Here is a 144179-nt window from a genome sequence, read left to right as displayed (position 1 = left end):
CACGCCTGGATGTCTGGAACCCTAGATCTGCAACATCCACCCACAACCACTGCCGGATTTGAACCAGCAACCTAAGGATTAAGGCGGCGGCGGAGATGAAGGCGGTGGAGATTGACGGCGGCGGCGATGGAGATGAAGGCGGTGAAGATAGACGGCGACATCGATGGAGATGAAGGCGGCGGCATCGATGGAGATGAAGGCAGTGGAGATAGACGGCGACGTCGATGAAAATCGGTAGAGATAGACGGCGGCGTTTCTCGATGGCGATCGGTGGAGATAGAGAGAGGAGAGGAGAGGATGCGTGAGAGAGAGAGATGATGGAGAGAATGAGCATGAGAGAGAGAGAGGCAGGGAGGGTGAGTGGCCATTTTTATAGTTTTTATGTTAAGGGTAAAATTGTACTTTCACATAAAATCTAGCCAAATTTTAAAGTTTTTATTTGACTGGCCAATTTTTAAGTTTACTATATAAAATAGGCTAGATTCATATATTGACACTATATTTATTTATAAGCCTTATCAATAGCTATAGATATATATCGTATAAATTTAGTGTAATATCTAATGAATTAATATATTCTTATTAGTATATAATATGCAATATAACTTTAAAATAAAATATGTAATAGGGGTAGAATAGGCAATCCACAAGTTGTGTCTTAGATTGCTTAGGCTCCTTTTCTATTAGTATGAGATCAATGTGGAAATGAAGATTTATTTCAAATTATTTTACATAATCAAATTAAATTGAAGAACTTATTTATTTTATATGATCAAATTCAATTGAAGAATCTATTTATTTGAAAAACATCTATAATTTTAGGATTGTATATGCTGAAATTTAATAACAATTTTTTTTATATAGATTTTGAAGTATGAAGTTTAAAATAAATTTAATGTTGAAAACTATTGCAATTAGAAAAAAAATGTGAAAAACTACGTATTTGTAATACATATTATAATTATTTATTTATCTAGACATTATCATGATAAGTTCAATAAAATATCAATGTGGTGATAATGATAAACTAATGTATGAATGGAGATTAAGCCTTTTATTTAGATATATCATATGAAATTAACGTGGGAATGAAGATTTATTTCAAATTATTTTATATGACCTAATTAAATTGAAGAAATGATTTACTTCATATATATCTTTGTATAATTTGATTTTATTTTATATGACCAAATTAAATTGAACGACTTATTTATTTAAAATACATCTAAGTATCATTTTATTTATTTTAAATGGTCAAATTCGATTGACAAACCTTTTTTTTATTTATTTTATATGGCCAAATTCAATTGACAAACCCCCCCCCCCCCCCTTTTTTTTCAAAAACGTCTATATTTTTATTTAGATTTGCAAATATTGAAATCTAATTACAACTTTTTTTAGATTTTGAATTATGAAGTTTAGTATAAATTTAATTTGAAAAATTATTGTAATTATAAAAAAATGTGAAAAACTATTTATTTGAAATACATATTATAAGTATTTCTTTATCTAATTTTCCATGATTAAATTTAATAGCATATCAATGTGGGAAATATAGATAAGCTAATGTATCCATGAAAATTGAGCCTTTTATTTAGATGATGATGAATTGATGAAGTTTAGTACTCCTCCGTCCCACGAAACAAGACCAAGTTTTATTTTTCGTCTGTCCCACGAAGCAAGACCAATTTCTAAAAACAGCAAAAGAAATTAGCTTTTATTCAACTTTTCACTTTTTCACCTGCTACACTCAACACACAAAATACCAATTTTTTAATTTCAGTACTGAAAAGAACTAGGTCTTGCTTCATGAAATGGGGGAGTATTAATTTTAATATGAGATAATAGAAGATAAATGTAAACATGCTATATAGTGTAGAATTAAGAACGAAACAAACATTATTAAATTGTAAGAGTGACACATAGAATAATGAGTGGATTTTGAAAATAACCACTTTTATATAGTAAAAATAAATTTTATCCACTAATATAAAAACTTAAAAAAATACCCACATTTACCATTTTACCCTTACATATAAAATTTTTACAAATACCCACTGTTTACTGGTTATGAATTCAACTGGAATTCACAACTAAATTCAAGTATTAGTTGTGAATAACAAGTGTTGGTTGTGAATTCGCGTGAATTCACAACCACCACTATTTCAAGTTATGAATTCACAACCGATAAAACTTGAATTCACAACCAACATTATTTTAAATTGTGAATTCACAACCAATGAAACATGAATTCACAACCAACACTATTTCAATTGTGAATTCACAACCAACGCTGATAATTCAGTTGTGAATTCATAAACCTGGTTGTGAATTCAAGAACATTTGTACAAAATTGCGCGATTTTCATCAATTTCTTTGTTATTTATATGTTTTTTCGATTACATTCAAATTGAATTCAACATTTCCACAAATTTCTCTTCAATTAGAATCTCAATCTCTCAAGAAGTGATAATTTCTTTGAATAAAAATTAACCCTAATCTTCAAAAATGCAAACTGCAATATCTTTTCATTGCTAGCCGGAAGTGGAAGGCCTGGGAGAATCACTTCCGCAACCAGAAGAAGAAACTTGATGGAGGCGGCGGCGATCAGCCGCGAAGGACCGACTAGAGATGAGAGAGAGAGGAAAAAGGCGAGAGGAGAGAGAGAGAGAGAGAGAGAGAAAAGAGAAAGAGAGGAGAGATGTTTTTGTAGCAAGTTTTCTGAAAATTTGAAGAAATCTCCAGCATACAGCCATCTTCAATAGGAGAGTTCTCTTGCAAAAAAACTTGCAACCACTATACCAGTCAGAATGCCGAGCAAATCAGGCAACAATGCTGGGACAGGCCCTCCAAAAGACATCAACTCCTCCATGGTTAATTTTAAAATAGTTCCCTCCAACCAGATCCCGATCTGAGGCAATTTTTCACGTGTGCAATATGCATTTGACCAGGAACCGTCAAGCAATTAACAGAAAAAGGCGAGGATGAATCCGATCGCCACCACCGCTGCGAGCTGCACGCCGAAGAGATCTAGCATCAGCCGCAAATGGAGCTACCGGCATCGAATTTCCACTCTGCATCTCGCCGTTCCTTGGAGTCCTCATCTCCGTTGAATTCACATTCCGCCGCCGCCGTCCTCGTCGCCGCGAGATCTGCGTCGTCTGGCGCGGCCCCTCCCGCCACCGCCGTACTCCAATTTGCAGCGCAGCTATTGGGTGGAGGAGAGAAAGAAAGGGGGAGGGAGAGAGAGAGCCAGAGAGAGAGAGCGTGCAGAGAGGGAGAGAGGAGAGAATGAGAGAGGCTAGGATTAGGTTTGAGAATTTGACCATTTATATGGAGGGGTATTTCAGTCTTTTCATGTAAAAAGTGGGTAAAATTTTATATTTTTATTTTAGTGGGTAAAATTTATTTTTACTATATAAAAATGGGTATTCTTATATATTAACACTAGAATAATACTATAAAAAATAATGGAGAGCTTTTCTACATGCAGCTCTTTATATAATTAATAGATAGATAGATATCTGTTGACAATCTTCCATGGCGGCGGCGTCGGCATCAGCGACCGACGGTGTATCATCCCCTGCTGCTGCATCACAAAAGGTTTATTTGTTTTGCTTGTGCGATTGTTTAGATAATGACAGAATGCTCGAAGATGTTTATGTATTTGATATCGATACAAACCCTATGCTTCTAAATCTAAATGCTCCTGTAGCTCCTGCTATTCGATTCGATTGTGGGTATCCTATGGGTATTTGTATTTTAAATTCGAGGCTCTATTTGTTTGACGGTTTCCATCATAAATGCAATCCTAATGGAAAATCCGTGCATTTCTATGATTTTCCTTCTTCCTCCTCATCTTGTTCTGCTGGAAAACCAGAACTTTTGGCCATGGAGAAGTTGCAACAGTGCCCTTCTATGATCGGTCAGAAATTAGATCCCGTGGCCATGCCAACTCCGGATCGTACAAAGATCCTCGCATTTTCAGCAAGAATTATGGTGACGGCTCGTACAGAGGGATATGTTGAGATATACGATTATTTGAATGGAACCTCAGAGGAACTGCCCCTGCCCCTTTACCCGATCATCTTATGAGTCCACCTCAACCATATTTTTTTATTACTGCTTACTACTTCACCAACGACACCACCTTTATCCTTCACACTGATACTTCTGTGGGCCTCACATTAAGTCTTGATCTCAACCAAAAGCAATGGAAGGTGATTATGAATGACTATACTTGTTTGGATGGTGCTGAGGTTGTTCGAGTCACTGATGGTGATTTAGGGGTGTCTAGGTATGAAGTGTATGACATGATTATAGGACAAAAATGTAGCAACATTCCTCGTAATCCCAATGTAGATGAGCGTTTAGTACGACGATTTTATAAGGTGATGACTCTCGTAGACGCAGATCTTAATCAATCACCAAAAATTTGCATTCTATATACGGATTTTGATTGGGAGCATAGGAGAACTCCATTCCGTCCTCGTGTTTACATTGACGTTCACCGGATCGATCGTGCTGCCACAATATCTCGTGTTCGCAGAGTCACCCGCGGCGGTGGTGGACGACGTGGTGGTGTCAGGGGATCTGGTGGTGGACGACATGGTGACTACGTTTACATGGAATCAACAGTGAATATAATCAAGAGTTGGAGTTATGAATTTGAGCTTAGCATTCCGTATAAGATGTTTGAGCCCTCCGCCTTGTATACCAATCGAGTAATTTTGAAATAGGTTTGTTGCTTCCACGTTTTTCATATTATCATTATTATTGTTATTGTTTGAGAGGGTTCATTGACGTTTTCTTTTTTGGCAGATCTCTCTCTATCTTTGCTTCACTGGTAGTGGGTTATCAACTCGCAAAATACAGGTAATATTGCAAATCTCAGCATATAGAACAACTTTTAAGTATTTTTAGAACTGAAGATCGAACAACTTTGTTACTATTTCATAATCTAATTCATGAATTATGTGATTGCTATATCATTTCATCGATCTATCTGATTTAGTTATTATGCAACGCTCTCATTTCTTCCACTCTGCTTTGAATTGTTCAATAGACTCTAGTTTCGTTTGAAAGCTTGTAGAGATTCACAAGAGGCAAGCACACAGATTCAAGCTTATAGCTTTATGTTTGAGGAATATACATATTTCCAGTTATAGAGTTCATTCATGATTATGCTGCTTGGGCTCCAAATTTTCAGCCACCTTGGTCGATTCTCGTCGTTGTCAGCATGTAGAAACTTATTTAAGCATTTTGATGTTGTGAAAGTGCAGGTTCCAGGTCTTCTAAAAGTATGGTACTTGCACTACAAGAATTCAGCTGATAGACAATATAATATAAGCAACCGTTTTCGAAAACTGTTGTCTATAAGTTGATAGACAACGGTTTATAGCATAGACGTTGTCTATTAGTGAGAATTAAGACGACACGTCTAAAAACCCAATTGGGTGGACGACGTTGGGTAGTGCTGTTGTTTTTGGTCTTTTCCTTGGAGCTGGAAGCTTAATACACGGTGGCAAATCTTAGTATTAGACTTGGAGAATCAATCCATTTATGCTAGACTATGAGTATTCTTGAAACTAATGTGCTCCTTAATCCTTCTTATTTTTAGTTTGAATGCTGCAAGAGATAACTTCGTTTGTGTCAGTGACGAATAGGCAGTGGATGTGGTGCCAGATTTTGTTTCCAAGTCTGATGATGGTCATGGTTGCAAATAATAATGTACAAGTTGACAATCCTTCTCATCTTGTTATTTATATGAGTGCCCAAGGCTATGCTGCCTAGACAACCACTTTCCTTTGTTTATATACTAGTACGAGAAATTAGTCCATAGTTGATATTTGTTGCAAATAAACTGAGATGTTAATTTTAAAAAATAAGACATAATGTCTAAAAATAAAAATTACACAATTTTATTAAATTGAAAAAATGACAAAATTTGCATATATTTTGTAGGACAGAGGGAATAATTTGCAGGAGTTACCCTCTAGCCTTTCAAACAGGAATGAATTCTGTAGGCAAATTTTGAAAACTAAACCCTCTATTTGACAAATTAAATTTTGCAAGATTCATATAGATTCTTGTAATTATGTAAATACATAGATTCCTTATTGAGAGGCATAATCCTAAAATTAGAACCATTTCTCAGAATATACAATGGCATCAAACCATATAATACAAGAATTGCTGCATTTATCGCAACTACTTCACCTATTCTCACTATAGAACACACATCAAAATTTCATCAAAAGTGAGAAGACAAAAATTTACAAATTAACATTCAACATTTGTTTCTCTTCTCACTCTTAACACCTTCTCTCTCTCTCTCATCACACAAGAGTGACCAAGCTGTTGTCACTCTGATCCATCAGCTTCTTCGAATCACACCTGTAGCTCGTGATGTACTTCTCGGCGCCGAGGAGCGGCGCGACGTCGTACTCGGCCTTCTTCCGGTGATTGCAGGCATCGAGGGGGCGGCAGCGCTGGAGTATCTGCACCACCTCCTTCATGGAGGGCCTGCTCGTGGGCAGGGGGCTGGTGCACATGAGCCCGAGCTTGTACACGCTGATCATCTCCTCCAAGCAGCCCCCCTCTTTTATCGCGCGGTCGAGCACGTCCGCTACCGGCTTCCCCTCCCCGTAGCTCCTCCACGCCCACTCCGCCAGGCTCGTGTGCTCGTCCCCGCAGTTGGGCTCCCGCCCCGTCGCCAGCTCCAGCAGCACCACCCCGAAGCTGTACACATCGATCTTCTCGTTCACTTTCCTCGTGTAAGCATACTCTGCAACAACAGTAATTTACAATTAGCACCAAGCAAAAACAAAATACTACTCCTTCTGTCCCAAAAACACGAGACGTATTCATTTTTAGGCCGTCCACAAAACTTGTTACGTTTCCTTATATCGCAATTTTTTCCCCCTTTATTCTCTTTTCCACTTTTTCACTTAACGCACTTATCACACAAAATACGTACTTTTATAAATTCCGTGTCCAAAAGAAACGACTCATGTTTCGCGGGACGAAGGGAGTAATAATATAACTATTAATCCTTCCATCCCACTTATAATGTCACACTTTTTTTTTAGTTTATCTCATTTATAAATTATAATAACGCTTTTTAAAAATAGTATATGGTCTCTACCCACTTTATACTTTTAAATTCTTAACATCTTATTCTTAATCTCCTTACTCATTTTTATTATGTCATTCTAAGTGGAAAGGAAGGAGTATAACATAACACTTCCCCTATCTCAACTAATTTGATCACTTTCTTTATATGGCAAAAGTTTTTCCCTTTATTCATATTTAACACATTACACACTAACTCTTTAAAATTAATGTCGAAAAGAAAGTGATCAAATTAATTGGGACGCAGTGAGTAATAATAATAGAAAATTCTTATGTTCGCCAATTACCTGGGGCAATGTAGCCAAAGGAGCCGGCGATGGCCGACATCGTGTCGGCCTCGCCCCTCTTCGCCAGATTCTTCGCCAATCCGAAATCCGCGACCTTCGCGTTGAAGTCGGAATCCAACAGGATGTTGCTCGACTTCACGTCGCGGTGTATGATCGGAGGGCTGCAGTCGTGGTGCATGTAGCACAGCCCGTGCGCGGCACCCAGCGCGATCCTGAGCCGCGCCGGCCAGTCCAGCACGGCGGAGTTGGGCGGCAGAGCCTTCCTCTTGCTCCCGTGCAGCCACCTATCCAAGCTATGATTCTCCATATACTCATACACCAAGAGCTTCGAATCCTCGCTAGAGATGCAACACAAGAGCTTCACGATGTTGGAGTGCCGAACCGAACCTATTAAGTATAATTCATCAAAAAAAAACGCACGAAAATGTGCAATTCAAAAACAAGATACAAACTTTATAAGAGATAATATCCACTCTAGCCTTACTCATTTAAGGAAATTATAGGTAAGTAGATAAAAATATGAAAACTAATTCAAAACAAAAGATAAAAATATTACGCCCTACACACTTGCACCATTTACACGAATTTTATATATAATTAAAATTTGTGTAACATTATTATTTACACTGATTATATGAATTATGATTACGGTAAATCGTGTAATTGTGTAAAAATATATCTAAAATTACTATTATTCCTATATTTTTATCTAGGGCAATGATAAATGGACACCTAGTGTCCTGGACACTCACTTAAAACCGGAGTTTTTGTATTTAGCCAAAGTGGGTCGGTTTTTGAGTGAATTGGTTAGTTACTAATTTATCCCTTATATCTTATCATTTCCGGAATTTTTGTCTTTTATGTTTACTAATTTATCCCACCTCCTCCACTATTTTATTGTTTTGTCTTTCATGTTTTATCATTTCCGGAATTTTTGTTGTTCGGTTTCTTTATTTATATAGTTTTTTGGTTTCCTTATTTTTTGGTTTTTTATTTTCGAAAATGATATAAATCTTATAATTCAAAGTTTATATGTTTTTTTTATTTGGTATTCTTTTGATTATTTGTTTCAAAATATTATTATTGATTTGTTACCGATAATTTGGGGTTTCTTGTTAAAATAATCCTATATTTGTTTCCAGCTATTTTTTTTTTCAAAATTAATATTATTTATTTTTATTGATGATTAATTTTTTTTTGTAAATTATGTTTTATTTATTTTTTTCCACTAATTTTATGATTCTCCTAAAAATAATCCTAATTTTGTTTCCACATATTATTTTTTTATTGTTTCGAAAATATATTTTTTTCAGAAATTTTGTACTTTTATATTCGAAAATTATGTTAGTTTTGTCCAAAGATTTATTTATTTTTTATTTTTTTCAAAAATTATGTTATTTTTATTTGTTTCCACTAATTTGGATATTCTTTTAAAAATAATCCTAAATTTGTTTCACTAAGTTAGAGATTCTCGTAAAATAATCCTAGATTTGTTTCCACTAATTTATAGATTTTCATTCTCCAACAAATAATCCTAGATTTGATTCCACTAATTTAGAGATTCTCCTAAAATAATCCTAGATTTATTTCCACATTTTATTTTATTTTTTTATTATTATTTTTTATTTTGCGAATTTTATGTTAATTTTATTTGTTTCTACTAATTTAGAGATTCCCTTCAAAATAATCTTAGATTTGTTTTCATTTATATATATTTTTTCCAATATTTAAAAAAAAACATTTCGAAGATCATTTTTTTATTAAAAAACCGAAATACAAGAAAAAGATTATTGGAGGAAATAATCCTAGATTTGTTTTCATTTTTATATACTTTTTCCAATATTAAAAAAAAAATCGAAGATGATTTGGAAAAAAGAAACTAAAATACTAGAACGACGGCACACCCACCGCCGTCGAGCTTTGGGGCCTGCTCACAAATCGACGGTGCCTCTGGCGCCGCTTCTTTCTTCTTGGCGTGGTGGCGGAGCTCAGGTCAGAGAGATTTGCCGAGTTTGCGATGGGGAGGGGAGGTGCTGACGACGACGGAGGCAGTGTTATCTCGCCGGAAAATGATGTTCGATGGAGAGAGAGAGAGAGAGAGAAGAGAGAGAGCCCATCTTAATTAAAAATTAAAAAAAAAAATTGAACGGTGACTTAACGGTGTTAAAACGCAAGGGGGAAATTGCTTCGATTTTGCCACATTGAGATGGCAAACAACGCTCGTCCTGACTATGGGGTCCTGAGCGCGATAGGGACGCCATCGATAGGGGGGTATTTGCTACTTAACCCTTTTACAAATTCAGTAATTAATTTCAAATAATTAATTCTACTTTATTTCATTGACTATAATTATTTTCGACTTCGTTACTCACACAATACTATATTCATTTTGTTATAATTATATTACATTTAATAATTTATTATAATACATTCAAACAATGTATTCATTAAATAGTTTTGCGATCGAATCCAATCATATGATTCATATTTTTTTGCTAATTTTTTTTTCAAATTCACAAATTATTTTCAATACATTGCAAAATGTCATCGTATAATACATTGTTTCTCATCCAAATATATGTTAAATAGTTTCGCGAGCGATTTCCAATCGTACGAAAATGTTATTTTCAATTTTTAAACATTTATATTGCCCACATATATATTCCTTCATTTATAATATATTTATAATATATATGATTCTCTGAACAAAATACCATCGTATGATTCATTTTTTAATACTTATTTTTCAACTTCACTAATTTATTTCAATTCATTAATTCAATTTTATTTCATTGAGTTTAATCATTTCTTATTATTATTATTGAGTTTATTTCAATTCATTAATTCAACTTCAAACTATATTAGTTCATTTTCTTATTGAGTTTACAATCAAAATCTCATGCTTACGATTCATTTTATTTTATTTTTTCTCATTACTCGCACTATATTATTTCATTCTCTTATTTTTACATCGTTTTTAATAAAGTACTCTGTTATATACTTTTCCGAGCAAAATCGCATCATATGATTAATCTTTTTTTTTAAATTCACTAATTAAATTTCAACTAATCAATTAAACTTTATTTCATTGAGTATAATTAATTCGACTTTGTTACTCACACAATTGTGGTTCATTTTGTTATTATCATATCGATTACAATACAAGATTATAATATATTCAAATAAAGTATATGTTATATAGCTTTACAAGCAATGCACATGCGTACGATTCATTTTATTTTATTTTTTCTCATTACTCACACTATATTATTTCATTCATTCTCTTATTGTTATATCGTTTTTAATAAAGTATATGTAATATAGTTTTACGAGCAAAATCCATGCGTATGATTCATTTTATTTTATTTTTTCTCATTATTGACACTATAGTACTTCATTTTCTTATTATTATATCACATTATGTAAAGTATATGTTATTTTAGTTTTTCGATCGATATCCCATCATAATTCATATATTTTAACAAATTCACTATTTTAATTCAATTAATTAATTCAACCTTAGTTCATTGAGTATAGTTATTCGACTTCATTATTAACGCTATAGTAGTTCATTTTAATTTTCTATTATTATATCACGTTTATTCTATGTTATAGTAATACATTATCTTCAAGTACATGCTATATGGTTCTCTGAGCAAAATATCATCGTATGATTCATTTTTTAATATTATTTTTCCAACTTCACTAATTTATTTCAATTCATTAATTTAACTTTATTTCATCGAGTTTAATCATTTCTTATTATTATATTGCATTTAATACTATATTACAATTTATTGTTTTCAAATATATGTTATATAGATAACGACCGAAATCTCTATATATGTAGGACTGAGTATGCTTTATTTTTGTTTTCACATTCACTAATTTAATTCAATTATGTAATTAAACTTTATGAACATTGAGTTTTATTATTTCGACTTTAATACTATATTATATTATATCGCGTTTTTCGATCGATGTCCCGTCATATGATTCATTTTATTTTTATTTCTAATCCTTCACTAATGCGGTTGCCACTACCGGACAAGGTGGCAAAGTATTAATCACATATTATTGAGAATATCTAAATTAATGGAAACAAATCTAGAATTATTTTTAGAAGAATATCCAAATTAGTGGAAAGAAATAAAATAACATAATTTCCGATAAACCAAAATAATAAATCTTCGGAAAAGAAAAAACCAAAATTTTAGAATATCAAAATTACAGAAAAAAAAAATTTCGGAACAAAAATAGGATTATTTTTAGGATCTTCATAAAATTAGAGTAAACAAATAAATAAAAAATAATTTTCGAATAAAAATAAATAATATTAATTTTGAAAAAAAAAACTGGAAACAAATATAAGATTATTTTAACAAGAAACAAATAATCAAAAAAATTCCAAAAATAAAATTCAAATTTGATTTATATAATTAAGAAAAGCTTCTGAAATAAAAACATAAAAATAAGAAAACAAAATAAACGGAAAAAAGGAAACAAAATGAAAGAAAAAAAAGGAAACAAACTAAACGAAAAAAAAGAAATCAAACTAAACGAAAACAAACTAATTTTGGATTTATATTAACTATAAAAAATCTAAGGATACAAAAGTAAAAACACTAATTAACTAAAACCGGCCCACTTTAAAAAATGTAAAAAAACCGGTTTTTTAACCGAGTGTCCTGGACACTCGGTGTTCATTTGTCATTTCCGTTTTATCTATATAGCTATAATTACTTTAAGGCATTGCCTCACTTTATAAATAGGAGCGGACACACAAGAAGACCGAAGGTGTTTGAGCATTCACATCGGTCAACTCATTCAGGGTGACTCGAGACGATTTCTCGATGAATCGGCCGATGTAGGCTGCAGGTGACTCGAGGGCGACTCATCAGTTCAAAAAGGCGTGTGCGTAAAAATTTGTAACCTCTTGCCACACTAAAAATTTGATTTTAGCTCCCAATTTTTTTTTTTTACATCGGCCCCTATATATAAAGATACTCCAAGATAAACACCAACCTAGTATCTGAACCTCAGACAGGAACTCATAATTTATTTTAAATGCGAAGGAAATTCATTCACCAAAAATGTAAAATATGCTGAAAAATAACTTGAGGGGCTTTGTTTGAAAATGATAATTTTTTTTAAAATATGAAATAAGTATCAAGGTAAAAAAATTCGTTTGGGGGTGCTTGAGCTCCCCCAAAAATGAGATGCAAAGTTTACCTAGAATTTGAACCTCCGAGAGGAACTCCTTCTCGAGCTGGCGGTCGGCCTTGGCGACACTCCCGATCTTCTTCACCGCGACGCATTGGGCCCCGCGGTCGACCGGGATCTTGTACACCTTCCCGGAGCCTCCGGAGCCGATCATCTGGCTCTCCTGCAGCCGGGAGAGGATGCTGGCCTCGGTGAAATCTAGCCGTTGGAACGAGGTGAGCTTCCACGTGGTGAGATCGCGGCTCAGCTTCTTCCTCCGGTATTCTCTCACTAGGAAACGCGCCGTCGCGAGGGTGACCAGGAGAAGCACGATCGCTAAGACCAGAATCACCGCGAGGATTTTGTGTGATAATTTCTTAGATTGTTGGAGACGTGCGTAGCAGCTGGGGAGATTGGAGATTGGATTTCTTGCGCAGAGCTTCGGATTGTTGAGGAAGCTGCTTGCGTAGGCCATGTTGTCGAATTCGTCGGGGATTTTTCCGGCTAATCGGTTTGATGAGAGGTTGAGGGAAGTGAGCTTCAGCCGCCCCAGCTCCGGCGGGATATCGCCGGAGAGTTGATTCTCCGATAAGTCGAGGTCTAGGAGATCGGGCAGGGAGCCGAACGCGGCTGGTATCTGGCCGGAGAGTTGGTTTCGGGCTAAATTCAACCCGTTGAGCGACGACCACGAGACGATCTCCGGTGGGAGCTCGCCGGAGAGAGAATTTCCGTCTAGAGAGAGAGTGATCAGCTGATTGAGGGCGGTGAGGCCCTTCGGAATCGGCCCGGTGATCGAGTTGTTGCTGGCTTTGAACACGACGAGCTTCGCCCACGACGACGCCTCCGCCGGAATCCCGCCGGAGAACCGGTTGTTGCTGAGCTCCAAGCGCGTCATGTTCCACGCGATCCGGCGGGGGAGCTCGCCGGAGAATCTGTTGCCGCTCAGCATCATGCTGGTCATGTTGAGCCCGGTCCAGATCCCCGGCGGAATCTCGCCGGAGAATTGGTTGCCGTAGAGCTGCAGCGTGCGGAGATGCGGACAGTTTCCGAGCGATTTCGGAATCTCTCCGGTCAAATTGTTGTTGAACGCCACCAAGCCGAATAGAGTTTGCCCGGCGCACAAGTTTTCCGGCAAGTTTCCGGTGAAATGATTTTCGGAAACTTCGAAGTCTTCGAGCTTTGAGTAGTTCCCCATCGCCGGCGGCAGAGTTCCACTCAAATTGTTACTGAAAACCCTAAAACTCTTCAAGCTCGGAATCATCGCAATACTCTGCGGCATTTCGCCGAACAGGTTGTTTGAATGCAGAGTCAGAACTTCCAATTTATTCAATTTTCCGATATCTTCCGGAATTTCTCCGGCCAGATTGTTCATAGAGATATCAAGCTCCACCAAATTCAACGACTCGATCGTCTGAGGAATCACGCCGGAAAATTTGTTGTGGTACAAATAAACCACACTCAAATTCTTGAGCAAGAACAATCCGTGCGGGATTTCTCCACTCAATTCATTCACAGACAAATCCAAATGCTGGAGGCTCGACAAATTCGCGAAGCTCTGCGGCAGCACGCCGATCACATTCGCCTCCGTCATCCAGAGATATTCCAGCTTTGTCAGATTCCCGAATTCCGGCGGTATTTCCGCCGGCGCGAGGTCATTGTAAGCCAGCCGTAGACTCACGAGATTCGATAATTTGGAAATCTCCTTAGGGTAACTACCGTTGAATAAATTCATGTAAAGATTCAGAGTGATAAGCTCGTCCAATTCGCCGATGGCGGGAGGGATATCCCCGGCGAAGTTGTTGCCGCTGAGGTCGAGGAGTCGCAGCTGTTTCAGCCGGCCGATTTCCACCGGAATTTTCCCTTCGAACAGATTCTGCGACAGGTCTAGATACTGAAGATTTGAGCAATTCAAAATTGTTTTCGGAAAATCTTCGAAAAAATTATTGAAGGAAAGATAGAGAACGGTTAGATTCCGGAGGGAGGAGATGGATTCCGGAACGGTGCCGTTGAGGTTGTAGCCGCTGAGGATGACTCCGGTGACGGAGCCGCCGGAGCATTGGATTTCCGGCCAGTCGCAGGGAGACGAGCTGGAGTTCCAGTGGTGGAGGATTGGTGGGTCCCCCCATTGCTGTTTGATGTTGAGAAGGATGGCTCTATCGGCGGTGGAGAATTGCTGTGAAATGACGAGAATGGGCAGGGAAGAGAGGAGGAGGAGGAGGTGGAGGAAGGGTATTTTGGTCATTTGACGGCGGCGGCGGTGGGAATTGGAGGGAGCTGAGAAGTTTTTTGAGTTTTTTAGTGTGGTGTGTTTGTGAGATCGGTCAACTTTGGACAAATGGGATATATAAATGAAACTTGGTTTTCTGTTAAAAAAATAATTATTAAATAAATTGGCATTGGTTGCGATGATGTATGGGATAATATTGGGATATGGAGGAATTTAACTTACTACTTATTTAAATTTGGAAGTGTGTGGGGGAATGGCTAGTGTGCTGTTTGTGAGTGATGTGGATATAAATCCAAAGATTATATTTATTTCAAACTACAATATTTATTTCAAGTGATAGAAGTCTCGTAACTATATTAGTTGGGGGATGTAATAATTGATTAATTACTGTACAGTTGGAGTTTTAATTTTTTTAATTTTTTAATCTGAATTAACTAACCAAAGTCTTTGGAATTCAGGTTTTTATTAGAGTCTAAATAAATCTTGTAATGATATATTGAATAAATATTTTTAAAAATAACTAATTTTAGCTTAGAAACTTACATTTGACAAAAAAAATTATGTAATTATCGCTAATAGAAGTATGAAATACTTAAATTAAATTGGGGTTATGGCCAAAAAATACAGGAACTCTGAAAAAAGTTTACAATTTTCACCTGAACTTTCAATTGAGCCACGAAATACATGAATTTATATTTTTGTTGCAATTTTCACATGAGTTTCTCTTTCAACGAAATTAGAGCTTAATTGACAATCGAAATCTATATAATACAGTACTCCATAAAAGATGAGTTTTTTCCCTTCAATCTTTCCCTCTCTCTCTCTTCTCCCATTTTTTTTTCACTACTTTTATCTCTAGTTTTTTATATAATTTAATTCGTTTCTAAAGATCATCAAATTTGATCAATGAAAAAAATGTATCTTAAATTTAATTTTGTGACAAATTATTTAATAAGATATAAAAATCATCAAAAATGAATTTAAAACGAATAAATTACGAAAACTTTAAAATATTTTATTTTCTCTCTTCGTTAGAATCTTACAACTTTTTATTTATTTTTGTGTATGAAAATATCTATTTATTCATTATGATGTGTAATACTCTATAATAATAATAATGTGTAATGTTAATTTTCATTATCAAATTAATAAGTATAATTATCACTACACTTTATACAAAGTTGAAAATTTATGTTTTTAAATTCGAGATTTTATTGAGTAATTGATATGAATTATTTTATTTATTTTAAAAATATATTTTGCATTTATTTATATTTTTAATTCTATTTAATATTTATACTTATTTATTTAAACATGTAACTTATTTTTATGTTCGTCGTGCATCGCACGAATGGACATACTAGTTAAGTAAAGTATATTAATTTTTGCCTTCTTAGACCTTCGAACTTCTAAATACTCCTCACTATAATAAGTTAGACCAACATCAGATGAACTTCCGACTAGCAACTAAGCTCTAATTTCAGCGTAAGTCAAACTTAGGTGAAAATTGTAACAAAAATATAAATTTATGTATTTTTTGGCTTCATTGAATATTCAGGTGAAAATTATAGTAATGTTTTTCAAAGTTCGTGTTTTTTTTTTTTTTTGCGATAATCTCAATTAAATTTATAGTTTTGTCTCAGCCTACTTCACAAGTATATTATTATAAAGTTCGCAAATAAATAAATTTGATCACGGGTAATTGTAAAGCTCTAATTTTATGCATTTGCTAATGAACCTCGTTAAATAAACACGAGTAATTTTTTCATATCAAAACTCAAATAACTTGACTTGTTTACAGTATTAACTTTGATTTCTTTTCGTTTAATTTGGGTAATACTATATATATTTTTAATATAAATATAAGATAGTCTTTTCTTAAGTTGAAAAAATATAATTTTTTAGAAATTATAATAAATTCGAATCTTAAATATTTAAAGTAGGATATTAATTTCACTATTACATCACGAACTTACGCACACAAAATAGTGTATTTTAGGGTTTAATAGTTGAATGAAATTCACCCCATGCTATACGCCTAGGGCCCTAGATGATGAGCAAATTTTTTTCCACAATTAATAATGAGAAATATGTTTATCAAAAAAAGAAAAATGTGAAATATAAAGAGAGTCAAACACGGTGTTTTGGTCTTACACGATGTGCTGACTTTTAGACCAAAGCAAACTTGCACGTGGCCCCCACTCACGTGTCCCCTGCAGTGCAGTGCTATGCAATTAACTGTACAATTTGGTCTATTAAGTAAGAGTAGAGATTCCATTTAGGCATATATTAGTTTAACAATAAAAAATATTTGACCATACTAATCATTCGAAGCGACTTTAAAGATAGTTTATAAGGTGAGAAGATTTATTTTGGATTGCTCGACTCCAATCAAATTCACTTCATTCTTTTATATGTAGAGAGAGCTGAGTTTCGGTAATAAATTTGTTACTCCTCCGTCCCGTTAAAAGTGGTCACATTTCTTTTTTGAGTGTCCCATTAGAAGTGACTACTTTCTAAAAATGGCAAAAATTTATTTTAATTAAGTCAACAATTACTCACTAATTTGATCAACAATTGTAGGCCACTTTCTAAAAATACCAAAATTACTCACTAATTTGGTCAACAATTGTAGCCCACTTTCTAAAATTACTCACTAATTTTGGTGGGTCACACTCAATTAAAACATAACAATCCCCTTCTTAATCTCTGTGCCGAAACAAACGTGGCCGCTTTTAGCGGGACGGAGGGAGTATTTAACAGGCGTATAAAGACACTGTGACAAAAGCCTTCCAATAGATACTCCCTCCGTCCCATGAAGCATGACTCATTTCTCTTTGGCACGAAAATTAAGAAATTGGTATTTTATGTGTTAAGTGTGGTAGGTGAAAAAGTGAAAATGTGAATAAAAGGTAAATTTTTTGTCATTTTTAGAAACAGGTCAAGCTTCGTGAGACAAACAAAAAAGGAAAGTGAGTCATGCTTCGTGGGACGAAGAGAGTATTATTGTTCCTTAAAAATATGATAATTTGAGATTCTTTACATTTCTTCAAGTAAAAAATGCATAGATGTATAATTAAATTCACATTGATTACAGACTTATGCATATTTACGTCTAATTATATATATATATATAAATATATTTATATTTATATTTGATTATATGCATATTATGTTCAAATAACTTTACGTAAGATATATTTTGATTTTTGTGCAAATTAGGTTGCACTTGCTCCTCGTCTCTATTATCCGCCAACTACTCGCGCCAACGATTAACTTAGTTGTGCGGCATCGATTTGTGATAGAGAAAGAGAAAGAACAACGTTGATTTAGAAGGACAGATAAATCTAGGGCTGTCATCACCTGCTCCTTGTCACCAAACAGCTCGTGACAACGATTGACTTAGTTGTGCAATGCTGATTTATTATAAAAAAAGAGAAAGAACGGTGCCAAGAAATAATAAATTTAGATCTAGAGTTTATGATTGTACGGCTTAAAATTGCATAAGTATGTGATATATACTAAAGAAAATCCTCGCTTTGATCAACATTAATAACACCACGCTGCCACCATCACCGCCTTATATCATCTGCACTCAGACTCAATAACAACAACACCCACAATAGATGAATTAGGATAATAGACTAAGAGAGAAGATGAACAATGAATTGGAATAATCGAATAAAAATTATCTATGCATAAATGTAACATCATGCATTTTTATGTTCAACATTATGCATATTAAACATGAGTTAAAAAATAAAAGCGCGTTAAAAACTTTTAAAATGCGGAAAATCTTAAACTATCCGACATTTTTAAGAGGCAATATTATGCCTTCGAGTGTTTTTTGTCTTAGAAGGCCTCTATCACGTATAACGCTATTATGTGTTTACACATTAATAAATGTGTGGTCCTGATTTGATATTACATATACTAAGGTTTATGTACTACATGATCTCATTCATATATATATATATATATATATATATATATATATATATATATAGTGTGTGTGTATGTCTGTGTGTGGTTCTATCGAAAACTACGATTTCATAAAAATGTGAGATCCATTAGAATTACTGTATCAACTGTAAAAATTAATACATCTGCTGCTAAATTTACTATACTCGGAAAAAAAAATCAATTTTTTTAGGATTTGAACCCAAGTATTACATTCATCTATCAAGATGATGCATCCAACGAAAATCTTAATACTCGAATGACTGAAAATAATTATATATATTTTTTTATTTAATGATTTTTACTTGAACCTATATATATATATGTGAAGTGATGTTTGAATATATGAGCTATAGCGAACGATGCCAAAGATATATATGTGAAGTGATGTTTGAATATATGAGCTATAGCGAACGATGCCAAATGGTTGCTAACCGATCGATGGATAATTATGACTAACATATTAACAATATTTTCAGTTTGATTCGAGTAAATTATTAATGAACAGATTAATCAATTGTGGATCCTTACTAATGATGCAAAATTTTTAATTTTATTGTTTAAAAGTAGACTATAGTAATAATTATTAAAGTAATACACACAAAATTATTAGGTAGAAGTAGTTTTTGTTGGCGGCCGGTTCGGCCGGACAGTCTTGCCCAACAATGAAAAACAAAACAAGGGGCACTTTTTTTTCTATGGTGTTTTATGTTTTGTGAATGTTCGGATAATTAATTAATTGCAAAAAACAAGAGTTAATAATAATAATAATAATAATAATAATAATAATAATAATAATAATAATAATAATAATAATAATAATAATAGCAATATAATTTTTAGAAAGTAAATAGGCCATGTCATTTCCGCTCAATCGAATGATAAACCGACAAGTTCTAAAAAGGGTTAATAGCCGGAAAATACACCAACTATTTTCAGATTTGCATATTGCACATGACCTTTAAAAATAGCTCCATAATACATGACCTTTTGATTTAGTTGCAATTTGCACCCGGCGAAAGTTCCGACCACTCTCATGTTTGACCGGCGATGACGTGGACATTATTTTAAACTACATGGCATTACGCGTGGAATTTTTTACACAGTGGCAAGCCACGCGTTCAAAACGACGTCGTTTTGATAGGGAGAAAAAATAAAAAAATAAAAAAATAAAGAAAAATGTCTTCTTCTTCAATCTCCTGCCCGAAGCAGCCCCGTCGCTGCGACTTCCTCTCCCGACCACCGAGCATCCGAGGCCACCGAAGCAGCCCCGCTCTGATGCCACGTCACCGCGACTTTCTCTTCCCCCACGATCTGCCGCCCTCCACCAGATTTGGGGATCGGATCTAGAGTTTTGGGGAAAAAGGGAACTAACCACCTCAGGCCACCGCCTCCGTCTCAGATCTGGATATCGACGCTGCGCCTTCTCCTTTCTTCCGGTGATAGCGTCTGGATTGGGGATCTAGGGGCGGAGACATGGCCGATGGCAAAGGGAAGAGGGAGGTAGGAGCTAGGGCACGATAGTGGCGGCGTGAAGCCACAGATCGCGATCGCCGGAATCGAAGGGGTGGCGTCTGGATTGGGGATCTAGGGGCGAAGACATGGCCGGTGGTTGTGTCGTCGCCGGATTTCAGAGGGAGGCAGTGGCCTGAGGTGGTGCGTTGTGTGTGTGAGTTCTCAGGTGTCAGTGTGTGTGTTTGGTCTGTGTGTGAGAGACGAGAGAGAGGGAAGTCGGGGGAGGTGAGGCCGGCTGGCTGCTCGCCGAAGCAGAGGAGAGAGGGGGCGCAGCGGGAGCCTTCGGCGAGTCTGGTCGAGAAAGAGAAAGAGGAGTCAGGGGGAGAGGGATGGGCCAGAGAGAGAGAGAGAGAGAGGTCAACGACGTCGTTTGCAGATTTCATGTTTTTTTTATTTAAAAAAGCTTGACAAAAACGACGTCGTTTTACTTGATCGCTGGTGCGTCCACGTCTGCAAATTCCGGGAGACACGTCATCTAGAATTTAAGGGATGGTCAACGTATGTGCAAATTGCAACTAAATTAAAAGGTGATGTATTCTGTTGCTATTTTTGAAGGTCATGTGCAATATGCAAATTTGAAAATAGTTAGTGTATTTTCCGGCTATTAACCCTTCTAAAAACAACTATTGATTTTGGATAAACTTAAAAAATTAACATATTCGGTTCAAGTGCACATAAATGAAATAAAAGATTTTCATTTTGTGAGGTGTGTTGGTCTGAGGTCCTGGGCTTGAGTCCATCGTCATGTGGTCATTAATTTTTTTTATTTACTTATGTAATTTATATAAAAAAAATTATTTCAATATAATCGTTTTAGAACGTGAAAACATTTAAATCTTTCGCTAATATTTTCACCACGCCGCAAGTATACGGGTAGTTGTAATATATGGAAGCAAGGTCGTATCCCACAAGGATTAGTAGTTCAATCTAGTGATTATCCTAATTCATTATGCTAGAGCTATTTAGACTAAACAAGGAGGTGAGTGGTTTGATTAACTAACAAATTCAAAGACAAAATAAGAACAATCAAACAAAGTGGATTAATTAAGTGATGAAGGTGGTTTAGGGATTAGGCATCGATGGATTAGCAATGGACTTCAAATTAGCTCAATATTAGTCTTGATATTCCTATTTATCTAGAGTGATCTCCCCACTAGTTCTAGCCCCCTCCCGGACGACTAAAACGGTAGATTACGGGTCATAGTTGCCGTCCCCGGTCAACTTCTAACCTATAACTCCCAAAAGCACAAAGGATCGGTAAACTCTCACCCAACTCTCAACCTCCCGGTTTATTGAGTCAATATGTTTCAAGCTCCTAATCTATTATGATTATCCTCTCCCAATTCAAATCACAAATTAGAAATGCATAGAAAGTGACCAACAATCCATACAAGAATTAAAGCTAGGGCTTGAAAAGATAATAACAAGGAAATAATCAAGACATATATTAAGCATAATAATCAATCCATCACATAATCAACTAGCCTAATCCCCAAACCAATGGGGGATTTTATCCAAACATGTTCACAAACAACAAACCTAAATCAAAGAAATACATAAATGAAAGAGAGAGTAAGAAGTGACAAATCCTATTAATGAGCTTTCTCCAATCTTCTCTCCTCTTCAATGCATTCAATTTTGGTAAAAAGATGTGGTAATGGAGGCTAGAGTTTGGTGTGGAGGAATTGGGGAAGATGGAAAAATGGGTGTGTTGAATGTTGGGGATGATGAATAATGTGAGGAAAAGGGGAAAAATGGGGGTTAAGGGCTGAAAAACGCGACTGGGGCCCACCTGGGGATGCTCCGCTCTTTTCCCGCGGTTACGGCCCGCGTCCGCGGCCTTCAAACGTGGGGGAGAGTCAGGGGACCCGCGGTCCCGCCCCGCGGCCGCGGGTGGTGACCGCGGGTGTCTCCTGGAGTCGGGGGCAGCTGACCCGCGGTCCCACCCCGCGGCCGCGGGTGGTGACCGCGGGGTACTGGGCGTATTGCGCAGTCCGCTCGTTTTGCTCCGTTCTCCCTCGTCCGGACTCGGATTTGGTCGCCGTTTGCGCTCACGGATTCCTCTCGAGACGTACTTCAATCTCATATCTTCAAAATCCTCCAATTAATCATTGAGGTTTCCTGAAATTGCTCCAAAACTACACCAAGATATCAAATCTTTATAAAACTAAATATTCGGGCACAAACAAGCATTCACAAGCAAAACATGAAGGGAAATGACAACAAAACATGTGGAATTGAGGTACGAAAACCATGTTTGTCAGTAGAAGCGAAAAAATTCAGTTTACTCGAATTTTTGAGGAGGAGGCAAAAATTTAACTGAATACGATTATATGTGCATTACAAACAGCTTATTCGTTATTCTCATTTTTCACGAAAAATAGTTATTCGCATTGCAACTCTATGTATATATGGATTATAGATTATCTTCCAAAGCAAATCATTAAGAATGATAAATATAGAACTTACAAAAACTTTACTATTAAAATAAAAATATTAAATTTAGACAAAAAATATATTTATAGACAACATAGTACTCCCAAATGAACTGGAACAGTGATTCAGGAATGTGTACAAGATCTCTTTGCTTGCAATATTTTTCTCTTTTTTTTTATTACAAAAAATATTTGTTGGGGGCCGGTAAACATTACCCAATAACAAGAAACCAAATGGCTTTTGCTAGTTTTTCTTGATTTGAAATTTGGAGAACATAATATTCATGCAATGGACAAACCTGAACTCCTCTCTCTCTCTCTCATGGTATAACATATTGTATCATTGATCTTTTACTAAATGGACGGTAGTTATTATAGTTTTATGTGTTGATTCTTTTTTATATATTGTCCTTCCCACGTAACTGCTGCTGTCGGAGGAGTCATGGCAGATTCAAACAGCCCTGCTGTTACGTCTGTTACTGCTGTAACCTCCGACACCTTTTGAATTCCATCAATGGAATTAAACCTGCAGGCTCCCCCATTGATGTGGTATGTGCCTATAAATAGGATAGCCTCCATGCATCATGAACACACATCATCAAGCAAACCAAATACTGAAACTCTGTTGCATTCTGCATCATCGTTAAAGTTCTGTTCTCGCCTCATTCCAGTTCGCCGGAGCTCGTTGGTCTGCGGTGCTGCTACCTACGAGACGAAGCCGTTTTATCTTTGGGGACGACACACCAAACCGAGAGCACTACCGGGGCGTATCTCGTCTTGCGGACAGAGGACCCTCCTCGACTCGCCTGTTTTTCCTGGTTTCGTTATATTGTAATTTCAATACAGTTTTTACTTTGTAATCTCATCTCCTGCTTTCTGTTTCATTGTAACGCCCGCAAACTTGTATTCCAACATCTTCTATATATATATATATATATATATATATATATATATATATATTTGTTTAGTACGTGGTATGTGGTAAGTTGTGATATATTTGACTGAGTTGTCTTTTACTATCTATCATGTTTTAAAGAATAGTACATTAAAATATATGTAAAATATAATATATTATTTGATATAATATTGTATTAAAATTATATAAAGTTAATAATAATTATATTTATGATTTGTATTACGTATATCACCTCTGTAGATGGTATACAAAATCTCTCAAATCAGTATAATATTTCGGGGTTTTTAATTTATAAAGGATCGTAAGTTTCGTAAGAGCATCCGCAATGGGGTTCCTTGATAGCCTACTTGATAGTGGTTGTGTTATTGAGTAGGTAGTGCTGCATTGGGGTTCCTTGATAGCCTACTTGATAACATTAGTTTTGATTTTATGTTTTTCATTTAAATTTAATTGCTCAAATTTAAATAACACAATTTATTTTAAATTTAAATTGCATTAATTATAAAATCCTAAATATTACATAAAACTTTAATAAAATAAAAAAAATAAAAAAAAAACAAAAAAAAAACAGCAATTGGAAATTAAAATAATTTTTTTTTATTTGAGGACTAGAGTGCTACCCGAGCACTCGAGTAATGCTCGAGGAAATAGCCATTGCAACGCCATACTCGAAGAAATTGCCTTCCTCGAGTAATGCTCGAGGAGCTGCGTTGCCAATGCTCTAATACTTCTCATTTCTTTTTTGTTTGTCCCATTTATAATGACATTTTCTAAAAATAGTATTTGGTTCCTATCTTTTCTACACACATAAATATAAATCAACTAAAATTGAGATTATAAAAGGAGTAACATATTGTATCATTGATCTTAACACTCGTGTGAATCGTGTGTTCAACATATAAAGACAACAAACAAGTACAACGTATGTAGCCCGTAAAAGTCGATGCAATCATTTAATTAGTCTTGCAATCTTTTAGCCTGAAATTTCAACATATCTCCTTTTATAATCTCAATTTTAGTTGATTTATATTTTTTTATAGTCTCAACTTTAATAAATTATTTAATTATTTAGCCACAATTATTTTTAAATTATAAAAGTAATTGTTTTTTGTCAAAATTATCCGGGAATCGGTGATCAATCGTCACAAAATCATAGTATAAAGTAAAACACAAAAAATTAGTTGAACCGAAATTCATTTGATTTTGAGTATTCTTAGCCGATCCGTACAAGTTGCTTTTAAAGGAATATATTCAGTTCAATCATATTAAACGCATGCATATTAACCTGAAAAAATCGAACTCGATACTCTTTAAAAAATAGAACCAAATCGAAAATCAAAATTCAATTTGAATTTCTTCAATCGAATATAAAACCCCATGTGGAAATAGGCATGAATCATGATCAAGCCTATTTTGCAATACATGGCAAGTTTACAAAAGAAAAGATAAAATAAGTCATTCGATATAACAATTAGCAAGAACCAACCGACATTTTTTTTCTCTATAAAATTAACGAATCAATAGAAAACGTGAGAATATTTTTATGTAGAAGTGTTCATAATTTAGTTTAAATCGTAAATTAAATTGGAGTAGATCGTATTTGTGCGGTTTGATTTGATTTATGATTTAAAAAATATGATTTGATTTATATTTTTAAAATTATGATTTACGATTTAGATTTGATTTTTAAAAAATATAAACCAAATCAGACAACAAACCTTATATTTTTATATAGGAGTGTTCATAATTTAGGGGGGTGTATTCGTTGTGGAATTTGATGGATTTCTATGGATTTTAAAAGTCTGGGTGTATTCGTTCAAGACTTTTAAAAGTCTGCAGAAATCTGGGTGTATTCGTTCAAGACTTTTAAAAGTCCTTATAAATCTGGGTGTATTCGTTCAAGACTTTTTAAAATCCATACAAATCTAGGTGTATTCATTATTCCATTGACTTAAAATCTGGAATGACTTTCATGGATTTCATCCAAAAAATACACACGACGAAATCCGGCCAAGAACCACGAGAATTGAAATCCATGAAGTTTTAAGCGAGCGCTGAGTTCCAGCGCCCGCGGCCAAGAAGCCAGCGAGCGCTGGAACTCAACAATCGTTGAGAGTGTCCAGCGAGCGTTGGGTGTGCGCGGCCGCTGGGTTCCAGCGGCCGCTGGGTTGCCATAGTTGTATCTGGCATATTGTCTTGAGTGCATATTGTATCTGGCCTTTCGGTAACAGGAATTGCCATAGTTGGACTTTTATGGACAATGTCATGCAATAGCAGTTTGACTTAAACGGGCATGAAATCTGAATTGTGATACATCATGCATTGTTTCATTAACACAATGCAATCTAGTTCGTCAGAGAATTGGTAGACTGCCGGCATGAATTTCCACGAATAATGTACATGGATTGGGGGAACTAGGTGCACTCTTCTATGACTAGTAAATTCGAATTTAACACAAACATAATCATGTTCTTGATTGTATAGGGTCTTCGATTTTCCTTAATGTGATCTTTGACTATAAGCTTATGAACCTGCCTCCTTATTTCTTTTCACTGGAAGTTGATATTAACATAATATCAAAATCATCTGTTGGTGGAAACAGAGTGCTACGAAGATATAGGTGCATTATTTATTGTCAGAGTATAGATTGCAGAATACTTGGTGAGTTTCCAGAGATGTTCCTTTCATGCCTTGAAATTGAATCAAGCATTATTGTGTAAAATCTCACTCACTCTTCTTGTTTCAATCATTCTCCATGCTGGGTTTTCAGCGCTCGCTGGGTTTCCAGCGGGTGCTGGGTCTCTTCTAGCGGGCGCTGGTTCTCCGCGGGCGCTGGTTTCATGGAATTCAATTCCAAAATTATCCCGTAAAGTCTTTGAAAATCAGTGAAAATCAGGGTGAAATCCAACCACGAATTCTTTGAAAGTCGTCTGGAATCTATGTGAATTCCATGGAATTTAAATTCCATGGACTTTTTAAAATCTGTGGAAATCCATAACGAATACACCTCCCTTAGTTCAAACCGTCAAATCGGACTAATCGTATTTATGTGGTTTGATTTGATTTACGATTTTAAAAATATGATTTAATCTATATTTTAAAATATTATGATTTACGACTTAGGTTTGGTTTATAAAAAATATAAACCAAACCAACTTACAAACCATATTATTATTATTATTATTATTATTATTATTATTATTATTATTATTATTATTATTATTATTATTATATTATTATTATTATTATTATTATTATTATTATTATTATTATTATTATTATTATTATTATTATTATTCATAACTACTTTACAAGCCGTCTAATGATCTAAATTTCAAAACTTGGAATTAAAATCTTATTCCTCCGCCCTACTCACCCATCCTAGCTATCCGTTTATTCTTGTTAGTTATTAATCGCCGTTTATTTTTACTTCTAATGATCTAAAGTATACCGCCTTTTATATAAGTGTGATGGTGTTGTCATCTTAGTGCAAGACACACATCGAATCATTTAATTTATATTTTAGAGTTGTTCTTCATATGTTTCGACATTTTTAGTTTGATTTTTAATAATTTTATATTTTTCTCTTTTAAAAGGTTTTATAGATATTTCATTTGAATTATTATTAAATAGCAAATATATATATATATATATATATATATATATATATATATATATATAGGGTAAGGTTAATATAAAAACCCCTCTTAAGATGAAAACTAGGAACCAATATAAAGACATTGATTTAAATAAAATAGAGGGCTGAGATTAAACTACAGATGCACAATTTCGATTGCATAGATGCACAGTTTCAATTGCATAGATGCACAATTTCGATTTGCTTGAGTATTTTGCATTGTTGGTTTCAATTGGATAAATTGCATATTTTTTAAGTGCACAGTAAAATATAATAGATTCACAGTTTCTTTTGTTGACTAAATCCTAACCATTAGATCTAATATTTAAAAGGTCAAGATTAGGTTCTTAGTTCTCATTTTAACAGAGGTTTTTATTAGAACATCTTCCTATATATATATATATATAGACCGCATATCAAATTGCATCAAAAATCGTATTAATACGATTTAATTAGTTTGATTTTGATACTAACACAATTTGAATTTTATTTTAATGTCACATCGTACCAATCCAAAGTCCAAACCCGCGACGACTCCAACCTTTATTGCTACGATATTTCCAAATTAAAATAAAAAAATTAAATTAAAATCTCACCAATATTATTTTTGGCGTCCGTCATTCTTAAAAATCCACAGCCAAGCATCCAAAAGGACAAAATAAATGAAAAATCACATGTTCAAGAAGTCAAAGGAAACATCACTATTAGATAAAAGTTGGTTGTTAACAAAGTAACAAATCTACAAAGTTTGGTGAGGATTTTGTTGTCTTGTAAGACCACCAATCCACCTTGTTTCACCTCTTTTTCTAGAAGGCAACAACATTATTTGAATCTTAATAATAATAGAAAATAGATTTACTTTTTACTTTCTGAACTAGTAACGTTAGCATCTTCTATTACTATTTATTAAAACGCCAACGATTTTATATAAAATTGGCCAATGCAATGTATATTCTCTTTCTAGAAATTAAACATTTTGGATTGTAATGGATGGCACTTAAATCCTAACATGAATCCAAATAAGAGCACGTGCTTATAATTTCAATCGCTGAAATAAAAATTTTATTACAAAAAAAGAGAAAAAAAAATTAAAAACCCTTGAGAGCACATATGCTAACAAAGGGCCGGGACACAAAGGATCCGTCTAAAAGCAAAACAAAAAAATCGCGTAAAAACACCCGCAAAGGACCACGAGTAATCGAAAACAAAGAAAACGAAGACTAAGACGAAAAATTTAAAAAGGCGTCCTCGTCCCCAGCATCTTCGTGGTCCAACATATCTTCCAATTTTTTCTTTTGTGTAGGGACCACTGCCGACATAGTTCGGGCTGCGTCGGAAGAGGAGTGAATCACAAAGTTTTGCAGAATCGCTCCGCCAAACTGAGCATGCTGCATTTTATTCGAGAACTCCACCGGCGACGGAGTGTCAAGAGCGACGCCCTGCAAAACGGCACCAGCAGTACGGCATGTTGCTTTTTGGAAATCCGAAGACATACCATTCTTGATTATACGCCGTAGTCGATGTTTAATAGAGGAATCAGGAACCTTCCCATTCTTGACAGCTCCCTTCAGTCGCCATCGGCCGCGAGTTATGGGGGGATCATCCATCGTCGCATTTTCGGGTGTCACAATCAAAGCCAGAGCTGGATTGCTACAGTGCGTCGGGGTGACAATATCAATCTCAGGTACAGTAGCAGTATCCGTCGGTTGTTGGGGTGGAACAATCTAACAACCCGCTATCTCCATATCATCTCCACCCTAACTGTCCTGAATGATTAAATACTCCAGTACAACAAAAGAATTGGCATGAGAGACGCAAGCATCTGAAGCTCGGCCTCCAACGACAGCCGGAGGAGATATGTCTTGCCGCTGGCCAGCCCTAGGCGTAACTTTAGTCTGAACCGGCAAAGAGACAGCCTCCCCCGACAGGCGGCCGTCATGGTTCGAGGGGAAATCCATCTCATCATCCCAGAGTGAAGGATCCCGAGTCGTGGGAATCGGAATCCCCCCTCATCAGTAGCAACAAACTCAAGAGAAGTAGGTTTAGGTCCCACCTGGCGCCAATCAGAACGCTGCTGCTGGCCGAGGTCCACTCCGGCCCCTGTGCCCTTAACATTTGTCTGAACCGTAGTGTCTTTGCCCTCTTTAGCCCTTCTGTAAGAGTTAGTACCATGGCCAACAACACATCAAGAATGACAAAAATATGGCAAGTCCTCATATCCAAACTCGATCATAAAAATACGATCACCACATTTCACGTCAATATAATCAGGCACAACCTTAGAAACACCCATCTCAACCAAAACCCTAGCAAAATGACCAACAACAGCATGCACAGATAATCCATCAACAATTAAAGGAGAGCCTACGTGTCTAGCAATACCCGAAAGCACCTCCGGGTGCCAATACTCATGAGGCAGGTTAAAAATACGAATCCATACCTGGGATAATGAATTCGTAGCCTTATAAGGATCGAAGTTAGGACCACGCTTGCAAATGGAGAGTACCTGGCCGCAGATGCCACGTGGTTTTTGCAAAAGCAATCGCCATATCTGCCGCCGAGGTGAATTTGAAAGTAAAGTACCCTTTCCCAAGAAGAATTATCTGCCAAGAGAGCTCTGGTCGCCAAAGCTGTTGGAGTTCTGTAAAAAGATCGGCAGCAAACCGAGGCCGATCACCCTTGCGAAGAATGATCTAAAAGAACAAATCTGCCGTTGGTGAAAAGCTTCCGAAAGAATAAGACACAACTTGTCATTGACAATGGTCGGAGATAGGATAGTAAAATCGTGCGCAGGTAAATCTGTCGGCCGGCTCTCCTTCGACTTCAGAGTGTTAGCGAAGGATTGGCTGGACTTTCCTTTCCCATTTTGATCCGACAACGGCGGAGGACGGTGCTCATCCGTCCGGTGCTTCGTTGGCTCTACCCGTGCCAAGGAATTATCATGCAAAGAATTGGGGCCCTCAAACACATCCCCATGGGACTGCTGAACCGTGAGCACGTTGGAAAGATTATGAACAACTCGATCAGAAGTCGCGTGGAGGACCAAGGCTGTAGACGTCGAAGCACAAATAGAAACCCTAGCCGAACTAGGGTTTTCAAGTTGTTGGAGCGGCGGCTGTAAATCCTCGCCGATAAAGGATGGAGGCACACCAAGCATGTCAATCGAGACTGGAAACAGTCCAGTCGAGAGAACAGAAGGGGGAACATCAGTGGTGGAGGGATTCCCGGCGGTTGACGAGAAGTTTCCCACGTTAGGGTTAACAGCGACCGCCCCCGAATGCGGCTGCTCCGAAACCCTACGATTGACAGCGCAAATTTCTGGAAAGAGATCGATAGCAGACGTCGTTCTGTCACCTGTAAACCTCTCGGTAGAAGCCGCATCGAATGCCGGCGGGTTGGACGAACGTAGGTCTTTGGAATTCCTTAAAGCAACGTGACGGTCGTAATTAGAGGAGATTTTAGGAATGAGAGCAGCAGGAGCGACGTAAACCATGATGTCGCCGGGCCAGAGAATTCCTAGTCGGCCGGTGTCGACGGCTGGAACACGGCCGCCTAGGGTTTGGATCAATTGCTTCCCTAGTAAAGTGTTATTATTATCTCATCTATACTATATTAAAAAGGCAGCTCTCAATTTTAGATTGATTTCAAATCAATTTGAAATTAATTTCAATGGCAATTTTAAGATTGGTGTGAATTAAAACCATTTTATATTGAAATTAACATTATCAATTAGTACTATTTTTGTTAGTCAAACATTTTGGCGATTGGTGTGAATTAAAACCGTAGACGTCACTCTCAATATAAATAGAAAACTCGGAAAATGGCAACTCCCGGGAAATTTCTCCCACTTCATCACACTTCACATATTTATCAAGGAATAATTATTTCTACAATTCGATATTTATAATTATAGGATAATTATAGGAGATTTTTAGTCTAGTTCTAATACTCTATTCGTCAACAATATCGTTTTCACTTTATAAGTGAAAATGGAAATTATATTTTTTGATGAAATGCGGCTGTATATTAAAGAAAAAAAGGAAAGAAACCTAAAACCCTTGAAAGCACAACGAAAAACTAACTAAGGGTCGAGCCTCATTAAAACCTTTGCAGGGAAAACCCAAAGGGAAAAACCCATGCAAAGAAAAAAGAGTGTTCGTCTAGAGAACAACCAAAAAGGAAAAGAGCAAAAGAAAGAGAGACGTCGCAAGAATAAACTTCGAACTAACCATAGCCCATGTTGCAACGCCCTAACGATAAAGAGAGGAGTGAAGACCCATCAAAGAACTCCGGCCTGACTGATTTATGCCTAATTGTTCTAATTTTAGGGGTTTGCATGTGCTTATTTTAAGTTAAATCTTCTGGAAATTGGTGCGTTTTATGGTCTATTTTATGCTTTGCAGAAGATTTAGGTTTTCAAGATGAATAGTGCAAATCTTGGAGAGTTTGGGCTAAGAATCGTGTTTTTGTGCATACTCTGGCATGTAAGAGAAGCAAAGCCCCGCATGCCAGAGCAGCGAAATAGGAAGCCAGAGAAATGCCCCAGAGCCAGAGCAGACCAACTCAGAGCAGCGAAGTCAAAAGTCAAAGCAGAGGAGAGAAAATCAGAGCAGCGAAGTCTCGCCAGAGAAATCACTTCGCTGCTGGAAGCGCCAGAGGAATCGAAGCGCCAGAGGAGTTGCTAGTCAGAGAACTCGCTAAGTCAGAGAACTTGCTAAGTCAGAGAACTCGCTAAGCCAGAGAAATCCGCGGAATGTCAGAGAAATCGAAGCGAGCGTGGACATACCAGAGAAATCACCCGCCAGAGCGAAGGAAGCGCCAGAGGAATCAATATGCCAGAGGAGTCAATATGCCAGAGGGTAGAGATACGTCAGAGGAATCAATACCAGAGCGGAACCCATTCCGCTGACAAGATCAGAGAAGTCATCCGTTCCTCTGGCGATAGCCATTCCTCTGGCGAGAGCCGCAATTTCCGCCCGAGTGGAGATTACTTGCTGAGCGCGTCATAGCTGGAGTTACCTTATCATCTACGATTCTATTCCTTTTAGAGTCCGGCTTTGCATGGTAATTTCCATGGTGATCCAGAAGGAGTTGAAGTCTATAAATAGGGCCATAGTTTTCATTGTATAATTAATTCTTGCCCTAGTTTTAGAAGCCATCTTAGAGAGCTGTTGGCATCCGAAGCTTAGGATTTAATTGCTTTCTTAGTGCTTTCATAGTTTCGAGTTTTCATTGTTCTAGTTAGGTTTCAATTTAGTTTTATTTAGTTTTTATGCTTGGATTGTGATTGAGTGACACAATTACTTATTCAAGACGTTTTTACGGTTTTTCGTATTTAAATTCAATTTACTTTGTTTCATCATGTTTATGCTTTTCGTTTATGTTTATGTTGTCTTTTCATTCATGCATTTTAAATTATGCACTTTAGTTTCACGCTTAGATTAGAAGTCTTTAAATTCACAAGTATTTTATTTCATAAGTAGGTTTAATTTAGGTTCTTTAAAATCTTGCCTAGGGTTTAATAGTTTAATTCGTTTAGTTGAATTTTACAATTCGGTTTTTAATTAAGTTTTTAATTCTAAGTCTTAGTTTAATAATCAATCTCTTTATTGCTTTCTTTACTGTTTTCTAACGATACAATTAGAAGCCCTTAAAAACTTTCCTTGTGAGATCGACTTGGGTTAGCTTATCACTGCTAGGATGTCCTCGTACTCTTGCGAGTCAACTTAGAGGTGTTTAGGTTGAGTCAAATTTTGGCGCCGTTGCCGGGGAGAGTTTTAGGCGTTTTAGTTGTGTCGTTTTTACTTGCTTTATTTAAATTTCTGTTTTTCTCGTTTTTGTTACCTTTCTCTCCCTCCGGTGCGTTTACTCCGTGTGTTAAGTGTTGTGTATGCAGGGACGCCGTAGTCTGAAAAGAAAACTTACTCCCCCGCTAGATAACACTCGCACACATACCAGAGTAGCCGTGTTATACTCTGACTCTGATTCTGAGGCACACTCTGAAGCCAGCTCTGAATCTGACCAGCCAGAGCAAACTACAGCCACGGCAGAACACACTAAGGAGGAAGAGGCCAGCTCCGCCAATTTCATTCCTAAGCAGAATTTCAACGAGGAAGAGAAGGAGATGGCCCAAAACGTGGAATACATGGGAGACTTCACCAGGCCGGTGATTGGCGATACCAACACGTCGGCAATTGTGCTCCCCACTGCTGTGAGAAACTACAATCTCAAGCCGAATGACTCGAATTTACTGCCGGTGTTCCACGGGATGCAAGGTGAAGATGCCCTGCAATTCATTAGGGATTTCTGCACCCAAGTGCAAACGATTCCTCTGCTTACTCTCACGGAGGACCAACTCAAGCTCAAGTGCTTCCCCTACGCACTTAAGGATCGGGCGAGGACGTGGATGCTCTCTCTGTCGCCCAACTCTATCACTACATGGGGAGATGCTTGTGAAAAATTCATGCTGAAGTACTACCCAAGTCACAAGACACAGGAGCTGAGAACAAAAATAATGGAGTTCACCCAAGGAGCGGATGAGCCTTTGCATGAAGCTTGGGAGAGATATGAAGAACTCCTCCGTCAATGTCCACAACATCAATTTCCCAACGTGATGTTAATGCAGTTTTTCTACGATGGGTTAGTAGAAACTGCCCAATTCATGGTGGACAGCACTGCAGGAGGTAACATAGCTCAGAAGACTGCAGCAGAGCTGAAGGAGATATTCAAGACCTTAGCCGAGAGCTCACAACAGAAATCAGTCCGTGGGAAAAGAGTTGAGGCCAGCTCTGTGACGCAACAGTTTGAGCTGCAGAAGCAAGTAGCTGATCTTGTGAGACAAGTGGAGCATCTTAAGATGGGTAAGATGGACACACCTCCCGTCCCGGTGCAGAATTCAGCTATGCAGCATGCAGCGCTGCCAAATGTTGAGCCTTGTGGAATATGTGGAGATTTCAGCCATGGAGCTAATGAGTGTCACAGAATGGGCGAGTTCACTTCGGAGGGTCAAGCTGAAGTCTATGCGGCACAAGGATTTCAAGGCTACAATCAAGGGCCAAGCAGACCTGGCTTCGTGCAAAACTACAATCAAGGGCAAAGCTATAATCAAGGGCAGAGCAGACCACAGAATTATAATCAAGGGCAGAACGGCAATAATGGATGGAGAGGACAGCAGCCCTATGCACCGCAGCAAAATTTTTCCCAACAATATCCACCGAGGTATCAACAACAAGGGAATTTTCAACCTGCGCAGCAACACGCTCAGCCCCAGAAGTCATCACTTGAAGATACGTTGCAAGCTTTCATGGAGATTAGCAAGCAAAATATGGAGATGACTAAGCAGACTATGGAGTCTCAAGCTTCCACCATAAAAAGACTTGAGACCACCGTAGGGCAACTGTCGGGCACCCTGAACCAATTGCAGCAGCAGCAGCAGCCGGGAAAATTTCATGGTCAACCTCTGCAAACTCACCAAGCTTTAGCTATCACTGCTCTCGAAGAGCAGACTTGGATACCGAAACAAGCATGGATTCCAGAGAAGACCAGGATACCAGAGCTGACGTGGATGCCTGAACCAACCACGGTACTAGAGCAGAAGAAGGTAACCGCGCTGCCCAGCCCAGCCTTACCGAGTGCCGCGCTGCCCAGCCCAGCTTTGTCGAATGCAGCACTGCAGAGTCCAATGCAGCCGAGCTCTCCTCTGCCAGAGTCAGAGCAGCCGAGATCCCCTCTGCCAGAGTCAGAGCAGCCGAGCTCTCCTCTGCCAGAGTCAGAGCAACCTTCAGCACTGCAGAATCTAACACTTCAGAATCCAGCTATGCAGGAGCCAGCTATACCAAGTCTAGCTCTGCAGCATCCTGCCATGCGTAGTTCAGCTATGCAAAATCCGGCCCCGCAGAGTGCAGCCTTGCCAAGGGCAGCATTGCAATGGTCAGTCATGCCAAATACAGTTCTGCAAAACTATGGCATGAGAAAGGCACCTAAGCTGATAAGGACGCCAGAGCTAAGCAGAGCACAGGAGCTGAGACGAGCGCCAGAGTTGATAAGGCGGCCAGAGCTAACTCTCCACAAGTCCACTACGCCGTATCGACCACCGAAAGTTGTCCAACGTTCCAGCCCACCTCTGCCACCACCAATTGTTGATCCAACCCAACCATTACCGAAGCAAGGAGATCCTGGCAGCTTTATTCTTAGTATTGGTTTGGGTAGAGCTGGAGAGTTCTCGGGAATGTTAGACTTAGGTGCAGCAATCAATGTCCTGCCGTTTGCTATTTTTCAGAAATTGGGCAGGAAGGAAGATGAGCTTAAAAGCACGAGAACAAGACTTCAACTAGCTGATGGAGCATATTGTAGCACTCGTGGTCTTTTAAAAGATGTTGAGGTCAAGGTGAGAGGAATCACGGTGCTAGCCGATTTCGTGGTGCATGATGAAGGGCAGGGCGTTATAGGAAAGAATGGACACCTTGTTCTACTCGGACGGCCTTTTATGGCTACTACCCAGACTCGCATTGATGTGGGATCTGGAACTGTGAGTATGGCGGGATCCGGTAGATCGGTAACGTTCTCGGTTTTCGATAAGAAGCCTGTTATTCCTACCTCTTTAATGTATTTATGTTCTTTTGTTGAGATTTCTGACCATGTGGAAGAAGTGGGAAATTTCAGCGCTAACAGTCTTCTGCCAGCTCTATCCAGCACTCCAGCTCTGACGAGCCCAGCTCTGACTACTCCGCCAACTATGACGAAGGACACTAGCGCTGCACATCTTTTGCCAGTTCTGACGAGCCCAGCGCTGCCCATCCAGCCTGCTGTGATGAGCACTGGCCCGGACGAAGAAAAGGAGACGCCGATTCTCAAATCGGTAGCGCTGTCCCAGAATAAAGAAGGTGTGTTGCCAAAGGACGTGTTTGACCCTGGTGTCGCCCAGTCTAAGGAGAATTTCAGAGGAGAGGGTCATCGCATGAAACCCGATTATGGGCAGTTGAGTACTCCGATGTTGGTGGAGTCTCACACTCTGCATGATCCTCACTAAGGGTCAGATCTGAAGTCGGGCTGGCGACTCTAACTCTAGCGCTTGGTGGGAGGCAACCCACCGTTGGTTTGTTTTTGTTTTTCTTGTTCTTTTCTTGTTTTTCGTTGTTTATTTTGTGTTTTTCTTAAGCTTCGGTTGCTTTGCGGATCCTATGATGCTTGGTGTGCATGCCCTTTTCCGTGCTGCACTTTTCCCAACGTGGCAACTCTCTGCTCTGCACAGACCGTAAATCCCCCTATTCACCACCTCGCACGATGCTTCAGTTTCTCAATGCCGATAATCATGGACGTTTTCTCAACTCTATTCTTATTTCTTTTGTGCCCTGAGGACATGGCATGCTTTAAGTGTGGGGGGGTGTTTTATTGTGTTTATATTGTCAATTGGGCAAAATTGATTTTTCTATGCTTAGTTTTTGGTCTCGAATCTTGCTAATTTATATGAATTTGTGGTAGAGTAGATGGTTTTCGATGCGAGTTTCGGGTTTGTGAATGAATGGTGGTTATTCTTGTTTTACTCTTGATATATGTTTCTTGATTGTGCAAAGAATTTGAGTTTTGTTGCAACATGATTGTAAGTAAGTAAAACGTGATTTGTCCGGTAGATGCTAGAAGGAGTGTTGTCATTGTGATTGCCTACGATCGTATCTTATCTGTGAAATGTGAAAAATGTTGGACGAATTGCCAACCTCAAAATTGCCAGCTCTGAAACATCTGACCTGTTCTAAAACGTGACAGCTCTGAGTCTCTGCTCCTCTAGTCTAACTATGAGCATGGGAAACCACGTGAAAAGACTTTGGATTACATCCAAATGGTTTTTATTTCGCGAATTATGGCTCAACTGTCGAAAATCTCAAGCACACAAAGTGTGAAAAATGGTGATATTGATCATAAAGGCGATCACATTAGGGAATTCACTTCTAGCGGAGAATTGGGTCTGATCGAATTGCTTACATTACTCTTTTGTTGCTTCTTAAACTTTGAGTTACTTGCATGATCGAGAGATGTGTGTTGATTGTAAAATTTTGAATTCACTTTGAGAATGTTTGGATGAAAATTAGCATTGTTGAAATCAATATCTTCCTAGGATTCATATGGATTTTGCTTGAGGACAAGCAAAAGGCTAAGTGTGGGAGGGTTGATTTATGCCTAATTGTTCTAATTTTAGGGGTTTGCATGTGCTTATTTTAAGTTAAATCTTCTGGAAATTGGTGCGTTTTATGGTCTATTTTATGCTTTGCAAAAGATTTAGGTTTTCAAGATGAATAGTGCAAATCTTGGAGAGTTTGGGCTAAGAATCGTGTTTTTGTGCATACTCTGGCATGTAAGAGAAGCAAAGCCCCGCATGCCAGAGCAGCGAAATAGGAAGCCAGAGAAATGCCCCAGAGCCAGAGCAGACCAACTCAGAGCAGCGAAGTCAAAAGTCAGAGCAGAGGAGAGAAAATCAGAGCAGCGAAGTCTCGCCAGAGAAATCACTTCGCTGCTGGAAGCGCCAGAGGAATCGAAGCGCCAGAGGAGTTGCTAGTCAGAGAACTCGCTAGTCAGAGAACTCGCTAAGTCAGAGAACTCGCTAAGTCAGAGAACTCGCTAAGTCAGAGAACTCGCTAAGCCAGAGAAATCCGCGGAATGTCAGAGGAATCGAAGCGAGCGTGGACATACCAGAGAAATCACCCGCCAGAGCGAAGGAAGCGCCAGAGGAATCAATATGCCAGAGGAGTCAATATGCCAGAGGGTAGAGATACGTCAGAGGAATCAATACCAGAGCGGAACCCATTCCGCTGACAAGATCAGAGAAGTCATCCGTTCCTCTGGCGATAGCCATTCCTCTGGCGAGAGCCGCGATTTCCGCCCGAGTGGAGATTACTTGCTGAGCGCGTCATAGCTGGAGTTACCTTATCATCTACGATTCTATTCCTTTTAGAGTCCGGCTTTGCATGGTAATTTCCATGGTGATCCAGAAGGAGTTGAAGTCTATAAATAGGGCCATAGTTTTCATTGTATAATTAATTATTGCCCTAGTTTTAGAAGCCATCTTAGAGAGCTGTTGGCATCCGAAGCTTAGGATTTAATTGCTTTCTTAGTGCTTTCATAGTTTCGAGTTTTCATTGTTCTAGTTAGGTTTCAATTTAGTTTTATTTAGTTTTTATGCTTGGATTGTGATTGAGTGACACAATTACTTATTCAAGACGTTTTTACGGTTTTTCGTATTTAAATTCAATTTACTTTGTTTCATCATGTTTATGCTTTTCGTTTATGTTTATGTTGTCTTTTCATTCATGCATTTTAAATTATGCACTTTAGTTTCACTCTTAGATTAGAAGTCTTTAAATTCACAAGTATTTTATTTCATAAGTAGGTTTAATTTAGGTTCTTTAAAATCTTGCCTAGGGTTTAATAGTTTAATTCGTTTAGTTGAATTTTACAATTCGGTTTTTAATTAAGTTTTTAATTCTAAGTCTTAGTTTAATAATCAATCTCTTTATTGCTTTCTTTACTGTTTTCTAACGATACAATTAGAAGCCCTTAAAAACTTTCCTTGTGAGATCGACTTGGGTTAGCTTATCACTGCTAGGATGTCCTCGTACTCTTGCGAGTCAACTTAGAGGTGTTTAGGTTGAGTCACTGACCATCGTCCCCGATGAATCAAACACTCCTCCCACCGGACCGAGCGAAATGAAAATGGAAATGATATTATGTACACACAAAAATAGCAAAAATGAAAACAATATCGTGAACGGAGGAAATGAGTGTCATATTTTTTTTTATCCGTCCACTAAATGAGTATCCATTTTCCTTTTTGGTAAATGTACCTCACACAACTCTCACAAGTCACAATAAAAGTGACCCCTTATTCCACTCACACACACTTAATTAATTTATTAAAATTCATGTTACCCTTAAATAGATACTCATTTTGTGAATGGAGGGAGTACTATTTTAACCAGTACGTTGTAATTAAATTTTAATATTTAGGATTTTCTACATCGCAAAAAAATAAAAAAGTTTGTTAGCTCTTTGTATCATTTTAGTCAACCATAATAGTTCAATTTTAACCTAGGTTAATTCATAAACATACACTTTTCGTAAGGTGTATATCAAAAAGGGTCAAAATTTAAAATACCCACCTCCATAACTTATCTATCAAAAATACCCACTTTCACAAAACATAAATCAACCATATCCAACTCATAATTAATGACAAAACTACCCTTTAACCAATCCTCTACATATTCATCATAATACAGTTCCATGTTCAAATTGGAAATAGTCTGTGAAGACTTATCAGGCCCAACATGCTTCCGTAACACTTCAAAATTAATCTTAACATAAACCAACATTATACCTTTAGTCGACTGGTCTTCTTCAGGAGTCAGTACTTGTTACGTTTTACGGACCGTCTGCCCCCAAGGCTCTGTCCAAGCACGCGCTCGCAAGGGATGGTTGCAACATTCTTCCTTCACTAAGTGCCGACGTATAATACTTTGTTGGAAAATGAAAGAAAATTTTCTACTAAATCGGAAAGTTGAGCAAAAACAAAACGTTTATAGAGGAATTATAAAATACTTAATTTATTTCATAAAATTCTCCATTAGGGAGGAGACAAACTTGTTTAGCTACTCATTAGTAGCTAATACTTGTATACATAAATAAAAAAATCTAAAAACTATAAATGAAAAACTTTGAAAACTTAAAATTACAAAGATAAATTTCTAGAGAGAGAGTGTGTGGTGTGTGAAAGAGTTGTGAAATTCTCGATGATCTCTTCCTCTCCAGAGCTCGTGTTTATATAGAGGTTTGATACCCTCTATAATTGCCCGGTAGTTGGCCTTGGATTCCTTCTTCGTGGCCAGCTAACTTGGATGGTGATAGCCACCTTCTTTTGTCGGCCATTATTGCCGACATTAGTTAGTGCCTTCACATGGAGTTGAACCTTCCTTTATCCTTTTGTGATAATGGTTGGTGAGGTCCAGCTGCTTTTTCCTCCACTCAGCTTTGTTTCCTGCTTTCGGTGAGTGGTGCTCTCTTGGTCCCATACTTCATTATTTGGCTGATAATGCTGTGAGGGGCCTGCAACTTTTCCACCATCCTTTGTCTTCTTTTGATGAGTGGAACTCTTGTAGAATTACCCATCTTAGTCAGTGGGTAGTTGGTCTGCATTATTATCCACCCACTTTCGTCGTTTCTCTTTTAGTGGGTGGTTCTCCTGTCCTGAGTCACATGACTCCCTTTTCTTTGTTGGGCCTTTTACTTTTTTGGTGCCCGAGGTGCTCTTCCACGTGGAGTCCTGTGCTCCTCGTATTCGTCGGACCGGAACTTCTTCTTGTTAGGCTTTGGTAGAAAGCCTTTCCCGAACTCCGGTTCCTTCTGCGTGGGACATTCCGCGCAGATATGATCCACCCAATGGCCTAGATGAGCCATGTTGCAGAACTTGTGACGGGTTTCTTTGCTTCCCGCTATCTTGTTGTGCCAGAGAGTCTGCCTTTTTTCTTCGAAGACCTTCTCCGCGAAGCTCGTAGTTGTTCCTGTCATGGTATTTAACAAGAACGATCCAAGTCCTGAATTGTGAGAGAACTTGAACCTATGCTTTACTTTGTCCATCTCCGTGAGACAGACCCATAATCCCCATGCCCGTCTTGTGGAGATTTGATCCTCCGTAAAAGTAGTGACGATGGAGATTTGGTGATCTGGTGCCTTAATCCTGTTTAAGGCCTCCGTATCGGGTCTCCGAAGCTTAATGAAATGAAAAGCTTCATGATTCCCTTTGCCTGCAGGTTCTGGAGCTGCACTGAGAAAATATAACTCCAGGATGTCTCCCCGGTTAAGGGACTGGTTGTTCGACCAAGTATCATAGACCGTTTCTTGGATCCACCTTGGTAGACCCTTGATTTCGCTGAATGCTGGCGATGTAGTATAAACTGAGGCTAGCGTACCATTCCTTGACCTCCTGAGGATTAGCTCCAGTGGTCATCCAAACGCGAGGATATTTTTCTCTAACATCAACCTGGCAATAACCCGGATTGATTCCTTTTCTGGTATTGAGTTTTTCCCATCTGGACTGGTACAGCTGCCAAACAGGAGAAATTTCAATAATGTTAGTATCAATCTTAGATTTGCCTAAGATTGATCTCTCCCTCTTTTACCCCAGAGGTGGAGGGTTGACATGTTGGTTCGGGCGGTGAAGCCTTAGCAACATCTTTTTCTTGAGGATCCGGTTTTGACACCTTAGCCTCAGAACTTATGCAAGGGGTATTTGAATCCCCTGCTACCGGTAATCCGGCCGGTACGGTAATGCCTGCTTCGATCATGGAAGCCATGATCCCGCGCAGGAGCGGCTTGTGGATTGTATCATGAAGATTTATCATCTCATTAATACATGCTCGTATACGGTCGGATACTTTGGTTTCATCATCCGTTTGTATCCTTCCAGCTTGTTTGGCATGGAGTACACACTCTTGCCATTCTTGTTGTAGCATCTCCATATTATCTTGGAGCTGTCTCTGGTGTATGATGATGTCGTCAACCTCAGTTGGCTCCATCCCTTGTTAAGAAATCTGCAAGAACATTTTCAGCAGATTTCAAAATGACAATATTAAAATCATAATATTGGCATTCAGCTTGCCATTTAAGTAATCTAGCCTTTTTCAGGTTTAGATTCTATTTTCTTGGTTAAGAAAGCCTTAACATTAGTGTTATCGACTTTTAAAATAAATTTCTTTGCAAGTAGAAACAGCGGCCATTTTTTAAACGCCTTTCTAACTGCGTAGAACTCCTTTTCGTTGATGTGCCATCGCACAGCTTCACTATCGGAGAAGAGCCCGCTACAGTATCTGCATAGTTCTTCTCCATAGGGGGTGAGTTTAGTGAGCACAGCTGCCCACCAGAAGTCACTCGCGTCTGTGTGTAGGACGAGTTCGTCCTCATCTTGGGGTATAGAAAGCTTTGGGAGATTTTTGCAAATCTCTTTCAGCCTTTTCATGCCTTCGCGATGTTCCTCCTTCCAGATGAATGGAACATCTTTCTTCAGTAGTGGACTGAAGATTTTTCTATGCTCTGCAAGGTTTTTGATGAACATCCCTGCAAAGTTAACAACTCCAAGGAAACTCTGGAGCTGCTTCTTTTCCTTGAGATCTTCTGGGAATTTCTGGACCTTTTCCACAATGTGATCTTGTAGAATTATTCCAGACCCATCGATCTCGATTCCCAAAAACTCCATCTTCTGGGTGGCTATGACTGCCTTCTTTTCAGACAGCACTAGTCCTTCTTGTTGACAAACATCCGCAAAGATCTCCAGATGCCTGACATGTTCATGAATGTTCTTTGATGCAATAAGAATGTCATCAATATAAACAAACATGAATGAAGAATAATCCTTGAAGAGATTTTCCATCTTCCTTTAGAATATCTGAGGCGCGTTGGCTAACCCCATTGGCATGACATTCCAGACATAATGTCCTTGTGGAGTTGAGAAGGCTGTGAACTTCTTACTCCCTTCCTCCATGCGAATCTGGTAAAATCCTGATTTGCAATCGAACTTTGAGAATACCTTTGCACTTCTGATGCAGTTGATAAGGTGTTCTCTGCTTGGGATGAAATATCCATCAAACTCAAGAATGTCATTAATCCCTTTATAATTAATGACCAATCTTGGTTTTTCTCGCTTGATCTCTCCATGATTTCTCACCAGAAATCCAGGACTGCTGTAAGGCGAATTCCCTGGTTCGATCAACTTCAAATCAAGGTGTTCCTTGATTATATTCCTCATATCCTGCTGATCTTGAGTGTTCATCAGGATAGGTCTGAATCTCACGAACTCATGCTCCTTTCCAGTTTTAACTTTCAAGGTAGCTTTGAGCTGATTCTTGTCCCACCATGCCAAAGGATCCTCGTGATAACACTTCTGGATTCTCATTTTGACGTCGGTTATGGACACATGTTCTTCTTTCTTAATATCTTTATGTGATATCAAGGAGACTTTGAGGATTTGTGTTTCCTCTTCGGAGAGATCTAGGAATCCCTCGATTCTGCATTTGAGCAGAATATCTCTGAACCTCCATTGATCCTTCATTTGTGGTCGCTGGAGTCTGCCATCATCACCACGCTTGGTGCGGAATTTGATTGGCATTGAACGATTATAAGCTCATTCGAGCCTTTGCACAATGATCTTGTGGTCACAATTGGTTGTGAACACTAGCCTCCTGGCTTCATTGTCCTGGGTATACCTCTTGAAGGTTTGCAGAAAATTATTTCCGAATAATATATCTGCTCCGGTATCATGGAAATAGATGGGTGGAGTCTTGACCTTGTACCAAGGTGTTTGGCCCGCTCTGCCGATCAATATTTCTGTTTTACTCCCTTTGATAGGAGTAAGATTTTCTTGGAGAAATCCCTTCCCGCAATTCGAGGCAGTTCTTCTTCAACTTCTGTTGGAAAGACTCCTCTTTTTGCCGTACAGATTCCTGCTCCTGAATCGACATAAGCAGCAAAATATTCTACTTTGAATTTCTCGTATAACATCCCACAGAGATGTATATCGAGAATGGACTTGTCATTGGATCAGCAACCGCTTTCCGCCCATTGTGATCTCCACTCCACTTGCTTTCCTTGACCATGGTTGGTAATTGTCAAGGAAATTTCACCCTAAGATTAGGACGTCTGCTTCTTGTCCGGCTTTGCCTTCGATTTTGATTTCAAAGCGTCCAATCTCCAGAATTCCAATATATCGACCGCTTTCTGGATTATCCAAATAATACAACGTATTACAAGGAAATTGATTTTTTCTTTCAGTTGTATCGATTTCTGTGGAAACATTTCTCCATCCTTCGGGGCATTTGAGTTTCACTCTTATGCCTAGAGCTGATGTTTCCTGGATCGCCCTTCTCTCGTAGGAATGAGAGAAGCTTCTTTCTAAAGGCCTTGAAGTCAGCCTATCTCCTTGGAATGATAGCCTTGGTGCTCACAATCTAAGACTTTGATTATGTTCTAGCACCTGCTTATCTCCAACTTGGATGTCGATCTCCCCAATTTTTGGAATTTCGACTCGGTCAAGGCTCATTGCCTTGGCTACTTCTTTGAATATTTCAGGGACCTCAATAAAATCCTTTCCCAGAAATAAATCCGTGTGGTGGGAATTTGATAGGGCATATGATACTTGATATGTGATCGAGTATGGCCTATTTCCTCCCGTCACCAGATCCTTCCTTTTGAAGTCCTAGTAGAGTGTCAGGGCTCGACTGAAGGATGAATCTTGAAGATTATAAGCGATCTGTGGATATAATTCGGCTATAATCTTCTTAGTGTACAGATTGCCTGAAAAGGCTCCCAATACTGAATCTTTTGTGTCTGTGACCCTTTTCTCACAGAAGGCAACATCAATTGGAGTATCCGTCCCTGGTTTGAGTCCAGACTTGATCACCAATTGGATTGCTCCAATATGAATCAATTTCATCGTTTTAGCGACTTCTGGCTTCATTTTTCTGAGATCCCTCCGCACATCTTCGGCTGGGACTAATTGGATCTCCACCTGGTTGTTTGTTATCTCTATTGGAAGCGTCAATTCTCGACTTGTAGTGCCGAAATAGACATGATGCTTCCTTTTGAATGGACTCAAGCTTTGTATGACTTGATTCATTCTTCCGCCTGAAAACCCTTGGAATGTCTGTACATCCATGGTTTTGTCTTTAAGCTTTTTCACAAGCTTATCTACCACCTCCTTTTGGGGAATCAAGAAATGGCTAGTAAATCCTTCTTGATCTTTCTTTTGAGAGTGGAAGGCTTCGTTCTTCTCCTTAGTCTGACTCGTCTCCGGATGATCCATAACTCGTATCCGAATCTTCAGAACTAAAGACTTCTTCTTGCTCGTATATACTCTCATCAGATGATATATCTTCGAACCGATATACTGGCATCAGTTCTTGGTTGTAGATGGCATCTTCGATATCCGGTGTGGATTCGAATCTCCTCATCCCTCTTTTCTCGTTGTCGGGGCAGTTGGTAGAAATATGCCCCTTTGCACCGCACGTCCAACAGTTGCAATCTTTGAAACTTTCATTTGATTTGGCATGGGTACGCCTGAAATTTTTTCTCACCGGGATTCGCTTTTGAGATGAAAACTGGCTCCTCGATGGTCCGCTCCGTTGGCCTGATTTATAGAATCGGGCCTTTTGCTTGGACCACATAGTTCTGGGTTTCCAAGAACCTCGCCTGGTTCTTGGTTCTCTTCCATAGGGTTGGAACCTATGTTTCTTTGTCTTCTTCCTTTGATACAATAATTCTCCACCTATTTCGGTTGGCAGATCAATATTGTCGCAGATCAAAGGAGTTCTTTGGTTGATTTTTCTCAATTTCTTGAGATCTCTCTGGACTTTCGCCTGCTGACACCATTCTGACAGCTTCTTATGAACATAGGACATTCTCCTTGATGTACTATCGAGGGGGAATGCTCCTGGTGACTTGTAATCATTGATGAACATTTCTCTCCATGGACTCGGAAACTTCATAAAGAAGAGATCCATGGCGATCTGATCATCGACTAGCCCCATATGTGTATATAAGGCATATAAGCGTAAGAATTCGTCGAGAGCTTTTGGCTCCAGAACTACCAACTTCAAGCTGTAGAGTGCTTGTTGGTATTTGATACGCTTTTCTTCTCCTGCACCTTCAAAGAATCCCATTCCAAGAAAGTGGACTTTGAGATACTCTGTTGCCTTCTCAAGGATGTCCCACGGAGAAACTTTGGCAAACAGATCATTCTTCTCGTTTGTTTTGATGTTGTCCCAAAACTGTTTCGCCATTCCAGCAAAACTCGCCTCGAAGATTTTGATAAATTCATTTTTATCATACTCCACGGTGGCAATTACGATCTTCATTGCCGATGCCCATTCATCAATGAGTGATTCCCAACTTTTGAAGCTTGCTTCTTCAATGTTGAGGACTAACCCATATGGATGGATTGGCTCGAGTATGGCCTTTCCTACAGGAGTTTCCTGTAGTCTGCGTCGTCTTCTGGTTCGTTGGAGGCTGCCTGCTTCGTCACGAACTTCAGCCTTCCTGGAAGATGTGGATGGCTCTTCTCGTGGGATTTCGACTTTGGGCTTGAAATCTCCTTGGTTCATCTTCAGATCCACCATATTTAAATTAACAAAAGATTCTGCTAATTCTTGTAGATCTTCCAGTCCGATCCTTTTGAAATTATTCATGATTTTTCCCTCTCAAGAACCGAGCTATTTCTTCTATCTGCAGCTTTTTGGGTGCTGCATTGACTGGTAGAGGGTACGTTGGTTCTCTGGACCATGTATTCCGAATTTTTCCGGAACATGGTTTTCGCCTTTCGATCTCCTCCACCCTTTTTTTGATATCATGTAAGAGGATTAGCATTTCCTCTTGTTTCATTGATATCCGGCTCATCTCCAGCGATAGATCATATAGCTTATTGCCATAGTATTCCACCGTCTTTTGGATTTCCCATAATTCAATATTTACGGAAGAATCCGGCTTGATAGGCTGGTACTTTGGGTAGACAGCTCCCGCCTTGTCCTTCTGTTCCATCAAATGTGTAATTGATGGAGGTTGGCTCTGGCTCGTTCATTTGCCGACTTGGCTTCGGCATTCTCCAGTAGGGCATCAAGACAACCCTGTATGTTCGTAATAATCTCACGAACAATCTCTTCGTCCTCGTTAATGTGATTCGCTAGGAATCGTCAATACACTCATAATTCACCCATTAGGTGACTGTTTTCTCTCTCCAAATGTTGGAGAGAAATCCTGTATACAAGACATCTCGGACATTCGTCCGGATCCATACAAAATTTTATGGAGTCTCCTCCCACACATAGGTTAATCACAAAATAAATTAAATATAATATAATTTCTCTATAAAAACCCGCTCTGATACCAATTTTGAAAGCACGGATTAATGTATAAGATGAAGTATTAAAAGAGATATAGTATAAGGGTAGGAATGGTATTTTACTATGAAGTGGGTATTTTTCATAGATGTTTTATATAGGTGGGTATATTTGATAGATGTATTATAGAAGTGGGTATTAAAAACCATTTGCCCTATCAAAAATATCCATTTTATAAAAATATGTAGGATCTACAAACTTTTAAATTGTCAGACTAAATAATGCAATGTTGTTTTGGTGGAATAATTCATTATTTCGTTTGTAGCGAAATAATCAGGGGTGGATCCAGAATTTAATATTGAGGGGGGGGGGAGAAAGGAAGAATGAATTTGTTGAATTACGGCGTCTGAAAATATTTGCATGGAGATTCAGGAGGAGATCCCCCGATAAATTTCTTTTTAGGTATTCTGTACAGTTTATTTTCATGCATTTTTTAACAGTCACTTAATATAATAAATAACGCAATTCAATTAAGTAACATGCATAGAAAGCGTATAAAGACATACCTTTATGCATTAAAAAAAATATTTCATCTTCTAAGAAAATAAGCGAGCATTGACTCAAATTCAACATTAAAAAATTTAAAAATTAACTAAAAAAGAAAAATATGATAAAAATAACATAAATTTAATAAATCAATGTAAATGTCAAGGAATTAACATAGGATATTATATTTATTAAAATAATATATTATATTTTTTTTGTATTTCTTATTTATGTACATATTTATATATATATATAACATTTATTTATTTATTTAAAAAAAACTCAAAAATTGGAAGAGGGCTTCGACCCCCCTCCCCCATGCATTGTTTGACGTAATAACTAATAATGCATCGTTATCCGTCGTAAAGATGGCACTAATACCCTCGGGTTCGAGTACCCACCCCATATGGGGTGAAATTTCGACGGCGGGTATGAAACTTATACTTAGGTTGGGTTTGAGGGTATAAGTACCCGCTCCGAACCCGCCCCGATTGCATTTTTATATGTTAGAAGATATATTTGAGTTTTGATTGTGAAATTTAAGGTTTGTTTGTGATGTCGAATAATACTAATCTTTCCGTCCCATTCAATAGGCTCGTTTTTCTTTTTGGGATGTCCCACTCCAATAGACCCAGACTTTATTTAGAAATAATTAGGGCTCTAATTAAAATAGTTAGCTACTTAATTAAAGGGGATATACAACCCCTAATTAAAATCCTAAAACATTCATTCTCCTTTTTTTTTCTTTATGTCCTGCATCTCTCTTCTCGTCTTCACTTTCTTTCTCACCCACGTTCTATCTCCGGCGTCTCTTCACCGTCGACCACCACCACGACCATCCTCATCTCTCGATTCAGTTTCTCTATCTCACAAACCCTATACCTTGCTCTCTCTCAACAATGAGCGCCGCTGCAGCTATCCATACTAACAACCCCACCGCCATTTCCATCGCCTTCGTCGCTCTCCTTTTTCCCTCTCCCGGCCATGGCGGTCTTCTCCCCCTCCAGATCCCGGAACCTCTGCCAAGCCGCCACCGTCTCCACCCTCCACCGCCTCCTCCGTCTCCACCCTCCACTCTTGTCCACCTCCACCGTGTGTACCGCCTCCTCTGTCTTCATCCTCCACTCTTGCAGATTTGAAATTTTCTTTCTCAGAGTTTGATTTCTAAATTCTTGAATTAGGGTTCTTGATTTGGTAGAAGGACGAGAAATGAGAAATGGATAGAATTTAGGGTTCTTAATTTGTTGCTGTAAATGAGTTCTTAGCAATTTTCGTGAAATGGGTAATTATCAATTGATTTTCGCTGATTTTGTGAAATGAATTCTTGTTGCTTGATTAGTTGATTTCTTAATTTCGTGAAATGGCAAATTTACTTGGAGCAATTTTTGCGTTTGAGTTTTTGTTGCTGAAAGTTTCGCTTTTGAATTTAAATTACAGTAAGGGAACACTAAAGTGAAGATATAAACTGTTGAATTATCCAAACTTTCAAGTTCTCGATCCAAACTATATCTTCACTTTGTGTTTTGAGTTATTTGTTGCTGAAAGTTTCTTTTGTGTTTGAGTCTTTTAAGTTCTCGATCATTTAAATGAGCAAAGTAATCAAATGAGATTAAGAAAAAATAAGGGAACACTTAATTACTTAATTGGTGGACCACACCATTTACCAATCAAAAAGTAAGTTTTTTAATCTCCGTGCCGAAAACAACTGAGCTTATTGACCTGGGACGGAGGGAGTATTATTTATTTTGAGTTTTAATGTGTTTGATGGAATTAGGGCTGTAAATTCGGGTACCCGCGGGTATCCTACCCGCAGGACAAAAAACGCCCAAAACTCCACCCTCACCCAACCTTCTTGCATGCTGCGGGTACCCGAATACCCACAGCGGATACCCGCGGCGGGTATGAGGGTACCCTCACAGTCCCGCAATTTTTTTTATTGTAATTTTGCAGGTTTTTGGTCCCGCAGGAGGGTATTTTGTCCCGCAATAGAGTATTTTGTCCCGTATTTCACAAAAAAATTGAAAATATCCTTTCTATTTCATCGATTATCCATAAAACCTGTGACGAATATGTAGAGTGAATGACCTTACTTGTGCTACTTCTATAACTAAAGGACTAGTCAGTAAATAAGTTCTACTAGAGGGACTTATGTGAAAAGATTAGTTAAAGGTTTGTTATGTTGTTTGCATGAGATTTACGCAGGATTGGCTGCTATCATTTACACTTTGCATTTTTCGAATATTGGCTGGGGTTTTTGGTGAGTGAAAACAGTAGCGAGAGGTAGAGAGAATTATCAGCTGAAGGCTGTCTTCTTCTTCAATCTTGAAGTCTGTAATCTTCTCCTAAAAGTGAAATGAAGGGATTCATCTTGTTTCGTCCGTGGATGTAGGATATTATATCCGAACCACGTAAATTGTGTTGTTCTTGTTTTTAAGTTTTTCAATCTTCAATTTTCTTTGTCAATTCGTTCCCAACATTTGGTTGATTCACGATTATTGAATCGACATTTGGCGCCGTCTGTGGGAACCGTTGATTGGGAACGGATCCACGGCTGAATCTTGACTTCGTCGGAGCCTGCTCATTGGTGGTGGAATTGGATCGCTGGCAGAGATGTCGACGGTGAAATTCGAGGCGGAGAAGTTCAATGGCAAGAACGACTTCACCCTATGAAAGATCAAGATGAGAGCTATTCTCATCCAACAAGGAGTTTCAGCAGCCTTAGATGCAGAGAAAATGAAGGAGAAGCCGAAGGAAGAAGATACTGGCAAGCTCAGTATGGAAGAAATGGATCAAAGAGCACACATCACCATCATTCTTTGTTTGGGAGATAATGTGTTGAGAGAAGTGGCAAAAGAAGATACAGCGTTGAAGGTATGGAACAAATTGCACTCTCTCTACATGACAAAATCTGTTGCAAATAGACTTTATATGAAACAGTTGCTTTATTCATATAAATTCTCTGAAGATAAGAGCCCGATTGATCAGCTAGATGAATTTAATAAATCTCTAGATGATTTAGAAAATGTTGATGGAAAAATTGAGGACGAGGATAAGGCTATACTCCTGCTGAATACATTACCTAAAAGCTATGAACATCTTAAGGATGCTATGGTTTTTGGTAAAGAAACCTCTATTACTTTTAATGAGGTTCTGAATGCACTAAGAGCGAAGGAGCTTTAAAAATCAGTTGAAGGAAGGTAAGATTCTCAAGCAGAGAGCCTTAATGTCAAGAAAGCTAAATCAGGAAAGTTCAAGAAAGGAAAGGGGCAACAGAACAAACCAAACCAGGGAAAGCAGAAGGATAAAGAGGATTCCACAGATAAGAAGTGCTATCATTGTAAAAAACCCGAGCACTTGAGAAAGGATTGTTATGCTTGGAAGAGAAAACAAGCAAAGCAAGGAGAAAATAAAGAAGTTGCAGCTACAGCAGATCAAGTGGAGGAGGCAGAAATGCTCAATGTGGTTAATCATACCATAGGAAATCACTGGGTGCTGGACTCTGCTTGTTCTTTCCATATGAGCCCACACAAGGAATGGTTCACTGAATTGCAGTACAGAAATGGAGGCTCAGTCATTTTAGGCAATGATCAGATATGCCCTGTGAAAGGAGTGGGATGCATTAGATTGAAGATGCATGATGGAGTTGTAAGAACTCTTCAGGAAGTCAGATATATTCCAGATTTGAAAAGAAATCTGGTATCACTTGGTCAACTCGAATCAAAGGGCTTCTCTTACTACTCAGATCATGGAACACTCCATGTGATGAAGGGTTCAAAATGTGTCATGAAGGGGAGCAGACACAGGAGTCTCTATTATCTGGAAGCAACCACAGTAGTTGGAGAATCTGAAATCAATGTTGCTGATAAATCACTATTGTGGCATGAAAGAATGGGACATATGGGAGAAAAAGGCTTAAATGAACTATTGAAACAAGGGCTGCTACAACATCACCAATCTTTTTCAATTAAAGCTTGTGATGGCTGCATATTGGGAAAGAGTTGTAAGCTGCCATTCCCTAAAAGTCAGATGCAAGTCAAGGGTCCTCTTGAGTATGTACATGCAGATCTGTGGGGTCCTTCAAAGACTGAAACCATAGGTGGTGGAAGATGGTATTTCTCACTCATTGACCATTATTCAAGGAAGTTGTGGCTATATGTACTGAAGCAAAAGTCGGATACTTTTGCCAAGTTCAATGAATGGTATAATGAGGTGAGAACAGAAACTGATGTCAAGCTCAAATACTTGAGAACTGACAATGGATTGGAATTTCTCTCAGATGAGTTCCAGAAATTTTGTGCAAATAAAGGAATAAAGAGGCACAAAATAGTTCCAGCTAATCCTCAGCAAAATGGAATTATAGAGATGATGAATAGGACCATTCTTGAGAGAATAAGATCCATGTTTGCAGTGAGTGGAGTGCCTAAGAAGTTCTGGGGTGATGCAGCAACAACAGCATGCTATCTGATAAATAGAAGCCCCTCTTCTGCCATAGGTTTTAAGACTCCAGAGGAGATGTGGTCTGGTAGAGCACCTAAATATGGACATCTCAGAACCTTTGGATGCCTAGCATATGCACACATAAGACAGGACAAGTTAGAGCCAAGGGCTCTAAAGTGCATATTCATAGGATACCCCAGAGGAGTAAAGGGTTATAAGCTCTGGTGTATAGAGCAAGGGAAGCAAAAGGCTGTGATAAGTAGAGATGTTACTTTTAGAGAGGATGTAATGCCTTTCTTAAAGACACCTGACAGGGAAATTCAAAATATGAAGAGTACTCAAGTGCAGGTGGAGCTATCTGAAAGTCAAGATGCTGCTGCAAATTCAGAGAATGGGCCAGATCATACACCTGATATTGAGCATCTAAGTGAAGATGAAGCTGATAATCTTGCAGATTATCTTCTTGCTAGAGACAGAAGCAGAAGGCAGATCAGGCCACCTAGTAGATATGCAGAAGCAGACCTCATTTCATTTGCATTAAATGTTGCAGAAGATGTTGAATACACTGAGCCTAAGAATTATAAAGAGGCTATGAATGGTCCAGAAAGAAATCAGTGGATAGAGGCAATGAATGAAGAAATTGACTCTCTAATGAAGAATGCAACATGGGAACTAGTTGATAAACCTAAGAGCCAAAAATGCATAGGCTGTAAATGGATTTTCAAGAAAAAAATTGAGGTTGATGGTTCTATCAGATTCAAAGCACGACTAGTCGCCAAAGGGTTCACTCAAAGGGAAGGCATTGATTTCAACGAAGTGTTTTCACCTGTGGTTAAACACACCTCCATTAGAGTGTTATTGTCTATAGTAGTGCAAGAAGGACTGGAACTTCAACAGTTGGATGTGAAGACAGCATTTTTGCATGGTGATTTGGAAGAAAATTTTTTTATGGTGCGACCAGAGGGTTTTATACTGCCTGGAAATGAAAAGAAGGTTTGCATGCTGAAAAAGTCATTATATGGATTAAAGCATGCATCAAGACAATGGTATCTCAGATTTGACAAATATATGATGAAGATTGGTTTTCAAAAATCGAAATATGACAGCTGCGTTTACCTAAGAAGAAATCAGAAATCAGAATTGACTTACTTACTTTTGTATGTTGATGATATGTTGGTTGCAAGCAAGGATAAAGCAGAGATTCAGAGGTTAAAAGCTGAATTGAAAAATGAGTTTGAAATGAAGGATCTAGGTGAAGCAAGAAGGATACTTGGAATGGATCTGATTAGAGATAGAGGAAGCAACAGTCTATGGCTTGTTCAAACAGACTATATCATGAAAGTTTTAAGGAAATTTCACATGGCTGATTCAAGGGAAGTAAAGGTACCTCTTGCTCAACATTTCAAGTTCACAGTTGCTCAAAAGCCAAAAACTGATGATGACAGGAGGTTTATGGAAAATATTCCATATTCCAGCATTGTGGGTTCAATCATGTATAACATGATTTGCACAAGGCCAGACCTAGCTCATGCAATAAGTGTTATGAGTAGGTTCATGGCAGAGCCGGGAAAGGAGCACTGGTCAGGTTTGAAGTGGATCTTAAGGTATCTAAAGGGAACAGCAAAGTGTGGAATTCTGTTTCAGCAAGTACAGCTACAAAAGGGAAGTTCTCTACTTGGTTATGTAGATTCTGATTATGCTGCTAACATGGATTCTAGGAAATCTCAGTCAAGGTATGTTTTTATTTTGAATGGCTCAGCAATCAGCTGGAAGTCGATGCAGCAATCAGTTGTAGCATTGTCTACAACTGAGGCAGAATACTTGGCTATTACTGAGGTCATAAAGGAGGCAATCTGGTTGAAAGGAATTTTAGCAGAATTTGGTGTGGAGCAGGAAGCTGTGGAAGTAAGGTGTGATAGCCAGAGTGCTATACACTTATCCAAGCACCAAGTTTTTCATGAAAGATCGAAGCACATTGATGTGCGACACCATTTCGTGAGAGATGTGGTTAGTAAAGGTGTAGTGAAGATTGTCAAGGTTTCAACCAAGGAGAATGCGGCTGATATGTTGACAAAGCCTTTGCCAACATCAAAGTTTAATCACTGTATAGAGCTAATCAAGTTGCTTGAAAGGCAGCTTGAGTGAAGTATCAAAGGCTGAAGTTTGAAGTACACGAAAGCATGAAGATCACAGTTTCGATCAAGGTGGAGATTTGTAGAGTGAATGACCTTACTTGTGCTACTTCTATAACTAAAGGACTAGTCAGTAAATAAGTTCTACTAGAGGGACTTATGTGAAAAGATTAGTTAAAGGTTTGTTATGTTGTTTGCATGAGATTTACGCAGGATTGGCTGCTATCATTTACACTTTGCATTTTTCGAATCTTGGCTGGGGTTTTTGGTGAGTGAAAACAGCAGCGAGGGGTAGAGAGAATTATCAGCTGAAGGCTGTCTTCTTCTTCAATCTTGAAGTCTGTAATCTTCTCCTAAAAGTGAAATAAAGGGATTCATCTTGTTTCGTCCGTGGATGTAGGATATTATATCCGAACCACGTAAATTGTGTTGTTCTTGTTTTTAAGTTTTTCAATCTTCAATTTTCTTTGTCAATTCGTTCCCAACATTTGGTTGATTCACGATTATTGAATCGACATAATAAATAATAAATAAACAGCTGACAAACAAGCACAACGATCAAAATTCAAGTTCAAACGCTAAATCAAAGATCAATCCAACAGTCTAATAAATACAAAGTCAATAATAAAGTAATAGTACTAGAGGCAGTTTCAAAATGAAATTAATAGTGTAGAAAGTCATGAAATAAAATTAGGGCTTGTAGTTTTTGGGAGTTAATTCCTAAAATTTCTAAATAAAATTATTTAATTTTAATTTTTTAATATTATTTGCGGGTAATGCGGGTACCCGCGGGTATACCCACGGGTACCCTCTACCCGCGATTTTTGAGGATATGATACCTGCACCCGACCCTCTTTAAATTTGTGGGTATCGGGTACCCAATACCCGCGTGGGTATCGGGACGGGTGAGGGTATACCCGATACCCGCAACCCGATTTTACAGCCCTAGATGGAATAGATAAAATACTTGTATAAGAAAATCTTACAAAATAAATAAATAATTAAATTGGTGGATATCCGACGAGTACCCTTCCTCACTGGGTAATCCCCGCCCCTAATCCGTCCCGATTTAAATAGGTATTAAGACGGATATGGGGGTAATATTTTGAGACGGGTACGAGGGTGTAAAAGTAATCCCCACATCGAACCCACCTTGTTGTCATCCCTAATCCGTTGGGATAAATTTAATTTTATGGTCTAAAATGTTGCCTCACAAGAAAATAAATAGATTCAACATGTTTTTATCTTAATGGAGTATTACTTTTAACATCACATTCGAGTATTTACATTTCAATTTAATTCTTGATTTCACATAGTCAAATATTTGATTTGATTTGAAAGTATAGTATGTGGAATTAAATTAGATCATGCTATCAATTATTCAAGAACAATAATTCCACGATTTGAGTCCAAAATATTCAAATGATTGTCTTCTTTGTGATTATTCTATTCTCAAGTCCAAAGTAGTGGCATTATCCTCGCATGATAGGATAACTATTAGGTAGAATTTCATTGTCAATAATATCGAATTTAACATGTCCATTAATTTTTTCGTTACTTAAGTATATTTTTTAATTAAACTTACATAGTCCCCAAGGGGACACCAAGCGGTGCGATCTCCTGTGTGTGAACAATGAGGTCTCGGGTTCAAGCCCCACTGCTCCCCCTCCCCAACTCCCCCAAATCAAAAAAAAAATTTAAACTTACATAAATCCTAGTAGTAAATTTGATATAAAAAAAGTCATAAAAAAATTAAATTCTGTTACTTATTTCTGAATATTTCTAACAGAAAAAATCTCACTTCCAAAATAAAAACATGCAAGTGGTTGGGAGAAAATCAATGAAGTAAGAAGAGGAAGTGATGCACAATAAGACCAAACGACCAATAAATTTTTGGGAAATTTTTTGGCTTCGAGAAGCAGCGTCGTTGCATATGAATGTATATGCAAAACAGGTACAAAATACGGAACTATCACAAACACATTAATGTAAACACAAACTTGGATTCAACCGGTTGTACCATACAATCGAATTGATCCGCACCAAAAATAGTGTTATTTATACGATTCGGATCAGAATACGGGTTCAAAATAAAAAATGATTCACAAAAATTAATAGTTTAAAAGGATGTTTTACTCGAATTACATCCTATATATATAAATATATAAAGGTTAGTTATAGTGAAAAATATAATTTAAAATGAGAATAGAGAACATTGCATTGGCGTGTAAAGTTATTGCATCCGATGTGCAATTAACTGTACTCGAAAAAATAAAAAAAGATAAAAAAAAAAAAAAAATCTCCCTCTAGGATTCGAACTCACATGGTGCATTATATTCATTCATTAAAATGATGCATGCACCGTAAATTTCATGATTCAATGGTTGAGAATGTTTTCCATTCTCATTTTAAATAAAAAATCTCATTTGAAACGAATGTTTTGAATTTCATTTTGATACTTTTCTTCCTTTGGTTATTTTGCTTAATTTACTGTGTATGATGCATGTAAGTGACCGATCTAAATATGTTCTATTAATTCCATGTATCAATTATCAAAGCTAAAAATTCCACATATACATAGTCCAAGTTGATCAACAATTTAACTTTCTACTATTCCTTGAATGTCTTATATATAGTCAATATTACCATATATTTCATAATTTTGTTTAACTTTATATAATGGGATATACATTCGATATCAAGATGCATTTCGAACAAAATTTTCCGATATCATCATGAATTTCAAGAATCATGTGCTCTTCCCCCTCTATATTCTAGTATTTTACGAGTTGAAAAATATTGTTACACTTCATCGCACTCACATATAGGATTTTTCACTTTTGAAAAAGAATATCTGCAATTGCTATTTGATGGTAAAATTCTGTTAAAAGCTCAATGTAATGATTTGATTCCAAATTTTGGTCAGATCAACACGAGTCTTTTCTAGTATTCTCTTCGTCCCACTCCAATAGCTTCATTTTCCTTTTTGGGTAAAAAAATTGTACTTAATTGGTGTGGACCACACCACTTTACTACCAATTTCCTACTAAAAATTAAATTTTCTTAATCTCCGTGCCCAAAAGAAGTGAGTCTATTCGAGTGGAACGAAGGGAGTATGATATATTATATCTTCACTCACACACTCTCTGGGAAATTTCTTAGAGGGTCATTCATGTTTTGATTTCCTAAGAAACTTTCACGTTTAATCTTGGAATTTCTTTCACGTGGTCATCATAAAATAAAATGTGTCTTATTTGGTACGAGTGACATCTATCAAATCGTTTGAGTTCTCCCCTAAATATGCAATCACATTCATTTTTGCGTATTCTTAAAATATCTATCTTTCTAGTATGTTTCAATTCGTTCATATACTCTTTCACTTCAAAGCAATATTAATAGAAATCACTCCTTATTTATACCCTATGCACTAACAATTACTCCTTACTTCTGCTCTGACCATCACACTCAATGTGAATGTTGTGACGGAACCATAAGGGTTACAAACCAAATTATTTTTCTTTTTTACTCTAATAAATCGATCATCAAATAAATTTTCGATATTTTATATAAATTATTGTACAATAACTCTATTCATCAAATCTTCCTCAAAAAAACTCCATTCATCAAATCGTATCGCACGAAAAACTTTCGAAATATTGAACTCATGAATTTAAAAATCAGTCTCCACCCTAACCTTTTTTTTTTTTTTTTTTTTTAACCTACGCCCCGTGCGAATGCAGATATTCTGTCAAGATGTAACTAATAATTTAAACCTAAGTGAGTTGGTCCATTTTCACTTTAAACATTGGTAAATATCTTCAATTTATGATTAGAATATTTTGATGCTGAATGGCCTAAAAGAAGCTTCAAATTATTTAAAAATCGGAAGTATGACTGCACAAAAAGCACCATTATTCATTAATTATGGTGTAGGCCAACATTGACCTTTAGTCAAGTTTATGCATTTAGCAAAGCATAATTAGACTTAATTATAGATAATTTTATTGGCATATACATTCGTATTGAAAAGCCTATCTGTCCAAATACACATAAAAGTCTAGCAGATAGCAAGATTAGTATTTAGCAAGATATTGTAACACAACCAGTAACAAAATCAGTAACAAAAACGAACACAAGAAATAGCAACCCAATTCGATGATAGAGCACCTACGTCTGGAGGGCCTTGCCCAGGAAAAACGATTCACTATGAGAGATTAAATTACAGCAGGACTTACACAAGACTCAATTTTCTATGCCTCTACAATTTTACTAAAACTAGGAACTTTTATTAGGCGTGATAAACTATTTTCATGTTATAGTCACAAAATCTAGAAATGCATACTTAATACTGCATAATAATATTTATTATGCAACTTAAATACCGTCATAATTAGTCGATCACAAAAGTCAAAACTCAAATTAATCATTTAAATCTTAACTTTGCCTAACTAATAAATTAATTAAATAAGCTCCATTAACAAAAAAAAAAAAAAAAAACATGTCAAAACCTGTTACTCTATGAAACCAAATTATCCTTAATAAAAGATGAAGCCCAATCTTTCACTTTTAAACCCTAAAGCTCAACAATTTAATAAATTAATGGCCCAATAACTTAATTATAATAGGGCCCATAATTATTCTATTATAATTTCTCTCTCATCTATGATCTACTCGTTACTCTCTTTCTAAAAAACACGTTATAACACACTCTCTCCGGCCTTCCCCATAACGGCAGAGCCATCTATCTCTCTACCACTCACTCATTTTCTTAATATAATGTTGTTTCTATTTCATCTGTGAATGTTTAATTGCTCGAGATTAAAATTGTTTTGAGATTATTGTTGGAATAAATGGCTTAATTAGTCCATAATTACTTTGTAATTAATGGAATTAAATGGCATATTTGGAATCTACGTTTTGAGTAGATTAATTTGGTATGTTTACTTGTTCAAATCTATTAAGAATTGAATGCCAAAAGATAGCCATTGAAAATGGAAATGTGAAGTGTCATCCCACATTGGAAAAATAAGGAAGTTGAAAACTATTTATAAAGTGCTCTCCACCATAAAGGAACAATCAAGTGTGCTTCTCTATGGTGGACCATATGGTGCACCCAAATGGGTTTTGACTTAGCCTTTTAAGGCTAAAACTCAAATTCCTACGAGCACCTTCCGAGGCCGAGCACGTGCACGTCGCACTTGTCGCAATGGGCGCTTTGTAGGCGTTAAACTAAACGGTGGCTCGGTGATGTGGCACCGCGTGGCAGATAAGGAATCTGGTAGTACAAGGTCTCGTACTCGTTAAAACCGTTGTATCTTGGGGACATTTGCCATCGAACCGTGTGTACTGTGCGGGGCAATTTTGTCTTACGGAGAAAGAGTCTAACTCTTGCCTCGGTTCCTACATTCAAGTCATTGTTCTGTCCACACTTCTACACCAAAGAAATAACAATTATTCGAGATTAAATTATTTCGAGATTATATTTATTATAAGGGTGGACCAAGACTCATAAGTTATGATTAATCATACGTGATATATTATCGGGATTAAGTACTGGGCGTATCAATCAAATTAAGTAAGATATTATAAGACTAATCCTATCTAATCTTACAAACTGAAAATCATCTCAAAGTGTACGCATGTCTTCATATATCTTCTAAAATAAAAGCAATTAAAAGATATTTTTAAAAATTTAATACACCATCCGTCCCTGAAATAGCTTCCTCTTTGAGGACGACACGGGTTTTAAGGAAAAGTTGTAAAATGTATTGATAGTGGAGAAAAAGTGTTATAATTATTATTGAAAGTTGTGAAAAGATGTTATAATTAGTAATTTAGTATGAGGAGTGGTGAAAAGTGAAAAGTAAGAATAAATAAATATTATTAGTGATGGGGTAATTGTTCAAAAATGGAAAAAAAGAAAAAAGAAGTTATTTGGGGGCGTCCCAAAAAAAAAGGAAATTATTTTAAAGACGGAGATAATATTTCTTTAGAATTTTACATTACGAACATGAAAAATAGTCGTTACATATCGGTGTCTTGATTGCACACAAAAGCACATATTAGTTGCATATTTGACATTGTTTGGTTGTAGTTGGATCAAGAACCATAATAATAATAATAATAATAATAATAATAGTAATAATAATAATAATAAAAAATGAAACGAGATTATGGTAGCAATTGTGATTTTATCAAGCAATTATTATAGTTTATACATATCAAGCAATTGTAAACGTATTTGTAATTTATATAGTGATTTGATTAATATCAAATGCTAATAATTTCGGTAGACTCTAGAATTTATTAAATTGTTGATAATATATTTGTTGTTTTACTATTTTTTTACAATATGAGGTATTTTAAACGTATTACTTACGTACATTTGTTTTTCTTCTTTATAATACTAAAAGAGAGATTAAATCAATAATTACAGTAAAAAATTGATGTGGATAAAAATGTCCAGCAATGGACATAAGTTAATTTACTTAATAATATTAGTAACAATTATTATTATGATTTTGTTCTATCTGCTACAATAAACAAGAGTGCATATTAAAATTTTAAAATTTATTGTTATATTTTGCCTCTAAGGACACGTTTACTTTGATTAAGAAAATGAGAGGAAAAATATATTCTTTTTACTCATTTTTTCACAATTTTCACATGTTTATTATGATGATTTTTTTTTTCGGGCAAGATGAAAAAGTTTATCGGACAGCTTATTCTCACTCATTTTCTCTCCAATGTATTATCCTAAAGTAGGGGTGTGAAAATATTTTTTAATATTTTCTTATCTTTTCATGTCAAGTAAATGTATGATAAAAAAAGAAAAAAATATATTTTCTCATCTTTTTTTATTTATTATTTTCTATTAAATATTTTATACAACCAAAGTAAACGCATCCATATAGTAAAAAATAGCAATATAGAATCAATTTTCTGTCCCATAAAATGACAGTTATATCTAAGAAATAAAAATAAACTGATTCTCCATAGAAAAAAAAAATCAACAATTAGAGTCAGAGGATTTTTTAGGACAGTAATTTAGATTGATTTGGAAATTAGGACAATAACTTTCGGACTTGTAAAAATATGACACTAATTAATAAGTGTTACACACAAGATATTTATGAGCCAATTATCCAATTTTCGGACTTTTCTGCATGGACCAAACACACAATAACCCGCACGAAGGGGTTGATTATGTGGCAAATACGTTATTTTTATGGCCCAAGATAAGATGTCATGTGCTTGGTCCATGCGGGAAAGTTCAAAAATTCGATAATTGGCCGATAAATATCCTGCTCGTGCAACGCTTATTAATTAGTATCTTATTTTTACAAATCCAAAAATTATTGTCCTAATTTCCAAATCAGCCTAACTTACTGTCCTAAAAAATCCCAAGATATCACCAATGAGTTTTCTGCTTTTACAAAGTAAAAGGGGTGGTTCTTACCAAAAAAAGTTAAAAGGTAAAAACTTTTTTTTTTTTTACCGCCGAATCGTCTGCATCAGAAAATCAAATTCCGGATTTCCTTATGCGGCAATTACGATTTCATCAGTCTTTGAAGAGGAAAATCTACCGAATAGGAATGGGGAAGAAGTAATTGCAAGGTACGCAGTTGTTCACCGGTGAAAACTTGTTAGGGTTTTTCAAAAATTAGACGCGAAGAAGGAGATATAATCAAAGGTAACATCTTTCGCTAATAAATCTAGTTCTTGTTTCTAGAAATCTTTCGTGTGTAATTTTAGCAGTATAAACGTGTCTGTTTTCGTTATTTTTGAAGTTTTTGGCTGTGAAAAGTTGAATAAGACTTGATGTCTCATCACTCATGTCTCTATCTTGATCTGTGAGCTTATTAGAAATTGTTTACATCCGAATGTGGTGAGTGTTGCTTATAAACATCAATTCGTCAAATCTTTTGTTGTGATGATCACCCACTATACATATACTGTTCACGAAAAGGGGAAAAGTTGAATAATACAAGGTTTCTTATAAAATATTTTTTTCTCCTAAAAAACCCCGAACTTTTAGCATTTTCTATAGAATGTCCCGCTGCACAAAATCCGGTGACTAAAAAATGGCTCTTAAATTAATTGTAGTCAAATTGTGAATCTTGTACCACTAAGTTGATAATTTAAGAATTCTCTGACGAGATGAGTCATCTTTCAGTCACCAGATTTTGTATAGCGGGACATTTGATGAAAAATGATGAAAGTCGGGGTTTTTTAGGAGGAAAAAAAGTTCGGGACATTTTATAGTAATCAAGTTCGGGATTTGATGAAAAATGATGAAAGTCGGGGTTTTTTAGGAGGAAAAAAAGTTCGGGACATTTTATAGTAATCAAGTTCGGGATTTTTTAGAAGAAATGAAAGTTCAGGATATTTTATGGAAAATGCTGAAAGTTTGGGACATAAAACATCGTTAACCTGTGTTTACTACTATGATTGTTACTTTGGATGTACTCTTTGGGCCTTAATGATAAACACTAATACTTTTAAATCTTGTGGTACAATTAGATTGATAGGAATCAGCTAACAAATACAAATCTCAGAAGCGTTGCGTAACATCTATCTGTTTTGTTTTGTTAGGAACGATGAGTGGTGAAAATAATCCAAGAAAATCATCGAAGGGTATGGACGTTCATATGAATTAATAATTGTTTTGTTATCCAATGCTAATAACTCATTTTTGATGTATCAGATGCATGTGATGCATCAGTTGCATCTCCTGCGAAGAAAAATGTTACGTGCACGCCATCTACAAGTCAGGCATGTTCAACAAAGGAAGGTACTTAATTATTGTAATATGTAATTGGTTGCTTAAATATAGTTGTTCATAATCTAATTGTTGGTATTCATTGGTTTTATCTTACTAGTTCAATATATCAATCTATTTGTTTTGGGATTATGTGTTAATGGACAAAATACAAAATTGTGTTGGTTGTAAATTGATGTTATAAATCTGACGATTTATTATGCATGGTTTTGAAGTATAATATGCATTGTTTTATAGTGTGATGTGCATGTTCAGTTTAAGGTTTTATCAATAGTTATATAATATGAAATTTGTATGATGTTTACTTAATTTTTTAGTATATATGCAAATACTGAAATATTAGTATTTGTGGGTTATATACGTTTCATATGTATTAACATTGGTAGTTTTTGTTCTTATTTCAATGGAAAACACGAATTTGATTTGTGTATAAATTAACAAACATGTTTAACTTTTTGTTGGTTGTGTTGAATTTATTATTGTTTATTTATTTGCAGGTAGTGAAGTATTTTTATTCTATGCTAGAATTCATGCTGATTAACTATATGTAAATTGCAAAAGAATCTTATTTGCGTGTGATGTACATGATTTTCAATTTCTATTTCATTGTAACTTTTTTTAAATTTTCATATGTACAAATGTGAATTATTTGGGGTTAAAGTTTTCTTTGTTGAAGTTTGAATTATATTGCGTAATTATAATGAATAATAGTATTACGTTGATTATCTATGATTATCTGATAAGAATATGAATTTCCATAAAAATAACTGTTATTTGGTGCTATTCCTTATACAATAACATTAAATGTGCTTTATGATTTTATTGAATAATCATTTTACTTAAATCAAATAAATTAAAGCTCTCAAATTTCAAATTGGTAGTAGTAGCTGGAGAACAAGAAACAGGTGATTTAAAAGAAATTCCGAGTCTTTCTACACTTGCATCTTTCTACGATAGAATACAAATGCTAAATGTTCCACAGAAGGCTGCGATAAGGGAGATGGGTTTCGGTAAAATACTAGACTTAGGGATTAGGGAGATACCCGGGAAATTGGCCTATTGGACTCTTGACCGATTCAACTCCAGAAGCTGCGCGATGGAATTGAATGACGGACTGAAACTTGAAATAACTGAAGACGATGTGTACAGAGTGTTTGGGTTCCCGAAGGGAGAGAAAAAGATAGATATTTTTGAGCGAAGAGCAACAAATGATCTATTCAAGCAGTGGCTAGATTGCTTTGGGTGCTTGAGTAGGGAGAAAATAACGTTAACAAACATATTGGATGAAATGATTGCTACTGCTCATGGCGGCACTTGGTTTAGGCGTCATTTTTTGATAGCAATGGCCTTTGCACTCATAGAGAGCACTACAAGCGGCAACATTCTTCCGTTTATTCTGAATCGTCTCCACGACGTGAACAAGGTTCGTGAGTGGAATTGGGGAGAATTTGTGATTAGATGCTTAATTGACCACAAGCGGTCTTGGTCAGTAGATAAGTCAAAGGTCTTCAAGGGCCCTGCGTTATTCCTTGTTGTAAGTTTTAAATTTTCAATTTTTTTTTCTATATATTTTAGTTTTACCCTACTCTGGTAATGTTTCATATTAACCATGACAGCTCTTTTATGTTGATCGTGTCGAGATCAACCGATGCATGGAGGTGAGATCGTTCCCAGTGATTGGGAACTGGACCACGAGCACACTGAGGGAAAGGCAGAGAAGGGAGTTAGTGGATGGGTATTTTGGGGGAGGTGCATTACGCGTCCCAGTTAAGCTACCGGAAGAATACGTGGATGATCATCATGATGAACAGTTGAGCCTACCATTGCGGATTATGCAGAAAGCTGTTATCATAGCTGCAGGTATTGAAAAGTTGAAGAGACTGGTACGTAGTGCATCTGAAGAGGAAAGACAGGATCAAAAGTTCAAGGATAGTGTTTTAGCGGCATCGAAAATGTTGGGAATAAACATTGATGTTAGTTCAAATGGAGCAAACATAGATAATGCATCTGCAGAAGCCGGTCCTTCTAGAAAAAAGATCAAGACTGATGTGGATTCTATTGCCGAAGGCTTCACCCCACATGATACAAGCGTTATGCAGGTATATCTTATTCTTTAAACAAATAATTGCAATTTATTTATACTATATAACAATTAATCATAACATCTTTGAAATAAGATTTTCACGTATTTGTATAACATATTCGTATAATATTGTATTATTTAGCCGTGCGATGTTGGAGGATGCACTAAAGGGGGTTTGGCAGAGTCAACAAGGAAGGGGAAGACCTCGGACACATTTGTGAATTCTATCACAAGCCAGTTATTTTGAACCCTTGATTGAATTTACACTATTATGTCTAATAAATATTATTGTGACAAATATGTGCATTAATTTAGCCTGTTTTTTCCCAAGGAATCCGGTAAGATGAGAGGGTGTTTGGCTGAGCTTATTTCAAAGTGGTTAAAAGATGTAGTTTCTCATGAGCTTATAAGTTGTAAAAGTGTTTGGATAATTGATTTTGATAGAGAGAGAAAATTGAAGAAAGATGAACTTGATAGGGTGTATGATGAAAATAATAAATTATAATTGAATGATACTTGTAAAATGATTCTTGCATATAAGATTACGAAAAAATTTCTGTTTCTTCTCATATATCATGACATCTATTGCAATGTGCAGAGAGAGAAGGAAGAGGCGCTGAAAAAAGTTGTTGAGTTAGAAAGAAATTTGGATGAGAAGCAGAAGCTTGAAATGGAAATTAAAGAACTCCAACTTTCCTTGGAGGTAAATCAGATGAATTTGGGTGATCTAGAAGATATAAACCAGCTATTATTTTCTAAAGAGCGCCAAAGCAACGACGAGCTGCATGAGGCTCGCAAGGAACTAATTGCGGTATGAAATTTGTCGTGTATAGTGACTAATATGCTGCTACCTCCAAGTTGATAAATTTATAAATTTATAATCATCCAGAAGAGTAGAACTTCCACGAAAATGCTAAAGCAGTCAAGAAAGATTATCGAAGATTCTCTTCTGAGGATCTGCTGGATAAACCTTTCTCTTTTTTGTGTTATTGATTTTCAGGGTTTAACTGATATGCTGAGCAGCAGCCGTGTTAATATAGGGATAAAAAGAATGGGTGAACTCGACGTGAAAGTGTTCAAGAATGCATGCAGGCAACGATACCCTCCCGAAGAAGCAGAGATGAAGGCTGCTGAACTTTGCTCCTTGTGGGTAGAAAAGTTAAAAGATCCTGAATGGTACCCATTCCGAGTTGTCGAGGATAGCAAGGGGAATGCTCAGGTAGCTTGAAATGATTTTTACTAAACCTTACCATGTTTTGAGCTTCCCCAAATTCCAAAGCTCGTTCTGTAATATACGCAGCTCGTGCTGAAAGAGGATGACGAATTGCTGGTAAACCTTAAAGAAGAATGGGGAGACGAAATCTATGATGCCGTTGCTACAGCCTCGAAGGAAATCCAAGAATACAACCCGAGTGGTTGCTACGTGGTTCCGGAGCTGTGGAGCTTCAAAGAAAACAGGAAGGCCACCCTAAAGGAAGTCATTGCATACGTTTTCAATCAAGTGAAGACGCTCAAGCGCAAGAGAAATTAACAAGATCTCAGTTAGTGATGATTTGAATAGAACAGCCCATTTGCAACTGGGAAACAAAGAAGCTGTTTCAGATGTCATGTTGTTGCACCAGCATAATTTTGCAATTGTTTTGGGTGTCGATGCAAGTTACATAGTTTCTATTTATTCGTTATGCTCTTTTCATATTTCAAAAGTGGTAACCTCATTCCATAATGACTTGAGTAATTATGGAACTGGTGAGTGCTGCTAAGATCCTTAGGATGTGTTTGGTATTCATGCTTCGAAATGGTGTGATTACTAAAACTTAAGATGAGATTAGTTATCTATCTAGCGTAGGATAAATGATATGAGGGTGTAGAAGGTATTGTCTACATAGGTGAAATAGTAGAATAAGGTCGGACTCTTTAACTATCACGAGCTTGCTTGTTAATTCTCTAGTGGGACTCGTTTGGTTGGTAGGAGTAAAATTGTTTCGAAATACTCTGTCCGTCCCATTATTGAAAACACGCTTTTCTTTTTAGACTATCCCATATAATAAGACACAATCTATATAATATTTCTCTCGTCCCTAAAAATTGTGACTTTACTTTATTTGAAAATGACTTACAAACTTTCTTTCTCACTACTTGCACAAATGTGTAAGACCTAATCTTCGCTCAAACACACCTATTATTTTTTATTTATTTTTAATTCTTGCCCTCCCATTGGGTCACAATTTTTAGGAACGTATAAAGTATATAAAAGATGAGTTTTTTCCTCCAATTTTTTCTTTCTTCTCTTACTAATTTGTTTTATCTTTTCTTATTTTTTTGCCTCCAATTTATACTTTCTTTAAGTTATAGTTATTCTATTTAAAATTCCTTCTAGGGCATGTTTTATGAAAGACATTATTTACACGAATTGAAGTATGTGAATCAACCATTAATATTTAGGTTTCTAGCTATAAGTATTTAGAATTGCTAACAGACATATTTTGGTTGGTAAGTCTGTTCTGGTTGATCAAGTCATACACAATTTTAGGATTAATACATGTGAAATGTATAAGTATAGAGGCTTGTAGAGTAATTAGCTAGGCCTCCGGAGAGGAGTCTCCGACATCGAGCTTCGTTGCTGCCGGCACTACAAAAAAAAATCCACTAATAATATTGAAGTTTGCTAGTTATTATGTGTGTTATAAAAATTAGTGACATTTAATGATGTAACTAATCACTAATAATTACACTTTTAAATGTCATTAATTTTTATGACACGAATATTAGCTATCAAGTTTCTATACAACACTTTAGGTAGCTAATATCAAGTTTCTATACAATACTTTAGGTAGCTAATATCAAGTTTCTATCCAACACTAGGCTATCAAGGAGAGGGTGTCTAAGGTGTTATAAACCACACCAATCAGCCCATACTTAACCGATGTGGGACGGATCATGACAAACCACCACACTTCCGATCTGCCGCCCACGGCAGCCCATACCACCGCAGACGACCCGTGGCGGCCCATAACGTCTCGGGTGGACCAGAGCACGGGGTTGGCTCTTATACCATTTATTACAATACTTTAGGAAGAACTCATCCTCAAAAGCCAAGCTATCAAGGAGAGAGTGTCTAAGGTGTTATAGACCACACCAACCAGCCCATACTTAATCGATGTGGGACGGATAACGGATTATGACAGTCTCATGGCACTAATAGAAACTTTTTTTGTAGTACGGTAAAGTTTGAGGAGTGAGGGAGGGTCGATACGCTGATTTTTGGGACCTCGACTCACAATCAATGAATCACGACCGCCGACGAGATGGAGAGGGTAAACGATATTGTGAGAGAGAAGTCTAGTGAGAGATGGCAGCGGCACGTCGAAAAAAAAAAGATAAAGAAAACGGTGAAATAAGGAGATAAATATTAGAATGCATATTGAAATATATATATATATATATATATATATATAGGGGAAGGCTAAAATAAGAACGCTTCTTAAAATATAAATTAGGAACCATTTTCAGCCCTTAGATCATCAAGATCTACGGTTGATTCATCACCTTATTGGATAAATTCATGGTCCTGAGTTCGAATCCCAAAGGTAGCAAAAAATTATTTTTCGCAATTCATGCCTTTATACAGTTTATTCATGCGTGTTATACATAAAATTCATGCATTTTTGCTGGTTCGTAATTCTTAAAATAAGTGTGGTTTATTGAATAACCGCCCCCTATATATATATATATATATATATATATATATATATATATATATATATATATATATATATATATAGGGAGAGGTTCAGGAAAGAACCATAAATAAAAGAAGACCGGAGAACCATTTTCAGCCATTCGATCATCAAGATCTACGGTGGATGCATCATCTTGTTGGATGAATGCAGATCCTGGGTCCGAATCATGAAGGGAGCATTTTTTTTTATTTTTTTGAGTGCATTAATTTTAACAGCGGATGCATTAATTTTTACAGTGAATGCATTAGATTTGATGATTCTCCCGTTTTCACAAATAATGTAGTTCTCTCTAGAACCACACCCTATATATATATATATATATATATATATATATATCATGAATATTAAACGGAAATTAATTAAAAATGTGGAATACCAATCGAATATTGAGATATTCGTCAGTATTCGATTCGATTCGATTACAACCCTATCTCCACATGCACGTTTCCTATTCACGCTTCCATTTAATATGGAAGAACAGATCTGCCATTATTGACACTCGAGTGTCTGCAAATCTGCGTTGAAAAAGTGAATCAAAATAATATCTTTATAACCAAATCAATTGACATAAAATCGATGTGATTTAAGATTCCAATTAATAGCTTTATTAAAAATCATTTTTATCATTGATGTAGGGTTTAGGCTGATAAAAATTATTCTTCTCCTCCGGTTTGAGGTTCGTATCAACGATTTACAGTCGACACACTCAATCGACTCCATTCATTTTGCTTGGGCTATGGTGCCGACAAAATCGAACCCACCCGGTGAGTTAGATGAGAAGTGGCTCAGTTACTTTTTTTTATATATATATATTTTTTTGGAATGATTGATGATATAAAATTCTGATAAAAAATTTTAGGGTTCACTTCATTTCTTAAAAGATTAATTTGATTTTTGATCAGTTGGTGCATTTGTATGTTGTTTTTTTCTTTGCTTTGAGTGGGCAAAATTATAAGGGATGAGTAACTTGTTAATTGCATGAATTCGTAGTATGTTGTTTATGAACTATTTGTGTAAGTATAATATATATTGTCAAGTGTTTATTCATTAATAATGTTATTTTATTTGATAAAATAAAAAATATAAATATAATACTCCCTCCGTCCCATAAAAATATGCATAGTAATTTGGGACGGCATGATTTTTAAGAAATTCTGTAAAGTATAGTGTGAATAGAGAAATAGTTTCACATTGATTGTGATGTTTAGTGGGAGAATTATTACTATAAATGAATTATGCATGTTTTTATAGGACGGACGAAAAAGGAAAAATATGCATGCTTTTATGGGACCGATGAAGTATTATTATATTTAATTTTTTCAATTAACAAATTTATCTATTTAATTTTATTATCTCTTATAATAATTTTTTTTAGAAAATCTATTAGTTTATTACTTCTACAAGATATAATTTATTGGATATATATTTATTTATAAGCCTTATCAATAGCTATAGATATATATCACATAGATATAATGTAATATTTAATGAATTAATATATTGTTACAAATATATAATATGTAAAATAACATTAAAATTAATAAAATATGTAATAGGAGTAAAATAGACAATCCGCGTATTGTGTTCAAGGCTCTTTTTATATTAGTATAGATATAGATATAGATTTGCTATGAATTGGGAAATTAATTTTATGAATCACTGTTTGGGCTATGATTGATTTTGGAGGAGGATTTTGTCCTATTCAATTCGTATGAATTTTTCTAGCTTGGTAATGAATTGGATAAGTATGCGCTTATGAACTGATTAACATTTTAATATGAAGCGTGTTTTATTCATAAAAAATAAATCAACGTGACTCGCTAATTGATTAGGTCATAAAAGTTTGTGAACTAATTTTTTTGGTTATGTTTTATTTTGGAGTATGATTTGTGTGCAATATAAATTCGTGGTTTAGTATATATGCATAAGATTATGTAATTAGAAAGCAAAGTTTAAATAAGTTATAATATTTTTATATGTGGGAATGATATTATTATTTAATTGTAGTTTATGGCCCAAACTTTTGAGCCATTCATAAATATGGCCCGAACTTTAAAATATACAAAAAAAATAACTTTGAATTCATTTGTAAAAATTACCCGAACTTTAAAAATATAGAAAAATAGCCCGAATTTTAAAGTCATTTGTAAAAATGACATGAATTTTAATAATCACTACTAAATTTTATACAATTCTGTCAGTCAATGAGGGCGCAAACGTTGCCGGCTGTACAACAGAAAAATCAGTAACTATTGGAGAATCGAGCACAATGAGCATTGAAGGTAACTCAAATTTTGGGTGTTGAAATATTATTTAAACTTGTATGATTATATTTCATCTACATTTTAAATTTTAATTTCCAGTGCGTACAAAACATAGGAATGATCAGAAATTGGCCGAATTTAAAACTGGTGTTGTCGAAGGTATCAATTGAAATGATTGTTTGTCTTTCATTTTTGTTTTTTTAGATTCATTGTGGCCATTGTGTTTATATTTTGATTTTATTATTTGAACTTGTATAACATGGCTAATTGTTTACTAGGGTTATAAAGGGGTGTTTGTTTCTGCGTTGTTTGTATTTAATGTTTGTTTCTGCGTTGAATTGAGTTATGTTGTAGTATGAATTTATCATATAAATTTATGTTTGAAAGGTAAAGAAAAACATTTTCCTATTTTTTTTTTAAGAATTTTCAAAGGAGAATTTCTTGATTTGCATGTGTTGTATATATACTATCAAGGGATGAATTGAACTGATATGCTTAGAGCACTCACAACGCTTACACCATAGCCCTTACACGATAGCACTATCGTGTAAGTGTGCTATCGTGTAAGCATTGCGGGAGCACCTTACACGAGGGCTACACGTTCTATCGTGTAGCCCATTTTCTCAATAGTGTAAGGCGCGTCCTATTTTAAAAAAAAAAATCGATTTTGACCGTTGACTGCCTCGTTTTGCGTGATTTTGACCGTTCCAAATTTTTTTTTCTCTTCTTTTTCTTCTATTTATGTAATTTAAATTATGTTTTTAATTTTTTTTTAAATGTAATTTTTAGGTTTTTTATTTGAATGAAATTTTAATTGTTAGTCAAATGTGTTATTTAAATTTGAGCAATTAAATTTAAGTAAAAAGCATAAAAATCAAAACTAATTCTATCATGTAAGCTATCATGTAACCCCGCTGCAGCATCTTTACACCATGTGGTCCCCCCATCATAAAGTAGGCTATCATGTAACCCCATTGCGGATGCTCTTATTTTTTAATGTATAAAATTTGAACTTTATGTTTTTTTTTTGGGAATATATCATGGAATTTAAAACTTTGTGATTACGTACTCTTTTCTAAGAGTATATGTGTTGCATTCTTTTGTTATCTGCATTTTTGGTTGGTATATTTACATAACCAACCGTTGTCGTATGTTTTTCGTCTTTCTATATGTTTATGTTGTTTGTTTATATCATGCTCAGGCGCTGCTCGTAAGCGAAAACACAAGGAATTGGCCACACGGAATGTGGGTGTGGTTATTCGAGAGAATAATCATGTCGTAGCAGCGGCTGAAGATCTTTCTTCAGCCGCTGACACGAAGAAAATGCGCTATGAAAAAAGGAAGGCTGCTCTGGTGAACTACAAGAAGCTTGTAGTTAAGCCGGCGGAGGATTATCCGTCGTTGTTTACCAGGACCACGCCGTGTGCTCTCTTGAAGGCTATTGGTGAGATGAATGATCTTCAACAACAATCTGTCGTGGGCTTGGGTTTTGAGCATGTACTTGACCTGCCAATCCAGGATCTCCCGGGGAAACTGAGCTACTGGGTTTTAGATTCATTCAATGGAAGACGTTGCGAGGTAGTGTTACCTGATGGCCGGTCGATACCAGTAACAGAGGACGATGTTCGTAGGGTATTAGGCTTCCCCAAGGGTGATAGAGATATGGTGCTCCTCAACCGAGAGGAGAACACAGGATTGTATGAGCAATGGAAGCAGCTTTTCCCGGGAAAAAATCCGAAGAATATTAAGATAAACGAGGTGAAGGATGCAATGCTCGCATGTGTTGACGGAGGGAGGTGGTTCAAGATTCATTTCTTGATTATGGTTGCTCATTGCCTGATTGAGAGTACAAGCAACGGATGTGTCTTCCCCAGGGTTATTAAGTGCCTCGAGGATCTGACAACTGTTGGCCAGTGGAACTGGTGTGAGTGCGTCATTCGGTCTTTGATCGCAAACAAAGGAGACTGGGAGAAGGATACCTCAAAGATGTACGTTGGACCTACAATGTTTCTGACGGTGCGTTTGTACTTTCAATAAAAAATATTTTCTACAATTATAGTACTATTCGGTTAAAGTATCCCACATTGGTTGGAGAGAGGCATGAACCACTTTATATGGTGAGACAACCCTTCTTCCTTATAAGGCCTTTGAAGGGAGGATTGGGCCCAATATCCATTTCTAATATATTCAGATCATGTATATTGTGTATTCGTTGCCAGGTGTTTTACGTGGACAGGGTGCAATGGGCAAACTCAGACGTTCGCAGGGATTTCCCACTGATTAAGAACTGGAATACCAAGAAGCTTAGGGATAGAGAGTCTGATGAGATTGGTGCTGGTGAATTTGGGGATGGAATCATCATGAGACCTATAGATATTGTGGATGTTGCTGACTTGTTGGCCAGCAAGATTTCTCTTTTTGAGAGAACAAGAGATGATATCTTGAACATAATCAATTCTGCAGATGAGAGCATACACGCATGTGAAGATTTCAAGAAATTGTATGACGAAGCGAAGAGATTGTTGTTGTATTCACCAATTCTGCTTACAAGTTTGCCAGTCGACAAGTTTCAAGAGCACGAGGATGAAGGCAATGTGGTTCATGAGACGCTGGGGAAGACTCACAACAATGAAGAGGATTTCTGGTACGATCCCGAGTTTCATAAGTCATGTGATGATTTAGTCTCTAAGGGGGCGCTTACTTTGCATGATTGCGTATTTTTATCCTCAAAAGTAGGATATCTCTAATCTCATTATTTCTATGGGATAAGAATCAAACAAATTAGCTTGAATGATAGAAATAATCAAGGGTCTTGGGATATCCTAAAGTTGCAATCCATCAAAGTAAAATAACGTTAATTGTTGGCGTTGCATCGTTCAGCCTTGGACTAACACAAATGGAGGGCAATGGTCGGAATGCTGGTGCAAACACCGGAGAAGGGAATGACAGTTTGAAATGCAAGGTACATAATGATTGTGATGTGATGCATTTTCATATTCATTTTTATGTTGGTTATTTAATATTAGCAATTCATGAATTATATTGTGTATGGTTATGAATTTGACAAACATGTGAAACTAAATTGCTGGTGTACTGCTTTTATATTTTATGGCAGAATGATATAAGAAAAAAAAAATGCTCTTCCTCCTTGTATACCCTAATGTTTCTGTTGCTTCTCATATATCTTGACATCTATTGCAATGTGCAGAGAGAGAAGGAAGAGGCTCTGAAAAAAGTTGTTGAGTTTGAAAGAAACTTGGATGAGAAGCAGAAGCTTGAAATGGAAATTGAAGAACTGAAACGAAAGTTGGAGCTAAATCGGACGAATTTGGATGATCTAGAAGATATAAACCACGAATTGTTTTCTAAAGAGCGCCAAAGCAATGACGAGCTGCAAGAGGCTCGCAAGGAACTAATTGCGGTATGAAATTTGTCATGTATGAATTTATAATCATCCAGAAGAGCAGAACTTCCACCAAAATGATAAAGGCTGCGTTTACTTTGATGGATAAATTTATCAATGGAAAATGATGGATAACACAAATTTATGCCTTTAAATATTTCATTCCTTTTCCAACATTTGACACAGAATGATAAAGTAGTCGAGAAAGATTGTCTAAGATTCTCTTTTGAAGATCTGCTGGATAAATCTCTCTCCTTTTGTGTTATTGATTTTCAGGGTTTAACTGATATGCTGAGCAGCAGCCGTGTTAACATAGGGATAAAAAGAATGGGTGAACTCGACGCGAAAGTGTTCAAGAATGCATGCAGGCAACGATACCCTCTCGAAGAAGCAGAGATGAAGGCTGCTGAACTTTGCTCCTTGTGGGAAGAGAAGGTCAAAAATCCGGCATGGCACCCGTTCCGAGTTGAGGATAGCAAGGGGAATGCTCAGGTAGAGCTTGAAATGATTTTTACTAAATCTTACTATCTTTTGAACTTCCCAAAATTCTTCGAAGCTCGTTCTGTAATGTATGCAGCTCGTGCTGAAAGAGGATGACGAATTGCTAGTAGGCCTTAGAGAAGAGTGGGGAGACGAAATCTATGATGTCGTTGCGACAGCCGTGAAGGAAATCCAAGAATACAACCCGAGTGGTTGCTACGTGGTTCCGGAGCTGTGGAGCTTCAAAGAAAACAGGAAGGCCACCCTGAAGGAAGTCATTGCATACGTTTTCAATCAAGTGAAGACGCTCAAGCGCAAGAGAAATTAACAAGATGGTCATCTCAGTTGGTGATGATTTGAGCTGTTTCAACTGTTATGTTGCATCAGTCTAATTTTGCAATTGTTTTGGGTCTTGAAGAATACTCCCTCCGTCGCTAAAATTGTGGACCAAAAGAAATGGCACGGATTTTTAAGAAAAAGTGTGGTAGTTGTGTTTAAATGGAGATTGGGTCTCGGCGACTCGTACTTTTTTGTAAATAGTGAGAGGAAAAACTTGTATGATCATTTTCAAACTATGAAATAACACAATTTTCAGGGACGTTCTAATATAATAATAAAGCCACAGTTTTTAGGGACGGACATGGGCGTAGCTAGCCCCCCCCCCCCCCCCCCCACCCAAATTTTGAGTTTTTTTTTTATAAATATATATAGATATATGTTTATATTATAAAAGAAATTTATTTTACAAAAGTTGATTAGCTTGTTATATTCTTCCATTTATAATTAATTTAAGGATAATTGTACATTTAAAACTATATAATCTATAAAAATATTATACATTATTATCACTATTATGCTTGTCTTTTAATAGAAAATGCCTAAAATGGATGGAATGTCCAAAAAAAATTTGTTTGCTATTATTACTATGCTTATCTTTTATTATTATTGATTCTAGCTTGTAATTTATTGAAAATATTGTTCGTTATTATTGTTATTATGCTTGTCTATTAATAAAAAATGCCTAAAATGTACGAAATGACACAAAAAAAGTTTGTAATGTATTGAAATTAATTTGTAATATATTGAAACTATATAGGAGTATATGAAAATGTTGTTCTTTATAATTACTATTATGCTCGTCTTTTAATAAAAAAATGCTTTAAAAATACAGAATGTCCTAAAAAAATTTATAATGTATAGAAATAATTTGTTATATATTTAAATTATATAATCTATGAAAATGTTGTTCTTTATTATTACTATTATGCTTGTCTTTTAATAAAATAATGCCTTAAATATACGGAATGTCCAAAAAAAAATTCTCGGGGGCGCCCCGTGTAACTTCAGCCCCCTCCCAAATTAATTCCTGGCTTCGCCACTGGGGACGGAGGTAGTACAATAATATTCAGGAGCAACGCAGGTTACAACATTTCTATTTATTTATTATGCTCTTTCATATTTCATAAACGGTATGACTTAATTAAGTAATTATGGAACTGGTGAGTGCTGCTAAGATTCTTACAGTTTTATTATAAGATATCATCCTTTCAATTATCCAAAGATTCTCCAGTGGGACTCGTTTGGTTGGCGGGAGTAAAATTGTTTTGAAATATAAATTTTTTGAGTGTTTGGTAAATAGAGTAAAAATTAAAAAATGCCCAAGTTGACTATGTTAAAATTAAAAATATTCACTCTTCCAAAATGATAAAATTAGCCTTGATATTTAAATTATTTTTGTACTTGGAAGACCAAAGTCTCACACCATCTTACACATTTATACATTTTCATCACGATTCTATGATATTGACGATGAAGTGTGGTCTGTTGGTAAGATGCTTCTCCTTCAACTAATAGGTCAGCGGTTCGAGTCATCTAGAGAGATAGAGTGTGAGTGTGTTTTTCCTTTTTTTGTGTAAGAACAATTAAAAAAATAGAAAAGATTCTATGATATTTGATCGAAAACGATTGTAATTAAAAAATAGAAAATCAAATCTTGATATCGAGCGAAAGAGAGTAGAAGAGTAGTGAGCAATAGACATCATAATTTTAGATTGAGAAAATGAGCACAAACAAATTTCTAGCGGAGTCAAAAGAAAAGGGGAGAGAAAATGAAGATTGCAAATACTCCTTCCGTCCCATGAAGCATGACACACTTCTTTTCGGTACGGGAATTAAGAAATTGATATTTTGAAATTGATATTTTGTGTGTTAAGTGTGGTAGGTGAAAAAGTGAAAATGTGAATAAAGGGTAACTTTTTTTACTATTTTTAGAAACGTGTCATGCTTCGTGGGACAAACCAAAAAGGAAACTGTGTCATGTTTCGTGGGACGGAGGGAGTAGGATTTAGAATAGAAGATTGAATTGGAGACGTGTTTGAATAGAAGATTGAATAGGTTTAATAAGTTTAATATATTAATACTTGAGAAATTGTGTAAGGAATTGGAAATTGAATAGAAGGAATAAATATATAAATAACATTTCATCTAATATATTGGGCTTGAATCAATTCTGAACTGGGCTTGGACCGATCCTGAGCGAGGCTTGGTCGTCATTGGGTTTGCTTCTAATAATCCTAGTCCTGAGTCGGGCTTGATTTTGATAAATGGCCCAAATGAAGCCCATTTCAAAGGCCTGGCCCGGTCCAATTAACTCATTCGATCAAGTGGGCCTATCTATATCGAGCTTGGGCTGGTTCTGGTTGGGCCAACTTGGCCCAGTTGAAAACTCTACTCACAGGAGTCATTGAAATATATCACTCATATATCATTGATAATTAGTTTATTTCTTTTTTTAAGACCATTCGTATTTTTAAGTTTTGAATGCTAAGCTTAAAAGCCTTAAATTATTCAAGATAAGTGCACAATAATTAGGTTATGTGTCGCGTAAATAATAAATTTATGCAGTCTTTTCAAAATATTGCAGATATGAACCATAAATTAATCTTGAAAAATCCTAGTCAAAGCATATTAAATTATGTATTAACTTCCACATTATTGTGGGTCATGAGAATGATATTTCTGTGCTAATAATAATACTTTCAAACCTTTTCTGTTGGCAATAAATTTTTATCATATAATGATGCATTCAATTAATGTTATAGATTATTACGAATGACGTGAAAATCTCAAAATCGTGCGTCGCGTATATATATGGTATATGTCTATGCATATATATGCAATGAGAATTGTAAAACAAATAAATAAATTATTATGTTATAGAGAGATGAAATGAGAAACAGAACATTGCAAGAAACTAAAACAGCACTGACAAAGAAAATTATCAAAATTAAACTGAATTTTTTTTTTTATCAAACTTCCATGTGCATTTAGTATGTGCTTAGTTTTCAAAAATTGATATTGGTAGTAATTACTAAAATAGTAGCAACATCATTACAAATGATGAGATTGATCAATGATAATTATGCGCGTAAAAAATCACCGCTATTATTATATTTATGGCCGTTTTCCAATCAATACGACTAATATTGGACTTCTTTTGTCACATCAAATATTAAAGCCTAATTGCTTCAAAAAAATAAAAATATATTAAAGCCTAATTAATCAGTTTCTCTTATGTATCTCGAAATTGTGATATTTTAATCCCGAGTTCGTTCTATGCCATCCCATTAGACAATTTAATAAAGTTTTTTTATTATTAAATTTGAATCACCACTTGTATAAGAGAAGAATGTGTGAAAAAATAACGAATAAGTCTATCATTTCGATGAATAAATTAATGTATAGTATGAATAAGATTTTTGGCTTGGGTTCGAATCCTGAGAGGGGCGAGATTTTCACTATATTTACTGTATTTACTGAATACATTTATTCATTAGTTATGCTGATATGTACGTAAAATTTATAGATTTATTCGTTATCTTCATTCTCTCAAAAAATATAATTCTCCATAGATCTCTCCCTATATATATAATATATATAGGGTGTGGTTATAGAGAGAACTACATTATTTGTGAGAACGGGAGAACCATCAAATCTAATGCATTCACTGTAAAAATTAATGCATTCGCTGTAAAAATTAATGCACTAAAAAAAATAAAAAAAATCGCTCCCTTCAGGATTCGAACCCAGGATCTGCATTCATCCAACAAGATGATGTATCCACCGTAGATCTTGATAATCGAATGGCTGAAAATGGTTCTCCGTTCTTTTTTTATTTATGGTTCTTTCCTGAACCTCTCCCTATATATATATATATATATAGGGAAAAGTTCAATTGAGAATGGTATATGTTGTTAGAATTGAGAATGAATATCAACCTTTAGATTAGACTAATCAAACGGCCACTATTTGTTATAATAACAGCCGACTAATGTAGACTTAAGGATATGATTGTCTTTTAACTTTAATCATGAAACGGTAATTCCCCTAAATTAGTGTTACAATATCTATTTTTTATAGAAAGATTTGATGTAATAAATTATTAATTAATATTTGAACATACACGTCCCAAATATTAACCATTGGTATATCTGCTTAATAAATCTCCCGTTAAGTGAACAACATGAATCTATGATAAAGTGAAATTAACTTTTATGTAAAAATCATAGTTTCAAATTTTTTCGAGATCAAAGATTATATTGGATGTTCTTTTTATTGAACATAATGGTCAACCTGTTGAATATGCAAGTAAATTATCCTTGAATTATATCAACTGCATGCTAATGTATTACTTCAATTTTGCAATGTTTGTTTTCGATTATGGATGAATATTCCGAAGAATTTGTGTAATTTACTTGATATACTGTTACGAATGAATGTATTACCCAATTAATGTTATGCACCAGGTTTTAAATTTTCCGTATTTCTTTAATACAATTATAATAAACTCATATATTTTGTACTTGGATTTCTTACGTCAATGTAGCAAGTTTTGTTCTCTCCTTACGATGAACATATATAGGATTTTGTAGACTTTATACGATATTATGTTAAATTAAACTATTAATGTTTTGTAGCAGGTTTTAAATTTTACATATTTTTTTAAATATTATATTACGTTCAAGCCACAAAAAATAACTTTATGTTCATGGGAATAAAATTGAAGTTCATTAAAAATATCAAATACACACAAGCACATGTAAGGCAAGTCAATATAATTAACCATCGACCAATGACATCATCACCATCTACCGGCATTTCACACATCTTAGTATTATCGATAACATCTTCATACAATGTTATGAATAATTTGTTAAAATAAAAAACTTGCAATGTTCATTAAAATATTATATTACGTTCAAATCAATAGAATGAGTATTCAAACAAAAAACTTGCAATGTTCATTAAAATATTATATTACGTTCAAATCAAATATGTTGCGAATTATAGTAAATTTATATATTTGAAATAGCAATCGACATAAGAATTCCATACATAATAAATTTCTTGCATAATGAAATATACCATCGGCTTATATACATCTAGAACAAGTTGTATACCCCCAAAATAAAATAAAATGAACATTTATTAGGTATGCTTCTTTTGAACCTTCATGCTCTTTTTCTTGAACGTCATTCTGCACATCTGTGAACATGTTGTATACCCCAAAAATAAAATAAAATGAACATTTATTAGGTATGCTTCTTTTGAACCTTCATGCTCTTTTTCTTGAACGTCATTCTGCACATCTGTGAACATGACATTGAAATAAATAATAATGTTCGAAGTAGTACACAATCATGTGCAAATGTGATTTTGAACAATTTTGCATCGATTTTTATTGATGTAAATTGAATTGCAAAAAACATGTCAAACATACGGAAAAAACATGCAAATCGATTTTTATTGATGCAAATATTCAGAACTTTAAAAATCACCGCTTTCTGTCATAATCTTTAGGACTTAGTTCAATATACCCACAACGCACATCCCAAACATACAGAAAATACATGAAATCATCGGAATAGACATCAAAATCATGTTCGTCGAAATAAGAAAGAAAATACATTACTCACCATTGTAGAGCGCTGAAATTCCAACAAGAATAGTTCGTCGCCATTGGGTTATACATTCGCCGGAAGGACCATACGTTTACAAGAATGCAAGATTAAGAACTCAGAAAAACTCAATTTTTATTTCTTGAACAAACCCATGAACTATACATAAGAAATCCATAAAAAAGATTTAAAAAATGAAAAACCCACTAACTACACATAAACAATATGGAATCACATGAACTCTAAATAATTTCGAACAAAAAACTATAAAGAAACACACATAAATAGGATAGATCAGGAACCCCATAAAGTACGAATCAATATTTTTCACCCAAGAAATTGTTGGAAATATGGTTTTATGCCATATCTGAAAATTATTATTTAATTAAATATTTATTATTTAATTAAAATAATTATTGGATGTTAATCTACACCTCGAGTAGATCAACGTGATATACTTGAAGTCTCAAAACTGATTTCCGGTGAGTGAGATATTGCATGTCAAAGTTTGGAAGTTGAAGAGGGAAAATCAGTTTCAACTACCGCGTTCAACGATTGCGGCCACCTACCGAGTTCAACGATTGCGGCCACCTACCGCGTTCAACGATTGCGGCCACCTACCGCACCCGCCGGAATTGACTGACGTTCCGTTCACACCGGCCGTTCACACTAGGTTTAACACCTATAAATACGGGTGTGTTGTGAACTCATAACTTACAACTTAGAACTCACAACTCAGAACTAACGACTCTGAGAACTCACAACTCACATCAAATTCTGCATTCCACCTCAACCTCTAGCTTAGTTCTTGATCCTTATTCAGTTCGCCGGAGCTCGCCGGATTGTGGTGCTACATCCGACGAGACGAAGTCGTTTTACCTTTGGGGAAGATACGCCTAAACCGAAGAGCACTACCGGGGCGATAATCTTCTTGCGGGAAGAGATTCATCTCGACTCGACTTATTTTATACGTATAATTTATTTATACTGTATATTTCAGTTGTATAAAATTATTTGAGTTGTAATTTCTCAAATTATTTTTTCTTTGTAATATTTTCAATTATTTTGAGTTGTAATATCTCAAAATATTTATTGTAATATCTCGATCGTGTACCCGGTTCTAACAATCGCAAGAAGATTATATCTCTGCCGTTGATACACGTTCGAGAAATGGCTCACACCGACGTCAATATGGACGACTCCACCACCTCTGCAACCATCGGTTCAACCACGTCGTCAATGTTTTCCTCGTTTGCATCAATGGGGGCTTCATCGTCAACCATGGCCCCATTGCAAACATCTAGAACTATTGGTCTTGCCGAGAAACCATCAACGTTCTCGGGCAAGAATTTCAAATATTGGCAAGAAAAGATGCTATTCTACCTCACAACCGTGGGGTTTGCCGGATTCTTGATGGAGGATAAACCTCCAACCCCGAGTGAAGGGGAGACGAGCCAAGAAATTCGTACCGGATATTTGAACTGGTGCCGCAGCGACTACTTGTGCCGTAACACCGTTCTCATGTCTCTGGACGAACGACTCTACCGTGTTTTCAAGGTTCAGGAAACCACAAAACAATTGTGGGAGGCCCTTGATCTAAAGTATCAAGTGGACAAGGCGAATACTACCAAGTATGTCGTTGCCAAATGGTTGGAATATAAAATGGTCGACTCCCGACCATTGATGGACCAAGTGGAAGAGTTCCAAAATCTTTCACATGAGGTTCAAGCCGAAGGGATGCCCTTGGCGGATGCATTGCTCGTTGCAATCATCATAGAGAAATTACCTCCTAGTTGGAGGAAATTTCAAAACCTTTTGAAGCATGAGCGCTCGGAGATGTCCGTGCCGATATTGTTATCCAAGCTTCAAATGGAGGATCACGTGAGAAGTCGTGATCAAAAGGGAAAAGCTCCAATGGAGGCAAAGGCCAATCTCACCGAGAAAGGCGGTCCCTCCAACAAACGTGGTCGTCCTAACCCTAATAATAAGGGTAAAGGGAAGCAAGTTGGTAGTCAACCATCAAAGTTTGATGGTGTATGTTATAATTGTGACAAACAAGGTCACATGGCTAAGGATTGCCGCAAGCCAAAGCGGAAGAAGGCAAAGAGCAACGTGAACAACGTCGAGAAGGACTTCGACGATTGGAACCACGATGACTTTGCTGCCATGATCTCCGAGGTGAATCATGTGGACAATCCTAACGCTTGGTTCGTGGATACCGGCGCTACCGTCCATATATGCATAAATCGTGAGTTGTTCCACAACTACAAGGAAGTGGAAAACAAAACGATAATGGAGGCTAGCGAGCGGACATCCCAAGTCCTTGGCATGGGAGATGTGATTCTTCAACTCACGTCGGGCGTGGAGATCACATTGAAAGACGTATTACACGTTCCAATTGTCCGAAAGAATTTAATTTCGGGCTTTAGGCTTACGAATAAGGATTTTGAATTGTTTTTCAAATCTGACTATGTTGTAATACGCAAGTGGGGAAAGTTCCTAGGGAAAGGCTATGCCTCCGAAGGACTTTTCAAACTTGGTGTAAGAGCTTGTAAGCCTGCCAAGGCTAAAATCAATAAAGATGCATCAACCTCTTCTGCTTACTTGATTGAGTGTTCAGATTTATGGCATTGTAGACTTGGACATGTTAATCTAAATGCTATAAAGAGATTAGTAAAAATGAATTTACTAAAAGTTGATGAATACAACTCACAAGAAAAATGTGAAGTTTGTGTTGAAGCCAAAATGACTAAGTTACCGTTTAAATCGGTAGAAAGGAGCACTCAACCATTGGAACTTATTCACACAGATGTTTGTGATTTAAAGTTCGTGCAAACTAGAGGTGGCAAGAAGTACTTTATCACCTTTATAGACGATTGCACAAAGTATTGTTACCTTTACTTATTGAAAAGTAAAAATGAGGCTATTGAAGCTTTTAGAAACTTCAAAAATAAAGCCGAGAATCAACTTGGATGTCGAATTAAGATGGTTCGAAGTGATAGAGGTGGAGAATATGTAGCTCCGTTTGCTGAATTATGCAACGAAAGTGGTATAATACATCAAACGACTGCACCTTATTCACCACAATCTAACGGCGTTGCTGAACGCAAGAATCGAACTCTTAAGGAGATGATGAATGCCTTGTTGATTAGTTCAGGATTACCCCAGAACATGTGGGGGAAGCTGTCTTGACGGCCAACTATATCTTGAACAAGATTCCACTCAAAGGGAAAGATGTAACTCCCTATGAGCTATGGAAATGAAGGAAACCTTCGTATAAATACCTCAAAGTGTGGGGGTGTTTAGCCAAGGTAGAAGTGCCTTTACCAAAGCAAGTTACAATAGGACCTAAAACGGTGGATTGTATCTTCATTGGTTATGCACTTAATAGCAGTGCCTATCGTTTTATAGTGCACAGATCGGAGATACCTGATATACATATTGGGACAACGATAGAATCAAGGAATGCTATATTCTTTGAAAATATCTATCCTAACAAGGATAAAGTTACATCGAACTCTAATGATGGAGTTGATGGTGATGCTACAGGTTCTAAACCTATGGAAGTAGCTAGTAATTCTACTAAAGTAGATGATGCCACGGGTTCTCATCCTGTACCACCTAATAGGAAAAGACCAAGGTCTAAACCTATGGATGTAGAACCAAGACGTGGGGAACGAGTTAGAAAAGCTAATGTCTATGGACCAGATTATGTTGTCTTGATGCTAGATGACGAACCGGTGACGATCAAAGAAGCTTTATCTGGCTCAGATGCAGCTCTCTGGAAAGAAGCCATCGATATTGAGATTGATTCCATTATGCAGAATCATACTTGGGTGCTAGTAGATCTACCACCTGGTGCTAAAGCTTTAGGATGCAAATGGATCCTAAAGAAGAAGTACAAATCTGATGGTACTATAGATAAGTACAAAGCCCGACTTGTCGTTCAAGGTTTCAGGCAGAAAGAAGGGTACGATTTCTTCGATGCCTATTCACCTGTGACTAGACTAACATCTATTCGGATGCTTCTCGCTATTGCTGCCTTGCACAATCTCGAGATTCACCAAATGGATGTGAAAACTGCGTTCTTGTATGGCGAGTTGGAAGATGAAATATATATGAAGCAACCTGAAGGGTTTGTAGTACCTGGGCAAGAGCACAAAGTATGCAAACTTCAAAGGTCTTTATATGGGTTGAAGCAAGCACCGCTTCAATGGCATTTAAAATTTGACAGTGTAATGTTGTCAAATGGATTCAGAATCAATGAGTGCGATAAATGTGTCTACATTAAGAATTCTAATAACGGATATGTTATTGTTTGTCTTTATGTAGATGACATGCTCATCATGGGAAGTAATTCCCGAGTGATTCAAGAAACCAAAGGCATGCTAAGTAAAAATTTTAGCATGAAAGATATGGGCTTAGCTGATGTTATCCTTGGAATTAAAATTCTAAGAAGACCTGATGGTATTACTATAACACAATCTCACTACGTTGAGAAAGTGTTAAAGAAATTCAACGCTTTTGACAAGCCAATAGCTAAGACACCATGGGAACCTAGTGTGCATTTGAGTGTACACAAGGGAGAACCTGTTGACGCGATAGAATATGCGAAGATTATTGGGAGCTTGTTGTATCTAACAAATTGCACTCGTCCCGATATAGCATGCTCGGTCAACAAGTTGGGCAGCTTTACAGCTAACCCTAGTAATGAACATTGGAAAGCTCTTGAAAGGGTTTTGAGATATTTGAAATATACTCAAAACTATGCGATTCATTATACTAGGGAACCCTCTGTACTTGAAGGGTACTGTGATGCAAATTGGATATCTGATGCCAAAGACTCGTTTTCAACGAGCGGTTATGTATTCACTGTGGGGGGTGGTGCTGTGTCTTGGAAATCCAAGAAGCAAACATGTATTGCTAGATCGACCATGGAATCAGAATTCATAGCTTTGGATAAAGCTGGTGAAGAAGCCGAGTGGCTTAAAAATTTCCTCGAGGATATTCCATGTTGGTCGAAACCTGTGTCGTCCGTAATAATTCATTGTGATAGTCAAGCTGCTATCGGACGAGCACAAAACCATTTGTATAACGGTAAGTCGAGACATATTCGTCGACGTCATAATACCGTGAGACAACTGATCACTAGTGGAGTTATCACAATTGATTATATAAGATCAATTGATAACATAGCGGATTCTTTGACAAAAAGTATCCATCGAGATCAGATGTATAAACTGTTAGGGGGAATGAGTTTGAAGTCCACAAATTAAGGATAATCATAGTGGCAACCCAACCATGATGACTGGAGGATCCCAAGAACTTGGTTCAATGGGACAACTAAGCTATGAAAATCCGTGTGTTGAACACTCGAATTGCCTATTCCTTGTAGAACAGTGAGTGTTCGGAAACCTGCACGTGGTGAGGTTAAGTCTTTGACTTTTAATGACTCTAGAACTCCTCGAAGAGGACAAGTATAGCAGGATACTTGAGTTAAGAGTCACCTATGTAAGTGTGAAGTGGGGCCGCTTCGATTGAAACACTTATGAATCCAAAGAGGTGTTCCAAGGCCTGTAATGGACACAAACGTGAGAACGAATAAGGATTGAAGCAATATTGTGTCAATATTGTTGACTCAGTATACACCGAGGAGGACTAGTTCAAGGAACCATATCCACTAGGCCGCCGGTATACTCGATAACATTGACTATGGTAGGTTCAAAGCCACAAGCTACCTTTCCAAATGCAATGTTGTTTCTTAAGAGAACTGAGCTAAGTGTCTGCATACATTCGCATACTGATTTCTCACTCATGTGGGGGATTGTTGGAAATATGGTTTTATGCCATATCTGAAAATTATTATTTAATTAAATATTTATTATTTAATTAAAATAATTATTGGATGTTAATCTACACCTCGAGTAGATCAACGTGATATACTTGAAGTCTCAAAACTGATTTCCGGTGAGTGAGATATTGCATGTCAAAGTTTGGAAGTTGAAGAGGGAAAATCAGTTTCAACTACCGCGTTCAACGATTGCGGCCACCTACCGAGTTCAACGATTGCGGCCACCTACCGCGTTCAACGATTGCGGCCACCTACCGCACCCGCCGGAATTGACTGACGTTCCGTTCACACCGGCCGTTCACACTAGGTTTAACACCTATAAATACGGGTGTGTTGTGAACTCATAACTTACAACTTAGAACTCACAACTCAGAACTAACGACTCTGAGAACTCACAACTCACATCAAATTCTGCATTCCACCTCAACCTCTAGCTCAGTTCTTGATCCTTATTCAGTTCGCCGGAGCTCGCCGGATTGTGGTGCTACATCCGACGAGACGAAGTCGTTTTACCTTTGGGGAAGATACGCCTAAACCGAAGAGCACTACCGGGGCGATAATCTTCTTGCGGGAAGAGATTCATCTCGACTCGACTTATTTTATACGTATAATTTATTTATACTGTATATTTCAGTTGTATAAAATTATTTGAGTTGTAATTTCTCAAATTATTTTTTCTTTGTAATATTTTCAATTATTTTGAGTTGTAATATCTCAAAATATTTATTGTAATATCTCGATCGTGTACCCGGTTCTAACAGAAATCACCTCCTTCGAGTCGCCGTTGTGGCCTATTTTCCATCGAACAAGTTCAGCAATTGGAGTAGTTGTAAAACAAAAATCTGTAAATACAAATTCTACGATTTCTACGATTTCGTATGGAATGAGGATTTGATATTTCATCATTCAATTCGAATCGCATTTCGTATGGAAGAAGAGAAAATTTCGCGATTTGATATTTCCTCATTTTTTGGCAGGACGATTTTAACCTTGACGAACGAAAACTACAACTTCTAGCTGTTAATCTTAATTAGTAATTAAAAATTGCAAATTGATTTGAACCGTTTGATACAGATTTATCAATGGACTTGATTTATTCTTTTTTCTTACTCTATAGGGGCTTTCTCAATAGGGGGCTTTCTCAATAGAAGCCAACCCTATATATATATATATATATATATATATATATATATATATATAGTGGTGGGATCATGTAGTATCTACTCCCCTCATAGTATATAGATCCAAATTTAGACCACACAATGGGGGCACGTGGCGCGCATCATATGTCAGCAGCCTCCCAAGAGCTTCCAAAGCCTTCCAAGGTCAAAAACACGGAGGAGTAAAATGATCATTTTGATTTATTTATTTTTTACCGAAAATTCATTTTTTTTCCCGCGGCCGTCATCAAACTTATGCATATGATTGTACACCAATATGCATAAAGGTAAACCCAAATATGCATGACGCTGAATAGAAATATGCATGAGAAAGTATCAGTATGCAAACCATCTGGTGTCTCTCGCTGTCGAAAAATGTTATGCATATTTGTATTTTTATTTATGCATATTCGTGTTGAACTATATGCATAATACTATGCGACACCGTTAGGTAGCTCTCGCCGCTGGTCACTTGACAAGTCACACACTGATACTTTCTCATGCATATTTCTATCAAAAGTCATGCATATTTATGTTTACCTTTATGCATATAGATGTTCAATTATATGCAAAATTTTGACACGGCCCCAGGAAAAAACTAGATTTTCAATAAAAAAATAATAAAAAAAATCAAAATGACCATTTTACCCCTCCGCGTTTTTGCCCTGAAAGGCTTTGGAATGCTGCTTCCACGTGGCGTGCTCCTAGCGCGCCACATGACCACATGGTGTGATAAATCGCTATGAACTATATACTAATATAAGGGAGTGGATCTACGTGATCCACTCCCCATATATATATAATCACTGGCGGAGCTAGGGGTGGGGCAGGGGGGTCACTGGGCCCCCTTGGGATTTTCAAAAATACTAGGATATTTTTGTAATTTTATATTAAAAATAAAAAATATATAATTTTATCAACATCATTATCTTGTTGAGCTATTTTATAATGTAATTGATATGTAAGCTTTCGAGTTAAGACATTTAGAATAAGTAAACATATAATTAATTTATACATATCATGTTTGGATTGGATTCTAGAGATTTATTTTTTGAATTTTATATTGAAAGTTACTTTGCCTTACAAAGTTTCATGGGATTTTGGAAAATAAAATCACGGACTATTTTGAATTTATAATTTTAATGTCTTTTTAGTTTGGCGAATTAAATCATTATATTTTCAAGTTTTGCAATTTCGTCCCCCAATTTTTTTCGATCGCTAGAGCGTCGAATTGGAGCTTACATGGATTAGTAAAGACGATGACATTTTTGTGAGGCCTAAACGACATCGTTTCGTACCATTTCAATTAAAAATTTCTCCAAATTAGAAAGAGATTGTATCTTGTATTTGCACTCTATATAATATTCAATATTTAGTAATTTTATTGCAAAATACATCGTAAAATGAATATGAGCTTGAAAATCTGTTAAAATTGTGTTTTTTGTAATTTAAATAATATTATAATTGTGTTATTGATTCATTTATTTTTAATTTAATTTTTATTTTTAAATTTAATTATTAATTTTCTTTTAAAAAATTTTTTGGACCCCCTGAATCGAAAGTCTGGCTCCGCCTGTATATAATAGTACATATTTGTAAAATAAACTATACATATATAATATATATTGACAATAAATAGTAAGAAATTAGCGTACAGTAAAAATTGAGAAAGAAAAAAGACAAGAAGAAAGTGAAACGACTTACGATAGTAAAACTTTGGTCAAAATGTTGAACCAATCACTGACTAATTTTGAAATAAATTAAAATAAAAAATAAGCAACCCTATATGTGAGAGCTCGCTCTCATTAGCGGAAAATAAATACAGCCCACTCTCTTTTTAGTCGTTTTTTTACTCTCGCTCTTCTTCACTCACTCTCTCTCTCTCTCTCTCTCTCTCTCTCTCCACATTTTATCGATCTCTGGTGCGTCGTACGCATACTATCTCAACTCATCTGTACTTGTTTTGAGCCTTTTCCTTTTTCTGCATAATTTATGTGAACGCGCAGTTACTATCCGTGTCTGTGTTTATCCTGATTGCATCTTTTGATTTTTTCATTTTGTTTTTGTTTTTTTTGTTTTGTGTTTCTCAATTATTGTTCAATCGGCGATAATTTGATTAGTTTATCTGTGCGTTGTGTTAATGCGAGCTGAATCGGTCGATGCTGCAGTTGTTGGTTGGACGGATTGTTGTGAAGTAATTAATTCGTGCGCGTTTAATGATAGAGTTGTTGCTGTTGTTAGTGCGCGGTGTGTGTGTATGTGTGTGTGTGCGCTTTGTATTTTGTATTCGGATTCGCATTTCAAAACTTGATGATGGAGAATCGCGTGTTTATTTTCTGATGTTTTTGTGCTGACTTTAATAGTTTTTGATCAATTTTGTTTTGCGAGGTAATTAATTTCGAAACCGATTCCCCTTCTTTTCTGGCATTGCAAGTGTAATCTGATGTTGTTCGGATTTTAGCTAGCTCAACCTTTGTGAAATGTTTATTCACATTCTAGTCAATGTTCATGTTGCTCCGATGTTGTTGCCTCACATTTTTTTAGTTCTTCATTGTGTAGCTGATCGCTGATATCGATTATTGTTGACTAGATGGACCAGGTAAAGATAGCTATCCAGCTCTTTCTGTTTGTATTGGTTTGTGGTTGTAGTGGTAGTTATATTCTCCCAATTCTAAGTGCAGTATGAAAAGGTCGAGAAGATTGGTGAGGGAACGTATGGCGTGGTGTACAAGGCCCGGGATCGTGTAACAAATGAGACTATTGCTTTAAAGAAAATCCGGCTAGAGCAGGAAGATGAGGGAGTGCCGAGTACAGCTATCAGAGAGATTTCTCTCTTGAAAGAGATGCAACATGGGAATATTGTAAGGTACTTAGTAGTAATAACTAATAATAAATCTGGATACTTACTAATTGTAAGTGAGAAGTATGATGCGAAGAAGGGAGTGTGAAGGTGAAGGTGTTCTTTATGATGCTATCGTTGCATTTGATGTATGATAAAAAACAATCTTCGTCTGAGTTTGGAAAGGATTTACTTAGATAGTATTGCATAATCTGCAAACCTAGTATGGCCTGAATTTCCTATATTTGGTCACAGGTTGCAGGATGTGGTGCACAGTGATAAGCGACTGTACCTGGTATTTGAATATCTGGACTTGGACTTGAAAAAACACATGGATTCTTGCCCAGAATTCTCAAAGGATCCTCGCCTGGTTAAAGTATGCGGCATCTCTCTGCCAAAGGAGAACTTGATTCTTTGTCATAATAAAGTTTGTTGTCTGATAAGCACTATAGAGTACAGGGACGTCTCGGTTTCTGTACTCTACACCTTTTCTCTTAGTGGTTTTCTACACCTTTTCAATTCATCACCAGATACATATAAACAATTCAATTATACCTTTTCTCTTAAACTGCTTCAGTATAGTTGCATCATATAATAGCTGCAAGATACATAGTAGGATGGGTGGTATTATAGTATTTAAAATATGAAGAATAAATTGATTGTAAATTTTGTGAGACCATGCATTTGTATTTCAGCATCCCCCAAGGATGTAAAGCAATAATACCCCAGAGTAGTGAAGAAACCTAAATCTTTATCTTTCATATCAATGTTGTAATTGTGCCAATCACCAATTTTGCAGACGTTTCTGTATCAAATACTGCGTGGTATTGCCTATTGTCATTCTCATCGCGTCCTTCATAGAGACCTGAAGCCTCAAAACTTGCTGATTGATCGACGTACCAATGCATTAAAGCTTGCAGATTTTGGCTTGGCTAGAGCATTTGGCATTCCTGTCAGGACATTTACACATGAAGTATGTTCTATCACTCGACAATACATACACCAGTTTACAGGCTATTGTATTCATCAGTATGCTTTTGTTCCCCACTTTCCTTTTTGGGGATTGTTTCTTTCTAATCTTATTGTGCATGGAACCTAACAATTTTTCAAAATGAGTTCACCATGCGTAGAAAATACTCTACTTCACTATCGGTATTTTCTTCCTCTCAAATCATCACTTTAAAGGAGTTTCCTACTTGATCAGTTCATCGTTTCTCTTCCCTCAAACCACCAACACCTTTTTGCAGGTTGTGACTCTGTGGTACAGGGCTCCGGAAATACTACTTGGATCACGCCACTATTCCACTCCTGTGGACATATGGTCTGTTGGTTGTATATTCGCTGAGATGGTAAACCAGCGACCATTATTTCCTGGTGACTCTGAGATAGATGAACTCTTCAAAATCTTTAGGTGATGCCTCTCACCTAGTGATGGTCCATTTGAGTCAAGTTCAAAGTCACAACAGGAAAATTCCCGAGTGAACTTTTTTCTTGTTTGTTATATGACAAACTGACTAGCGTGTATTGATCATTCGTTGACTGAGCATTTTACCGAATAAAATCCTAAATTCCTGTGAAGAGATTTGTAGAACATATTCGAACACATGAGCATTTTCAAAACTGTAATATCTACTTGCTGTTTATTCTTTTGCATTGAAGAATCATGGGCACCCCAAGTGAAGATACATGGCCAGGAGTGACGTCCTTACCTGATTTTAAATCAGCATTTCCGAAATGGCCACCTAAGGTAATTGAAATAGTGATCTATTTTATAACTCAGAACCCCAAATTTATTGTTCGAGCCACTTCAGATGCACGGTCCTAACTGGTATGTTTATTTCACAGGATCTCTCCTCCATGGTTCCAAATCTTGATGCAGGCGGCCTTGACCTCCTTGGTGTAAGTTCATTTTTCTGCTTTGATCATAGGAAAGATCTCTGATGCACGGTTCCAAATCTTGATGCAGGCGGTCTTTTTACATACTCTTTCCTTACCACACAAACCCATGAGAAAGATCTCTGATGTCTAAGTCGACTTATCTACTGTTTTACAGAAAATGCTCTGCTTGGATCCCAGCAAGAGAATTACTGCCAGAAGCGCACTTGAGCATGAATACTTCAAGGATATCGGGTTTGTCCCCTGATCGATGCCCTTGCTCTTGACCCTATTGTATATTTTTATGCGCGGCATCATCTGCATTTATTTCCTTTCGACAAAAGTGTGTGATACCCGGGTGACCCATTTATCTCCCAGCCTCTTCCTTCTCCTTTGGTGTAATTCAGTTTATACCAAAGTGATTCTGCACAGCAGCAGCTAAAAGAAATCTCGGTTGCCCCTGCTTTCACTTGCTCATACCCCCCCCCCCTCCCCCCGCGTGTGGTTGTGTCAATTTTTTTTCTATTTTTGATATGTTTATTTTTGACAGTTGACGGTTTTGGTGTAACATCATGCTCTTCATTCCCTTTAATAGAGTAATATGGTTTGTCATTAGCCAAATGTTACTTTCACATTGTTTTGGGATCAATAGTTGATTATACTTCATCCGTCTCATAAGAGTGTGTACTTTTTGCTATTTTAGTATTGTCCCACAAAAGTGTGCACTTTTCTTTTTGGACCTCTTCTTTTTGGCCGAACGGTAAGGAGTTAATTAATGCCCAAGGCCAAAGGTCTTGGGTTCAAGTCTTGTGTGGCGTGGTCTTTAAATTTCTTTATTTAATACTGTTAATTTATCAAAAAAATAAGTGGATCCCTTCTTTCACTAATAACACACCTAACATTTATTAAAATTTGTCATGCATAGGACGAAGAGGGTATATTTTATTTTACTATGTTTGAAGCTTGATTATTATTCTTTATTGAAATACTCCTTCCGTCTTCAAAAGTTTCCCCCAAAGAAAATGGCATGGGTTTTAATAAAAGTTGGTAAAAAATTATTTGATGTTGGGCTCATATATAAAAGGGGTTATGGCCAAAAAATACATGAACTTTGAAAAAAGTTGCAATTTTTACCTGAACTTTTAATTAAGCCTCAAAATACATGAATTTATATTTTGGTTGCAATTTTCACCTAAGTTTGACTTTCAACAAAATTAGAGCTTAATTGACAGTCGAAAGTCCACCTGATGTTTATCTAACTTCTAATAATGATGAGTATTTAGAAGCTCGAAGGTCTAAAAATGAAAAAATTAATATATTTGACTTAGTTTATTGTCAATTAAGCTCTAATTACAACAAAAATATAAATTCATGTATTTTGTGGCTTAATTGAAAGTTGAGGTGAAAATTGCAACTTTTTTTAAAGTTCATGTATTTTTTGGCCATAACCTCTATATAAAAATACTATTGTAATTATAAAATTGATAGTGAGGTCATGCACAAAAATAGAAAATAAGTAGATTGGGTCAATCCTAACAAAGTAGGCATATATATCCTTGTATATGGAGTGTGACAAGCACAAGCGTAGTTTTAAATTTTAGTTTTGAGTTGCATAACGCTTAATTTGTCATGCTAAAATGTTTGCTAAAATGTTTGAATATGATTTGACTTCATATTTTGTCGTTGAAAATATGGGACGACACTGGTAACCTAAAAAAAGCAATAGTAAATACTTAGATCACAAAAACTTGTGTATAACCGAGTTGATTCGCATCTAAAATAGTGTTATTTATAAAGTTTGGATCAAAATACGGATTTAGATCAAAGTGCGGGTCGGAGTACAAATAAATGTACAACCTATACATTCGGTTGTACCCAAAACCACCTCTACCTGGATTTCAGACTAATTTGTCGTATGTATTTTGATACGTTGGGTCCCATGCTAGAACTTCCCGAAGTTATTTCGTCTCATTTTAACTCGGATTCTGTAGTTGGTTTTAGTGATTAATTATGATTTTTTTAAAAACATATTGTGACCACTCAGTAATCTATTATCTACTATTATTAATGTAAATGTGTATATTTTTATAAAATTTAATATATCTATAAAATCTTTACTTTTTTAACTTTTTTGAATTAGAAGGATAGTTTAGTATTTTTAATGTGTATATATTTAGATTTTACTAGCAGAAAGAGCGTACGTAATACACATAGTTAATGTTATTTTATTTGATAAAATAAAAAATATAGATATAATATTTATTATATTTAATTTTTCAACTACCAATTTGGTATATTTGATTCTATAATTATAGTAAACCTTTTTTAAAATAATACTCAATAAATTAATAAATTTCTTATGTCCTAGCTTGGGTCAGTTCAAAAAATCATTAGTTTTTAAATAATAATTTTTTACAGAACCACTTTATAAATATATAGGTCTTGTTAATATTATTTTTTAATGAATAAATTAATAATTGTTAAAATATAACAATTATGAATTCTATGGTAACTTCTCAAAATATGAACCTATTATTGAATCATCTTCTACTTGATCATCATTACTCATTAGGATCTCCAGTAATATTAGCCACAATGAATTGATAGATATATGTATTTTTTAACTTAAATATTATCTCTCATTTGTCTTTATACATTATAAATTGATAATTATTAATTTATCGATAAATTAATAAATTATTTATTTATCCATAAATTAATAAATTGTTAATTTTTTGGTAAAATTCTTAAGTCCCAAAGTTATTAATTTATACTAATTTTCAAACATATGCATTTCTGTATGATAACATTTATATATAATTTAGTGAATATGTGATATGTACCCAATTTATTTATGTAATAGTGAGTTCTTGTTATTTTCGTTTATCTAGTTAAGTAAATAGATTTTTCAAGATTCTAAAAAGATTTTCAGATATATTTAAAATAGATTTTGGATAAGTTAACAAAATTAATTAATATATTCTTCTAAAAGTGTTCTTATTTTAACTCACCCCTATATATATATATATATATATATATATATATATATATATATAATAGAGATATAATAGATAATCTATTTTTCGCGCCTAAAACAATTTTTATTATAGGAAGTGATCATGTAGATCCCGTCCCTTATAATACTATATAGATTCAAATATGGACAACACAATGTGTCTACGTGGCGCACTAAGAACGTGACGCATGGTAAGAATGATATGCATATTTGTATGTAACATGTGTCTACGTGGCGCACTAAGAACGTGAATTTTGTCTTGAAAGTCTTCTGCCACGTGTCGCGTGCTTAGTGCGCCACGTAAACAAAATATGTAATCTAGATTGAGATCTATATACTATGTGGTGTGATCTAGATTTAGATCTATATACTGTGTGGGGGAGTGGGATACTACCAGATTACACCCCTTTATTGTGATAGGAGTATAAGATTTCGTTAATCACAACATTAAATAATTGCAAGTTTCACATACCACTCAATGATTCTAAGTAGTTGGAATACAAGATGGTTTATAAATAGCACGTATATAATTCAATGCACGCTTTGAACAACGACTGTAGCTGACCTTCGTCGTAAAGAAAAAGATGGGATGGGATTTTGGAATAGAGAATTTCATCTTGTTAACCCATAAGCCAATCAACTAAATTCATTAGATTAGACATCGACTTCTTTAGGGCCCATCTCTCTCAATTAGATTACAGATTATGACTAGTTCATTGCTATAGATGTGGACTCATATATTTGAGATAGTAACGTCACATTAACAATCATCTCTTGCTTTTATTGCACACTAAGCTTATGGAATATAAAACTAACGTGCTCTGTGCGTGTGTTGGCCAAACGATAAAAAATTAATGCATAAGATTAAAGATTTTAGGTTCGAGTCCTGCTAAAATATTTTGGTCATCATTTTCATAGATTGGGTGAATGAATGAATTAAAAAAATTATCGACCCTCGGCTTGAGATTAAATTCTTCATGAACATTTGGTAAGATTACTTCGATTATACCAAGTCAATTATATCCTGAACTATCGAAAATAATTTTTTAAACTTTGAACTATCAATTTTGTATCAATTGTACCATTCGTTCATTTTTTTCTGCTTCAAAAATTTGACGAATGGTACAATTGATACAAAATTGATATAACCATGTTTAGTAAAAAAATACTCCCTCCGTCCACTAATTGTTGGTCTAGGAGGCAAAACACGGGTTTTAAGAAAAAGTGTATTTTTATTAGTTGAGTGGAGAAAGGGACCCATAATTTATTAAAGTCAATGCAATTAGGCAACAATTTATTAACGGGACCCACAATTTTGATTACAATATGAATATAAACTTACCCAAAATAGATAGGACATAAATTGGTGGACGGACCAAAAAGGCAAGTAGGCCAACAATTAGTGGACGGAGGGAGTAGTTATTAAGGGTCAATCAAATTCATTCATTTTGTATCAAATGAACGAATGGTACAATTGATACAAAATTGATAGTTCAAGGTTTAAAAAATTATTTTCGATAGTTCAGGATATAATTAATAGTGCGAAAATAGTTCGAGGTTTAATGTTATATTTACCCTTAATAAAAATAAGATATTAATACAATGAATAACACTCTCTCCATCTCAACTTTTAGTATCCATATTTTCATTTTAATTTGTCCCATATTTTAATATTCATTTATATTTTTAGTAAAAGTAGGTTAAACCCTTACTCCACTTTAATTATTTTAACACTCACATGAAAAATGAGATCTTTATTTCGCTCACAACACACCCAATCAATTTATTAAAATTCATATCACTCTCAAATGGATACTAAAAGCTTGGACGGATAGAGTAATAAATAGTTATTGTATCGTTAAGATTAATTATCACAGAGGTGAGGTGAATTTGTTTTCAAAAAATGAATACTGAAATAAGAGAAGACAATCTAACAATAAAATGCAACTCAATTAGTAAAACAATTCCCCTCTAACCAATAGATCTTAGTATTTGAGTCATCAAGGGATAAATAGAGAACCATTATTGATCTTTAAAAAAATACATACTAAGAAAATCTAAGGTACCAAATGCGTAGATAACCTCAGATTATTTAACTATCTAAGCCTTATAAAGCCCACCAAACATGCACTTAGTAAATGGAGAAAGGGTCCTACAAATTACTCTCTTCGTCTCAATAATAACCCAAAAAAAATGGAGCACGTAAATTAAGAAAATGTAGATAAAGTGAATGAGAGTATTGAAAGAGTAGTGAAAAAGTAAGATATAGATAAAGTAATTGAGGAGAGAGAGATAGAGAAAGTAGATAAAATAAATTATTTCATTTTTTTGGGTTGAGATATTATTAATGGGACGCCCAAAAAAAAATTTTGGGACATTATTGGAAATGATGGGAGTACAAAATTGGAGAAAACTAGTGAGAGAAAAAACCTCACAAATTAAAAGACGGTGGGTCCATGAATGACAATATGTGTAAATATGTGGAATAACAGTTAGTAAAATTATTTTCAAGAAAAAATTATGACAAGTTTTCGTGAACAAACAAAAATAACAAATTATTACAAGTTTTAGTGGACTGAGGGATTATGATTATTCCAACCATAAATCAATCAAAATAGTTAAAAATGTATGAAGTTAGACTATACAAAGGCAATAATGTTTCTGCCTCACTGGAAAAACTGACAGTGTATATATATTGAAACGACAATTATTCAGTTCCAAACAATGCAAGTTGAATTACAAATATATGTGATCGAATCAATATCAGTATATCACCCACTGAGGGACTAAAAAAATCTAGATATGTTAAATTAGAAAGACATTTATATTAATCACTTTAAAAAAAATCAAATATGATATTTGACCAAAAAATTCAGCTGCTAGAAAAGAATGCACCCACTTGGAAGAGTAAACTGATTATAAGCAAAAATATATAGAGCCAAACCCTACCAGACTTTACTCACTTGTTCGAAGTAGCTAACCTGGACGACATTTCGGGCACATCCTCCCAGATAGTCGATTTTGATCATCTCCGTAAGAATCCCATTGCCTGGTAAACGTTATTAACAGTAGCATCTGCTATGGATGCAGCTTTACTAGCACCCTCGGCCAAAACTCCATCCAAGTACGAGGTATCCGACATTATTTCTGCATAACGTACCTGTATTGCAGCTAGATTGTAAGAAGAGACTAATGGTTTTTCAATCAGCAGAAAGAGCATAAGGGCAGCTGAAAAATGCCCCATCCCTCAAAATAGATATTAAAAGCGTGCCAGAAGAAATTAAGGATTATTTGAACTCGACTATTGAAGGTATTGACAATCCTTAGTGATGGCATCAACATACTATAAATAGTTTGGTATAAATAAGAACAGGACGCCAAGTAGCCAAACATGATGTTGGTAAAAGCTTAAGGAGGTGTTTGGTTTGGTGGGTGGGATAGATAAGATTGATAAGATTAATAGGATTGGAGGGGTGATTAAATAATTCACTCAACTTTGGAGTGATAAACAATCACTCATTTAGGTGATTATATGCGGGCCGAGTTATCAATCACAGGCTCAATCATGCAAACCAAACACTTGATTAAGGTGGATTATCTTATCAATCATGCCTTATCACTCAAACCAAATGCCTCCTAAGGAAATAACTTATGTGGAAGGTTACTGAGAAGAGACTGTTTTGTGATAGTTACTCGAAGCCAGATATTCTGTTATTGTATGTATATGTGAATAATAAAGACACAAAAATGCAAGTCAAACCTGGATTGGATGAAGATGATTGACTAAAGCATCAGTAAGAAGGGGTTTGAATGATCCCCAATTCATGTCTTGACATTCTTCCAAAACCTCCTGTGCGATTGAAGCAATTAAGTTTCAAATTTGTAAGCGCAACAGACGCTCAAATGAATTTTTGAACAGACATTAAGATCAGTTTAGACAAGCAAGTGTAACAAGGAGATATCATATTTTGAAAAGCAATGCCTTGTGAAGTGAACCCAAAACATTTCATGAAAGAAATTTCCCTAGGAAACAGATAATCTAAGGAAACTTGTAATACTGTTTGAACTTAGTGTTGTATCTGCAATTACTTGATTCCCAATTATGCAATTATGTTAAATAGTTAATAACAGATTTTATATGCAAAAGCATCCATGGGTTCATTAGAAACATCCTCATGGTGTATCAACTGCAGAACAAGTTCTCGAGATTCCATGTTATGAAGTTTCTATAAAATAACTTATCACTAGACTAGCTATAATAGATGAAAAAGGGAATCAGAAATAAATAAACAGGAGTTTCCAGAAACTTCATTTTTTCATGCATAGTTTGCATCAGCTACCTGTTTGCTCTTGCCGGTAATAAGCTGATATACTGAAAGAAGGTTGGTACACTCAGGCCTCTCAGGATTATCGAACTCCAACCTAAAAAGATTTCCAACAAGCAGAGATAAGAAGATTAGAGCTTAGTAACTATGTCTACACACACACACACACACAGAAAAGAAAAAAAAAAAGGGAGACAAAAGAGTAGAAAAGTAAATTTATGCAAAACAATCTTCAACAAAGAAGTATCCAGATTGAGTAAAATAGGATCTAACCCAGGAAATGAGTCGGTCTTGCAACGTTTTATTTTGTTTGCAATTGCCTGCAAAACCAGCAAAGAATGATTTTAGGATAGGGAAGACAAGAAGGCTACATATCAACATAGTTCAAGCAGAAAGAAATTAGCAGAGCCTGACATTTAATTGACAACTATGGTACAATCTATGAAACATGAAGCAGATGATCCTGAGAGCAAGTGTCGATTTAGATTTGCAAATTTTTTACCCTCCCCAAATTCTTATGTATCCCTCTAGGTTTGAAACAAAGAAAAAAAAGGAGATGGGAATATTTACAGTTAGGCACCAAAGTGTCTATGTCCAATGGTAAGAAAACCCAATCTATATAAATAACATTTCCTGTCCTCTATTTTCAGTCTTTTAGCCAATTAAAATCTTCAGGAAGTGTACATGTTCACATTACAAATTAGTCCCAACAAAAGTGCTGCCTGTTGTTACTCTCCGCCATTACTGACTTCACTTGCTTTGACATTATATTTTTATTAATAATAAAAAGAGATACCCTAAATTAGAGATATATAAGACAAGTTATCAAATAGAAATGTTTATACTCACATCTTTTGAATCAAGCAAATTGATTCGTGATTGATCAGAAGGAGCAGATTTTGACATCTACATACAAAGATCAAAGAAAGGTATAAGTACTACAGAAGGTGAATAACTAATTGCCATAAATCTTTCAAAAGGCTTAAGAATTCAACTACATTTTTAATGTTAAAAGATTTTCTTATAAGCAGCAGTAGTGGTAAACTTGTAATAACTTTATATCAGAAAATATCCCTAAGTTATGTGAAATCATAACCTTGGAAAGACCATCAGTGAGGGACATCACACGAGCTCCAGTAGGTGGAATAAGGGGTTCAGGAACCTATATCAATTACATAGTAAAGCACAAGTTAATCCAATCTCCAAATTAATATGTTTTCCAAACATTTATTGCATAACCAGACAATAAAAAAACAAACCTTAAAAATAGCACCACCTCGCCTGTGGCCAGAGAAAAGTTGATCAGACAAATCATTCAGATTTCCTAATGCCCCAAGTAGGAAAGACATAGAATAACAAGAAAAATCTTGGACAGAAGCTTACAACATAAATGAAACTAAAAGTTTACTGCTCAATTATATTTGAACTATAATGAGCCTTACCCTCCTAGCTTTTTCCACTTCCTTCCTCCATATTGATAATTAACACGTTCGGCTAATTCTCGAGTCAGCTCAAGGTGTTGTTTCTGATCCTCGCCAACTGGAACAAAATCAGACTGCATGGGAATACAATACTTGTAAAAGTGGCTCATTCAGCCAATACAATACAGCCACAACCACATCAACATGCAAGTATCTTGAGGCAACTATAATTTTTACCATATAATGTGAAAGACTTACTACTCTGCCAAGTTCAGTACAAGTATTGTGCCCAAACCACAACTAGGGCCCCAAATAAGAATAATTCTTTAAAGATAAAGAAAAGAAAAGGTTAAAATGAAAGAAAAGAAGGATTACCTGATACAAGAGTATATCAGAGGCCATCAGCACTGGATAGGTTAGAAGGGCAACCCCAACATTTTCATTCCCCTGCAAGCGAACATTAGAAATAAGTATAACAATTATAAAACTCTACTATTTCAGAAAATAATTTCAAGTATTTTAATTAAAAGGATTACTAGGAGTGTAGATTTTTTCTTCATGGAGAAGATAAGAGAGATTCCACTATTAATGATTAAGAACTGTATTTTACAATTTTCAGTTGAGGCTATAAGGCCTTTTATACACCCAGGGAATTATATTTTGTACGAGCAATAGTGAACTAATCACACCAATCTAAAGTACAAAATCAACATGGGTATGATGGTGGATTTAGCGCTGAAACGTAGCAATCCGGGTCAATAAACAACTATAATCAGGATATATTTAATAAATTTATTGAAGTAGATATTTATTCTGAAAGGACTATATTTAACCTATGGAATTCAGCCCTAGAATTTATTTTGGTAAGGCTATGCACTGCAACAATATACTTGGCAATCAAGGATGCTGCTCGAGCATGGATTGCCATCTGATCAGTGTCTAATAGCCACAACTTAACCCCCCTCCCCCCCCCCCCCCCCAACGTGCACGTGGAGTTCTTCCCAAAATAACTTTGAGTGCAATTTGGGGTTGTATTTAATGTATAAAAGGATCACTAGTAAGCATCATAATCAATTAATTAACCATGTGAATGATACCCACACAAGGGAAATACATCTAACTCTAAGATAACAACTCTCTGAGCATTCCTGAAGAGGAAGAAAATGAAACTGTAACCCCCAAGCCCCACCCATGACCCACCAGACAACACATAACTAGCAAACAAAATAACCAAAATAAGTTAAAATTGATGGCAGCTCAAGGCACTTATGTAACATCACTATGGTGCATGCGTTGACAGGATATGTTAATGAGGTAAACATGAGATGAATAATCAGCTAAGCAACAAACATCACAAAACTGACCTCCTTCCGTGATTTTTCTTTAAATTGAATCATTTTATTCAGCCAACCAATTGGGGTGGCCGAACTCAGCAACCACATCAATTCTACATGAGCACGTACATGAGACTGCACAAAGACTGAGGCCTGGAATTGGAAATAAGCAACAGATTCATGCAAAGAATTTCAAGTTATGAGCAGCTATTATGATTAGTCATAAAGGGGGATAAGTAACTGTTAGACCTTGGAAGGATCCACACCACATGCTAAATAAAGAGCTGCAGTATCTTTGGTAGCTTTAGATAATTTCTGTGCATCATACGGCAAAGTTATCTGCAAGAAAAAGGTGAGACTGGTCTAATTTAAAAACCACAAGAGACAATTTAATCAAGATGACATTTATTTAGTGGTGGAAACTCAGTGATATACCTATCAGTTTAAAGTAAATCAACCACGTTTAACATATTTTAAATAACTATACATCATAAGTTTCAAAGCACTGTGTTTTAATAAAATTATTCATACAGGGAGATATGATTCAGAAGTCGTAATACAGAATGTATGATACTCAAATCATGTAGGAAATTGAGCGTACTGCATGGAGGTCCACAATGAAAAAGAGTGTCTCGTACGTATTCTGCAAAAACCAAATTGGAGGTGAAGCAACAGGACAACAAGAGCAGAGCTCGGTCAAAAAGAAAGTGCTAGAAATTGTATACAATTATATAATAAGACCAGGGCTGTGGTAGGCATGTAGCTTAAGGATACTCAAACAGTTCAGATAAAGCATGAGAATCTGGTGGAGCTAGGGAAGTCAGTGCCTGTATTATGTATGTGTACCCCATAATAGAGCAGCAGACTCACATTTGTTAATGTAATGGGACTGCTAACCTACAGAAGTCTAGTAGATTATAACATGCCGTTTATAATGTACAAGCAACCAAGCATTCATGTCCTTTTACAACTTGAAAGAACCAGGGGCGGATGCAGAAAAAATCCTTGGTGGGGGCTATATTTTCTAATCTTTAAGTTCGAGATTTCTAGAACACAAATTTCTTATGATTTGATTTGGCGATGGGAGCTATTGTACAATAATTCACAAAAAAATACTGATATTTTGACGATTTTAAGAGAATAAAATATTTGATGGGGGCTTAAGCCCCCAGGACCTTCTTGTGTCCGCCAGTGGAAAGAACTGTGGAAAGCCTGCGCATAGGCTGACAAGAACATCGTGATATATGTAATATGTCCTTTTATGTTCCCCCTCCCATTTTCCTATATATGACTGTTTTAACATCTAACACTAAGCCCGATCATTTCTCCATCCAACTTAAACATGATGCAGGGACACATGGATATCTAATTCAAATCAAACTAAATAAAATGCTGGACAATTTGAAAGCGAACCTGCAAGTCAATCCAGTTTTTTATGGCACCGAGATAATTGCCAAGATGTATGGATCCTGTGGGCTGAACGCCGGAGACTATTCTCTTCCTATAAAATGATAAATGAATACATGATCATGGCATATGAATAATTTCACAGCAAGTAAAAGGTAATGCCATATTATTATTAACAAATACAGACAAGGCCTCCCATTTTATTCGTCCTAATACTATTCTCTTCCTATAAAATGAGAAATTAATACTTGGTCATGGTATATGGATAATTTCACAGCAAGTAAAAGGTAATACCATATTATTATTAACAAATACAGACAAGGCCTCACATTTTAGTTGTCCTAATACGCTCCATGACGAATTGAACATTAAAACGAGTCTAAACTCTAAACACAAGTCGCATAGACAATAAGCAGTTTCAGCAGAGTTCCTTACAAATTGGCAAACTTCAATACCATCCAGCATTCATCATGGCGTCATACCAACCGGATTACTTCATAAAACATTCGAACCTCACAAAAATTACAATTTTACACGCCTTAATCAATGTGAGAGAAATGCAACAATGCTCTAACTCCAAAATACGTAAAACATAATCATCAAACTTTAAACACGAATAACTACAATTTTTATATACAAGGCATGCAACGCTAAAAAAACACAGTCACACCAAATCATTTCTCAAACAAATACTCAGAGCTAGAAATATACTCAAATTAACAGCAAAAAAAAGGTCGCAAGAGTTAATACTTCACGGAGCTGGACGAAGTCTGCGAAGTCGAAGGCTCTGACACTGCAAGGCTGCAGAGGCAGCGCAGGCTCTCGCCGATCCTCAGCCGCCGCGACGCCTGGATTCCAGCAGCTCTGCTCAAGCATTTGCCGAGACGAATACCGAGCGGCCTGCTCAAAATTCCGAAAAACAAAAATCGAACTACAATTGTAATGGAGAAATTGAAGCAACGGATGAACGGTGAGAAAGAAGGAAGAATGAATTACAGTGAGACGATGGAGCGCGGAGGAGCGTTGGAGAGGATTAGGAAGTGAGAGAAAATGGAGCGCCCCATTTCTGCTGCTGCTCCTCTTTGCGGTTTCGGTTTTGAATAACTAATTTATATAGCATTTTCAGTCGGATCTGTATCTGAATCCGGATTTTGACCCGGAACCATTACGCTAGCCCATCGGGCCATAATATGGGCTTTTAAATATTTGAAGGGTTATTCCGTTTAAAGAGTTTCGATCTAAACTTAATGAAATATATATATTCTCTTCGTCGCATTACAAATGTCTCATTATTTTTGGACACGAAGATTGAAAAATATGTAATTAATAAATAAAAAAAATTATAGGGAAAATATATAAATTGAAATTTGTAAAAGTAGGTATAAAGAGAGAGAGTAAGTGGTGGACCATTAAATAATTAGTCTCTTAATTATTTGCCAAAAAAAGAATGAGACATTTGTAATGAAACATTTCATTATGAAAACTGAGACATTTGTAATGGAAAAGATGAAGTATTAAACAGAGGAAGTTTTATATTTAAAATTTAATTATTATTTATTAATGATATATGAGTATTAAAATTTTTAGATTGTATAATATATGACTAGGAACATCTATTATTCGTTTTTTGAAATAAGAAATATCATGAATTTTGAAGTCTCATGTTCTAAGTCAATCGTAGCACTATGCAATTGAGTCATAAATATGCTGACTAAATGTTTTAAAAGTAATAATAAAAAAATTATTTAATTCATGTATAATTATAAATCTTATCAATATTAATATTTTAATAATTTTATTTACATTTACTAAACATATGAAATCATTTTAAATAAAAATTATCTTATTACACTTTTCATTCAAAAAGAAAATATGTAATATGATCACATTATATATACACACACATATAATTAACACTTATAAAATATTTAAGTGATAAAAATTAACTAATACAATAAATTATAGTGTTAGGATTATGTTAATCAATATGACGGGATTATAATTGATACATAATTCTAGTGGTCCGATTAATCTTAAATGTTCAATTTTTTTTATATAATTTATGACTAAATGTTCATGAAAGAAATAATAAATAAATAATTACATATGTTAAAAGCTCATATATGATCATAAATCTTATCTATATTAATATTTTAATAATTTTATTTATGTTTATTAAATATTCTATATACATGAGATAAAAATATGTTATTACATATTTAATATGGTCATATAGAGTAAAATTAGACTACAAACTCGTTTTAAAATAAAAATTAGAAATCATGAAAATGTGATAAATTTTATGAGTAAAACAAATTATAACAAAAAGATATTTGTATGATATACGGTAGATGAAATGAACAAACAAACATAATTTTAAAAATTAATTATTTTCAAAAATAGTAGGGTGATTTTGGCAGGAAAACACTTAATATTTATAGAAGTGGTTCTATATTGGTGTAGCACCAACTTTGGATAAATTTTGATTTTTAACACGAATTCTAAAAATATCAAAAGAAAAATCTAATTTTAATTTATTAATCAAAGTTAATTTTAATACAAATTCTATTGGCCAAATAAAACTGATTTGACAATTCATCATAACTTGAAGACAAAGAAAAAATGTCGTTGTGGGTTTATTTTAGAAACACAAATTTGTAATTGGCACATATTTTAAGAAATATTAGATAAAAGTGTATTATAAGTGAAAAATGAGTCATACTTTATGAAAAGTAAAAGGATTGTGGTGAGATAGTGTACCAAAATAGAAATATTCATATTTTTGAACACCCAAAAATAACAAAATGTTCATGTCTTTGTGAAAAAGAAAAACAGAATCTAGCATGACATAGAGAGAGAGAAGATAACACTTTTTAAATCTTATAAGAAGAAGGCATAGTTCACATCTTAATAGTTTTCAGACAAATCTTGATATCTATAATTACAAATGACAAATAAATTCAAACTCCAAGAAAAATCTAACGTGTTTACAAAAAAAGAAGTTTAATTTATCAATTTTTTTAACCAACGGTCATGATTCACGAGTCTGCCCAATTTGAATTGAGAAATATCTATTTAAAAATAACGATGTTGAGATAATGTGTCCAAGTTGTTTTTATAAACGTATAATTTGTTCATATCGATTTCTGACGTGCAACATCTATTTTATTTGAGTAAAAATCGAATTCATGTTAAATTAGTACAATGAATAAATTAATTTATTTTTTAATAATTTTTAATTTTTTTATTGAAATTAGAATCGATCATTTTTAAAAAATTTTTTTTAGAATTGTTCAATTTTTGCACCAATTATTTTTTATATATATAAAAAAAACTTTGTTGTTAGCGAGGATAATAAAGTTTTTGCAGGAACACTGCAAAAGTAAGGGAGAGAAGGCGGGAAAAATACTAGAAACGGAAACATGAGCAGTCTGAGAATCGAGAAAGATGGGAAGCTCGGCCCACGAGGAAACAAGTAAAGATGCAATCAATATCAACAAAACAAGAGACAAAATTAGGGGAATCACAACAAAGGAGGAGAAGAAGAAGGAAAAGAGAAGAGGTTTAGCTCACGAGAAACCAGAGGCTCCTAGAGAGAGAAAGAGAGAGATTCAGAGGTGGTTTCATTCTTCACCATTAGCTACCTACGCCAACCATGGACACCACTCCTCATCCTCATCGTCGCCGAGGTAACTACTATTTCTCTCATTTTATTTTGATTCAACGTTTCAGAGAGATTCCGACTCGATTCGACGTCGGATGTTTAAATCGACGGAAGGGGTTTGTGTACTGCATCTGCATGTGCCCTTCTCTCTCTCTCTCTCTCTCTCACCACCTTTCCCTTCTCTTTCCATTTCCTTTTCCTCTTCTTTTACCACGGCCTCGTTAATTGTGTTGATTCTGGTAGATTCAATTTTGTGGTCTCTGTTTTCTCACCTCCAAGGGCAATTATACGTAAGCAGCGTAAAATCAGTGCTAATTTGTTTTTGTTTTTTTTGTTTTTGTTTTTCTTTTCTTGTTATTTTGTCTGCTTGTACTGTGCTTGCCTTTTCCGTTGGCCGGAAAATCAGTAGTTTGTATTTCTGTTTAGCTGTTTAAATAAAAGAAGAGGTTTTTTTTTCAATCTTCTTTCTTTTAAGTAAATTTGAAGTAGGTTGGAGCTAGAAGAGAAACATTCAATCTCTTTCTTCTTGCTTTTTGCTTAAGAGTTGCAGTCCTTTTTTTTAAATCCTCTTCTGTTTATGTGGCGAATTTGATGCTCGGGAAAGATGAAACCGGTTTGCATCTGTTTTGATTTAATTTCATTTTTTGTTTTTTCGTTGTTCAAAGTATTTTATCAATTTTTTAGTCGGCAAAGATGAATTTGTGTAGAATAATGGTAAAATATCAAAACTTTATGTATTCGGATAAAGCTTTATCAATACTTTTGCACTAAGAAAATTAATTCCTGCGCTCCAATGGTTTCACGAATGATTGTAGAGGCTAATAAGAAAGCTGCAAAAAATATAGTTTAAACGAATCATGAAGATGATAGTTAACATAAATTCCAATGGAATTTTCATAATAAACTGCATAACAAAAGAAGATTGCATACCAACCATTTTATTTCAAACAAACACAGAAGCGAAGGGAAGCAAAGCAAAATATTAAACTAAAAACTGACATCAATTCAAAATGGAGTTAGGGTTCTCGAATATGGGCATCAATAATTTGAATTTCTGTGGTCCTTTTGTTCTATATGTTGCCCAGCAACACCATTGCTAATCAAATATATATGTTTATTCAGTTCCGAGCACACGAAGAAACAAGAAACTCAAAGATGACGCTGAAATCTCCGAACCGGGACTGGCTGTTCCACCAGAAATTCCTTATTTTGTGTGGAGAGCAAAACCTGGCAAAATAAATGTTTTGGTAATAAAGTGTTTTATATACTCTCTTGCAATTTACTTTATGGATGTTTCGAAACTATGTATCCTTGGATTGTACAAATTTATATGCCATGTTCAAAAGTAATCAAATCAATCTTCTATTTTTCCTTCATCACTCACTATGTTAAGTAATAGTTAATAGTATAATTTTGTAGATACACACATAATAGAAATGCATTGTTTATTATGTTTACTTTATGCTAGTCCAAAATTTTAACTTATCTTTATAATTGCAGTCTCTCTCCAAAAAAGTCATAAAGTACTACCATCTTAAGATCCCAAATATCATATCCTTCGTCGATGAACAAAGGAGAGAGTGGGATGTGACTGTCTTAAAGGACAAGCGATCATATAGGTGCTCTGCAGTGGGATGGAAAAGAGTGTGCGAAGCGAACCTCATTGACATAGGCGATGTATGCATCTTTGAGTTCATGCAAGGGTGCATTGATTTATACATACGCATACGTATAAAAGAGCTCATGAACGTAAGTTTAAGGACTTTTATAATTTCCAATAATATGCATGTCATGCCACATTTGATAGATTCATAGTTAATGCGATTTGTTTGTTAAGTGTGAGAAAAGAGATTAAGAGAATACATGCATGTATGAATGTAATTAGTTGTTTTTTAATTTCAACAGTGCTTTAGCTTCTAACTAAACTTGTGTGTTACATCGTGCTGTCTTTATCTTCTAAATGGTCTTACATCATTCTTTCATATTATGTGGATATTATAGTGCCCAGCTTTTCTGACTAATCAGATATATGCTTATTCAGTTCGAAGCAAAGCTACACATTGCTGTGATGATGACATCTTCATGTCGGGACAGGCCTTCCGACCGGAAAATCCTCATTTTGTGTGGAGAGTAACAGAAGAAAAAAGGAGGAGGCTGGTAATAAATTATATCATACTTTCTCGACATTTACTTTAGTTATAATGATTTTGTAGATACACAATATAGAATTCTTAGTTATAATTATAATTACAGATTCTCCCAAGAACAGTAATAAAAACTTACAATCTTAAGATCCCAAATATCATATCCCTCGTCGATGAAAGTGGGAAAAAATGGGAAACAGAAATCTTAAAGAGGCGTAACGGGGACTTGGCGTTTCCCGAGTCTTTATGGCGAAGTTTGTGTGATGCGAATCTCATTGAGATTGGTGATAGATGCATATGTGAGTTCATAGATGAACAGAGTGGCCTATCCATATTCGTACGTATATCTCGAGCTCCAAAACGTAAGCTTTATGATTTAGATACCTTCCAATAATATGCATTGTCCTGCTCGTTTTGACTGATTCCTAGTTGATATGATTTGTTTGTTTAGTGACTAGAAAGAAGGATGCCGAGGAAAAGGAAGTTGAACAAATTCACAAAGAATCATTACACGAGAATAACTGGGATGAAAATGGGATGCAAAGGAGCATTCTCGATGGGAAACAAAAGTTGAATTCAGCATCTTCCAGTACACATGTTAGACGATGTCTAAGGAAAAAGAATGCATGTATGTAATTAGTTGTTTTTTGATCCAATGTTCTTACATGTTGTTTTCTTAAATTGTGGGTTACTTGATCATCTAGCTTCTCACCGAAACTTGTGTGTTACATAGTGCTTTAGCTCCTCTACTAATAGGATATATGGTTATTCAGCTGGTGGAAAGAAAGGCTTTGAAGAAGAGAAATGTGCAAAAACTGACAAAGAGACTGTTCCTAGCGGCAATGACTGTAATGAAAGCGGGACGAAGATGAACATTTCCAAGGCAAAGCGAAAATTGAAATCACCGTCACCACATGAACCAGTCAGACGAAGAGCAAGGAAAGACGAGACATGTATTTATCTGATTTGTCATTTCTTTCTGTGCAATGTTCATATAGTTTTATTTTATGAACATGTGGATTATACACTTGCACTAAAATTCTTATATATGATTTGTCATTTCTGTATGTACAATGTTCTTACAAATATTTATTCAGTTGACCGAAGAAAAGACATTGAAGAAGAGAAAATCAAACAAATCGAAGAAGAAACAATGTATCTCGATCCTCCTAAAGAGAGGCAATGGAAAACGAAGGCGGGTGAAGAGAGATCTATTGAGGATCGAGATGCTTACATAAAAAAGCTCGAAGGGATTATCAAAACCCTTACTTCAAAAGATGTCAATCAGAAGAGGGTGAAGTTATCATGTCACAAATATGTTAGCTTGCAGATACATGTTTAAAATTCATTATATCATGCTGTCATTGTATTGCGGAGTTCATTTAATTTTGAATTTTTAGGGAACGTCAATGAGGACAAAATGTTTGCCTGAAAAGTTGGAGTTGCTGTTGTCCTACTTCCGGCTTGTACGTGGGGAAGCTGGTCAATCAATTACTTTGCATGATGATGTGTTCGGCAAGAAATATAAGATTTATATTTTCCTCAAGGATATCAACAAATTTTGTTTGCTAAAGCCAATTTCGGATTGTTGTATAATTTCCTACATGTGGTAAGTTTTTTATCTACTTATTCAGACTATTAGTATTGGCACAATTTGATTTATTATGTTTTTCTAATTTGTTGGTGAAATTGGTAGGTTCCTTCACCAGAAGATGAAAAAAGAAAACATACTCACTAGATTTCGATTTGTAAATCCAAATTTGATCTCAAAATTTGACAAGTTAACCGAAGACCAAAGAGCACGCGCTTTAGCTGATAGGTTGATTGGTGCATCAATCGATCAACTCGTGTTGGCACCATGTAATATAGGGTAAGTAAGGTGTCATGATACATTTTCAAATTTATATGGGTATAGGAAATATTTGAAATATATAGAAACGAAAGTCGGTTTGGTGAGCATCGCCTTACACCATCCCCTTCAGCCACGCCCCCGATGGCAGTTCGCTTTCAACTTCATTTGGATTTTCAGAATGTGTTTTTACTATTGTATATCTTTTTGTAGTTTTCATTGGATTCTCACGGTCATCCAACCCTACAACAAGATTGTCTTTTTGTTGGATCCTCTTTCTCATCGCATTCGTGATAGCGTTTGGCAAGATATTGTGAATATGTAAGTTTTGTTGATTTTTTCCTTAATACTTATTATAGTCAGTCGAAGGTATTACTAATTTTTCTGTACTTTGTAAATCTATGTAGGGCCTTATCGATGTTTTGTGCATCTAAAGGAGAGAATGAGAAAAAGTCACCAACTTGGGTAGTCGTAAAGGTATGCACGTATCTGCTAGTTGTATATGACAAACGAGGAGTAGGTGCTAATACATTGTTTGTAACACAGGCTCCTCTCCAACCTGATTCGAAGCAATGTGGGTTCTACATAATGCAGTATATGAGAGAAATCATCGAAACTTGTAGGGATCTTGGCTCAAGTTCGCTACAATCAATGGTATAGTAATGTGCATAGTTAAATACTAAATTACTAACTAATTTGTTATAACTAATACGTTATATATTTGTGTGTGTTTTGTAGTTTACAAAAGACAGTTATTCTAGAAGTGAAATTGATGAAATGCGAATAGAGTGGGCAGAATGCATACTGGATCAGTTTGGTTGACAAAGGGCAAGGTGTTTATTTATTTATTTATACCGATTCATGATTTAAATCGATCGTCTAATTTTTCAACTTATATATTTGCTCATTTGTTTATAATGTGTTTGTTATTACGAATGGGTGAATGGAAGGATTGTGCTGAAATGAAATTGATAGGAAATGGCTTCCATTCATGGGTGTTCATGTTTTTGATTTAGTTATTTTGGTTATTTTCTAACTAAATATATTTGGTTTTGATCAGACATCAAGGGAAGAATGTGGGACCTATTTACAAGTGTAGAGGAAGGTCAAGAAGCTGCAGTCAAAATTTATATATCTAAAAATGAAATACTTGCTTGCAGTTGCAGTGTGTTTCGTCTTTAAATTTCTTTATTTACTTGTTAGCTTATCAAAAAAAATATAATTTGAAAAAAAAATTGAAGTCTAAAATTAAAAATTAGAAACTTTATAGAAAAAGAAAAAAAAAATCTCTCTCCTAAGCTTACGTTCACTTCATTTTTTTTCTCTCCCTCTCATTTTTCCCCCCTTTTATCCCCATGAACTTTCATTTCTCTCTTTTTTCCCCCCTTTTATCCCCATCAACTTTCATTTTCTCTCTTATTCTTTCTTTCTATTTGTATGAATTTCCTAATTGTAATCCACTCAAAAAATATTGCCCTATATATATATATATATATATATATATTATACATAAAAATAGAAAAGTGAATCGATTATTTTGAACATATGACTAATATTGTAAAATAGCCATTAATGTATACATTTTCAAAAATTCATGTTAGTTTGTAATTTGTAGTCAATCATTTTTAATTTATGATTCAAATTGCTCAATTTTTTTAGAAATAAAGAAAGAAAGATTAAAAGAGAATAAATGAAAAATAAAAAAACATAAAATATTCGTTGATTACTCATTCGTATCTCAACTTTTTTTTGTTGAGAAGCATTCTTATCTCAACTACTTATAGACTATAGTCTATAGTATTATTCACTAACTTCCTAAACTAATTTGGATTAATAAAAAGTTTATTTAAAGGTAAATACATTACCTTTAAGCAATTTTTCATTTTTTCTCACGAACCTTTTTTTTAAAATTTAAATACACGAACATAGTTTTAGTCTAATTTAAACACCTTTCGTTCACTACAAATTGCTTTCACTTTGCCATGTGAACTCTTGGTCCACTTGATGTTGTAGCCATTTGTCACTGTCCATTGCCTCACTACTTCTTGACACTCTTTAGGATCTTTGAAATGCATTCCAAGCTCAATTTTCAAATCCTTGAAAGGAATGTTCTTCGACCACACCTTAGACTTCACCTTTTTGTTGCCATCATCATCCAAGCTATCATTCGACACGTCTGAATCCACACCATCAAGATCAATTGCGCTCTCCTCATCTGGATCAATTGCGCGTCCCTTCCTTTGTCGTCACAAACCCTTTGTAGGTCTTTCTCTTCTTTCTCCTTCTTTCTGTACTCAAGAAATTCATCTTCTTCGTCAGAAAAGTCTGCATCTTCTAGCCATCAGTGCTCTCATCCTCTTCAATGACTTTGTCATCAAAGTCCCAATCATAATCTTCATCATCCTCGTCTGCTTCTTCATCAACAGGTTGTGCATTCTCCTGCCCTTTGTTTGTCTCTTTTTGAATTTCATCAACAACAGGCTGTGGAACCTCTTGCTTGCATTCACAAAATATCTCTAACACCTTCTTTTCATCCACGTACTTAATAGCCAATGAAACCAAATCAGCATCACCTTCGTCGTCTACAACATTCACAAATTCAAACTCTCCGGTATCCTTATTATTGAATGTGTATCTTGTCATGCTTGAGTATCCAAAATCAGCAACAAATAGCAACTCACTGATGAATGCCTCCTCACAATCAAACTCATCATACTCGGGCAGCTCAAAAAAGTATTTTCATGTATATACTTTGTCATTCTCAAAAACTCCATCATGTCACATTTTAAGCAATACCACAAGATTCTACATGCTGAAAATATTTAAAACATGTTAGAATTTGAAAAAATAGCAAACGGCAAGCTGTATTGAGGAGCCACAAATTCAGGTAAGTTGCTTCATAATTTTATCCTTAGCCAGAGTTCATGAACCAGATTGATGAATACATTATTTTCCAGCCTCTGAACACGAAACAAATCAGTAAAATTGTTGAAATTCAGGTAAGTTGCTTCATAATTTTATCCTTAGCATAAGTTGCTTCATCAATACATTTTGACCTAGATTATGTCTTATCCCAATTCCACCAAATCATTTAGGGTTATGATTATGAATTAATGTTATGATTATTCACTATTCATCTTGTGTACATTTCATTACTTTTTGTTTCCTGTGAATCTATACATTTCGTTGTCTTGAATTTTGGTGCGGTTTGGATATTGAAGTGTGTTGGGTTGCTTATTTGATTCTCTAATTTTGTGGAAATTTTAATTTTAATTACTTTGGATTTGGCTAATTTTATGTTGAATTGCCTGGAAATGAAAATTTGATGATAGCTAACTGTTATGGTGTTAGTTTGGTCAAATAATCGTTATAGTAATAAAAAGTCATTACCTATATGATCATTATTTTATTAGCAACGCAAACTGCAACTAACACATTATAATTGTAGCACATAAAAAATAATCGAGTATTGTATCCTCAGGGACTGATAAGCGAAATAACTCTAAGTACTCCTAATTTAACCTATCACAGTAGACAGGCAAACAAAATCGATGATGTATGAATAATAAAACTAAACTCAAATAACAATAAATAAAATTCAGGTAAGAAATCTAATGATAAAACAACTGATCCTAAGGAAGTAAATTCATTAATTAAATTCACACAATCAATCTATTAATACTATTTACCAGTTTAATCCAGTTATGATGAGAGATCATACATTTAATCAAGGGTTAATTGCATGAAAATACCTGACCTTATTCGAAAATCTGGTTTTTGACAATCTTTTTAATTGTAGCAAAAAATTTCATCCACATTTCAATTTATTGCAATGTCCGTCCGAAGTAATTTTTCGACCAATTTAAATCTGAGTTGGCAGCCGGAATGTCAACGTGGCATCAAAAATGCCAAATCACACCCCCCCCTCCCACGTCACTCTCTCTCTCTCTCTCTCTCTCTCTCTCTCGCTTCCCCCATCCCCCTACCCCCCTCCCTCCCTCCCATCCCTCTCTCTCACCCTCTCCCCCTCGCCCACCCTCCTCCCCACGACCCCCTCTTCTCCTCTCTCGCTCCCCGTCGCGCTCTCTCTCTCTTCCCCCGAAGACCCCCTTCCCCTCCTCCACCTCCACCCCGGAGCCCGCCACGTCTTCCTCCGGCCGGCGAACCTCCCTCCCCCTTCTCACACCCCTCCGAGGCACGCTGGTGTGGGCTCAGAAGATGCCGCTGCTGGTTACAGTCTGCCGCCGGCTTCTCCCCACCTCCGCCGCGCCACTTCCGCCGGCCTCTCTCTCTCTCTCTCCCTCCACCTCGATTCCCGACAGATTGTTCGGTTGGAAGATGCCATCGTTGGAAGATGGAGAAAACAACATGGGGCGACATCCAATGACCAGATCCACCGATGATCCACCCCAGATCCGCCGCCACAATGGTGGTTGTGGGCGGTTGTGGTGGACTTCCTGGGACCTCCGCGATGGGGTTCAAGGGCTCCACGAAGTGCCCTATATTTGTCCTAGATCTGCCGCATTTGAGAAATTTTCCAGATTTGTGGGTGATTCCCGTCGATTTATGTTGAGATTTTTTTTTGTTGGGCATTTTTGGAAGGGAAAGTGAACGGCCTTGCTGTCGGAAATTGGAGATGATTTTCTGATTTGAAAATTTTCGATCGATAGCGAAGCCTGGCTCGGTGGTAGCTGACCACTTGTAAACACCCCGACGATTGAGGAGTTTTGGCCTAGCCCGACGGAGGTGGTGAAATTTGGGGGTTGTGGAGGCTCACTTGGGAGTTGTCTATTGATCTGGCGAGGACGGAATGAGTGCGTGAGGAAGATGGAGATGGAACGACAAACGTGGCTGAGATTCGCTGAGCGGCACGATCCAGCGGGTGAGGGCGGCGGCGGCGGAGGAGGACGCGACGTCGTGGTGTGTGGAAGAGAGAGAGAGTGACGTGGGAGGGGTCTGCAGGGAAGAGAGAGCCGACGGGGAGAGGGGAAAGGGGGATGGGGGAAGAGAGAGAGATGGGGGCAGAGGGATCGGGAAAGAGAGAGAGGGGGGGGTGTGATTTGGCATTTTTGATGCCACGTTGGCATTCCGGCTGCCAACTCAGATTTAAATTGGTCGGAAAATTACTCCGGACAGACATTGCAATAAATTGAAATGTGGACGAAAATTTTCCTACAATTAAAAAGATTATCAAAAAACCAGATTTTCGAATAAGGTCATGTATTTTTATGCAATTAACCCTTTAGTCAATTACTCTCGCTAGAGCAGCAATGATCGTAGATTAGTAAATTATCTATCTCCGCCATGTCTCAAGAAAATCTACTAACTCCCAAAAGCACCTAAGAATCCACCTATCTCATCCAAGTCTCAAGGTTAAAATCATATCACACATTCTTGAATTCGCTAAACAGTTATCTCCGCTTGGTCTCAAACTGAATAGTTACACATGCAAACTATTGATAAGATAATTCACAAGAATTCAAGCACCAGGAATTATGAATCATAAACTGGAAGGCAAATAAGTATTAACAAATTAATCACATGAATTCAGTTAACTATTTATAAACCCTAAAATCAGATAAAGAAACTAGTCAAGCATAGCAAAATAAAATATAAACATAATTAAAAAAACAACAAATGAAAGAACTGAATTATATAAAACTGAAAGAACGATCTTGAATCTCCAATCCTTGTAGAAATCCAATCCAAACTCTAAAAACTAGAAAACAATGAAAACGTATATAACTCAAAACTAAAGTTGGGAGCCCTTAATGGGTCTAAAGAAGACCTATATATAGGCACAGTAGATTAATACAGTGTAGAGCTCGAAAATACTGATAAAATTCCAAAATCCCGCAAAATCCCGAAAATTCGGAAATTCTGTCGGACATTATTCACTGCTGCGCACGACTTTCTTGTTTCGGTCATATCTCTTTCGTCCGAACTTGAATTTATGACCCGTTTGCGCCTACGAACTTGTATTGAGACGAACTACAACTTCCATTAAGACCAGGGGTCCAAATTCAGACTATATATTTATGTAAAATTCATCAAAGTACGAGCAAATATCATATTTCACAAGATAAAGCAATTAAAAAACGAAAAATAGAAAGAAAAAAAAAACAAAAAATTAACAGAAAATATATTAAAAACAAAAACAAGAAAAAATATGTAGCTATTGCTATTGAGTTTTGAACCTGCACCCTTTAAGTAGAAAGTAAGATGGTGATTTCAACTACTACACCACAATACATCTTTGGTTATTACCTCTAAAAAATATTATAGATACGTTCAAAACGAACCCAACCCGGTTGCATACTATGCGGTTACCGCATGTAAAACCAACCCAATAAAAAAAATGTTGTTTGAGGTTTATTTTTAGAGACATAAATATGTTATAATTTTATAGGAGAAATAGAGAGAGTCTAATATGATACAAAAAGAGAAAATAACATTTTTGAAATATCATGAGAAGAAAACATAGTTCATGTATCAATCGTTTTCAGACGAATCTTGATATCTATTGTTACAAATGACAGCTAGATTCGGATTCCAAAAAGAATTTGATGTATTTACAGAAGAAGACATTTAATGAACCAAATTTTTTAAACAATGGTCATATCTCATGATTCTGTTTAATTTGAACTGAGAAATATCTATTTGTTTAAAAAATCCACGACGTTGAGATAATGTGTTTATGATGTCCTTTCTATAAATGCATGATTTATTTATATCAATATTATGAAGTGCCACATTCATTTTAATTTGAGTGAAAAGCGAATTCGTATTAAAATTATTATAATTAATAAATTCACGTATTTTTTTATACTTTTTAAAAAAACTGTTAAAAGCAGAACTTATCCAAATATTAATGTACTGTATGATGCATCAATAATTTTTTTTTTTTTTTAATATAGAAACAATTTGTTATTGGTGTCGATAATAAAGTTTTTGCAGGAGCGACTGCAAAAGTAAGAGAGAGAAAGGCGGGAAAATACTAGAAACGGAAACATGAGCAGTCTGAGAATCGAGAAAGATGGGAAGCTCAGGCCACTGATGAGGAAACAAGTAAAGATGCATTCAATATCAACAAAATTAGGGGAATCACAACAAAGGAGGAGAAGAAGAAGGAAAAAGAGAAGAGGTTTAGCTCACGCGAAATCAGAGGCTCCTAGAGAGAGATTCAGAGGTGGTTTCATTCTTCACCATTAGCTACCTACGCCAACCATGGACACCCCTCCTCATCCTCATCGTCGCCGAGGTAACTACTATTTCTCTCATTTTATTTTGATTCAACGCTTCAGAGAGATTCCGACTCGATTCGACGTCGGATGTTTAAATCGACGGAAGGGGTTTGTGTACTGCATCTGCATATGCCCTTCTCTCTCTCTCACCACCTTTCCCTTCTCTTTCCATTTCCTTTTCCTCTTCTTTTACCACGGCCTCGTTAATTGTGTCGTCTCTGTTTTCTCACCTCCAAGGGCAATTATACCTAAGCGTAAAATCAGTGCTAATTTGTTTTTGTTTTTGTTATTTTTTTTTCTTGTTATTTTGTCTGCTAGTGCTGTGCTTTGCCTTTTCCGTTGGCCTGAAAATCAGTAGTTTGTATTTCTGTTTAGCTGTTTAAATAAAAGAAGAGAATTGTTTTTTTTTCAATCTTCTTCCTTTTGAGTAAATTTGAAGTAGGTTCAGAGAGATTCCGACTCGATTCGACGTCGGATGTTTAAATCTACGGAAGGAAGCATAGATTTCCAACCGTTGTGCTTATTTCGCCGCCGGCGTCGGAGGCGGCGGCGGCGGAAAATAGCTGACGCTTCGGAACAACACCACTGCTAATCAAATATATATGTTTATTCAGTTCCGAGCACACGAAGAAACAAGAAACTCGAAGATGACGCTGAAATCTCCGAACCGGGACTGGCTGTTCCACCAGAAATTCCTTGTTTTGCGTGGAGAGCAAAACCTGCCAAAAAAAATGTGTTGGTAATAAATTGTTTTATATACTCTCTTACAATTTACTTTATGGATGTTTAGAAACTGTGTATCCTTGGATTATACAAATTTATATGCCATGTTCAAAAGTAATCAAATCAATCTTCTATTTTTCCTTCATCACTTACTATGTTCAGTAATAGATAATAGTATAATTTTGTAGATACACACACATAATAGAAATACATTGTTTATTATGTTTACTTTATGCTAGTCCAAAATTTTAACTTATCTTTATAATTGCAGTATCTCCCCAAAAGAGTCATAGAATACTACCATCTTAAGATCCCAAATGTCATATCCTTCGTCGATGAACAAGGGAGAGAATGGGATGTGACTGTCTCAAAGGACAAGGGATCATATAGGTGCTCCGCAGGGGGATGGAAAAGAGTGTGCGAAGCGAACCTCATTGACATAGGCGATGTATGCATCTTTGAGTTCATGCAAGGGCGCATTGATTTATACATACGCATACGTATAAATAGAGCTCATGAACGTAAGTTTAAGGACTTTTATAATTTCCAATAATATGCTTGTCATGCCACATTTGATAGATTCATAGTTAATTTGATTTGTTTGTTGAGTGTGAGAAAAGAGATTAAGAGAATACATGCATGCATGAATGTAATTAGTTGTTTTTTAATTTCAACAGTGCTTTAGCTTCTAACTAAACTTGTGAGTTACATGGTGCTGTCTTTATCTTCTAAATGGTCTTACATCATTCTTTCATATTATGTGGATATTATAGTTCCCAGCTTTTCTGACTAATCAGATATATGCTTATTCAGTTCGAAGCAAAGCTACACATTGTTGTGATGGTGACATCTTCATGTCGGGACAGGCCTTCCGACCGGAAAATCCTCATTTTGTGTGGAGAGTACTAACAGAAGCAAGAAGGAGGAGGCTGGTAATAAATTATATCATACTTTCTCAAAATTGACTTTAGTTATAATGATTTTGTAGATACACAATATAGAATTCTTAGTTATAATTATAATTACAGATTCTCCCAAGAACAATAATAAAAACTTACAATCTTAAGATCCCAAATATCATATCCCTCGTCGATGAACGTGGGAAAAAATGGGAAACAAAAATCTTAAAGAGGCGTAGCGGGGACTTGGCGTTTCCCGAGTCTGTATGGCGAAGTTATTGTGATGCGAATCTCGTTGAGATCGGTGACAGATGCATATGTGAGTACATAGAAGAACAGAGTGGCCTATCCATATTCGTACGTGTATCTCGAGCTCCAAAACGTAAGCTTTATGACTTAGATACCTTCCAATAATATGCATTGTCCTGCTCGTTTTGACTGATTCCTAGTTGATATGATTTGTTTGTTTAGTGACTAGAAAGAAGGATGCCGAGGAAAAGGAAGTTGAACAAGTTTACAAAGAACCATTACACGAGAATAACTGGGATGAAATTGCTGAAGATGAAAGTGGGATGCAAAGGAGCATTCTCAAGGGGAAACAAAAGTTGAATTCAACATCTTCCAGCACACATGTTAGACGATGTCTAAGGAAAAAGAATGCATGTATGTAATTAGTTATTTTTTGATCCAATGTCCTTACATGTTCTTTTCTTAAATTGTGGGTTACTTGATCGTCTGGCTTCTCACCTAAACTTGTGTGTTACATAGTGCTTTAGCTCCTCTACTAATAGGATATATGCTTATGTAGCTGGTGGAAAGAAAGGCTTTGAAGAAGAGAAATGTGCAAAAACTGACAAAGAGATTGTTGCTAACTGCAATGACTGTAAAGAAAGCAGGACGAAGATGGACATTTCCAAGGCAAAGCGTAAATTGAAATCACCGTCACCACATGAACCAGTCAGACGAAGAGCAAGGAAAGACAAGACATGTATTTATCTGATTTGTCATTTCTTTCTATGCAATGTTCATATAGTTTTATTTTATGAACTTGTGGATTATAATCATGCACTAAAATTCTTATATATGATTTGTCATTTCTGTATGTACAATGTTCTTACATATATTTATTCAGTTGACAGAAGAAAAGACAATGAAGAAAAGAAAACCAAACAAATCAAAGAAGAAACAATGTATCTCGATCCTCCTAAAGAGAGGCTATGGAAAACGAAGACGTCTGAACAGAGATCTATTGAGTATCGAGATGCTTACATAAAAAAGCTAGAAGGGATCATCAAAAGCCTTACTTCAAAAGATGTGAATCAGAAGAGGGTGAAGTTATCATGTCACAAGGATGATGATACTATCTCTAGTGGCAGTGATATTGAACTAATTAACGAACATGTTAGCTTGCAGGTACGTGTTTAAAATTCATTATATCATGCTGTCATTGTATTGCGGAGTTCATTTAATTTTGAATTTTTAGGGAACGTCAATGAGCACAAAATGTTTGCCTGAAAAGTTGGAGTTGCTGCTGTCCTACTTCCAGCTTGTACGTGGGGAAGCTGGTCAATCAATAACTTTGCCTGATGATGTGTTCGGCAAGAAATATAAGATTTATATTTTCCTCAAGGATATCAACAAATTTTGTTTGCTAAAGCCAATTTCGGATTGTTGTATAATTTCCTACATGTGGTAAGTTTTTTATCTACTTATTCAGACTATTAATATTGGCACAATTTGATTTATTATGTTTTTCTAATTTGTTGGTGAAATTGGTAGGTTCCTTCACCAGAAGATGAAAAAAGAAAACATACTTACTAGATTTCGATTTGTAAATCCAAATTTGATCTCAAAATTTGACAAGTTAACCGAAGACCAAAGAGCACGCGCTTTAGCTGATAGGTTGATTGGTGCATCAATCGATCAACTCGTGTTGGCACCATGTAATATAGGGTAAGTAAGGTGTCATGATACATTTTCAAATTTATATGGGTATAGGAAATATTTGAAATATATAGGAACGAAAGTCGGTTTGGTGAGCATCGCCTTACACCATCCCCTTCAGCCACGCCCCCGATGGCAGTTCACTTTCAACTTCATTTGGATTTTCAGAATGTGTTTTTACTATTGTATATCTTTTTGTAGTTTTCATTGGATTCTCACGGTCATCCAACCCTACAACAAGATTGTCTTTTTGCTGGATCCTCTTTCTCATCGCATTCGTGATAGCGTTTGGCAAGATATTGTGAATATGTAAGTTTTGTTGATTTTTTCCTTAAATACTTATTATAGTTAGTCGAAGGTATTACTAATTTTTCTGTACTTTGTAAATCTATGCAGGGCCTTATCGATGTTTTGTGCATCTAAAGGAGAGAATGAGAAAAAGTCACCAACTTGGGTAGTCGTAAAGGTATGCACGTATCTTCTAGTTGTATACGACAAACAAGGAGTAGGTGATAATCTCACTCTAATACATTGTTTGTAACACAGGCTCCTCTGCAACCTGATTCGAAGCAATGTGGGTTCTACATAATGCAGTATATGAGAGAAATCATCGAAACTTGTAGGGATCTTGGCTCAAGTTCGCTACAATCAATGGTATAGTAATGTGCATAGTTAAATACTAAATTACTAACTAATTTGTTATAACTAATTCATTATATTTGTGTGTGTTTTATAGTTTACAAAAGACAGTTATTCTAGAAGTGAAATTGATGAAATGCGAATAGAGTGGGCAGAATGCATACTGGATCAGTTTGGTTGACAAAGGGCAAGGTATTGCATACTGGATAAGTTCTATTTCAATTTCACTAATTTGTTATGATTTATTCATTAACCTGTATTTTTATGAAATAATAAAAAAATGTAGTTAACGTATGAAATTATTCTAAACATTTTAGCTATTCTTTCTTATTTCACTAATGTATTGCATATAATGTCCTCTTGTACAATTTTATTTAGTTATTTTTCGATGCGTCAACGTATGACATTATTTTTGCTACTCTAGTAATTTCTTTTTATGTTTAATTTTTTGTTTCGAGTTCCCTAGCTAATTTATTATGATATATTGTCCTATAGTATATTTTTATTGTATATCGATATCGATGTGCTCAACGTATGACATTAAATTATAGTCATTCGTTTATATTTTTTAATTTTAATTTTAGTTTTAGTTTTACAATTATTATGATGTTTTCATTAACTTGTACTTTTATGAAATAATCAAAGAATGTAAAATATATTATTATTGTAATTATTTTTAGCCATTTTTTTCGTATTTTATATTTTTATTTAATTGCTCGTAATTTTTTTGACTTATTAACTTGCAATTATTTTAATATTTATTACTCCCTCCGTCCACCAATTCAAGGCCTACTTGCCTTTTTGGTCCGTCCACAAAAACAAGGCCTACCTATTTTTGGTAAGTTTTTATTCATTATTTAATCAAAACAGTCAAAGATTCTTTACAAAAAAGTGGGACCCTTTCTCCACTCAATTAATAAAAATACACTTTTTCTTAAAAAATGGGATCCTTTCTCCACTCAACTAATAAAAATACACTTTTTCTTAAAACCCGTGTTTTTTCATATAGGCCTTTAATTTGTGGACGGAGGGAGTAATTGTCACGACCGCACTTGCTAAGGATAGCAAATTCGGGAAAACCGCGACTAAGGGAGGGAATTTAGGAGCGGGATTTAGAAAGGGCATATTCGTTTTCTTGATGACTCGACTTGTATAAAGAAATCAATCGAAATATCTAGATATCAACGAAGGCCACAAGGGGACCGTACATAATATTATCCCAAAACGGGGTACTCAATGGTTTTAGTACATTATTAAATAATACATATTGTTTGACAAATGACATAATATCTTAACATAATCAGTGTTCGCAGCGGAATAACAATTTGAGTATATGTATGAAGACATATACTCTACTCTGAGGTAATCATCCTAGATCGACAAAAGCTCCGCTTGCACACTACATCCTCGATCACAGCTCAACCAGCACATTTAAAAATACATGCAGGGCTAAGTACGGGAGTACTTAGTGGACACTTGCCGAAATTTACATACATGCATAATATTTTATTGTCAAGCCTTTCAACAGTAGTAAGATACGAGGGTTTTCCTTTAAAGACTCGTATTTACCAAAATATTATCATTTCTTTTATCAATAACCTGTACAGGTATTTTATATCATTAATCACCATATCAGTAACTCGTGCCGAGAGGGAGGCCTCCCTCTACGGACACTATGATCGGCCAACCCGCTAGATGACTCACGATCACAAGGGTGTACACTAATTCCGAAGGGATTTGCGGTCCCATCCAGAATCCGAATTCGATTAACATCAGATAGGCAATTAATAATAAAACATAAAGCATTTAGGCATTGACAATATCATTTAAATTCATAAGCATAAAGTTTTAGCAATTCTAATATATAATTTTGGTTTATACATAGAAAGCCCACCTGAATAGCAGACTCACGGTTTAGCTCTAACTCTGGTGCTTGACCTTTAATCCGAGAAAATAAAATAAGATTCTAATTCTCGAAAAATCTCAATAAATGAGGATGCGTGAAATGATTATGCATGACTCATATTCCTTTAATTAAATTATGAGATGCTAATCCTATTTAAGCTCGTCTTATGAGGTCGGATTATTAATCTTAATAATCTACTCATCTTGAATTAATCTAACTCACTTACCAACTAATAATTAGTAAGTATTAAAATTAATCACTAATTAAAAATAATTAGGATTAATAATGAGAGCCTAAAATAATAAGTCTTATTGGGCCTAAATAAATAAATAATAGGTGCCCAATTATATGAATTTGAAGCCCATTTTAAATAATTATAGGAGTCCAACATAATTGACCCAACAAAACTCAAACAGGCCCAAGAAAATTAAAGAAATTCGGCCCACATAGAATAAAAAAAAATGGCCCAAAGAAATAGTATCCGGCCCAACTGAACCAGGCCCAAAACCACTTCTTCCTCAAACTCGGTTTCTCTCTCTCTCATTTCTCAATCCAGAATCCTCCCCCTTCTCTCCATCGATCCTCTCCCTCTCTCGCCCGTTCCAGCCGTCATCGAGGAGTTCCGCCGCCGTGGCTCCGGAATCCGGCGCTGGCTGCCGTCGAGCCCAGCCCTGCGCCCTCCTTCCTTCCTCTTCTCTCAATCGATCTGTTGCTGCTCCCTGTGTAGCTGCCGTCGCGCTGTATTCTGGCCGTTCCAGCCGTCGCCGGCGAGCGGCCGCCGCCTCCATCCGCGACGTCGCTGCTGCTGTAACCCGACGAGAGTGGATCTCTTCTCTCTCGATTCGAAGCGTCGGTGGAGCCCGAGCCCTAGTTCATCTCCTTCTGCAAATCGAGCTCTAGCTCCTCTCTTTCTGCAGAACGTCGTTGCCGCCGCCGTGGTTCTGTAAATCCGGCGACTTACAGTCGTCGTTCGTCACCGTTCGTCCTCCCAAATCGGCGACAGTCCTCCTCTTCTCCCTTCTGGAAATCTCGTCGTTGCCACCGCTGTAGTAGGGAGGTCGACGAACAGCCGGGGTCTCGATCGCTTGTCGCCACGGCCTCTGCCTTCTCCTTCCTCGACTCGAGTCCGAGGCTTCCTTCGGCGGAGCCGAAGGTCGCCGCTGCTGTTTAATTCCGACGAGCAGCGGGCTCTGCTGCCTATGTGTATCGTCGATTGATCTCGCTCGCTCGCCGCCGCTGACTCGAAGCCGAGTCGAGCAGAGCAGTCAGTTGTTTCCTTGGACTCGACTGAACAGGGCGGTCAGCCATTACTCTTCTAACAAGCTAAGTTATCTACTTTCATTCTTCTTCTACTTCAGTTTCTAGTTGTTAAGCGTGGGGGTTCTCATGATTCGCTGTTCTAAGGTGTAGAGTATAACAATGTATGAATCCTCGACTTGTTGAGAAAAGTTATCGATCAAGTATGCATATGTGGTTCGCTATATCTTTCTGTAATATTTCTCATCCTATGTTTCGAATTTCTTTTATATGAAGTGAGGGAAGTGAAATGCATATATGAAGATAGTGAACTGAAAATAGCATGAAATACCTTGAATGGTTTTGTTGGTTGGTTATTGTTTGAATGAACTGATTCTTGAAAATGCTTTGGCAGAGAATGATGAAGAGCAGTGCAGTCTTTCCTCTTTTTGCTAGGAACGTTTGTGAAATGGGAATGAGGAGATTATGCTTGGTTGATGTTCTGTATGAATGGTGATTTTGCTTCGTTTAAAATCATTTGCAGCTGCTAAGGATTTTAGGTAAGTGAGGATGCCTTTTATAGGGAGTAAATACTGAAGCTGATAGTGTGAAAATATGGTGAATAGTGCGGCTAAATTGAGGCGTGGTTGAAGAATTTAATTGATAAGATTTTCTGCTGACAATTGAGATTTGTCTGTTGAATATTTTCTTTGACTATGTAGGAGTGAAATAAAAACTAAGCACGAGTGAGAATAGAGTGGCTGAGGTGGACTTGAAGTGTTGGATGGGTGGCTGGGCACTGTAGCGACACTGTTGAGTACTGGAGAACTGTAGCAACACTTTAGCAGCAGTTGTCATTAATCACCAAACGTCCTCTTTTCTTCTTTTCTCCTTTATCTATCTTTTCCTTAAATTAGGGTGTTGGCAGATGGTAGGTGTAGGAAAATATTATTGGAATGATTGATGTGTATCTATAATAAATCCCTCATTGGTTCTGTATTAGAACTTTGGTATCGAGTTTTTCTAATGTCGAGCACTTGTATTCAGATACAGATTAATCGAATAATTCTTGTATCTGATATCTATATTGTCTTGTAAAAATCTAAATTAAAACTGTAGATTGATAAATTAAATCCATAGATTTAATTCGATCATCATTAAATTAAATCCGTAGATTTAATTAGCTACAAAGTCGGAAATAATTCACAACTTAAGGAACAATATGAATAATTATAAATAACCTCCATCTTGATTAATAAATAACACAACTTTGCTAAGTTGGTTATAACCTTGAATAATAATCATTCATTGATTCAAAGATTAACGTCGCGGTTTTAAACACGCGAAGATAAATAAATGCATACTGCTAGTGTAGCGACTCTGTTTCCAATTTACGTAATTCAGAATCATAGTTGAAAATTCATAAAGCGTTTCATTTACTAGAAATAGATTAATAAACACGCAATACTGGACTTAAATAAATATAAAAGAGCGGGTTGTTACATACTACCCCTCTTAACAAAAATTTCGTCCCGAAATTTGCATACCTATGTGAAAAGTTCTGGGTATTTTTCTTTCATCTGGTCCTCGAGTTCCCACGTTGCTTCTTCAGGTCCATGGTGTCTCCACAGTATTTTGACTGACGCGATCGATTTATTCCTCAACTCTTGCACCTTTCGGTCCAAAATGGCTTCAGGTTTTTCCTCGTACGTCAAGTCTGGGTTAAGAATCATTTCCTCTTGGTGAATCACGTGTTTGGGGTCAAACACGTACCGTCTCAGCTGTGACACGTGGAACACATTGTGGACGTTTCCAAAGCTAGGTGGCAGTGCCAACCTATACGCTACTTGACCTATTCTTTCAAGGATCTCATAAGGTCCTACAAAACGGGGTCTCAACTTACCCTTAACACCGAATCTAACGATCCCTTTCGAGGGTGATACTTTAAGGAAAACCTTATCTCCAATCTGAAATTGTAGTTCGGTTCGTCGGGTATCGGCATAAGACTTATGTCTGTCCTGGGCCTCTTTAATTCTTGCTCTAACCTGGCGGATGGTCTCGATCATCTTGCTCACTGCATCTGGCCCAAGGATTTTTCTTTCACCCACTTCATCCCAGTAAAGTGGTGATCTACACTTCCTTCCATACAGCGCCTCATAAGGTGCCATATCAATGGTCGCCTGGTAACTATTGTTGTAGGCGAATTCGATTAACGGCAGCACTGATTCCCAACTTCCTCCTCGGTCTAGCACCACTGTCCTCAACATATCTTCAAGGGTCTGAATTGTCCTTTGTGATTGTCCATCTGTTTGAGGGTGAAAGGCGGTGCTAAAGTTTAATCTCGTTCTCAATTCTTTCTATAAACTGATCCAAAATCTAGAAGTAAATTTTGAATCTCTATCTGAAGTAATGGATATTGGTATTCCATGTAGCCGTACAATCTCACGGATGTATAGTTGGGCTAGTTTCTCCGATCCATGGGTAATTGGAATCGGTATAAAATGAGCGCACTTCGTGAGACGGTCTACTATTACCCAAATAGCTGTGTTGCCCCTATTTGTCTTGGGTAGACCCGTCACGAAATCCATTGCTATGTGCTCCCACTTCCATTCTGGGATTTCCAATGGCTGCAATTTCTCATATGGTCGTTGATGTAAAGCTTTCACTAGCGCTCTACAAACGAGGCTATATCTCGTTTCATCCCGTCCCACCAAAACTTCTGTTTTAGATTTTGGTACTTTTTGGTACTCCCGGGATGAGCGGTATAGGGCGTGTCATGAGCTTCACTCATGATCTCGTTTCTGAGTTCCTCGTTATGGGGAACACACAATCTTCCTTCAAAAAGAACTGCGTTATCCGTTGCTTCTTGGTAGCTTCCGGCAATATTTCAGGAAAAACTTCTGGAAAGTCTCGTACTATTGCCACATTTTCCACCCTCTTGTCTTCACTAGCTTCCCCGTTTAGGTAGACGAGATAAGCTGTGCTTCCTTCCTTCATCATCTATTTTCTGGCTTGTAATGCGGATATCACTGGTACTCTTTTCTTCATACCGATGCCGTGAAATTCCGTAGGTTCCTTTCGAGGTGGTCGAAGAGAATTTTTTTTTTTTTTACTACAAAGGATGGTGGCGTGATTCTCAGCTAGCCAGTCCATTCCTAAGATCATATCTACGTCCCACATGAGCAGAATATTAAGATTGTTCGCTACCATCTTAAGTTCTCCTATTTCAAATTCTACGTTCGAGCAAACATGTGTGGTGGTAGATCTTCCTCCTGAGGGTGTAGTGATTCTTAAGGCACGCTTAGCTCGTTCTAATTCGATTTCTAAGGTATCTACGCAAGGGGCAGATATAAAAGAATGCGAGGCACCAGTATCGAACAGAATCATAATGGAAAAACCTTTAAGCTTGCCCATACCTGCCAGGTTTCCCTGGTTTTTCTCGGGCTGGTTTTGGGTGATAGCAAAGGCTCTCGCCTGTTGCGGCAATGGTTGCGGCAGCTTCTGTTGCTGTTGGCCCTGTTGGTGCTGGTGTTGGTATTGCTGCTGGTGTGGCTGTTGTTGGCGGGGCTGGTATTGGTATTGCTGCTGGTATGGCTGTTGTTGGCGGGGCTGGTGTTGCCCTTGAACTGCTTGCAGGGGCTGGGCATAAATGGCCCTGATTGTCGTGCCCTGCTGTTTGTTGGGGCATTGTGAGGAGTAGTGGCCCTTCTGGCCACACGTGTAGCAACTGTCAGTTCCAGCCCTACAGACACCACGATGTGGTTTGTGGCATTTTGGACAAAGGGGAACTTCATTTTGTCTTTGGCTGCCTCCAGCCGGGGCAGGACCCTGTTGCTTCCCTTGTCCTTGTTGCTGATATTGTCCCAACGGCGCATTTCCTTGCCATGGCCTCTTGTTAGTCTGGTTTTCATTTCCTCCATGGTCGTTCCAGTTGCGCTTCCCTTTAAAGTTCTGAGGGCGTGCAGGTGGGTTGGCTGGCGCTGAGGTCTGTGGCGGAGCCAATCTTTCTACTGGCATCGCAGCTTCGATGTCTAGTGCCCTGTTCAAAGACTCAGTGTATGAGAGTCCACCATGACTAGCTAGAGTCATCCGAATCTCGTGCCTCAGACCAGCACAAAATTTCTCCGCCATTTTCTCATCAGTATCCACCTGTTGTGGAGCATAACGCGATAGATCGCAGAACTCTCTGTCATACTCTGTCACCGTCTTTTTCCCTTGTTTCAGGCTATAGAACTCAGTCTCCTTCTTCTTTCTGTAGCTTTTGGGAATATACTTATCATATAATCCCGTCTTAAAGTCTTCCCAAGTGTATGCTGCCCATTGTTCGGGAGTCAGAGTCTTTCGGCAGGCTTCCCACCAAAAGTCAGCCGATTCGGCTAGTTGGAAAGACATACACGAGAGTCGCTCCTCTTCTGTGCAGTGTAGGAAGGTGAAGATACGCTCCAAGGCGCGTATCCAAGCTTCGGCCTCGGCTGGGTCACCTGTCCCAGTGAATGTGGGCGGATTCTGTCGAAGAAACAGTTCTTCAGTCCTTCTAGCAGGGGGTGGAGGGGGTGGGGTAGGTTCCCTGTCGTTTTGCCGTCCTTCAGGTATTTCATCATGATTTCCATCGTTGTTAACGTTCCTCCTAGCGGGGCGACCTCGTTTAGGCGGCATTCTGAATTACAAACACCCATTTTAACACATTCTATACAGGAGTCTCTAAGGCAATTAATAAAGAACTGTTTGTCAAATTTAACTTATCATAACTCCAAAACTAAAATATAACAGGAACCGTTGCATGCACAAGTCACATTATTCAAAATTACTATATTCTTAACTGACTCGTGAAGAATAAAACCCGTAGAGAAACATAAAACATACACGAGATCGTCGTAGAAAGCCCATGCTAGGGTCATTTTTATCTCATGGAATATTGCCTCATCGAGGGCTTTTACATTGTCAACCCAAAATGTAAGTAAAGTCTATTTCCTATGATGTACCGGCTTACTAGTTAAGCAATCACAAAAGGGTTTTTATTCACGGAACGTCCTAGAGACCAACATTTCCGTACTAATGCTAGCTAGAAACAACATAAATAAAATCATAGTCATTGGAACGAATTATCGTTTCCGGAGTACATCCACAAGCTAAAACTATCAAATCTGTGAACTCTGAGTCGCGGTACGACTGCTCCTCTGTGACGCCAGGGGGTCCTCCTCCGGATCCTCCTCGGGGTCCTCCTCCTCATCTTCCTCGGGGTCCTCCTCCTCATCCTCGCCCGGCTCCCAGCTGGGCAACAGAGTCTCTCCCTGGCCCTCGCCTGTCTCCCGCATGATCTGGGCTGAGCGGAAGATATCGTCCACAATCTCACGGATCGGATCGTCTCTGGTGCTGATCCTGGCCGTGGCACGAGGCTCGGTTGGAGCTGGAGGTGGCACGGGTTCAGGACGAGTAATCCTCATCGTACCATACTGTGCTGTATCGTCATCCTCCTGCATAGGGTATTTGCCCCTATCTAGAAACTCCCTCATGTTGGCCATGACCCTGTCGACATCTGCCATGGCAGCCTCAAACCTTGCGTCTATCGTAGGTATCAGTGGTGGTGGAGGAGTAGTAGCTCGGATCGCTGAGTCAGGAGGCGATGGAAAATCCCTGCGAGCCCGTGGACGAGAAGGGCCTGCCTCGTCATCATGCCTACCACGGCGCCCTAGAACTGAGGCACGTGGTGGAGGGTCTCGTGGCAAGGCCATCGAGGCTCGGGAGCAGTAGCGGGTGCCTCCGCTGGCAAAGGCGTCCCCACCTGTACGTAGTTTCCCGGAAGGATGTAGGGCCCTAGAGGGGCGCTGCCCCACAAGGTGAAACAGGCCTGAAGCTCCGCAATGAAGCTAGGGAAGTCTCCCATGAGGTCGTGGTAATCTTCTCGGCGAAAGATGTAGTGGGCAGAGATCTGCCTAGCCCATCCCTGCCACTCGGAAGGTAACAGTAAGATCAACCTCTGGATACCGTCATACCCTGATACTCCATGTGCACTCGCCTCGACCCAGTGTCTGTGAAAACCTGCGAGGAACTGTCCGAGGTTATCCCCGTGACATGGAGCATAGGTGCGGTAGGACCGCTCGACCTCCTCTGGACTAGCCCATGGGGGCAAGGGTCGTCGTCGAGTATAGGCAGTCCTCGCCATCTAACGAAAGAAGTTCTATCGTCAACTCAAAGTAAAACGTGACAAGTAACTAAAACGATATGGTTCCAAACATCTATACTTGGCAATCAAGAATCGGTTCGAAAATCATAACTCGTGAAATCTAGATATCACAACATCGTCTAAATCTAGTATTCAAGCACATGTCATAGAGGTGATCTAAATCTAGTTCTCAAGCACAAAATCATAACTTGTATTAAGGACCTCCCTAATACTTAATCATAGATTAAGGATTCGACAATCATCATATAGTTCTAGTGTCGTTGTTTACCGAACTTAGGGCTTGTTATGAAATGATGATATACTCTTAGATCTAGCAACGAGCACTAAAAGTTTCAACAAAATAAGTTCAAAAGGCCAAGCTAATTCGAGATCTCATCGTAGAAAAACACTCGAATATTTAAGCTATGCCCATGCCATCAACGTACTATTGGCGTTCGTTACGCTGCTCAATCTTCATGCTCGTGGTTTCATCATGCGACCCTTCGTGTGATTCTTCTTTCTCTATTTCGACCGTCATTGTCGATGTCATCGTAACATGAAGAAAAAGTTAAGGCATCTCCCTAAGTTCTCTTCTATGTTCCGTCGTGAGAGTGAGCATATATAACTTAACAGTTCTAAGTTCTTGTGATTCATACAATAGTCATACTTATTCATGCTTCATACATTTCAAGAAATTAACTTAATTAAAACTTGAAAGCACTTACCATAACCTCCGTTGAGCGTGACGAGATGTAGTGCCAAGCTTTTGTCAACTAGTTCAAAAGTGTATTAACTTACTTAATCTAGACTCAACTTAGAAGGAATGAGTAGTACTCAGAGCAAAAGAAATGCTCTGATACCATTCTGTCACGACCGCACTTGCTAAGGATAGCAAATTCGGGAAAACCGCGACTAAGGGAGGGAATTTAGGAGCGGGATTTAGAAATGGCATATTCGTTTTCTTGATGACTCGACTTGTATAAAGAAATCAATCGAAATATCTAGATATCAACGAAGGCCACAAGGGGACCGTACATAATATTATCCCAAAACGGGGTACTCAATGGTTTTAGTACATTATTAAATAATACATATTGTTTGACAAATGACATAATATCTTAACATAATCAGTGTTCGCAGCGGAATAACAATTTGAGTATATGTATGAAGACATATACTCTACTCTGAGGTAATCATCCTAGATCGACAAAAGCTCCGCTTGCACACTACATCCTCGATCACAGCTCAACCAGCACATTTAAAAATACATGCAGGGCTAAGTACGGGAGTACTTAGTGGACACTTGCCGAAATTTACATACATGCATAATATTTTATTGTCAAGCCTTTCAACAGTAGTAAGATACGAGGGTTTTCCTTTAAAGACTCGTATTTACCAAAATATTATCATTTCTTTTATCAATAACCTGTACAGGTATTTTATATCATTAATCACCATATCAGTAACTCGTGCCGAGAGGGAGGCCTCCCTCTACGGACACTATGATCGGCCAACCCGCTAGATGACTCACGATCACAAGGGTGTACACTAATTCCGAAGGGATTTGCGGTCCCATCCAGAATCCGAATTCGATTAACATCAGATAGGCAATTAATAATAAAACATAAAGCATTTAGGCATTGACAATATCATTTAAATTCATAAGCATAAAGTTTTAGCAATTCTAATATATAATTTTGGTTTATACATAGAAAGCCCACCTGAATAGCAGACTCACGGTTTAGCTCTAACTCTGGTGCTTGACCTTTAATCCGAGAAAATAAAATAAGATTCTAATTCTCGAAAAATCTCAATAAATGAGGATGCGTGAAATGATTATGCATGACTCATATTCCTTTAATTAAATTATGAGATGCTAATCCTATTTAAGCTCGTCTTATGAGGTCGGATTATTAATCTTAATAATCTACTCATCTTGAATTAATCTAACTCACTTACCAACTAATAATTAGTAAGTATTAAAATTAATCACTAATTAAAAATAATTAGGATTAATAATGAGAGCCTAAAATAATAAGTCTTATTGGGCCTAAATAAATAAATAATAGGTGCCCAATTATATGAATTTGAAGCCCATTTTAAATAATTATAGGAGTCCAACATAATTGACCCAACAAAACTCAAACAGGCCCAAGAAAATTAAAGAAATTCGGCCCACATAGAATAAAAAAAAATGGCCCAAAGAAATAGTATCCGGCCCAACTGAACCAGGCCCAAAACCACTTCTTCCTCAAACTCGGTTTCTCTCTCTCTCATTTCTCAATCCAGAATCCTCCCCCTTCTCTCCATCGATCCTCTCCCTCTCTCGCCCGTTCCAGCCGTCATCGAGGAGTTCCGCCGCCGTGGCTCCGGAATCCGGCGCTGGCTGCCGTCGAGCCCAGCCCTGCGCCCTCCTTCCTTCCTCTTCTCTCAATCGATCTGTTGCTGCTCCCTGTGTAGCTGCCGTCGCGCTGTATTCTGGCCGTTCCAGCCGTCGCCGGCGAGCGGCCGCCGCCTCCATCCGCGACGTCGCTGCTGCTGTAACCCGACGAGAGTGGATCTCTTCTCTCTCGATTCGAAGCGTCGGTGGAGCCCGAGCCCTAGTTCATCTCCTTCTGCAAATCGAGCTCTAGCTCCTCTCTTTCTGCAGAACGTCGTTGCCGCCGCCGTGGTTCTGTAAATCCGGCGACTTACAGTCGTCGTTCGTCACCGTTCGTCCTCCCAAATCGGCGACAGTCCTCCTCTTCTCCCTTCTGGAAATCTCGTCGTTGCCACCGCTGTAGTAGGGAGGTCGACGAACAGCCGGGGTCTCGATCGCTTGTCGCCACGGCCTCTGCCTTCTCCTTCCTCGACTCGAGTCCGAGGCTTCCTTCGGCGGAGCCGAAGGTCGCCGCTGCTGTTTAATTCCGACGAGCAGCGGGCTCTGCTGCCTATGTGTATCGTCGATTGATCTCGCTCGCTCGCCGCCGCTGACTCGAAGCCGAGTCGAGCAGAGCAGTCAGTTGTTTCCTTGGACTCGACTGAACAGGGCGGTCAGCCATTACTCTTCTAACAAGCTAAGTTATCTACTTTCATTCTTCTTCTACTTCAGTTTCTAGTTGTTAAGCGTGGGGGTTCTCATGATTCGCTGTTCTAAGGTGTAGAGTATAACAATGTATGAATCCTCGACTTGTTGAGAAAAGTTATCGATCAAGTATGCATATGTGGTTCGCTATATCTTTCTGTAATATTTCTCATCCTATGTTTCGAATTTCTTTTATATGAAGTGAGGGAAGTGAAATGCATATATGAAGATAGTGAACTGAAAATAGCATGAAATACCTTGAATGGTTTTGTTGGTTGGTTATTGTTTGAATGAACTGATTCTTGAAAATGCTTTGGCAGAGAATGATGAAGAGCAGTGCAGTCTTTCCTCTTTTTGCTAGGAACGTTTGTGAAATGGGAATGAGGAGATTATGCTTGGTTGATGTTCTGTATGAATGGTGATTTTGCTTCGTTTAAAATCATTTGCAGCTGCTAAGGATTTTAGGTAAGTGAGGATGCCTTTTATAGGGAGTAAATACTGAAGCTGATAGTGTGAAAATATGGTGAATAGTGCGGCTAAATTGAGGCGTGGTTGAAGAATTTAATTGATAAGATTTTCTGCTGACAATTGAGATTTGTCTGTTGAATATTTTCTTTGACTATGTAGGAGTGAAATAAAAACTAAGCACGAGTGAGAATAGAGTGGCTGAGGTGGACTTGAAGTGTTGGATGGGTGGCTGGGCACTGTAGCGACACTGTTGAGTACTGGAGAACTGTAGCAACACTTTAGCAGCAGTTGTCATTAATCACCAAACGTCCTCTTTTCTTCTTTTCTCCTTTATCTATCTTTTCCTTAAATTAGGGTGTTGGCAGATGGTAGGTGTAGGAAAATATTATTGGAATGATTGATGTGTATCTATAATAAATCCCTCATTGGTTCTGTATTAGAACTTTGGTATCGAGTTTTTCTAATGTCGAGCACTTGTATTCAGATACAGATTAATCGAATAATTCTTGTATCTGATATCTATATTGTCTTGTAAAAATCTAAATTAAAACTGTAGATTGATAAATTAAATCCATAGATTTAATTCGATCATCATTAAATTAAATCCGTAGATTTAATTAGCTACAAAGTCGGAAATAATTCACAACTTAAGGAACAATATGAATAATTATAAATAACCTCCATCTTGATTAATAAATAACACAACTTTGCTAAGTTGGTTATAACCTTGAATAATAATCATTCATTGATTCAAAGATTAACGTCGCGGTTTTAAACACGCGAAGATAAATAAATGCATACTGCTAGTGTAGCGACTCTGTTTCCAATTTACGTAATTCAGAATCATAGTTGAAAATTCATAAAGCGTTTCATTTACTAGAAATAGATTAATAAACACGCAATACTGGACTTAAATAAATATAAAAGAGCGGGTTGTTACATACTACCCCTCTTAACAAAAATTTCGTCCCGAAATTTGCATACCTATGTGAAAAGTTCTGGGTATTTTTCTTTCATCTGGTCCTCGAGTTCCCACGTTGCTTCTTCAGGTCCATGGTGTCTCCACAGTATTTTGACTGACGCGATCGATTTATTCCTCAACTCTTGCACCTTTCGGTCCAAAATGGCTTCAGGTTTTTCCTCGTACGTCAAGTCTGGGTTAAGAATCATTTCCTCTTGGTGAATCACGTGTTTGGGGTCAAACACGTACCGTCTCAGCTGTGACACGTGGAACACATTGTGGACGTTTCCAAAGCTAGGTGGCAGTGCCAACCTATACGCTACTTGACCTATTCTTTCAAGGATCTCATAAGGTCCTACAAAACGGGGTCTCAACTTACCCTTAACACCGAATCTAACGATCCCTTTCGAGGGTGATACTTTAAGGAAAACCTTATCTCCAATCTGAAATTGTAGTTCGGTTCGTCGGGTATCGGCATAAGACTTATGTCTGTCCTGGGCCTCTTTAATTCTTGCTCTAACCTGGCGGATGGTCTCGATCATCTTGCTCACTGCATCTGGCCCAAGGATTTTTCTTTCACCCACTTCATCCCAGTAAAGTGGTGATCTACACTTCCTTCCATACAGCGCCTCATAAGGTGCCATATCAATGGTCGCCTGGTAACTATTGTTGTAGGCGAATTCGATTAACGGCAGCACTGATTCCCAACTTCCTCCTCGGTCTAGCACCACTGTCCTCAACATATCTTCAAGGGTCTGAATTGTCCTTTGTGATTGTCCATCTGTTTGAGGGTGAAAGGCGGTGCTAAAGTTTAATCTCGTTCTCAATTCTTTCTATAAACTGATCCAAAATCTAGAAGTAAATTTTGAATCTCTATCTGAAGTAATGGATATTGGTATTCCATGTAGCCGTACAATCTCACGGATGTATAGTTGGGCTAGTTTCTCCGATCCATGGGTAATTGGAATCGGTATAAAATGAGCGCACTTCGTGAGACGGTCTACTATTACCCAAATAGCTGTGTTGCCCCTATTTGTCTTGGGTAGACCCGTCACGAAATCCATTGCTATGTGCTCCCACTTCCATTCTGGGATTTCCAATGGCTGCAATTTCTCATATGGTCGTTGATGTAAAGCTTTCACTAGCGCTCTACAAACGAGGCTATATCTCGTTTCATCCCGTCCCACCAAAACTTCTGTTTTAGATTTTGGTACTTTTTGGTACTCCCGGGATGAGCGGTATAGGGCGTGTCATGAGCTTCACTCATGATCTCGTTTCTGAGTTCCTCGTTATGGGGAACACACAATCTTCCTTCAAAAAGAACTGCGTTATCCGTTGCTTCTTGGTAGCTTCCGGCAATATTTCAGGAAAAACTTCTGGAAAGTCTCGTACTATTGCCACATTTTCCACCCTCTTGTCTTCACTAGCTTCCCCGTTTAGGTAGACGAGATAAGCTGTGCTTCCTTCCTTCATCATCTATTTTCTGGCTTGTAATGCGGATATCACTGGTACTCTTTTCTTCATACCGATGCCGTGAAATTCCGTAGGTTCCTTTCGAGGTGGTCGAAGAGAATTTTTTTTTTTTTTACTACAAAGGATGGTGGCGTGATTCTCAGCTAGCCAGTCCATTCCTAAGATCATATCTACGTCCCACATGAGCAGAATATTAAGATTGTTCGCTACCATCTTAAGTTCTCCTATTTCAAATTCTACGTTCGAGCAAACATGTGTGGTGGTAGATCTTCCTCCTGAGGGTGTAGTGATTCTTAAGGCACGCTTAGCTCGTTCTAATTCGATTTCTAAGGTATCTACGCAAGGGGCAGATATAAAAGAATGCGAGGCACCAGTATCGAACAGAATCATAATGGAAAAACCTTTAAGCTTGCCCATACCTGCCAGGTTTCCCTGGTTTTTCTCGGGCTGGTTTTGGGTGATAGCAAAGGCTCTCGCCTGTTGCGGCAATGGTTGCGGCAGCTTCTGTTGCTGTTGGCCCTGTTGGTGCTGGTGTTGGTATTGCTGCTGGTGTGGCTGTTGTTGGCGGGGCTGGTATTGGTATTGCTGCTGGTATGGCTGTTGTTGGCGGGGCTGGTGTTGCCCTTGAACTGCTTGCAGGGGCTGGGCATAAATGGCCCTGATTGTCGTGCCCTGCTGTTTGTTGGGGCATTGTGAGGAGTAGTGGCCCTTCTGGCCACACGTGTAGCAACTGTCAGTTCCAGCCCTACAGACACCACGATGTGGTTTGTGGCATTTTGGACAAAGGGGAACTTCATTTTGTCTTTGGCTGCCTCCAGCCGGGGCAGGACCCTGTTGCTTCCCTTGTCCTTGTTGCTGATATTGTCCCAACGGCGCATTTCCTTGCCATGGCCTCTTGTTAGTCTGGTTTTCATTTCCTCCATGGTCGTTCCAGTTGCGCTTCCCTTTAAAGTTCTGAGGGCGTGCAGGTGGGTTGGCTGGCGCTGAGGTCTGTGGCGGAGCCAATCTTTCTACTGGCATCGCAGCTTCGATGTCTAGTGCCCTGTTCAAAGACTCAGTGTATGAGAGTCCACCATGACTAGCTAGAGTCATCCGAATCTCGTGCCTCAGACCAGCACAAAATTTCTCCGCCATTTTCTCATCAGTATCCACCTGTTGTGGAGCATAACGCGATAGATCGCAGAACTCTCTGTCATACTCTGTCACCGTCTTTTTCCCTTGTTTCAGGCTATAGAACTCAGTCTCCTTCTTCTTTCTGTAGCTTTTGGGAATATACTTATCATATAATCCCGTCTTAAAGTCTTCCCAAGTGTATGCTGCCCATTGTTCGGGAGTCAGAGTCTTTCGGCAGGCTTCCCACCAAAAGTCAGCCGATTCGGCTAGTTGGAAAGACATACACGAGAGTCGCTCCTCTTCTGTGCAGTGTAGGAAGGTGAAGATACGCTCCAAGGCGCGTATCCAAGCTTCGGCCTCGGCTGGGTCACCTGTCCCAGTGAATGTGGGCGGATTCTGTCGAAGAAACAGTTCTTCAGTCCTTCTAGCAGGGGGTGGAGGGGGTGGGGTAGGTTCCCTGTCGTTTTGCCGTCCTTCAGGTATTTCATCACGATTTCCATCGTTGTTAACGTTCCTCCTAGCGGGGCGACCTCGTTTAGGCGGCATTCTGAATTACAAACACCCATTTTAACACATTCTATACAGGAGTCTCTAAGGCAATTAATAAAGAACTGTTTGTCAAATTTAACTTATCATAACTCCAAAACTAAAATATAACAGGAACCGTTGCATGCACAAGTCACATTATTCAAAATTACTATATTCTTAACTGACTCGTGAAGAATAAAACCCGTAGAGAAACATAAAACATACACGAGATCGTCGTAGAAAGCCCATGCTAGGGTCATTTTTATCTCATGGAATATTGCCTCATCGAGGGCTTTTACATTGTCAACCCAAAATGTAAGTAAAGTCTATTTCCTATGATGTACCGGCTTACTAGTTAAGCAATCACAAAAGGGTTTTTATTCACGGAACGTCCTAGAGACCAACATTTCCGTACTAATGCTAGCTAGAAACAACATAAATAAAATCATAGTCATTGGAACGAATTATCGTTTCCGGAGTACATCCACAAGCTAAAACTATCAAATCTGTGAACTCTGAGTCGCGGTACGACTGCTCCTCTGTGACGCCAGGGGGTCCTCCTCCGGATCCTCCTCGGGGTCCTCCTCCTCATCTTCCTCGGGGTCCTCCTCCTCATCCTCGCCCGGCTCCCAGCTGGGCAACAGAGTCTCTCCCTGGCCCTCGCCTGTCTCCCGCATGATCTGGGCTGAGCGGAAGATATCGTCCACAATCTCACGGATCGGATCGTCTCTGGTGCTGATCCTGGCCGTGGCACGAGGCTCGGTTGGAGCTGGAGGTGGCACGGGTTCAGGACGAGTAATCCTCATCGTACCATACTGTGCTGTATCGTCATCCTCCTGCATAGGGTATTTGCCCCTATCTAGAAACTCCCTCATGTTGGCCATGACCCTGTCGACATCTGCCATGGCAGCCTCAAACCTTGCGTCTATCGTAGGTATCAGTGGTGGTGGAGGAGTAGTAGCTCGGATCGCTGAGTCAGGAGGCGATGGAAAATCCCTGCGAGCCCGTGGACGAGAAGGGCCTGCCTCGTCATCATGCCTACCACGGCGCCCTAGAACTGAGGCACGTGGTGGAGGGTCTCGTGGCAAGGCCATCGAGGCTCGGGAGCAGTAGCGGGTGCCTCCGCTGGCAAAGGCGTCCCCACCTGTACGTAGTTTCCCGGAAGGATGTAGGGCCCTAGAGGGGCGCTGCCCCACAAGGTGAAACAGGCCTGAAGCTCCGCAATGAAGCTAGGGAAGTCTCCCATGAGGTCGTGGTAATCTTCTCGGCGAAAGATGTAGTGGGCAGAGATCTGCCTAGCCCATCCCTGCCACTCGGAAGGTAACAGTAAGATCAACCTCTGGATACCGTCATACCCTGATACTCCATGTGCACTCGCCTCGACCCAGTGTCTGTGAAAACCTGCGAGGAACTGTCCGAGGTTATCCCCGTGACATGGAGCATAGGTGCGGTAGGACCGCTCGACCTCCTCTGGACTAGCCCATGGGGGCAAGGGTCGTCGTCGAGTATAGGCAGTCCTCGCCATCTAACGAAAGAAGTTCTATCGTCAACTCAAAGTAAAACGTGACAAGTAACTAAAACGATATGGTTCCAAACATCTATACTTGGCAATCAAGAATCGGTTCGAAAATCATAACTCGTGAAATCTAGATATCACAACATCGTCTAAATCTAGTATTCAAGCACATGTCATAGAGGTGATCTAAATCTAGTTCTCAAGCACAAAATCATAACTTGTATTAAGGACCTCCCTAATACTTAATCATAGATTAAGGATTCGACAATCATCATATAGTTCTAGTGTCGTTGTTTACCGAACTTAGGGCTTGTTATGAAATGATGATATACTCTTAGATCTAGCAACGAGCACTAAAAGTTTCAACAAAATAAGTTCAAAAGGCCAAGCTAATTCGAGATCTCATCGTAGAAAAACACTCGAATATTTAAGCTATGCCCATGCCATCAACGTACTATTGGCGTTCGTTACGCTGCTCAATCTTCATGCTCGTGGTTTCATCATGCGACCCTTCGTGTGATTCTTCTTTCTCTATTTCGACCGTCATTGTCGATGTCATCGTAACATGAAGAAAAAGTTAAGGCATCTCCCTAAGTTCTCTTCTATGTTCCGTCGTGAGAGTGAGCATATATAACTTAACAGTTCTAAGTTCTTGTGATTCATACAATAGTCATACTTATTCATGCTTCATACATTTCAAGAAATTAACTTAATTAAAACTTGAAAGCACTTACCATAACCTCCGTTGAGCGTGACGAGATGTAGTGCCAAGCTTTTGTCAACTAGTTCAAAAGTGTATTAACTTACTTAATCTAGACTCAACTTAGAAGGAATGAGTAGTACTCAGAGCAAAAGAAATGCTCTGATACCATTCTGTCACGACCGCACTTGCTAAGGATAGCAAATTCGGGAAAAACCGCGACTAAGGGAGGGAATTTAGGAGCGGGATTTAGAAAGGGCATATTCGTTTTCTTGATGACTCGACTTGTATAAAGAAATCAATCGAAATATCTAGATATCAACGAAGGCCACAAGGGGACCGTACATAATATTATCCCAAAACGGGGTACTCAATGGTTTTAGTACATTATTAAATAATACATATTGTTTGACAAATGACATAATATCTTAACATAATCATGTTCGCAGCGGAATAACAATTTGAGTATATGTATGAAGACATATACTCTACTCTGAGGTAATCATCCTAGATCGACAAAAGCTCCGCTTGCACACTACATCCTCGATCACAGCTCAACCAGCACATTTAAAAATACATGCAGGGCTAAGTACGGGAGTAACTTAGTGGACACTTGCCGAAATTTACATACATGCATAATATTTTATTGTCAAGCCTTTCAACAGTAGTAAGATACGAGGGTTTTCCTTTAAAGACTCGTATTTACCAAAATATTATCATTTCTTTTATCAATAACCTGTACAGTATTTATATCATTAATCACCATATCAGTAACTCGTGCCGAGAGGGAGGCCTCCCTCTACGGACACTATGATCGGCCAACCCGCTAGATGACTCACGATCACAAGGGTGTACACTAATTCCGAAGGGATTTGCGGTCCCATCCAGAATCCGAATTCGATTAACATCAGATAGGCAATTAATAATAAAACATAAAGCATTTAGGCATTGACAATATCATTTAAATTCATAAGCATAAAGTTTTAGCAATTCTATATAATAATTTTGGTTTATACATAGAAAGCCCACCTGAATAGCAGACTCACGGTTTAGCTCTAACTCTGGTGCTTGACCTTTAATCCGAGAAAATAAAATAAGATTCTAATTCTCGAAAAATCTCAATAAATGAGGATGCGTGAAATGATTATGCATGACTCATATTCCTTTAATTAAATTATGAGATGCTAATCCTATTTAAGCTCGTCTTATGAGGTCGGATTATTAATCTTAATAATCTACTCATCTTGAATTAATCTAACTCACTTACCAACTAATAATTAGTAAGTATTAAAATTAATCACTAATTAAAAATAATTAGGATTAATAATGAGAGCCTAAAATAATAGTCTTATTGGGCCTAAATAAATAATAATAGGTGCCCAATTATATGAATTTGAAGCCCATTTTAAATAATTATAGGAGTCCAACATAATTGACCCAACAAAACTCAAACAGGCCCAAGAAAATTAAAGAAATTCGGCCCACATAGAATAAAAAAAAATGGCCCAAAGAAATAGTATCCGGCCCACTGAACCAGGCCCAAAACCACTTCTTCCTCAAACTCGGTTTCTCTCTCCTCTCATTTCTCAATCCAGAATCCTCCCCCTTCTCTCCATCGATCCTCTCCCTCTCTCGCCCGTTCCAGCCGTCATCGAGGAGTTCCGCCGCCGTGGCTCCGGAATCCGGCGCTGGCTGCCGTCGAGCCCAGCCCT

The 144179-nt window shown here is 36.9% G+C and overlaps 8 protein-coding genes and 1 long non-coding RNA gene across 26 annotated transcripts; 6 read left to right on the top strand and 3 right to left on the bottom strand.

The window, feature by feature from the left end:
* Positions 1-3509: 3509 nt before the first annotated feature.
* LOC130994978 (uncharacterized) lies at positions 3510-5800 on the top strand. Its single transcript, XR_009091950.1, has 3 exons — positions 3510-4739; positions 4822-4875; positions 5283-5800. It is a non-coding gene; the product is annotated as an uncharacterized LOC130994978 (long non-coding RNA).
* Positions 5801-6095: 295 nt separating this feature from the next.
* LOC130994797 (receptor-like protein kinase HSL1) lies at positions 6096-15050 on the bottom strand. Its single transcript, XM_057919855.1, has 3 exons — positions 12654-15050; positions 7422-7808; positions 6096-6787 (listed from the first exon to the last, which is right to left on the bottom strand). Exons 1-3 carry the CDS (start codon positions 14863-14865, stop codon positions 6339-6341), a joined length of 3048 nt encoding a protein of 1015 aa, XP_057775838.1. The 5' UTR covers positions 14866-15050; the 3' UTR covers positions 6096-6338.
* A 29496-nt stretch (positions 15051-44546) lies between these two features.
* LOC130994436 (uncharacterized) lies at positions 44547-45152 on the bottom strand. The gene has a single exon (XM_057919478.1). The coding sequence runs from the start codon at positions 45150-45152 to the stop codon at positions 44547-44549; it is 606 nt and encodes a 201-aa protein (XP_057775461.1).
* Positions 45153-61734: 16582 nt separating this feature from the next.
* LOC130994833 (factor of DNA methylation 4-like) lies at positions 61735-67149 on the top strand. 6 transcript variants are annotated; one of them, XR_009091941.1, is made up of 9 exons: positions 61773-61989; positions 62892-62933; positions 63004-63090; positions 63960-64612; positions 64695-65177; positions 65760-65972; positions 66162-66380; positions 66462-66839; positions 67090-67149. XR_009091941.1 is itself a non-coding variant. In XM_057919916.1 (8 exons), the coding sequence occupies exons 2-8, from the start codon at positions 62897-62899 to the stop codon at positions 66690-66692; spliced, it is 1923 nt and encodes a 640-aa protein (XP_057775899.1). In that variant the 5' UTR covers positions 61735-61913; positions 62892-62896; the 3' UTR covers positions 66693-66900. The 6 variants fall into 6 exon arrangements, 4 of the variants coding, with proteins under 4 accessions (XP_057775899.1, XP_057775901.1, XP_057775898.1 ...); XR_009091942.1 differs by having other exon boundaries at positions 61774-61989; positions 63963-64612; XM_057919916.1 differs by lacking the exon at positions 67090-67149 and having other exon boundaries at positions 61735-61913; positions 66462-66900.
* Positions 67150-69543: 2394 nt separating this feature from the next.
* On the top strand, positions 69544-75527 carry LOC130994824 (uncharacterized). 2 transcript variants are annotated; one of them, XM_057919899.1, is made up of 9 exons: positions 69544-69665; positions 71103-71183; positions 71265-71324; positions 72367-73181; positions 73385-73809; positions 74046-74127; positions 74374-74586; positions 74845-75060; positions 75146-75527. In XM_057919899.1, the coding sequence occupies exons 1-9, from the start codon at positions 69638-69640 to the stop codon at positions 75374-75376; spliced, it is 2151 nt and encodes a 716-aa protein (XP_057775882.1). In that variant the 5' UTR covers positions 69544-69637; the 3' UTR covers positions 75377-75527. The 2 variants fall into 2 exon arrangements, with proteins under 2 accessions (XP_057775882.1, XP_057775883.1); XM_057919900.1 differs by lacking the exon at positions 71265-71324.
* A 14364-nt stretch (positions 75528-89891) lies between these two features.
* On the top strand, positions 89892-93345 carry LOC130994920 (cell division control protein 2 homolog A). Of its 9 annotated transcripts, none has more exons than XM_057920059.1 (9): positions 89892-89938; positions 90576-90615; positions 90698-90882; positions 91111-91231; positions 91655-91828; positions 92103-92266; positions 92515-92602; positions 92701-92754; positions 92909-93345. In XM_057920059.1, the coding sequence occupies exons 2-9, from the start codon at positions 90607-90609 to the stop codon at positions 92996-92998; spliced, it is 885 nt and encodes a 294-aa protein (XP_057776042.1). In that variant the 5' UTR covers positions 89892-89938; positions 90576-90606; the 3' UTR covers positions 92999-93345. The 9 variants fall into 9 exon arrangements, with proteins under 9 accessions (XP_057776042.1, XP_057776043.1, XP_057776049.1 ...); XM_057920060.1 differs by having other exon boundaries at positions 90561-90615; XM_057920066.1 differs by having other exon boundaries at positions 89898-89970; positions 90561-90615.
* A 5071-nt stretch (positions 93346-98416) lies between these two features.
* Positions 98417-105313, bottom strand: LOC130994875 (tryptophan--tRNA ligase, chloroplastic/mitochondrial). 2 transcript variants are annotated; one of them, XM_057919990.1, is made up of 15 exons: positions 105230-105313; positions 104984-105133; positions 104240-104327; positions 103428-103469; positions 103076-103165; positions 102857-102979; positions 101868-101939; positions 101514-101626; positions 101331-101352; positions 101168-101233; positions 100921-100977; positions 100345-100391; positions 100087-100168; positions 99507-99596; positions 98417-98906 (listed from the first exon to the last, which is right to left on the bottom strand). In XM_057919990.1, the coding sequence occupies exons 1-15, from the start codon at positions 105295-105297 to the stop codon at positions 98772-98774; spliced, it is 1245 nt and encodes a 414-aa protein (XP_057775973.1). In that variant the 5' UTR covers positions 105298-105313; the 3' UTR covers positions 98417-98771. The 2 variants fall into 2 exon arrangements, with proteins under 2 accessions (XP_057775973.1, XP_057775974.1); XM_057919991.1 differs by lacking the exons at positions 104984-105133; positions 105230-105313 and adding an exon at positions 104669-104944.
* A 2276-nt stretch (positions 105314-107589) lies between these two features.
* On the top strand, positions 107590-113049 carry LOC130994851 (uncharacterized). 2 transcript variants are annotated; one of them, XM_057919955.1, is made up of 15 exons: positions 107590-107922; positions 109020-109144; positions 109398-109646; positions 109939-110054; positions 110151-110403; positions 110493-110669; positions 110815-110994; positions 111139-111359; positions 111442-111650; positions 111738-111911; positions 112104-112211; positions 112298-112367; positions 112437-112544; positions 112629-112723; positions 112951-113049. In XM_057919955.1, the coding sequence occupies exons 4-14, from the start codon at positions 109980-109982 to the stop codon at positions 112710-112712; spliced, it is 1659 nt and encodes a 552-aa protein (XP_057775938.1). In that variant the 5' UTR covers positions 107590-107922; positions 109020-109144; positions 109398-109646; positions 109939-109979; the 3' UTR covers positions 112713-112723; positions 112951-113049. The 2 variants fall into 2 exon arrangements, with proteins under 2 accessions (XP_057775938.1, XP_057775939.1); XM_057919956.1 differs by having other exon boundaries at positions 107612-107922; positions 111139-111335.
* A 5775-nt stretch (positions 113050-118824) lies between these two features.
* Positions 118825-124750, top strand: LOC130994820 (uncharacterized). 2 transcript variants are annotated; one of them, XM_057919893.1, is made up of 15 exons: positions 118825-119151; positions 119749-119873; positions 120129-120378; positions 120671-120789; positions 120886-121138; positions 121228-121419; positions 121565-121744; positions 121889-122169; positions 122240-122448; positions 122536-122709; positions 122902-123009; positions 123097-123166; positions 123247-123354; positions 123437-123531; positions 124349-124750. In XM_057919893.1, the coding sequence occupies exons 1-14, from the start codon at positions 119118-119120 to the stop codon at positions 123518-123520; spliced, it is 2187 nt and encodes a 728-aa protein (XP_057775876.1). In that variant the 5' UTR covers positions 118825-119117; the 3' UTR covers positions 123521-123531; positions 124349-124750. The 2 variants fall into 2 exon arrangements, with proteins under 2 accessions (XP_057775876.1, XP_057775875.1); XM_057919892.1 differs by lacking the exon at positions 124349-124750 and having other exon boundaries at positions 123437-123762.
* The last annotated feature ends 19429 nt before the right edge of the window (positions 124751-144179 follow it).

Source organism: Salvia miltiorrhiza, chromosome 7 (assembly GCF_028751815.1).
Source record: "Salvia miltiorrhiza cultivar Shanhuang (shh) chromosome 7, IMPLAD_Smil_shh, whole genome shotgun sequence".
In the NCBI taxonomy this organism is placed as follows: Eukaryota; Viridiplantae; Streptophyta; class Magnoliopsida; order Lamiales; family Lamiaceae; genus Salvia; species Salvia miltiorrhiza.
Note: the sequence above shows the minus strand (reverse complement) of the source record. Positions and strands in the feature narration are given on the sequence as shown.

Excerpts from the sequence above, each read along its gene's own strand:
- LOC130994851 (XM_057919955.1), top strand. The coding sequence starts at position 109,980 with ATGTCGGGACAGGCCTTCCGACCGGAAAATCCTCATTTTGTGTGGAGA. Across the intron at positions 111,651-111,737 it reads TGTATAATTTCCTACATGTG|GTTCCTTCACCAGAAGATGA; the intron begins GTAAGTTTTTTA and ends TGAAATTGGTAG. Across the intron at positions 112,212-112,297 it reads TGGCAAGATATTGTGAATAT|GGCCTTATCGATGTTTTGTG; the intron begins GTAAGTTTTGTT and ends AAATCTATGTAG.
- LOC130994833 (XM_057919916.1), top strand. The coding sequence starts at position 62,897 with ATGAGTGGTGAAAATAATCCAAGAAAATCATCGAAGG. Across the intron at positions 62,934-63,003 it reads TCCAAGAAAATCATCGAAGG|ATGCATGTGATGCATCAGTT; the intron begins GTATGGACGTTC and ends TTGATGTATCAG. Across the intron at positions 65,178-65,759 it reads ATGATACAAGCGTTATGCAG|AGAGAGAAGGAAGAGGCGCT; the intron begins GTATATCTTATT and ends TGCAATGTGCAG.
- LOC130994820 (XM_057919893.1), top strand. The coding sequence starts at position 119,118 with ATGGACACCCCTCCTCATCCTCATCGTCGCCGAG. Across the intron at positions 122,170-122,239 it reads ACGAACATGTTAGCTTGCAG|GGAACGTCAATGAGCACAAA; the intron begins GTACGTGTTTAA and ends TTGAATTTTTAG. Across the intron at positions 122,710-122,901 it reads TTGGCACCATGTAATATAGG|TTTTCATTGGATTCTCACGG; the intron begins GTAAGTAAGGTG and ends ATCTTTTTGTAG.
- LOC130994920 (XM_057920059.1), top strand. Across the intron at positions 90,883-91,110 it reads CAACATGGGAATATTGTAAG|GTTGCAGGATGTGGTGCACA; the intron begins GTACTTAGTAGT and ends ATTTGGTCACAG. Across the intron at positions 92,755-92,908 it reads GCGGCCTTGACCTCCTTGGT|AAAATGCTCTGCTTGGATCC; the intron begins GTAAGTTCATTT and ends ACTGTTTTACAG.
- LOC130994797 (XM_057919855.1), bottom strand. The coding sequence starts at position 14,865 with ATGACCAAAATACCCTTCCTCCACCTCCTCCTCCTCCTCTCTTCCCTG. Across the intron at positions 7,809-12,653 it reads CTCGGAGGTTCAAATTCTAG|GTTCGGTTCGGCACTCCAAC; the intron begins GTAAACTTTGCA and ends TATACTTAATAG. Across the intron at positions 6,788-7,421 it reads CTTTGGCTACATTGCCCCAG|AGTATGCTTACACGAGGAAA; the intron begins GTAATTGGCGAA and ends CTGTTGTTGCAG.
- LOC130994824 (XM_057919899.1), top strand. The coding sequence starts at position 69,638 with ATGGTGCCGACAAAATCGAACCCACCCG. Across the intron at positions 71,184-71,264 it reads GAGCACAATGAGCATTGAAG|TGCGTACAAAACATAGGAAT; the intron begins GTAACTCAAATT and ends TTTAATTTCCAG. Across the intron at positions 73,810-74,045 it reads AACAATGAAGAGGATTTCTG|CCTTGGACTAACACAAATGG; the intron begins GTACGATCCCGA and ends TGCATCGTTCAG.
- LOC130994875 (XM_057919990.1), bottom strand. The coding sequence starts at position 105,297 with ATGGGGCGCTCCATTTTCTCTCACTTCCTAATCCTCTCCAACGCTCCT. Across the intron at positions 103,470-104,239 it reads AAAACTGGATTGACTTGCAG|AATACGTACGAGACACTCTT; the intron begins GTTCGCTTTCAA and ends TGGTTTTTGCAG. Across the intron at positions 100,978-101,167 it reads TCACTGATGGTCTTTCCAAG|ATGTCAAAATCTGCTCCTTC; the intron begins GTTATGATTTCA and ends CTTTGTATGTAG.
- LOC130994436 (XM_057919478.1), bottom strand. The coding sequence starts at position 45,152 with ATGGATCATCCGGAGACGAGTCAGACTAAGGAGAAGAACGAAGCCTTC.